The sequence below is a fragment of the Oryza brachyantha genome, chromosome 11 (assembly GCF_000231095.2).
Source record: "Oryza brachyantha chromosome 11, ObraRS2, whole genome shotgun sequence".
Lineage (NCBI taxonomy): Eukaryota > Viridiplantae > Streptophyta > Magnoliopsida > Poales > Poaceae > Oryza > Oryza brachyantha.
The window spans coordinates 11,706,968-11,850,372 of NC_023173.2; the positions used below are offsets into that span (position 1 = coordinate 11,706,968).

The 143,405-nt window shown below is 39.5% G+C and overlaps 12 protein-coding genes and 1 pseudogene across 23 annotated transcripts; 8 read left to right on the plus strand and 5 right to left on the minus strand.

Moving 5' to 3' along the window:
- The first annotated feature begins 2,937 nt into the window (after positions 1-2,937).
- LOC102717196 lies at positions 2,938-4,191 on the plus strand. The gene has a single exon (XM_006663394.3). It carries the CDS (start codon positions 3,044-3,046, stop codon positions 3,803-3,805), a length of 762 nt encoding a protein of 253 aa, XP_006663457.1. The 5' UTR covers positions 2,938-3,043; the 3' UTR covers positions 3,806-4,191.
- A 20,624-nt stretch (positions 4,192-24,815) lies between these two features.
- LOC102717475 (protein LAZY 1) lies at positions 24,816-29,699 on the plus strand. Its single transcript, XM_040528998.1, has 5 exons — positions 24,816-24,841; positions 25,192-25,261; positions 26,562-27,397; positions 28,772-29,084; positions 29,375-29,699. The coding sequence occupies exons 1-5, from the start codon at positions 24,836-24,838 to the stop codon at positions 29,392-29,394; spliced, it is 1,245 nt and encodes a 414-aa protein (XP_040384932.1). The 5' UTR covers positions 24,816-24,835; the 3' UTR covers positions 29,395-29,699.
- Positions 29,700-38,432: 8,733 nt separating this feature from the next.
- Positions 38,433-41,627, plus strand: LOC102717749 (ABC transporter I family member 11, chloroplastic). Its single transcript, XM_006663396.3, has 10 exons — positions 38,433-38,624; positions 39,056-39,135; positions 39,212-39,263; positions 39,344-39,477; positions 39,595-39,709; positions 39,855-39,941; positions 40,050-40,098; positions 40,379-40,463; positions 40,935-41,065; positions 41,152-41,627. The coding sequence occupies exons 1-9, from the start codon at positions 38,475-38,477 to the stop codon at positions 41,011-41,013; spliced, it is 831 nt and encodes a 276-aa protein (XP_006663459.2). The 5' UTR covers positions 38,433-38,474; the 3' UTR covers positions 41,014-41,065; positions 41,152-41,627.
- Positions 41,628-41,911: 284 nt separating this feature from the next.
- LOC107305202 lies at positions 41,912-43,342 on the plus strand. Of its 5 annotated transcripts, none has more exons than XR_001551350.1 (4): positions 41,912-42,089; positions 42,170-42,207; positions 42,380-42,432; positions 42,801-43,342. XR_001551350.1 is itself a non-coding variant. In XM_015842031.1 (4 exons), the coding sequence occupies exons 1-4, from the start codon at positions 41,930-41,932 to the stop codon at positions 42,939-42,941; spliced, it is 438 nt and encodes a 145-aa protein (XP_015697517.1). In that variant the 5' UTR covers positions 41,912-41,929; the 3' UTR covers positions 42,942-43,342. The 5 variants fall into 5 exon arrangements, 2 of the variants coding, with proteins under 2 accessions (XP_015697517.1, XP_015697518.1); XR_005812816.1 differs by having other exon boundaries at positions 42,174-42,207; XR_005812815.1 differs by lacking the exon at positions 42,801-43,342 and adding an exon at positions 42,576-42,742.
- Positions 43,343-54,734: 11,392 nt separating this feature from the next.
- On the plus strand, positions 54,735-58,545 carry LOC102716258 (probable WRKY transcription factor 56). The gene is made up of 2 exons (XM_006662878.3): positions 54,735-55,319; positions 58,004-58,545. Exons 1-2 carry the CDS (start codon positions 54,871-54,873, stop codon positions 58,266-58,268), a joined length of 714 nt encoding a protein of 237 aa, XP_006662941.1. The 5' UTR covers positions 54,735-54,870; the 3' UTR covers positions 58,269-58,545.
- Positions 58,546-65,406: 6,861 nt separating this feature from the next.
- Positions 65,407-70,656, plus strand: LOC102716539. Of its 5 annotated transcripts, none has more exons than XM_015842637.2 (5): positions 65,407-65,906; positions 67,312-67,498; positions 67,871-68,245; positions 68,347-69,121; positions 69,988-70,656. In XM_015842637.2, the coding sequence occupies exons 2-4, from the start codon at positions 67,315-67,317 to the stop codon at positions 69,075-69,077; spliced, it is 1,290 nt and encodes a 429-aa protein (XP_015698123.1). In that variant the 5' UTR covers positions 65,407-65,906; positions 67,312-67,314; the 3' UTR covers positions 69,078-69,121; positions 69,988-70,656. The 5 variants fall into 5 exon arrangements, 3 of the variants coding, with proteins under 3 accessions (XP_015698123.1, XP_015698124.1, XP_015698122.1); XM_015842638.2 differs by having other exon boundaries at positions 70,019-70,655; XR_001551488.2 differs by having other exon boundaries at positions 65,408-65,906; positions 68,347-69,381; positions 69,988-70,645.
- Positions 70,657-72,334: 1,678 nt separating this feature from the next.
- Positions 72,335-73,621, plus strand: LOC102718034 (blue copper protein-like). The gene is made up of 2 exons (XM_006663397.3): positions 72,335-72,844; positions 72,987-73,621. The coding sequence occupies exons 1-2, from the start codon at positions 72,577-72,579 to the stop codon at positions 73,352-73,354; spliced, it is 636 nt and encodes a 211-aa protein (XP_006663460.1). The 5' UTR covers positions 72,335-72,576; the 3' UTR covers positions 73,355-73,621.
- A 3,870-nt stretch (positions 73,622-77,491) lies between these two features.
- On the minus strand, positions 77,492-87,057 carry LOC102718314 (putative disease resistance RPP13-like protein 1). 2 transcript variants are annotated; one of them, XM_040528803.1, is made up of 4 exons: positions 86,945-87,057; positions 82,325-82,729; positions 78,079-81,062; positions 77,492-77,769 (listed from the first exon to the last, which is right to left on the minus strand). In XM_040528803.1, exons 2-3 carry the CDS (start codon positions 82,664-82,666, stop codon positions 78,087-78,089), a joined length of 3,318 nt encoding a protein of 1,105 aa, XP_040384737.1. In that variant the 5' UTR covers positions 82,667-82,729; positions 86,945-87,057; the 3' UTR covers positions 77,492-77,769; positions 78,079-78,086. The 2 variants fall into 2 exon arrangements, with proteins under 2 accessions (XP_040384737.1, XP_006663461.1); XM_006663398.3 differs by lacking the exon at positions 86,945-87,057 and having other exon boundaries at positions 82,325-82,963.
- LOC102716819 lies at positions 87,044-90,704 on the minus strand (annotated as a pseudogene).
- A 3,032-nt stretch (positions 90,705-93,736) lies between these two features.
- Positions 93,737-95,672, minus strand: LOC102718878 (probable 3-beta-hydroxysteroid-Delta(8),Delta(7)-isomerase). Of its 2 annotated transcripts, XM_006663399.3 has the most exons (5): positions 95,638-95,672; positions 95,204-95,352; positions 94,957-95,109; positions 94,777-94,885; positions 93,737-94,097 (listed from the first exon to the last, which is right to left on the minus strand). In XM_006663399.3, the coding sequence occupies exons 2-5, from the start codon at positions 95,340-95,342 to the stop codon at positions 93,842-93,844; spliced, it is 657 nt and encodes a 218-aa protein (XP_006663462.2). In that variant the 5' UTR covers positions 95,343-95,352; positions 95,638-95,672; the 3' UTR covers positions 93,737-93,841. The 2 variants fall into 2 exon arrangements, with proteins under 2 accessions (XP_006663462.2, XP_040384805.1); XM_040528871.1 differs by lacking the exon at positions 95,638-95,672 and having other exon boundaries at positions 95,204-95,448.
- A 15,134-nt stretch (positions 95,673-110,806) lies between these two features.
- LOC102719157 (berberine bridge enzyme-like Cyn d 4) lies at positions 110,807-112,381 on the plus strand. Its single transcript, XM_040528544.1, has one exon. The coding sequence runs from the start codon at positions 110,807-110,809 to the stop codon at positions 112,379-112,381; it is 1,575 nt and encodes a 524-aa protein (XP_040384478.1).
- A 555-nt stretch (positions 112,382-112,936) lies between these two features.
- On the minus strand, positions 112,937-116,441 carry LOC102719436 (CBS domain-containing protein CBSCBSPB1-like). Its single transcript, XM_040528952.1, has 11 exons — positions 116,320-116,441; positions 115,690-116,244; positions 115,443-115,556; positions 115,284-115,350; positions 114,635-114,740; positions 114,483-114,541; positions 114,242-114,366; positions 114,024-114,145; positions 113,833-113,918; positions 113,584-113,673; positions 112,937-113,474 (listed from the first exon to the last, which is right to left on the minus strand). Exons 1-11 carry the CDS (start codon positions 116,439-116,441, stop codon positions 113,250-113,252), a joined length of 1,671 nt encoding a protein of 556 aa, XP_040384886.1. The 3' UTR covers positions 112,937-113,249.
- A 9,566-nt stretch (positions 116,442-126,007) lies between these two features.
- On the minus strand, positions 126,008-134,329 carry LOC102719716 (putative squamosa promoter-binding-like protein 19). 2 transcript variants are annotated; one of them, XM_040528600.1, is made up of 4 exons: positions 134,184-134,329; positions 133,488-133,963; positions 127,800-127,930; positions 126,008-127,007 (listed from the first exon to the last, which is right to left on the minus strand). In XM_040528600.1, exons 2-4 carry the CDS (start codon positions 133,889-133,891, stop codon positions 126,493-126,495), a joined length of 1,050 nt encoding a protein of 349 aa, XP_040384534.1. In that variant the 5' UTR covers positions 133,892-133,963; positions 134,184-134,329; the 3' UTR covers positions 126,008-126,492. The 2 variants fall into 2 exon arrangements, with proteins under 2 accessions (XP_040384534.1, XP_006663465.3); XM_006663402.3 differs by lacking the exon at positions 134,184-134,329 and having other exon boundaries at positions 133,488-134,124.
- Between the last annotated feature and the right edge of the window lie 9,076 nt (positions 134,330-143,405).

Below are 143,405 nucleotides of genomic sequence, written 5' to 3' on the forward strand. Positions count from 1 at the left end.
AACGCTCTCCCATCGCTGGAGTGTCTGACGATCATCTGCAGTGACACCACAAGCATCCCCCCTTCAGCCACAGCACCTGCCTTCACTCAGGAGGCTCCATTTGAGCTGCCAGAACCTCCCTATCCATCATTTTCTCCCACACCTGCAGCTACACACTCTGGATGTTCGTCACTCACCAGGTATATGTCCGTATCACCTTATGTATATGTGTATCTCATTCATATATATACACGCTATTTCCTTAAGGGTAACTGTCTCCACGTTTGTTTTTATGTTTTTGTCTGCATTTTCATGTCTCAGGTTACAACTTTGGAGACTTTGATTGCTAAGGATATTTGACAGCGAGGATTTGTTATCGCACTGCTAGCTCATACCGTGGGCATTTCACACAATTTGTTATTGTACTACTTATCGGTTTAATTTTGTAATGGGAGCTTGGCTATTGTGCTCTTTACAATTAGTGTTCTATACCGGCTTTGTATCCTGTCTTTAGGCAGTAATAGCAGATTGTGAAGAGTGTTGTAACATTGGTGAATATCAATTGTTCGTTTTAAAATGGATTACTGTGGATCACTTCGTACAATTATACGCTGCAGCAGTAACAGTGGTTTAAATAGCTACAATGTTCTGCCATTAGCCATTCACTGCGCTCCTCTACCACTGTTGAGCAATGTTAGAGGATGCAAACCCCATCTAGTCGAATGTGATTTTGTTCGGTCCAATAAAAAGTACGTCGTGGTATCAAATCATTTCTGATCGTTGGATCTAACAGTGTACATCCTACTCAGTTAGATCTAATGGTACAAAACGATTTGGTATCTCGAGTTACTAGTACCTAGAGATACCTTTTGTTGGACCGGACTAAATCTCTACTTGAATTATATGGATCTGTTTTGGGTTTCCAAATACGTTGCCGACACATTGACAATTATGCTTCACATCCTGAAGACTGTAAAGCTGCTATAATATGTTTAAAAAGGTCCTACTAAGCTCAATCCCAGGATTCGTCTTCAGTCCTCCGATTACTTTGCAAGGGTTTGATTGCCGCTAGTAGAACTGCAACCTTTTTCACCTACCTAACCGTTCCAACAAATGGCATGACGGGTCGTTTCAAGTTTTAGCACCACAAATAAATAGTACTGTCTCCGTTTCATAATATAAGATGTTTGACTTTTTTTTATTATAACGTTTGATCATTCTTCTTATTCAAAAATTTAGTACAAATATAAAAAATAACAAGTCGTGCTTAAAATTCTTTTGATAATAAAGTAAATCACAAGCAAAATAAATAATATTTCCATAATTTTTCAAATAAGACAAATGATCAACAAGCAAAAAAAGTCAAACATCTTACATTATAAAACGGAGGGAGTACCCCGTCCCTAAATGTTTGACGCCGACTTTTTTATATACGTTTGACTATTCGTCATATTCAAATTTTTTTTCCAAATATGTAAAACTATATATATATACATAAAAGTATATTTAACAATAAATAAAATGATATAAAAATAATTAATAATTACATTAATTTTTTTTGAATAAGACGAGTAGTCAAACATGTATAAAAAAGTTAACAGCGTCAAACATTTAAGAACGGAAGGTGTATTATTTGGAAACGCCTATTCCTCAGGTGATTGAAAATTTTGTATTTGTCGATCAAATCCATCAATCATTGGATCTTCATCCAACCGCACAGTGCAACAAGCACATTAAAACACACAAACCCCAAAAGCCACAAAATGAGTTGGTTTATGGACTGCCTATTATAATGGGTTTTGGACTTAGACTTGTAGGCCGCTAAGGATTTAGTACATGTTCAGTCTTCAATAACTAGTTGAATAGGCTTGATCTTATTGGATTACTTTTCTATCTCTTATATCGTTGCCCTCGTTATGTCAGTAAAGATAGAGGGTCCTTGATATATTAGGGTGTAGCAGATTGTGTAAGATCTATATTGTGCTATGTTTACACAATATAATACACAAAACAGTAAAAGTGAGGTGTTATCTTGCATTGAATATTCGTACGTGGATAACCCTTATCTTCTGCCAATCAATGGTCTAGGCTTCTCGTTTGCTATCATATGTATTTACTATCAATCTTGATCACCTATAGTTAGCATGCTAGGTAGGAAGGCACTGAGAATTTTTTAAAGATTCATTGGACCTAAACATCGAAGGTCATGAAGATCAGGTTTATCTTTAGACAAACTTTCAAGTTTGGCAATATTCAACTTGGCGAATACCGCACGTTTTCCTTTATCGACTTGGAATTAAACCAGTCGAGAGAGGAGGATTTCTAATCTCTTAGAATCTATTTTCATACCATAAAACTTATCCCGGGAGTCATGGTGGATCAAACGGGCTCTCTATCTTTTTTTTTCTATTTTCCAGATATCCAATCCCATCATATATACCATCAATCTCATATTATATGACTATCAAACAAACAAATGATCCCGTTATTGTACGAAATACAGCACGCTGCCAAATAAAAAAGCTACATAAAAATATAAAATTAGCTGAAACAATCCAAATTAGAAAAATTCCGGCCAAATTAAGCCCATCAAATCCAACCGTATCAGTATCACACAACCACACCCACAGCCGTGCTTGATCTACATAAACTCGAATCCCGATAACCAATAAAAAAAATGGCCCAACGCAAGTAACTGCGCCATCACCTGCCCTCATTAAATTAAACTCCTTAACTAATCACTCCATTAATTAACTAATCACTCCAATTAACCAATCCCCTCCCAACCGATCGGGGCCGTCCATCCGCGATCCAACGGTGGATACACCCCCACCGACCCCACCAAACCCACTCGTACACACGCCGCCGCCGCCGCCGCAGAAGATCCAGCCACACCTAATCCGCAGTTATAAGACGAGCGGGGCCCACCTGACCTCGCTTAAAACCGAAGGAAACGAAGCAGAGAAAAAACCGGGAGAGAAAAAAAAAAGAAAAGAAAAAAAAGAAAAAGGGAAGAAAAATAAGAGAAGAGTCGAGAAGCTTTCGCTTTGGAGGTTGGGAGTTGATGGGGAGGGGCAAGGTGCATCCCTCGCCGTCGCCGGCGGCGGCGGCGGCTGGTGGCGGTGGTGATGGAGGTGGCTGGGAGACGGCGGAGGCGGTGCTGATGAGGGTGCTGCCCGTGGCGGTGCTGGCCATGGCGGCGCCGCTCGGGCCGGAGGGGAAGGAGGTGCTCGCGTACCTGGTGCTCGCGTCGCTGCGGTCGACGTCGCCGGCGAGGGTAGGGGAGGGGGAGGAGGAGGAGGGGAAGTGTAAGGGAGGGAGTGGGAGGGTGGTGGTGGCGGGGGCGGCCCACCCGCCGGAGCTCGGGTGCGGGTGCTTCGGGTGCTACACGGCGTACTGGTCCCGGTGGGACGGGTCCCCGGAGCGCGACCGCGACGCGATCCACCGCGCCATCGAGGCGTTCGAGGAGCACCTCGCCCGCAAGGAAGAGGAGGAGGACGGCGGCGGCGGCAAGGCCTCCGCCCGCCGCCGCAAGAAGCGCGGCAAGGAGAAGAAGGGCAAGGCGAAGGTCGCCTCCTCCTCCGCCGCCCAGCCCCCGCCTCCGCCTCTGCCTTCTAGCGTCCCCGAGAAGGTGGAGACCTCCTCCTCATCATCCTCCGCCGCCGCCGCCGCTGTCCCCGTCGCCGGGGAGTGGGAGGAAGCAGCGGAAGAAATGAAGGCCGCCGCCGGCGACGGCGTGGTGGAGGAGGAGCGGAGGCGGCGAGGATGGGGCGGGGTGGCCGGCGTGTTCAGCTGGAGGGGGTGGAGCCTGTGGGGGTCCCACTAGTCGGTGAGGCACTGCAGCCACACCCAATGCATTTTCTGCTTTAGTTGGTGAGGTGTACCTGCAAAAAAATTTTCCTGCTCTATGGGGTTTTAGGTTGATTAGGAGATGCTTACTCAGCCCAAATTAGCAAATTAGCATGACGATGATAACAATAATGATGATCATATGCTGCATGTGGTGATCATGTGTTTGGTTTGTTGCATGTGTAAATATTTCAGTCTAGTCAGTGTGTAAATATGTGTAGTATCTGCAACCAATGTGAATACCCCCTGTAGTACTATCTACTTGAATTATTCCCCTGTTTAGCACAGCAATTTTTTGTTGGCCATCACCCGAGAATGAGATTGGTTACCTCACTTGAACCAGATGAATCTGGAATCCATCTTGAAATGGTGACGATTCGTTCGAAATAGACTACACGATTTAATTACAAAACGACTACACGATTTAATTACGCACACATCTTTGGTAGTGTCTTTGGGCTAGTCCTCCCGATTGTAGTCAGGCAGGCATACATTTCTTGGTCAAATGCAGTAGTCCAAATTTTAGTTGAGAAAAAGACAAGATCCATGGGTCTAAATTCAGAGATGTGGTAGTTCCGTCATCATGGATCGGACTCTTTAACTGTGCAGGTTTATCTGGTAAACTTTGGATAATCTCTTTCTAGTTCCAATTGACCCGGAGAAATTAGTAGTCATCGTCAAGGATTTGGTTGCTAACTGTCTTGACTTATATGACAAAGCCTTTTTTGTAGTGGTCTCTCTTTTGTGGTGGTCAACCTTTGTGGTGATCTCTTTCTTGTTTTGGTTGGTTAGTTAAGACCTACCAATTGGATATTCCCTAGTACTTGTATGGTGGTGGTACTACTTGTGCATGAGAATAATGTGAGATGCTCCTTTGCTTGGGAGCGAAGCACAAGGGAGTTTCACTTTCATGGCTTCTTTGGATGCTTGGTGGGGCTGTGTGGTACTCCCTGCCTACCTCATTGCTGGCATCAATGGATGGAAGGATGGATGCCTTTTTATTTCTTCCTTTCTGTTGCTTATTCACCGCCCATTGGTTTCCTCTGTGGCATGGCACCGTCCAAATGGAACTTCTTGTTCTTCAGGCCGGCATGTTTGTACGTGTGGCGTTGGTTTGTTTGTTGGTTTGTACTGGCTCCGTTTTTCTAGGGCTTGACTGTGTTTGCTCTACGTAATTTGAAGTTTGACTTTTTAATGGAAAGTTGTGTACGTATGGCCTCGGTTTGTTTGTTGGCTTGTACGGCTTGTGCTGGTTTCGTGTGTACATTTGTAGATTGTGACCAACCAGGGTGTGTTGTTTGTCAGGGCGTTAATGGTCGTGGGTCGATCCACGGATATTTTAGGGTTGACTTTAGTTTAACTAAATGTACTAATTTTTATTTATGGTGAAACTTATTTCATTTTGTTGAACTAAAGCCGACTCTAAACTACCCATGGGTCAACCATGTAAGATCTATCCTTATAGGGCGTGTAATATATGGCTGGTTTGCAAATATGTCTTTGTTTTTTTCCAAACAATCACTTCTTACTGAAATTTGAGGGAAATTTGGTGGAGTTGATGGTACTTTAGTCTGTGGGCCAGATGGTGACATGAGCCATAATTATTATTAGCATATTATTAAAAAAATCTTTTTTGCCACTTGGTATAAATGTATTATCTCTTCCGCCTAAAGATGGCAATGAGTTTATATCCGCTGGTATCACCTCCAAGTACCCATGACTATGATGAACAAATTCTTTCACGAAGAACCTAACTAAACTCGTGGGCATATTTTTTCTCAGACCCATACTCAGGTGGGTGATCGGTACTCACATGGTGGCCCACGCATAACCCATCAAGTACCAACCATATGAATATATAAAAAGCTAATTGGTTTATTATAGAAGAAATAGGACACTAAACTAGTACTCAAGATAGAGGGATATAACCATTGCAGCTGCAACAATTCCATAGGCTCACCATTTCAAACAACCTATAAAGTCCAGTTCTTATAAGTTACACCAGTATACTTTGGGGTTTCTCCTATTTCATACTCTATCTATTGGATTGGAAGTATCGATCTATTTTGGTCCAATATTAGATAAACTATGGGTATCCATTTGGTGATGACCCATATATACTCATCCGTTTGAGTGAGGTTTTTCTTAGGACGCCACCACATAATGCATAGCAGCGGGTTAGGCTTAACCGGCGACAACTTCGCTTATCAGAAATAGAACTATACCTTCTCCTATGGATATGTCACAACAGGATTGCTGTCTTTAATGTCATAAACAACTATCCCAATCTCATATCTAGTAATTACTGGTATACCCAAAAGTGCATGTTTTTTCTTCTTACGAAAATTTCTCTTAAATTATCCATCCAAACTACGATCTGATTATTGTGTGCATAACAATTAAATCTTTATAACAGATCTCACATGATTATGTTTTTATGAAAAATTACAAATTACTTTTATAATATATCTAAATTACTTTTAGATTTCATGTGTGCACTGTGTGTAGCTCCCAACATTTTCAGATACCACACGGTACGGTACTGTGAAACGGTTGCCCACACACAGCGGCATTGGGCCAAAAAAACCCACTTGAATGTCATACAAAAGCGACAGACAGCCTCTCTCCCTATTATAGTTGTTATATAGTTGTTGGATTCGGCAGTGTATGGTTTGCAAGGGTTAGAAATCCTCCATTGTGGAGTGCAGATTAATGCGTGTTTAATTAAATATTAGCAATATAAAAAACTTAAAAATGGACCATCCCACTCGGATTTTTTTTTCAAAATGTAATTTAGATCACAACCGTTATAGTTTTTATGTCATGAACCACCAAAGAATAGGCTAGTGTCTTACGTGGTCACTGAATAATGTTGATAGCATTGGGGATCCTTGTATCATTTTGTTTTTGAAACTTCTAACGAATATTTGAGAAATTTTAGACTTCAGTGAATCATTTTTTGCATCTTCAATGTTTTAGGGCTCATCATGCATAGGGAGCTACAGCCGTTGGCCCCGTTTGGCACAACTCTAGCTCCCAACATCAAGTTACCTGGAGCCGGAGTTGTGCCGAAAGATATATTCATGTCATAATGCCATCAGCATACGAAAATCCCTAGTGAGAGCAACTCCAAATTATATATATATATATATATGCTGCAAAATTTAAACTTCCTGACTTAGAAAATACTAAAGTTTCTTAAACATGCCCACACAAACAATGTGTGCGCATGTGCATTTTACCGCATGTGCATTTTACGCGATGACTGCGTACACGTAAACATGATGACAACCCTTTATTATATACTTTCTAAGTTTCATATTATAAAACGTTTTGGTCCAACCTAGATAGAACTATTAATAAGAATATCTTATATTGGGGTGAAACCGGATCGGATATGGTTAGATAACACCCTTCTCATATTCATAAACCACATTTTATTTTCGGAATCAGGTAAAATATACATATTAATGAATATAAAAATAAATACAGATAATATTGGACACAAATACGGAACATATACATACTAAGACGATACGAATGATATCAATTATCGATACTTATTTGGATATAAAATCAAAGCAATAACTATACATACCACATGTACGAGGGCTATTTAACTATTCCATAAATACGAATGCAACTATATCATGGTAGTAACAACTTCTTGTGACAAGCTAATAGCCAATATATAGGGCAGCATAAAATGAATCGTTATTACATTGTTAGTAGGTTAGTATATATATGTGAGAGCAACTCTAATAGAATGGCTAAATGGATGAGAGCATCTCCAACAAACAGTTTAAATTGGATTCTCCAAATACCTATTTGGCCGCTCTCCATTTCATTTGGCCACTTAATTTTTTTTTTACTTCAACAATCTCTCCATCGATCCTCTCTATTTCAAGTCTATAATAGCTGGACCTCACATGTCATCCTCTTCTCTATCTTTTTTCTATCCCTCTTCCTCAATCTCTTTCTCTGCCTCTCTCATTTTCTCTTTCTTTCTCTCTCTCCTTTCCTTCCTTAGGCGGCGACGGAGCCGGTGGCACCGGCACCGGCATGGAGGCGGCGCGCGCGGGGAGGCTAGGTGGCGCGGCGGCATGGAGGCAGTGAGCTAGCGACCTCGGACGTGGTGGCGGCTCCCCGGCGCGACCCTCCCAGCGGCTGGCGTTGTACTGTTGCTGTAGTAGTACAGTAGTATTGTACTAGTACTGTGTGTGGGCCCATGCATGGGGCCCACATTTGGCAAGCGCATTTTGGCTAGCCAAATTTGGCAAGTGGCAGGGGTGGTTTGGCCAGCCGGCTTGGCCATCCAGTTGGCCAGTCTGTTGGAGGACGAATTTTAGGCTACGTTGCTAAATTTTAACGTAGAGAGTTATTTGCCAACTCTGTTGGAGATGCTCTTAGTAAGTATGAGAGAAAAATAGCCTCCAACAGCCACTCTATCTGATTAACGAAGTCATTCGGATGGTCAAATCACACCCCTCACTAGCCAAATTTGGAGAGTCTCTCTGCCAGTCTATTTGTGGGCCCCACCACTCCTCCTCCCACCCTATCTCTCTCTCCTCGTGTTGCGGCAGGGGTTGTTCGCTCCAATGGCGCGCTTCGCCGTGGGGCTGAGCTGGGAGTCGGGGGTAGACGTCGTCGATGTTGTCTTGCTGCCGCAGGAGCCCGTTCACGCCATCCCTGTCTGCGCCTTCCCAAGCCGCGACCGCCGCCGCTGTCCGCGGCGTCCCGGCTATGAACACCGCTGTCCACGGCGACCCCCTCTGCTGCTTCCGCTCACGCTCCGGCTTGGAGAAAGAGGACGCGCAAGCAGGCAGTAAAGGAGGAAGAAAGAGAAAACATGGAGCAATAAGTGGGGCTTATGCATGGGTCCAACTATAAAGGATGGATGGAGAGGCTGTTGAAGTAAACAACGAATTTGACTTTGATAAATATAATGGACAGTTGGCCAGTAGATATTTGGAGAGTCGAATTTAGAGAGACCATTGGAGATGCTCTTATACTCGATGAATAAGTGATTAAGAACAAAAATTACAAATAAATTCAAGCTACATGTATATGAAACACTTAGAATAAGGTTTTCTGGTTATTGGGCTCTAATAATATGTGAATACAACATGGGTCTTTGATATGCTATGACTATTCGGGTCACATCTGGATATTTAGTCAAGTGTTATCTGTTTTTTGGTAAGGTAATCCATATTTATCAGATAAAGTAATACCAAACCCATATTTGTATCCAAAACAAATACATGGACTCAGCTCCAAAATCCAGATACTTGAATTTGCCCCAGATTGATTCGGCTGGGCGGACGAGAGGGTAAAACCCTTCCCATTGCCCCTATTTTATACGTGTCTATATTCACATCCATCCATATAAATCTTAATAGAATCAAAACATCTTATAACATAAAACATATGTAAAATTTTCCAATGAGATATATAATAACAATACTCTCTTTGTTTTCTTAATTTAATGTTGTTGACTTTAAAATACTTTTTGACTGCTTATCGTATTCAAAACTTTTGTGCACATATGTAACATTATAAGTTATGCTTAATGTTGCTTTAGTAGGCCTATTCAAACCCCTGGACAGGCCAGCCATAAAAAACATGGCAATACAACCTAGGCATGAACTTGTACAGTTAAGAGAAAAACAAGCCCCGGTCAAGTGGCTCGTGGCTTTCTCATTATAATTTTTGGAAATGCTACGATATGGTCTACCGTACGAAACGGAGACGACGGGATACGACAACGACGTGGGACTAGGAGCGAGGCGCTCGAGTGCTACCTCGACCCAAAGGTCCTCTACTTCCTCCTCGAGCCACGCAACCCCCTCTTCCACGTCCTCCATGCCTACATCCACGTCGCCGCCTCCTCTTCGTTGCCCTTGTCCCACCCTCTCCAGCAAGCACGTCGAGGTTGCTCGTGGGGAAGGCTCGATGCGGGTCGGCACCACCGCCGTCACGCGCCCGACGCGATGGTGCGCCCCAACGACGTCATCCACGGCATTGAGCGGCTCCTCGTGCCGCGGTCTGTGCAGGAGGACTTCAACTGGCGCCGCAGCCTCGCTGCCATCTCGGCCGTGCTCCTCATAGGGGCGCCCGAGGTGGATCCCAGGACGCATCAACTTAAGAAGCTGATCGAGGGAGGCACAGTTTGTGATGACGGCGACAACTGCTGCCAAGACGATTCGCAACGATGGCGACGATGCACTCCATCCCCTCTGAGAACCCAAGGATTCATCAGCTTTTGGGTGTGACTAACCGAGTATCAGTTGTTACCGCTCTGGTATCATCTGGTACTGGTGTGGTATCAGATCTGATACCGAGAGATATCATGTTTGATACCTCATCTAAATCACCCCGTTCTAATATCAGATCCGGTACCAATGAGGTATCATGTTTGATATCTCGTCAGAATATTCTTGTTTCTGATACCGATGAGGTATCATGTTTGATAACTCGTCGGAATCATCTTGTTCTAGTATCAAGTTTGATACCGACGCGATATCGTTGGAATCATCTCATTCCAAAACGAAATCCTGTACTGTAGCAGTGGCCCATATCTAGGCCCAACAGTGGCCTGGTCATAGTCAGGCTGGGTCAGGCTAGCACTCTTTTGGGCCAGGCCGGCCAGGCCAATCGGGTCCAGCCCAACTTAAATACCTTTATCCTTTAGTAATAATTCAAAGCAACAAAATAATTAATAGTTATATATATATATATATATATTAAATAATTCGAATAGTGAAACTTATATCTTAAAGTTAACTTAAAAAATAGTGGGAGTAACAATACACGCACATACAAACGCCTCCGCGTGTGCCCCATCACGAAGATGCATGCGCGTGTGGGTATAGTACGTACGTCCGTACGTGTATACATCGGTGTACTTACACGCATCAGGTACGCTTGCCTCGCATGAAAGTACAAAGTATATATGTACATGCATATATATACGCTACAATGCTACATAACATCCCTCACGATGCCCCAAATACTTTTATAATAATGTAACGTACTATACAAACAAGAAGAAACTATTTTTTTTAAAAATGTGGATGAACCCCTTTTTTTTTAAGTTTTCTTATACTTATAAGCCAAATTTAAATTTTCAATCTTAATTTTGAAGTTTAATTTGAGTTTTTTCGTTGTAGTTTATTTTTCAGTTTTAGCCTTTAAATCACAATAAGCACGTATATAAAAATTTTATTCGTAAATTATTTTCTGTTTATACATAATTTTGTCTTTTTCACCGAACAACAAAAGATGATCACGAGGAAGAAGAAGAGAAGCATGACTAGTCTCTCCGTACGTGCCATGTTCAGATTCAGTTCTCCTCTTCTCGATCGCTACCAAGAGAACACTTGAACGTGATGCATATGGGACGCAGTTCAAGTCGCTGACAGCCTGACATGTCAGGCCCCACCATCCATAGGTTCATATGGTACAGGATCTCGTTTCATGGATACCGTCAATATGTATTTTATAAGCATGTAAAAATATGTATCCTATTTATAATTTGTAGTGATACATGCTTTGAATAGACGCGACTCTGAGATCACACCATAATTTGGACTGTGCAACAAAGTGAACGTGATCCTCTACGATACTGCAAAGCAGTTGATTCCACAATCAAGATATAAATATTCGTTGTATTATGCATTACAAATGTAAGAAGCACATGAATTGAAGAAATTGTATGATTCAAAATTTCTCTACAAGTATTTATAAGGGAATTAAAGTACTATTTCTTTCCCTCGCTCTAACAATCTAACTTATTTATTTATTTTTTATCCAATTTTACTTCCAACTAACCACCATTTCACTCGACAACCATTTAACGAGAGAGTGACAGTCGTTTTCTTTTTGGAGATATAGTGTTTCTCTTTCATCATTACAACAAGAACCCTCTCTAGTCATACATCCTTACCAATGACCATCTGTTATAAAAAAACAAACTTAGCAACACTTACTAATAGGTGAGGTGAGTTTGTAATGGATAATTCGCGTTGCAGCACATGTGTTGCAACATCTTATACAGTTGGCAATAAATAATAGTATATATTGCTAGTTATGTGTTGCAAAGGATGAGCTGTGTTGGTAAAACTTTTAGGACTAAATATGTCAATCTCATCCGTAGTTAACCAAAAAAATTCTCATATATAGAAAAAATAACATATTTCAATCTTATCCGTAGTTAGCCAAAAAAAATCTCATTCATAAGCAAAATAATATATTTTAATCTCATCCGCAGTTAGCCAAAAAAAAATCTCATTCACGGAAAAATTACATATTTTAAAAAATTCTCTTATATAAAAAATAACATATTTTAATCTTATCCGTAGTTACCAAAAAAATCTCATTCATGAAAAAATAACATATTTGAATCTCATCCGTAGTTAGCCAAAAAAAATCTCATTCCCAAAAAAATAACATATTTCAATCTCATCCATAGCCAAAAATAATCATTTATAGGAAAAATAGCATGGTAAAAGTACACAAGTCCAGGCTCAAGCACATTACCTGTAGGTTGAAGCATTGAGTCACTAACCAAGTAATCAATATGTGAAGACCTAATATGAAGAGTACTTAACTTTTCTAATAAAGAGTATATACCAGAAGTGGATTAGTCATTCATGTTCATTTAACAAAATAATACGTTTTATTATAAGTTAAAATATTAAATTATTATACATGTACGTACTCAGGGGTACATGTCACTAATTTAAGAGAAAATTAATAAAATAACACGTTTTATTAGAAGTTAAAAATATAAATTATTGTACATGTACGTACTTAGGGTACAGTTCAATTATCTAAACTAGAATAATATCAAAATATGTCACGAGCTCACGAAACTAATTGAGTTATTTTAGACCATTCTCACGCTCAGGCTGACTACAAATTGAGATCATGGTCCAATGGGTAGGTCGTCCCTCCACAAGCAGGAGGTCCGAGGTTCGATCCTCGCCTCCGGTCTTTTTTCAGTCATATTTAAATAATAATATAATATAATTATAAATATAATAATAAAATCATAAAACTAGAGGAACATAAAACTGTCCATTATTAAACTTAACAACGCATAAATATAGTATCACCAGCCGATATGACGACGAGAAAAACTTTGATTATTTCTGTTCAATGACTACATATGTCCATACTTCATCCCTATCTGCAATTGTTATTGTTGCTGTTTTTATGGCCTCAGACGTGACGATGAGAAAAGCTTTTAGTTTTGCCTCCTCCTCTCTGCTGCGACATCGCTCGTAGTCTACTCCGTCCCGCTCGCCAGCGTGCACCGACGATCGGGAGAAGTCTTCAGAACTTTCGCCTTCGACGCTATGTACCGGGAGAAGCCGGCAATAAGATGGTTCCACGTTGCGCGACTGCTCACTGATCTTCCACGATGGTTGGTCTATCACTGTGCTCGAGAGCTATGCGCCGACTACAACATCAGTTATCGAACGCTGTTCTTCTGGTACGCGCGGTTTCTCATCAACACGATCAACAATAAAATCGGAACACTCGGTACGTGTTTGTCATATCTTCTGTATACGATCTGATCATGTTTTACTATCGAGCTTACATGCATAGACCGTATGATCTAAGTATCATAATTTACGTGTTCAATGTCATGATTTATTTATGAAATAAATTAAATCATTATGTGCTTATATATTCATTCAACGCTGCATACGTAAGCCCCTCCAATAAGCTCGGGAAACCACACATGTGCACATCCTATTGATATATAGCATGCAGATCGAGAAATACATATATATGCCGTCCTGAATTACTGCAGCTGAAGGTGAAGCCGATGGCAAGACCCACCGCTGCTAGACCTGATCGAATAATCCACACCCACACAGGTTCATCGGATGCAATAATTTAATTAATTACCGGACAAATTGCGTGCAAATTGATCAATGTGCTAGCTGCATCTGCATAGTTGTCGTCGTCGTTCTCTCATCGATCGGTCGGCAGCAAGTACCGGACCCCGGCGATCGATCAGCCGTACGTATGACTAGTTTGTACAGCATCCTCATCTCTGAATCGTGGCAGCAGTGGGCGCCGCCGGAATTGAAGGCCATATGCATGCCTGCCTGCCTGCCTGCTGGCCGAGTACATGCATAGATCCACAGTACATGGGAATTGCAAGCACGCTCAATTCAACTGTAATGTGTATGTCCAATGCCCATGTCTGTATTAGGCTTGCGTCGTTCTCTTCCTAATTTTAGGACAATTGCATGACTATTTTAGAGTCTAATTATAGATTTAGTCCTGTTTTTTTTACTTTGCAGATTTAACCTCGGTTTTCAAAATCAAATCTTCCGTTTGACCCTGCTGTTAATTTACCATGAGCAGTGTAAATAGAAACAAGAGAAAAAAAATAAACATGCAAAATAACAACAATACCCCTCTCTTCTCTCTAATCCTATCTGTAGTTCCCCTCTCCCATGTACGCATGGTAGGGTTTGAATGGCGGCGGGGCTCCAGCGGCAACGGCGCACGGCGGTCCTGGGGCAGGTCAAGCAGGGCGACCGCCCTGGGCCCCCTAGCCAGTGTACATTAGTGTATAAATACCGTCTTTGTAATGCTTAGATATTGCCATTGCTATACTACAGAACTCAAAGCCTCAATGCAGCCTATAAGTTGTTGTTGATTGTTTTAGTTTTCACGGCTGCGAAGCTACGGAATACTAGCCAACAACCCTGTTCATACATACATCGTGTAATAATTTACTTGGTCTAGTAAAGGGCAAATTTAATTACATGTAGTACACGAACAACGAATGACATGCATGCACAAAGGAATATCTTATCGATTCATCTACTTTGGAATATAAAATAATTCATAGAGTTTATTTTAATTAACTTATACTACTTCCTCTAAAAAAATTATACTATCTCCTCTCAAAAAAATATTTTTTCTTGTAGTCATAAATAAGTGGTGTTTCACATTAATTGCACATATCATATTTAATCTTTTATCATCAATTTATATTTAGTTCTTAAAAGTCTAATGATTATATCTATTTTCAAAAATAAATTTAAAAATATCTTAGGCTTTGCGTATTTTTTCAAGTTGCATTATAATAATTAGTATTAAAATAGGTACATCTATGATTGTTTTACTTACTGGGATATTAGTTTTATAATCATTTAAAATATATCTATATTTGAATAAAGGGCCTTCGTAGTTTTGCATCATCCTAGGCCCCTAAGATGTTAGGACCGGCCCTGACGGCGAGCGTGCAGCGCGTGGCGGCGTGACCAGCGGTGGATCTTGGGAGGCTGGACCAGCAGATAGGCATCATGCATGTAGATCGCCAACGAGTGACGACGACCGGACGACATCAGGTGGCCGGGCTGCCGGGGCCGGCGCGTACTCCGGCAGCCAAAAGCCGCGGTACTGCCGCAGCGGGAACGGCGTGTGCCGCGTCTCCGTGGCAGCGAGCACGTCGAGGGCAAGACTGCAGACCTCGGCGTCGCTGGCGGCGGACGTGGCCATCGTGTGCGTGCTGCTGCATGCTAACCGTGGCATGGTGTCGAGCATTTTAGTGTATATTTTCTTACGAAGTTCTAAGGCTATATATGTCATAAGTGCCAGCTTGTTGAATGGTGCTCTAATGTTTAGACCTATACATCTTAAACTAAGGTGGATCCACTGAAATAAAATAAAAAGATGCCATCCTTCCAACCTTTCTCCACCATACAACATTAAATATTAGCTAAAATATTTTTTTAATCTAAGCACTAGTTGCCTAAATAAGCAATCGGTGCTTGAAAATTTTAGCCTAGCATCCTTACTCCAATATATAGCACCTATTCCACATATTTCTCTCTCCTTTATGTACCTCCTTAGCATATACTTTGGAGCTGCTCTAAGCTGCTGCTCTGCTTTGGTCTCTGTTTTTAATTAAATGAATTTTAAATCTTAGTTAAATTTATCAAACTTCAGTCAAATATCAATCAAAACAACTCAAATCTGTTAAATACAAGTTAAACATTATAAAATATTTTTTAAAGTACATACATGTATAAAAACATGACCAAATATACAAATAAACTAACAAAATAAGGCCAAATGTGTAAGGGTAAAAATGTCCATTTTTTCTCACTTAACACCATTAACCTAACTTCACGGAGTAGGGCCAAACGGATGTCTCGAGTTTGAAAACCAGGGTTAAATCTGCAAAATGAAAAAATAGAGCTAAATTTGCAATCAGACTCTAAATTATGACCAGTTATGCAATTGCCCCCTTAATTTTTCCAAGCTACCCACTGTGACAGAGGAGAATGTTGGAGGTGGCTAGCTTCTTTTTAGAGAAAAGCTTGGGTTTCCATTATTGTTCAAAATGTAGAGAAAGTAGGTGGGCGATGCAATGGACTTTTTTTTTTCTGAACGTTTTTGTCTTTTAATATTAAATCTAAACTCCGTCGTGGCTAAGAATTGGTGCTAAGAATTGGTCACTGATGTGGTCAATCACTTGTAACGGCTCCTCACACATTAGAGATTTCTTGCATAGGTAACTGATTGAGAGGATGGACCATCGCTGATAGGAAAACTAGCCAAAGCTAACATCATCACCAATGCCATCTCCATCTATTCCACCGATATAATCACTGAGCTACCATTGCCACCGCTCAAGAGGCCCATGGCATGGGTCAACTCCCTATTGATGTTGGAGAGGATGACGAGCATATCGTCACAAACATCTAGGCTCTCCTTCCCCACACGGTCGAGGAAGAGGTAACATGGTTGTAGCGAGACAACAGTGTCGACTTCGATGAAGACGGGGATCAGAGGAGAGATGGAGCAACAAGATGATCGCTACGATGAGAGGATAAGAGCTAGGATGGAGTGATGATGAGATAATGATTCATTTTTGTCCGAGGAAGGGTCATCTGTAATGACAGTCACCTCTGTAACACCTCTCAATTGGGTGTTGTTACATATGACATCTTATAAATAACGTAGTCAAGATGGCTTGAACTATCTAATGGCTGCTAGTATCAACTATCAAAGATGTTATCTATAGCGGTTCACTTGGGTCTATCATAGATTACCCATTACAACTCTGAGGGTTTGTGCTAGTATTTTGGCTATACTAGTCTAACTAGCATGACCTATCAACATTGTCACAGTACCAACTTCTCATAATATATTAGTGTTATTTATCCACGTGACATGGGGTGACATAGGCAAAAGGTTTGAGATGTACAAATAAAACCCAATGGAGTTTGATTTTAACATTTTAAAATAAAAAGGTTCAAAAAAAAAAGAATTTGACCTTGGGATAGAAAAGATATATAACAAAAAGTTGGAAACTTTTTTTATTGTACTTCCCTATCAAAAGCCGTATAGAATGGACACCAAACACTTTTACATGTGATTATCACGAAATACTAAGGCCTTGTTCGTTAGAGCAAATTCCCAACCTTTCCTCCCTCGTTTTATGAATGCATGTTTTTAGAATGGCTAAACGTTATGCTTTTACAAAACAAAACTATAGAAAAGTTGTCTTAAAAATCATATTCATCATTTTCCAAATTTGTATAGCTAATACTTGACTAATCATTCATTAATGAGCCACCCCATTTTCTGTAATGGAGACATGGTTCCATGCAAACTCCGTCAGCTTTCCAAAACGCAAAATATGTCTATATGGTTTCATAGTAAATGTTTTCTTTCCTGCCACTACTACCATGATACTGTCATAACACTACTATACAAATCCTCAATTGTGATACCTTGATGGGGGACTTCGTTGCTCCTTGGACTCCACACAACCGGCCTTTTAGTTGCATCAATTGCTTTTTAGTTGATTTGGCACTCATGACTTATGAGTATATTGCTGGTTTTTTAGATGAACTAACACATATTAAAAAATATTACTATCGAGTCTTTAATTAAACAACACCAAAACCAGGTTGAGCTGAGCTGATCGAGCAGCTCATGTGCCAGTGAAAATCCTTAAGTGTGATCTCTTTTCTTAGGCACTAAAAAAAGGTCCATTGTCGTTCTCCATATTTCTCCCACTCCCAATCCTCCTTCGATATCTTCATTTTCTCTCCCACCCCTTCTCCCTCTCTGGCTGCTTGGACCATGAATTCTGCCTCTCCCCCAGTGATGGCTCCCTACCCCTCTAGCCTCCTAGGTCGTGATGACCACTTGGTTGAGCCACCTAGAGGTAGGGGAGGAGGTAGAGGACATACAAGACCGATTGTTAGGAGAAGGGGGAAGTGAGTGGGAGGAGGAAACAACCAATTCACTAAGCTTGAGAAAGAAATGAAGCTGACGTTCCAATTGGCACATGTGCTCATCTAGGAATTGGGAGCTCATGGAGGCCGCCGTGGCGCACTAGTGCCATGCGCTGGACTCTCCCTCTACTTTCTAGTGGGCAGACCGGCTGTGGATGCTGGTGATACGAATTTCATCGAGCCCAGGAAATTCACAGAGGATGGGGAGCTCATTGACGATCGGGATCTCATGAAGCTGTTGATGATGGGAATGAGGTAAGTCTAGATTTCCATTGGTGATCCTCCCGACCCTCCTCTCCCAAAGGGTTGGAAATTTCCCCCACGGGGGCGAGGGCAGGGGCGGGGGGCTGTTTATACTAGCAGGGAACCCACGGGGACTCAGAGAGGTCTATTAGACTTCTAAGTCTAGTAAAATGAAGAACCAAAAGACAAAAGCTCAATAAAACTATAACTAAGACCTAGTTTACAGCCTTACACTCCCTCTCCCTCACTCTCTCTCTCTCTTGATCCCTCCGTCCCTCATCCCTTTCCATGCGGCGACGGCCTGGCACGACGCAGCCCATCGCTGGGCACCCCGTTGCCGTCACACCATCTCCGACGGTTAGTCCTTCTCTTTCTTTTTGTCTGTGCATGGTTCCTCGGGGGCATCGAGGACCCGTTTAGGTTTAGGGATCCGCTGGGGTTGGGGCTAGGATGAAATTTGGGGTCAGGGCTAGGGCCGTTCTTGCCAAACCTGGCCCTAATCCGCCCCATTGCTGACCCTACTCTCGCGGTCTCTATCTTTCTAAATTCTCATGTTGCTCCTCTAAACCTTCCGTGCTCCTGTCTCTCTAAGAATTCTCCTCTCTCTCATTCCCGTGCAGATTTGGGGGGCAGACGGAGCAGATCCAAAAGGCAGCAGTGGTTCTATCGTTGCGGTTCGTTGTTGGTTGATTTTGTTGATTATATGTTAATCAGTGATAACATGGTTTGATCTATAAACCTGTGAACTCAATTCGGGATTCTGATTATTCATTCTTGTATAAATTATTGACTGACTATGTGATTATGTATTGATATATGAACCTATGAACCCGATTCCATATTCTTTTATTGATATGTGATACGTCCGAAGGCAGCTCTAAAAATATGTGAACTTTTGATCTTGATTCCATGATTTTGTATTGATCCACTTGCAGCCAACTAGCATTTTTTTTAACTTATAAAACAACAAGAAGTCGATCGGTTCTCACATCCGGCACTCAGTGCCCAAAGTATAGTGCTGGTAGAAGAAGAGTCTTTCACAACCGGCACTAAAAATGTATTCTGTAGTAGTACAGTATATGTATATTGTAATTCAAAATGGATGGTCCAAGTATTGATGATTTGATCGAGCTATATCCTAAACATCAGGTATTTATGACTTGGGGAAGCATGTTAACCACCCATTAATCTTGGTGGTCTCTATTCACTGCATTCTATCAGAAGTACAGCACATCAACCCACAACCCGTACCTTTGTCCTGGATATGTACTACTACTTCGTTCTATAAAAATTTTATTTTTCGATTTTTGTGTCCAACGTTTGACTATTTATCTTATTTAAAAATTTTGTAAAAAACTGACAAAAATTAGTCACGTATAAAGTATTATTCATGTTTTATCATCTATTAGCAATAAAAATATTAATCACATAAAAATTTCAAATAAGATAAAGAGTAAAATATTATATGTAAAAACTGAAAAATAAATTTAATTTGGAACGGAGATAGTACTCAACAGAATAAATCAGGCAATATAGATCGTAGGAGTCTGTCCCAATTTTTAATAGTGAAACATATTTGTGCTCAACTATTTCAATAGATGATGGTCCGTCGCAATGCCTATATATGTCTTTCATCTAGACCTAGAAATTTATGATGGCCTATATATTAAGCCTATTACTCGTCCTAGTGAATTGTTGTCGTTTTGAACAACGACCGGTTTTATAAATCTATATTTGATCTTAATATGTTATTAAAATACATACAATAAAAATATGAGTGTTTACTTTTATTAAAGTTACTTTATGACTTATTTATACATTTTGTTCTAGTAATTTCAAACTACTTATTTTAAAAATTATTAATAGTCAAAGTTAAGTTTGACTATACTCTTGTCTAAAACAATAATAATTATGTAAATGAAAGGAATAAGTGGGAGAGCTGAGCTAGTTATCAGCCTAACGCTTAAACTAAAAGTACTGTCTTTTTTTGTTTATTTGAAATCGTTGATTTTTGGATCTATGTTTGACCATTTATTTTATTCAAAATTTATAAGCAAATATACAAAATTATAAGTCATGCTTAAATTTCTTTTAGTAATAAATTAGATCACAATAAAATAATTGTGTAAATTTTGTGAATAAGGCAAATGATCAAGTGTAAACATAAAAGTTAAAGTTGTTAAATAAAAAAGGAGAAAGTATTATGAAAGTTTTTATTGCTAAAGGAGAATAACATTATTATATATGTGTGTATTTTTCCGAATTTGACATGGTAATATGAAGGTCTTGTCATGTCGGTGGGTACATCGGTCGGTTGAGCAAGAGCAACATCATGGTTGCAGAGTTTAGTACATTGATGCATGCTTTGATGTGCCTCTTACATATCAACTAGACGTTCTCCGACATGCCCATGTTAATTGTGAAAAGTCATCAGAACTGTTCTGTATCACCTTAATTAATTGACAATATATGCTAGTTTTATGCTACTCGATCCTATATATCTGCAGCTGCTGCTTGATAAAAAAATATTCTTTTTAAATTGGATCTGGTACCTAGAGTATATAAGAGCAGTCCCAATCGAAGAAACTGACGTGATTGCCATAACATAAAAAATCACTTATAGAAACTATTTTTCACAATTGAGATGTCTTAGAGTAATAATTATCTTCTCTTTCTATTTCCTAACTCTATATCCCTCCTCCAATAGTGAGCATGACACATGCTCCTTAAAAACCAGTGGTTTCTCTCCCATAAAAAATTTATGGTTTCTTAATACATTAGGTGAAGAGAAGACTTAGTCTCTTCATAAGAAAATCATTTCTAAGTTTTTTTTCTTTTTCTTCATTAATTACATTGTCATGTCATCATTTTGCTTCTGTGGCAAACAATTTAATAAATATAAAAAACATCATTAATACACCATTGAAACTGCTCTAATGCGATCCAATCTGGTATTAGAGTAATTAATGCAGATACGTATAATGTATCATATCCAAAACTCGGTAATTCGGATCACTCCCCCACTAGATATATAGGAAAATATATCGCCCGAAATTTGATTCAAATTTGATCAAAATTTGTTTGAATTTCCAAATTATTATTTTACCCAAATTTCCAAAATTCTAGGCACATTAGGCCATATATAATCGTCGAGCTGATATATTGAACCCTGATTAGATCCACACACATATATATATATCTATATATATATATATATTTTAAAGTACATTACTGGTACTTAAACTTGTGGCGCGGTACCACTTAAATCCATAAACTTAGAAAATGCATATTTAGGTTCACGATCTTGTTTTATATACCATTCTAGTCTAATCTGCGTTGACCGTGTCTAACCAACAGCATGGGGTGCTACGCAGGCAGTACATTTGTATTTGTCCCCTCCGCAACATGTAGTAGGCACTGTGTCACATTGTAGCATATTAGAACCCCAAAATCCCCAAATCGGCTAGGATTTGGACGATAGTTTTATTCTTGCATAATGACCTCGTTGCCTCCTATCGTCCAAATCCTAGTCGATTTGGGGATTTTGGGATTCTGATATGCTACAATACAACATAGTGACTAATATATATAGCAAAACTAATATGTGCACCCCCTTAGAATAAGCTATTCTATACTCCCTCCTTCATAAGGCCCAAATCCTCTCCCACCCCCTTTCAAAGACCCAAAACCCCAGTTCTAGCCTAGTCAAATCTCAATCCCGTCGGTCAAACCCATCATTTGTCAACTCCTGTCTATCTGAAAAGTGCAGTAACACTAAGACAAAAATACAGTAACACACCTTATAAAATGCAGTAACAACGTCAAGATATAATCATGACAGATTTAGTTTCTAAATCACATTTTTTAACCAATGTGGTGAAAACGATTTTGAAAAATAATATAAAACACATGAGATATTGCTCTCTAAAGTTGTGAATACAATATTTTAGCTCACTCACATGCATTAGTTGTACTGTACTAACAGCATATAAACATGATGTTACTGTACTAACAGCATACAATCACGACGTTACTGCAATTGTGTAACACACATGTTACTGCACATATATCACGATGTTGCTGCACTTCTATCACGACTTTACTGCAATTGTGTAGTAACAATACACATATTTTATAGCAACATAGCGTTATTACTCCATAGAAGATGTATCGTTACTGCATTTATAGATATTTCTTAAGATTTTGAACTTTAAACAACTTTATCTCTCACCTCATATATTATTTTTTAAGAACTTTTGTACCATAATGTTTGAAAAAAATGTTTTAAAAAAGTAGATCCCTCATGGGTATGTTTCGACGTTGTTACTATAAATTAGTCGTCGTGTTAGTGTATTTTTGTCGTCGCATTACTGCACAATTCCTATGAGGCGAGAGGTAAGCTTAGACAGACATGAAGGAAAACCCATAAATAGGTTGACCCATGAGGTTAACCCTTTGATCAGTCTTTAGATGAGGTAGGGGTGGTTTTTGAGCCTTGGAAGGTCTTGAAAATAAGGGGTGCAGAATAGCTTATACTTAGCGGTGCACGTATTAGTCTCTCACAAGGCCCATCCCACCTCCCATCCCTTTTCCTAGGCTCAAAATCGTCCCCACCTAATGTAAAGGTTGGTCAAAGAGTTTTCCCGTAGGTCAATCCTCTTATGGGCTTGCCCTCATGTTTATCTGAGCCCACCCCTCGTCTCACAGGAATTCTGCAGTAACACAAACGCAAAAATGCAGTAACACGGCAACTAATTCGCAGTAACAACGTCGAAACATACCCACGAGGGATCTAATTTTTAAAGCATATTTTTCTAACAACGCGGTACTAACATTTTAAAAAAATAATATATGAGGTGAGAGATAAAGTTGTTTAAAGTTTGAAATCTTAAGAAATATTTCTAGGATTTGTATTACACAAATGCTATGGCAATAGCTACAATAACACTATAATGTTATGTTATTATAAAATATGGGTATTGTTACTGTATAATTATGATATAAGTGTAGTAGCATTTGTGTTGTTACTGCACAATTGTAGTAATATCATGATAAAAGTATAGTAACATTATGATCAAATACGAGGTGTGACTGCATACTATTGTTATAATACAACTAATACATGTGGAAGAGCAAAAATATTGTATTCCCAATCTTTAGAAAGCAATATCTCATGTGTCTTATATTATTTTTTAAAATCATTTTCACTACCGTGGTTAAAAAATTATGATTTAAAAAACTAGATCCGTCATGGTATTGTTATTATATTTTATAAGGTATGTTACTGTATTTTTGCCTTCGTGCTACTGTACTTTTCAGATAGACGAGACTGGACAAATGTAGGGTAGGAGAAAGATCAAAGGATGGTTTGGACCGGCAGAGAAGAGATTTGACCAGGCCAAAAGAGCTTTTGGGACCTTTGAAGGAGGTGAGAGGTGCGTTTGCACGTATAAAGAGAGGAGGTATATATATATATATATATAATACTAGATAACGTTGGGAGTACCTAGAACGCGTGCGCACCTGCTGATGTGAAGTATGAAGTAATCATCCATCCATCGCACACATAAGCATTATAGCTGGCTTTTATATATGGATAGACACCCCGATATGGACGAGTTACATGTACTACGCTACCTCACTGGATTGGACGATCGCTCAGCTGTCATCTGTAGTAGCAGTAGGAACAAACTCCTCCTGTCCAAAATATAATTATCTTTAAAATTTAAATTATATATCAAAATATAGGCATTTTTAGTATGGTGCACGTTACTATTTGTTCTAATTAATTATCACTTTTTATTTAAATTTCTTCTCGCTTCATCCCCGCATATCATCGATCCCATTCTTATTAAATATTCGAAGTAGTCATTCATTTTTAAAACTGAGTTCATGCTAAATAACATAGGCCACTCGATAGGGAGATGGATAAGGTAACTTATCCGGCGCGGAAAACGTAGCAATAGATTAATATATGATTAATTAATTATTAAAAAATCTAAAATAGACTAATATAATTTTTAAAGCAACTTTTCTATAGAAAATTTTTGTAAAAAATATATCATTTAACAGTTTGGGAAATGTGCGCGTAAAATCGAGATAAATAAAATATTTTATCCGGCTACCAAACGTGGCCCTAGATATATTTATAATTATATTTTGGTACGGAGATGGATGATATATATTTAATGAACTTACAGGCTAGCTAGGCTACGAAGTGCAGTATGACTAGCTAGCATATATGCCATGCGTGCATGTGTGTGGCTGACACGGTTGGGCCCCCTTCTGCCCACTAATCGACCATTTGTAGCCTTCCCGGTGTTTTGATCTACCGACTAAGAAAATGCATCCATGGAATGGACAGACATGGCTGATGCACTCTACCTTCTCTTCTCTTCTCTTCTCCTCTCCCTCCATTATATTAGTGCCCCTCTCCCTCCCCTCTCTGGCTCTCACCTTAGCTCGCTAAACCGGCTTCCAAGATGAAGGTTAGTGTTCCGTCCCTCTCATGTATATATATCTCGATGTGATTATTTTTGTATGTGCTCGTATCCCTACCATAATCGTTCATCGATTAGTTTTGTAATACAAATAGTACTAACAGTGTTTTTATTTATATGTAGTTTTTCTTTGGATAAACTTAGGTTGGTGTCTTCTTAACTTTGTAAATATTTGGTGCCCAGTGAATTGCTATATATCTTAACAGATACATGATGCTTTGTCAGTTAGATAAATGTAGCTAAAACCGTTATTTCATTATACATATGCACATAGGAAACACCATCATCAGGGATATGATCTTAATTATTTTCTGATCCTCATATATGTATATCATCAGCTCTTAGGTTGGATGCATCGAAAGCTACGGAGTAATAATGACGTGTTCAAAGAGTTCAACACCGGAGGAGGTACACACAGCTTAATTAATCTACTTTTCTTCGTTTCTAATGTTTAGTTGATTCATTATATACAGTAATACAAAACATGAACATTCATATATAGTTCATCAGTATTAAAAAAGATCTCTGGTTTTAGATATTAATTAGTCTATGCTTGTAAAAAAAGGAGTATAGATATGCATGCATGCATGCCCACAATAAATGAGAAAACCACTGAAAAATTATTGTCTAAGCAAAAAGTATATTAATTGTTGGAGGGTTCCACATGTCATTGATGATTAGCAGCTGCTAGAACTGCATGTATGGAACACTTACAATAATCATCAAGGGGAGCTTTGCACTCTTGTGCTTGGTCACATTGGAGGTACCACATCACACATGCCACCCTTTTTCCAGCTTTGTGCACTACCTACACTACCTACCTAGCCCAACTATTGCATGACAAGAACCCTATACAGGAGTAGTCCACATTTTCCCAAAATAAAGCTATATTTGGGTGTGAATCTGGACTCAAAAACTCTATATCTAGATTCATCATCAGAAATAACTGGTATATTTTAGAAGAACATTTTTTCATCCTTAAGGAGATATCACTGTTTTCTATGTAAAATTTGGTATCTTCTAATATCTAAGCTACCAAAAGATATCAAATTTTACATAGAAAACAGTTACCTTATAGGACCTTCTTAAGAATGGAAAAAATACTCATTTTAGAATAGATGGAGTATCATTTTACGGATATATAATATATTCTTTCAATGCACCAAACATTGCCATGGAAAGACCACGAGGGCATGTCAGTTTTTTCGTGGAGCTTTTCTCTCTCTTTCTCCGTAATTTTTAGAGTTGGATACTAGAAATGGTCCTGGGAATTTTTTGACTATTCAACAGCTAGAGAATTCAACAAAGAGATGCTTTTTTATATCTATATGGCCCATATGGTATGGTAAGATATTGTATTTTTAGTGTTTGGTGTAGTCCTTGGTCCCTCAACACGAAATCGTCAGGGAACTAATTGGCTACTTAGAACCAAATTAATGTGGAGTGAACTACAGTTTTGGTTTTTAGTAATCTTTTTTTAAAATGACTTTAATAGCAATTGTTGACAAACCTCAAAGTATTAAATCATTAAGAAATATGAAAATTATACTAGTGAATTTATCATGAATACTCATCACTGTTTTATTTTCCTATATATATTACATATATTGTAAGAGAGTAGCTAGCAATATGTATATTGTGAAAAAGAAAAGAAACCGAGTAATTCAATTTGCATGTAAATGATTTTGTGTATATATTATCGCTGCAGGTGGGGCCTGCAATTGCATCACTGCGCTTGCCTCGCCTGACGCCGACCATGAGTACTTCGCCGGCGACGAGGCCTTCGACGCCGCCCACGCTTCGCCGGCGGTCACCGCCGGCGACCTGTTCACGCTGGGCGGCAGCGGCCTGCTCACCATCGGCACGCTAGGCATTGCCGCCGTCGCCATCCCCGGAGACATCGACGACGATGACTACGACGTGGACGACATCGACTTCGAGGTGGAAGGCAGCAACTGCACCGTCGGAGACGACGCCGACGGCGCCGTCACGCCCACCTTCACCTTCCCCGTGGCCGCCGCGGAGGCCGCCTCCGCCGTGGCCACCGTGGAGAAGGCGGTGGCCGCGGTCGAGGCGATCGCGGAGAAGGACGACGACACCACCACGGAGGACGACCTCATGGTGGTGAGCGCCGAGCTGGAGAAGGTCCTCGGCGGCGACGTGGCGTCGGCGCGGGTGAGCTTCGCCATGGGCGTGGACTGCCCGCTCCAGGGCTTCCTGTTCGGCTCCCCGGTGAGCGACGTCGAGTCGCGGCCGGACCAGCCGCCGAGGGAGTCCTACGGCGGCGGGCGGCGCACCTCCCTCGGCGAGCTGTTCATGCGCACGCGCTTCGCCGAGGAGAAGGTGGCGCTCGTCGCCGTCGAGGAGGGCGAGGACGGCTTCGGCGACGGAGCTGCTGCCGGCGCAGACAGGGAGGAAGGGAGAGCCGGGAAAGGCGACGGCGGCGGCGGTCACAAGATGATGAAGAAGAGGAGGGTGAAGGACGAGAAAGGCGGCGGCGGCGGTGGAACGCCGGCGACGGTGACCAAGAGCAAGTTTCAAAAGGTACCACCATTTTTGTATTTGCTTTCGTTTTGCTTGGAGAAAAATTTAATTCGCTGCAAATTTTGGCTAAATCATTTATCAGTTGATCCATGCATATGATTTATTACTTTGTTTTTTGGCTTAATTTTAGTTAATTTTTCTTCAATAAAGTAGTAGTAACTTATACAAATTTAATTATACAACACGCAAGAATTGAGAGAATTTCTTCGCGAGGGTGTTAAAGAGTATCCCAATATTTTCCAACTTTATAAAGAAACTAGACGAGTCTTTAAAATTGGTTTAAAAACACTGGCCATCAATTCTAGAAATAAATTTATAAAATCTAATATGTTTATAATGCTGCAATAAAAGTACCTCATGAGTATTTAAAAGCAAATTTGTGCGTACCAACCTTAATAAAAGTTACCATTTGAGAAGTGTTTAAAGTTTTAAACACTAACCGAATATTAGCTTAAACATTAAATACTTATGATTGGAGGGAATATGTTCACTGATCGGGATTAGAATACACTAACTCGTAGACTTTCTAATCCTTTTGCTATAGAAAGAAATACTGATCCATCCAAAATTACCTCAAATTTCATATTGCATTTTAATTTCTCGGGTATATGATTAAGGAAATAACCAATAATTAGACTACTGATATATCAGAGAACAGCACAGCTGAAGCCAATCCATTTCCCATGCATGTGTATCCTAATATGTGACACAAACAGATACAAATCCTGAGTTTTGACTACCATGTCATAATTGGTTGATCTCTCGATGAATCGTCGATTCGAGACATTTCGAGTCAAGTTTCTGTAGACCAACTTGTGTTGTCAATGGGTTCAGTTGTTAGGAGTGGGGAAATGGGGGCAATGAGTTGACATGCGATTTGTTTGCAATCTCCTGTCTAATGCTATCTTTACGGAGCATTTCATTTGTCATTTTTCACTGGCCCATAGACAACAAGGATTCTTGATTTGATAAATCCTTCTAGCTAAGAGTCTTTTCCTTGGAAGATGCACCAGATTTCCCTGAAAAAAAAACAATATTCCTTGACAAAAACATTTTCCTCATCATGGTTATATATGTACTAATATATATAAGATTTTCTCCGATACAATAAAAAGTACCATCAGTACCTCGTGATACCAAATTGTTTCTAATCAGTTGATCTACAGTGCGCATCCTACTCAGCTAGATCCAATGGTAGAAAATGATTTGATACCTCGAGATATTTTTTTATTGAACCGGAGCAAATCTCAGTATTATATATATATATATATATAGTTTTGCTACTTAGTTAATTACTCCATGTAAACCAAAAATTGAAGAATTAAACAGTCACTTGACAATGTTCTGAAATGAGGAAACATCTGCTCATTGCAGATCCTTCAAATCTTCCACAGGAAAGTCTACCCTGAGAACACGCTCCTCACAAGGAACCTGACCAAGAAGAGCCACCGCAAGCGAGGAGACTCCTCCGACAACAACAACGGCGGCGGCGGCGCCGCGGCCACCGGTTACCCCGCCGACGAGCCGGCCCTGGGCTCGCCGGTGCTCCGGTGCCGGAAGGACGTCCACCTCATGAGGGGCTTCGGCTGCTGCACCATCGGCGCCTTCGGTGCGTCGTCGCCCAGCTGCAACGGCGGCGAGATGAACGGCAGCAGGAGCGGCCACTGGATCAAGACCGATGCCGACTGTGAGTAGCATTTTTGCACAGAGACAGTACTGACACTAGCTCTTGCGTGTGTGTCCCTTTCCATCAAATTAAAAAATGGATCTTTGCAATCATGCAGCACACAGAGTGTACATGCTGTGTAGTAATCCATCACCAAAATCCAGTCTTGACAGCTAGATCATTCCATACTATTTTTGGGGAATCTTCAGGAGCTAGCTAGCTATCAACCTCTGGGTTACTGTGTGTGCTGATGAGCACACACCACATTGTGCTTTTCACTGATCACCCTGTCTCTCTCTGATCTGATGCAGACTTGGTGCTGGAATTATAATGTGGTTCAGGGGTGAATGGAGTTCAAGAAAAGTGAGAAGCTGTTTCTTTCACCATGAATTAAGCAAGAACTAATAGTGAGTATATCATATATATGTGTATGTGCTTGCTTTCACAATTAATCCTTATCTGTTTGGTATAGACTGCCCTGGATATAATGTGCTGTATGTGACTATATTTGTGTCACCACCATATAAAGGGGGGGATAAGATTACTGTGGAATCAACTCATAAGTGTGTGATGTTACATATTGCTCTGTGAATGTATGACAGAGATCAGAACTTAAATGTATTGTATGCTTCTTGATGTTGATTGCTGTGTTTTATGAACCTCTAGCTGATGGCAATATTGTTATGGGTGCCCCCCCTAATCATGCTTTGATCTTTAAACTCTTGTTGGTGGCTTAGCATGCATGGAGGGGATGATGATCCAGTGACAGTGATGGCCCCTAACTACACATGGACATTGTCCTCACTAGATTGCCCTCTAGCTAGAATCATTCTTTGGGTTATCTTTGGGAGATGTATTAAATATATAATAATATATGGCACCATTTGGCCAGTTGTATGTGTGTCCATGCTGGGATTAGGGAGGGGCAACTCACCAGATTCAGTGTTCAGTTGGGACATGTGTGCTAGTGTCTGAAAAGTATCTTGTTCTTCTACAGTGAAGGATAGAGCATAGGCCACTGAAGATCTGTTTGGTGTAGTAGTTCTGTTAGGGCAGCTGAGGCCTACCTTGTGCATGCAACTCTCATATACACAAACTATTTCAAGGCCAATACAGCAGCTAGCATGGCATCTTATACAGGTGATTAGTTTTGCCACTTACATTTTGGCCTCATGCATATGAAGATTCTGGTAGTCTTGAACTTAATAATATCAATAGTTTATATGGACTAGAATATTCGTGTTCTTAGGAAAGTATATCCATGTGAACTCAAGGTTATGTAGAGAAACACCGAAATTTATTTATATGGTCTTCAAGTAAACGATATTGTAACAAAATGGTCCATATGAGACTGGAAAAACATTTCTCGATTTACCGCCGAAAGCTGTCACTATTTTTTAGTTTTACTTCTATGCCATTGAGAGTAAGCATTTATAGGCATGTGTGCGTCCATCTTGGGCTAGCCAGAGACATATTGAACTTGGATGCAAAGGCTGGACTGATTTCTAATTGGAACAAAGAATCTTCCTGTCAGGCTAGTAGTACTATGTATTTTTATAATCATATTAAATATTTTATTCAAAACTATGATAATATATATTTATCAGCATAAATGGCATACAAATTTATCATAGGGTTATATATTGTAGTTTCAATTTTAACTTTATAAAATTTCCACACATACTACCAATATAACCAATATAGTATAATAAAATCAGATAGGTTAAATTTAAAGCAATGGATGGCTCACAGTCATTCGAGTATACCTTAAAAAGTCCTTCAATTCAGATTATATATTAATCCCTTCTTTCTTCTCCAGTCCACGTAAATCCTCCAAAAGAAGTGAAATGCAAAAATCCTAAAGAGCTGTGATTTCTTAGTTTGCCCCTGACGAACGAGAGTCTATGACGTGGCCGCACACTTGGATTTTTTTAGGCCATTACCCTTATGTTAAGAAACCTCTCACCATAATTTCCCTTTCACCATAATATTAGGGATAGGGAGAGGGCCAGCAATAGAAAGGAGATGTCATATTATGGGCACCGTTACGTTACCTTCTGCTAATAAATGTAGTGGTGTAGTATGTAGTCTCTCCATTCTACCATATAAGACTTTCTGACATGGCATAGATTCATATGTGTGCTAATAAATTTAGATACATATATAAAACATATGCATTGATGCATGGATGAATCTAAGTAAACAGAGAAAGTCTTATAATATAAAATGAAGGGAATATTTTTATAAGTATATTAAATATTTTATTTAAAATTTTGATAAGATATATTTACTAATCCATCTATTTTAATATGATATATGACATACAAATTTATCATAAAGTTATATATTTTAGTTTTAATTTTATCTATAAAATTTCTATTATACATACTACTGGTGTAGTATAAGAAAATCAAATCTGTTGGATCCAAAAATGACTGACGGCACACAATCATTTGAACTTACCTTAAAAAATCACATATTATAGATTTAGAGATTTCATAGGGTGATTACATCTATATAAGAGAAGTGCTTATTTCAAAAGAAAATCCAAGATATTAAAATGATGATAACAGCCTCTACATTTCATACTAATTAATTGGGGCGTGATAAACACGCTATATAGTTAGTGAAGTGTACCTAGCAGCTGCAGTGGTAGACAAATTAAGAGATACTGCAACAGCAGTGGATCACACACACATCCTCTCTGAGATCCAATCCAGTTACTCTGAACGATTCATCAGTAACAGTTGTCTGAACTCTGAAGATCGATCGACATACAGTCCCCGAAATGACTTGTCCACAAACAGGGAGAAATATTTATCGGTGCAGTTTTACTTGCAATGTACGGGCTGATGAAATTAAGATATATATGATCAATGGAGACATGCGTCCCTGCAGCTTCCCAGTACAGAAAAAGACATCCCTCACTTGTGATCATCGTTTTCTTTCTTTTCTCCAGAAAACAAGGCTCCCAGCTGTGGTAACAGCTGTGGTAAGAGCAAGTTTAATAGTATAGCCAACTATTAGCTCCAATTTTTTTATAGTCAATCTAATATTCAATTTATAGAATAGTTAGCTACAAAACATTAGTATATGGTCTCACATATCATATACACATTCTATCTTAGAGTCCGTGTGCAGCTGGCTACAAATTAGTAGCCTACCTCTCTTCTCTCTTCTCTTATCTCTTTAAAATATGTTTATAGCTCGCTTATAGCCTGCTATTGTACTTACTCTAACACGCTGACCCCAGCTGCTTGGGTTTTCAATACCGGTTTTGCCCATACTTTCGACCTATTTTCTCAGACAAAATTTGATTACTTCACTAGTTACAGGGCTAGAATAACTCCAAATTTAACTTTAGAATAATTGTACAAGTTTTTGAATTTAGATTCATTTCATCCCTGCCAGCAGCAAAAGCATATCCTATTGATCGTCGGTTCTGATCTGGTTACCTACCAACCGATAATATATCGCTTGCTCTTGAAACCATGCTGCTACTAGATCAGTCTCAGAAAGGGTGGTTATGATAATCCTGGCACTAGGGCCTCGTTCATTCCTACCTCTTACGCCATCCCTAAAGTAAATTTCATGTACACGATTACATAAAGTGACATGTCATCTAAAAAGTTTGAAACTGGGATAAAACACTCCTCCTTCAATGCATAGTTTCATCTATTGTTGTTTTCTAGGTTATATGCAAGACACAAGTTGTTTAGGTAACAGTGCATAGAAGGTTTCATCTCTATGAAATTCATTTCATCTCTCTCTTCATTAATATTTTGCCACATCATCAAAAATGTCTGCATGGACCCTATTTGCCCATAAAACTCCCATTGAGATTGGCCTTATTAATACTGATTCTCTCGTTTTTCGTGCACACATATTCCAAACTACTAAACGGTGTACTTTTTGTAAAAATTTTCTATAGAAAAGTTGCTTTAAAAAATATATTAATCTATTTTATATTTTTATAACTAATAATTAATTAATCATATACTAACATATTACTGCGTTTTTTATCAGATAAATCCCTCGGCCCTAGGAAACACAAATAGACCATTCCTAAAAGCTGCTCTGGTTTGGTGGGTAGGCTATTCTCGTTATCAGTTAGTGGTGCAGCATAACTAATAGGATTGGAGAATTACTCCAAGAAAACTTTGATGATGAAAACGATCATGTTGGAAAATTATCAGATATGTGACATCTTTGGTGGCATATGGAGATGTCAAGATTGAAGAGACAGTACAACTACTAGCTAGCCACAACTAATAGTAATCCCCTCCGAAAAAAAATCCCTTCTTTCATATCAGCATTTTTTAGCATAACATCAAACTATGAAAGTACCAAGAGGCAACATATGCATGTAACTCTAATTAAAGCTGTAATTAAGTTTAGTCATAGATGTTAAGACTCTTTGCATCATGCACCTGAACACTCATTAGCACATACCTAAAATGACATTAATTTTTAGATTGCACTGAAGACACCGCACTACGCAAAGTACACCATTACTCACGCATCTGTAGGTAAACACATGCTTAATTTTGATTTGTAGTGGCAATGGTACTAGATTTCATCGCACTAGGCTTTGTTTTACATATGGTGCCAAAAATTGCCATAGCAATTTGAGACAAAAATTGCCCATAATGTGACTTTAGTATCAGATAAGTGGCATGACCATATATATTGTTTGCATCAGTACACATTCAGACAGTAAAAGTAAAAATACTAATTAATCTACTTTTTTTAGATAATGGATAATCCGGTTTTAACTTTAAAAGAAGCTACGGTCACTTATTACAACCCAATGTTCACACATAAGAGCAACAAAAGAATAACTAAGTCTCTAGACGCAAGTAATGACAATAAGACATTTGACTATATATAAACAACAAGAGAATAACAAATCAAAAAAAATCCTATTGTTAAATCTCTAGCCGAAATTAACAAAGATTTGCATGATCATAGATTCAAGACTCTGACATACATCATAGATCAAGTCCTTGGTCTCGTAAAACTTTTGTAGTTGCATTCAAAATCAGAACTAATATGTTACCATGAATAATACTTGCATATATGTTTTAGATAGAGATTTATCAAAAACCATATCATTTCTACTTAACCATAGAGCCTAATATAAAGCAGATGCCCCTACTAGAATTTTCATTGTAATCTTTGATTGAACCTCATTCAACCAACCTCCACCCATATGAGCAAAGAGATTTGCCACAAAAAGTACCTCAAGGTATCAAATAGTTTTCCATCATTGGATCTAGCTGAGTAGGATGCACACTGTTAGATCCAACGATCAGAAGCGATTTGGTACCGCGAGATACCGGTACCTCGAGGTACTTTTTATTACTTTTTGTTGAACTGAAGTAAATCTCATGAGCAAAACTCGTTGGTATATTTAACCCAAGAGATACATTAATGACTCTCCAGAGGAATTTAGCAAAATGACAATTGAAAAAAAGATGTTGTATAATTTCTTCATTAGAAAAAAACACCTCTTACCACCTTCCTAATTCTATCTTGCTAAAATATCCTTTATTAAGACCACCCCTTATAAAGATACCATAAAAAAATTTTAGTCTTTAGGGACAACTTTAAATTCCAAATATGCTTATTAGTATCTCTAATGCCATTATTAATAAGATCTAAATACATATAATGGACAGAAAATTGACCATTTCGATGGAGATGGAGATTCTACTGTAATAGCTTATCTTAAATGTTGGAGCATTATCTAAAAAAAATCTTAAATGTTGGAGATGCTACTGTAATAGCTTATCTTAAATGTACGTATGCACGATCTGATATGCCATATCCACTGATCAATCCGTTGCTACCTGAACCATTTTGTGCATTTTGCGAGGCCAAGCCGACATCGATGAGGAGCACATGGATCTGACCGGCCGTGCCTGCCTTGTTTTTCTGTGATCTTTAATTTGCTACGTACGTGTTCATCTCACCCCGATTTTAATTGGTTTTTGGTGGTCAAGGAAATCTTGTAGGCTAATATGCAGGCAACGGCCCTTGGATTTTGTGACGAGTCTGAGCAAGAATCATATATCCAGGGCATCCATCTGCATCCACCGATCTTGTGTCTGTTTGTGATCAACTCAGTATCAAGATAGATCATAACTTTTTTGAGTTAACAGTATGATGGATAAATATCAATTGAAGTTTGATGTAACAGGGACTAAGATAATTAGGATGGCATGCATTAAATAAAAGTATAGTAGTTAGAGTTAGCTACTCTATCCATCCAATAATGCTGCTGCTATTCACTTTACTTAGGCCGCGCTCGGCTGGAGCTGTGAGGTAGGTTAGTTATCCGGTACGAAAAACGTAGTAATAGATTAGTATATGATTAATTAATTATTAATTATTAAAAAAATATAAAATAGATTAATATGATTTTTTAAAACAACTTTTCTATAAAAATTTTTTCTAAAAAATAAACCGTTTAGCAGTTCGGGAAACGTGCGTGTTGAAAACGAGGAGGTTACATAACTTACATGGACTTGGGAACGCGGCCTTAACATTATATGTTCCAACTTATACATGCCGCTTACGAAATACTCCCTCCATAGTAGGTTTTGAAATTGAAATTAATCCGACAATATAAGAGACTATAGTACATTACTTTATTGTAACATTAATCACTTTCTATTTCAATTTCTTTTCATTTACTCATAACCACCCTTCACTCATTATATTTTAAGAAACGCTATAGTATTTGTTTTTATTCTTATTTTATAGAAACCCTTATAATAAAAGAGTTAATTGGATTCATACCATTGCAAATTTTTCATGTTAAGAAAAAATATTATTACGTACGATTGATGATATATCACTGTAATTTTGTACGATTAGAACCACACCGAGTCATGGTATTAGATTCATATCTTCTCTGTCTACGGCCTATGCCTCGTCAACATCCTCGTCTTCTCCGACACTGGCGTTGGTACCCTCTTGTCCCCGTGCTTTTCTTCCCCGGTACTGGTGACCTTCTGACAGAGAGGGGATGGTTCAGTAAGGAAAGGGAGAGGAGAAATCGGTTCCCTTGACAAGAACATGTCCAAGTTTCCCACATGGGTGATCAAGATGGGCAGCAATGAAATTTGATTGTGTGATTGATTTATAGCAGGTGAAAAATACTCCAACAACTGCATTTACTCGATGACATGGTTATTCCTCCAACTACTTTGGAGCAAATTTAATAATAAAGTCAACTGCTAGCTACAAGTCTATATTAAAGCTAAGATTGGAGTTTAAGATTGGAGTTATCTTTTAGGTATAGGTTCGTATTAGAGAAATTCGTATATTATAGCTTGCTTGGTTATGAGGTTGCCTATACTATTTTTTTTCTCTTGTCTTTTTCTCTCACTTATGCATTTAATATTTATATATTAGGGTATGTGTAATGCATGATAGCTCTTGCATAGAGCCAATACTCAACATTTTTCACTCTCTCTTCTCTCAGGTATGCTTAAATTGGCTTGTAGGCTATTATAGCGAACTATAAGCATACGTAAAGAAGAGAGAAAATACAAAATAAGGAGTATTGACTCTCATGTAAAAACTAGCTCTATTTATGCTTCTAGATAAATGCATTTAATACATAAGTTAGAGAAAGTGATATGAAAAAAAAAATAGAGCCAATGTATAGCTAATATATTATACATGCTACTTCTCTTGCATGAACTTATAGCAAATTATTGGCTATATTATTAAACTTGATAGTACAACAAACACTTGAGCAAGTTTTGGGTTAATTGGATCCATGTCATTATAAATTTGTCTTTTCTAAAAAATACTAGTACTATTTAACTAATTAGAATGATGCCATTACAATTTCTCAACTATTTGATATATGCTACTACGTATCCTTTGGTGCACTTTAAAATAGTTTTGGACCATATTGTCCTCCATGTTGTTCACCACTCTCTCCAGAAGATTTTTTGAAGTGCAGAGGGCAATTTGATTCAAAAGTTCTCTAAACGCACAAAAGGGTACGATGTGACATATCTCAAATAATTCGAAAATTATAATGGCATCTTCCAATTAGTCGAATAGTAATAGAATGGATCCAATTAACCCGCAAGTTTAATAGTACCACCAACAACCAGTAATAAGCTTATACTAGAGTCAACACATTTAATAGATTATCTATAATGTTGGCTCGAATTTTTGTCTCCTTACTCTTTCTCACATCTATGAATTTAATGCATTTATTTTGATGTATGTGTAGAGTTAGCTCTTACATGAGAGACAACTCCACTTATTTTGAATTCCCTCCATCCTCCACATTAGATTATTGCCAGCATATACTTGCCTTAATAGATTAGCTATAAAGTTAATTTTTCTATTTTTTTCTCCTATCTCTTACTCTCACTTATATATTTAATGTCTTTATGTTAAAGCATCGTAAAGCTAACATTGGCATCAGTGTCAACACTTCTTATTTTTATTTTATCTCATTCTCTACGCGTTCTTGTAGTTGTCTTGTAGCCTTCCATGATACTTGCCCTCATAACAAGTATAATGGCGGCCTATAAGCCAAATATAAGCTTATCTAAAAAAGAGAGAAAATGAAAAGTAAAGTTTATTGGTTCTAATGTAAGATCTAACTTTACGCATGCTGTAAGATATGTATTAAATACATAAATAAGAGAAAGAGATAAGAGAAAAATAATGAAGTCAACCTTGTTACTAAGTAGCTAACTTATTATACATGTTTGCTCTAATTAACAAGCTTAGGGCATGGACGTAAGTTAGGGCCCATACCCTAATAAATAAATCACATCTAATAGTTCTATCAAACATAATGCATTTTAATTCATATGGGTAGTCAGTATATTCATTCTATTTCATTTCCTAATATCTTTTTCACAATTGTAAAGCAGCCTATATAAAGTTATAATGAACACTGTTGGCATACGTTGTGGACGCCCTTGTAACTAGTAGTTGGTTTTAATATTAAACTTGCTCTTGTGCTACCAATCGTATTTAGTAGTTACAATAATACAGAAATGATAATGCACAAAGGCCCGTTTGAAGCTGTCTTTTCATTATAGACAGAAGAAAGATAACAATCCCAGGGCCGGAGATTGATGGCCCATTTAAGGACTCACATTTCAGCCGATTAAACTTCTGCCCAGTTCAGCCCATGGGTTGGGCTGGGCTGGGCAGCCCACTAAAAGGCCCAACCCGGATCACCTCGCCGGGTCGCTCCGCTGCTCCACCAAACCGCACTCGCCGCCGCCGCCACCACCGCGGACGCCGCACGCCCCTGCGTCCCCTGGCGGTGGGTGCGGCCCGCCCCTCTGTCCCCGGCCCTGACCCTGCGCTGCAGTGTCCCTCGGCGCCGCCCTGCCGTCGCCGCAGCTCGGCGGCTTTGCCATGAAGGCGGTGGCGGCGGCGGCGACCACCGCGTTCTCGCCGCCGCTTGCGCCGTGTCCGGCGAGGCGGAGCGTGGGTTCCAGGAGGAGGTTTTCTCGGAGCTGTCAGTCCGGGAGGATCTCAGTTTCGGCAGGGTACTCCCAATTGGAGGTGAAAGATTCTCTCTCTGTATTTTTTTTCCCCAAACCTTATCCATTGACAGTTTCGGACAGCGCGAACAATTCTCATGGAACAAGATTTGGTGCTGACAAAATTCTATCTCCACTGTTTAGTGTCTAGTTCGTTACAATGTATATTTTGCAGTTTGATGGTTGATAGCATGAGCAGAGCTTAAGCAAACGCGTTTGTGTTAGGGAGGGAGGAAATGACTGAGTGATAAAAAAGAGAAATTGATGCTCTTGAGGATTGTTCGTCACAATTTTACAAGTCGGTCCGCCATTTGAACTAGTTTCCTCCCTTTGAGCTATCGCGGCTCTACTAATTATGTAGATTCTCTAGCATGCATGCGATATGCTGCTCTGTGTATACATTTTTACCATCTTTAATCAATTGTGAAATGTTGTAAACATTGTTTCTTTTAGGTCAGAAGAGTTAGCTATCGACCTCCAGGAACCGAGCAAAACTTGTTGAATGAAATTAGCCTCTCTCTTCGGGAGAAAAGGTATGCTCAATTTTTGTGTTACTGTAGAGCTATTTATGGTTTTAATTGTTTTTCTGAGTGTTCCATGCTTGTGCAGTTTTGGCTTACTTTTCGGACGGAGTGGGAGTGGGAAAACCACTCTTTTGCAGGTTTGCATCAAAACACTGCATTGCCATTGTTTAACTCCCTTTCTCATCTTCCATCTTAAAGATATAGCTTGATTTCTTAGCTTTTGGCGGGTCTATCGGAACCTACCAACGGGACGATTTGCATACAGAAGTACAATGACAGTGGAAATCCTGTGAGCCCACCAGAATTATTGACTGCTCAAAGAGCTGGCATTGTATTTCAGTTTCCTGAGAGGTTTGTGTTGCCACATTCACTGTTAAATAAAGTAAACTGAGTAAGAATGTGTACCATCAATTTAAATGTTCAAACTGTTCCATCAAACAATAAGATCATTTACTTATCTCATTCCAGGTACTTCTTAGCGGATACTGTGCTTGAAGAAATTACTTTTGGATGGCCACAGCAAAATACAGACTTTCTTTTCAGGGAGAAACTAGCTTCAAAACTCCAAAATGCCATTAACTCAGTATGACTATCCTTCTAATGTTTTTTAGGATTTCGATTTGTACCTCATAGAACATATATCATACTTTCCAGTGTTAAATGAGTTCCTTGTTTGAAACACGAATAATTTATCCCTAAGATAATTTGTGCTCTGTGTAACATACTAGGTTGGTCTGAATGGCATTTCATTGGAAGAAGACCCACAATCTCTAAGTGGTGGGTTTAAGCGACGACTTGCTTTGGCAATACAACTGGTATTTTTTGTGGTGGCTTGTTATTAACAACAATAGTTTTTTTGTTTCATTTTTTGAAAGAAATATGCCACTTAGTGTGGTACCTTTATTAATCTTATAATTTTGCAGGTCCAAACTCCTGATCTATTATTGCTTGATGAGCCTCTTGCTGGTCTTGGTATGTGATTTAGTGCCTATACTGAAGCATTATTCTAACTCTTGGTCTGTTTCCAAACAGGCATTTCTTAAAATGTTTCAAAATTATTAGATAAATTTAAAGGTCATATTTTGATATTTGAAATGACATTGTTTGTAACAAAGAGTATTTGTTATTTTTTTTGTGTAACAGAGTTAAATGGTATATTGTAATCTGAGTCATTTGTTGATAGACAAGTATTATTACAAAGGTAGTATATAACTGTGGCTGGTGCTTATCAAATATTTCCCCACAATATCAGATTGGAAAGCTCGTGCTGATGTTGTGAATCTTCTGAAGGACCTAAAGAAGGATCATACAATACTGGCTGTAAGTCATGACCTAAGGTAATAAACTCCACATAGAAGAAAATGTTATTGTTTTTATCCACCTTCTACTCCCTCCGTCCCAAAATAAACCAATCCTTCACTTTTTAGCTACAATGTTTAAAGCTTCGTCTTATTCAAAAAAAATTTACGATTAATATTTTTGTTTTTATTAAATGATAATTCATGAATAGTATTTTATGTGTGACTAATTTTTTTTCAATTTCTTAAAATTTTTTCAAATAAGACGGATGGTCAAACGCTGAACACAAATGGTCAAAAGTTTGGCTTATTTTGGGACAGAGGGAGTAGCAGTTTGTTTGCCCCTACTTTAGAAAGAAATGTTCTTCCTTTATGCTCATCAGAATCACAATTGGGTATTCCACAATACATTTTGTTGGATTATTCATTTACATTCAGCTAAAAGCAGACACTGTTCTATACCATTCATCTTGACTATAAGTTTTGGAATGCCTTGAAAACATTTTGTAGGGAATTGTATCCGCTGGTGGACCGCTCATGGAGAATGGAAATGGGAGGAGTTTTGAAGGAAGAATCTTTACCTGTGTAGGAATGCTTTTATTAATCCTGCTGGCAGTATTTACTAGCAGTCTCCAGATCAGGTACGGTCAACTTGACAGCTGTATCTGTAGACTTATGTTATGTTAGTAATATCTTTTGATAGTTACAATAAATTGTTTGGTCACAGGTACGACTTGTACGATCTGAGAATTGCCAGGCCAAGCATTTGTGCCAAACCTCAATGGAAACCATTGGTGTTACTCCTAATTTCGACTGCTGAAATGTAGAAGAATGTATCATTCATGCCTATGCCTGGGTAAGGGTAAGGAGCCAGTCAGCCAGGATGCTGAATTCCACACGTTCAGAACTGGAACTGCACTGCATAAGCTGTTGCTCGGGGACAAGGTTGTTCAAAAGAATGCAAAGTTCATATAAAAGCCCTGTATAATTTTGAATTTGGAGCAAAATTATACTGAAAGTATCGCTGACATTTATATTGAAGAGGAGCTAACCGATTGTGTTACTGTTACAAAACATTGGAAAGTTCATTCACTGCCTGACTATTTCATTTGCATATTTACAGCCTCCTGTCTTCCAAATTTCTTTGTCCTGTTCTATGTAATACCAAATAATTCTTAAACCCTTATATTCCCTATTTTCCTCCATTTTGTGAAGTTTGATGTTGAAATGTCTTGTTCATGCAACGATGTTTATGGATGTTATAACATCAAATATGTCCACTATAATCCAGGACAATAGGCTCAGTGTGGTCAACAAATTCTGTTCCCACTGTGAATTCATTTATACTATTCTCAAATCCTGTATATAACGTGTTTTTATAACAATAATTGACATTTCTGTTGAACTGCAAATTGCATTTACTCTACTTGTGGACCACACATGTATAACAGCATATGCATTCTCAATGCAGAGCATGAGCACTTTTCCATCCCTTCTAGACTACAATGGTCACTTTCACAGCTCACCCCCTTTATTCTCATATTCCAACCTTTGTAAACCACACGTGTTGGAGTCCCTGTCACCACCTGCCAGAAGGGAAGGGAGCTTTGTATGCAAAGAACAAGTCAAGGATGCAAAATGCTAAACAAGCTGATCTTATCCAAGGTATGTCATTTCAGAGAGCCAGTAATCTTTTGATAAATCATCTCTCTTGGCATCTGCTGATCAGCTAAGGTTCCCTGCAGGAAGGCTCCAGGAAGGTGACAAGGTTGGAAGGATTTGGGTAGGTTGGGGTCATTCTCTCTGGATTGATGTCTCAGTTTTTCCATCATGAAAGGACCATCTACCAGTTGGTCTAATTTATGTTTTTTTTTTTTCACTTTGCTGCTTCCTCCTGGCTGTTCATCAGTTTTGCATATGCCGTCATCACTCATCACTCATGCAGCTATATTTAGGTGACCTGGGCTTTCTGAGAGGAGATACCAATGGTGACTCTGAACTTCTGAAGGTAGAATGCATGTCTATAAACTCCTGTCTGCTTTTTTTGGGGGGAAATTTCATAGTCCTTTTTCGTATATTTTTGTAAAAATTCTTACTTTCATACTTGCAATATTACTTTGGTCACATTACGTGCATCTTTTTCATGCTTAGGATTCATCTAGTACAACCTCCGTCCTTGAATGTAAGGGATTCTGTGAATGAATCTGGATATACAAATTCCAATTGCAACATGTGAGACTTTTCATCTACTATCGACGTGGATGGAGTTTAGATTGTGAAATCAGAAGAATTTATTTTCAGTTATATGGGATTTACCTACAAAAAACTTCACATAGCCAACACTTGGAACGGTGTGTGATTTGAAATCTTCCAAAGTTGACAGGGACACACAATTCAAAGGCCATGACCTTGGAACAAACCCAAGTAGCTGGACAAACCAACGACAAATCAAACAGAACACAAGATCTGCAGGTTCCTGATCATCGACAAATTAAGCACCTTTCTCCAAGTCGATGAGACCTACATATGGATCGGAGCAAGCACGTATACAATTCCACAAGATCATATGCAGGATCTACTTAATTAGCATGGTCGACTAAAACAATGGCAAAGATGAACACTGGCATATCTGGGCGACAATGACACTTTGATCCTTGCTTTATGCCTAGCTTAGACCAGATAATTTTACTATTCCAACACAACCATGTCAGGGTGCCAACAATTTCCAGTCTATGATGAAAGAAACAAGAGAGAGAGATCTAGAGAGAGGTGCATGGCAAAAACAAATGTCTTGGTGAAATTTCCATATACCAGCTGCAGCTGGTTCCTAACATTTTTGTCTCTGTCCTGTTCTGCCAGAATTATTTGTTGTCTGGATGTTACTGATTCCAAATTAATATATACTGCGATGCGACATTTTTAGCACAACGGAAAAAGAGAGAGAATCCAAAAATAGGTGTCGTTGACACAGTACATATATGCATAAATGTCAAGATTTTTCTAGGCTAACACTTAATATGGATATGTGAGATTAGCCAAATATTTTTTTTTTGAGAACAGATTAGCCAAATATTGGAAGGCTGGCTTTTTAACCTATGATTTGTTCATGGTGTAGATGGGTCCATGGGCATGTGTACACTTTACCTCTTTGATATAGAGAAACCACTCTGGTTTTCAATTCGAATATGCTTTTGAATAGATTGTCCATGATCGGAATTTTAATTAATTAATTAGTTAATCTTACCTAATTAAAGCCTGTCCATGGCAATTTTCAGTTAACTCTATTTCTTCTTTATGAAATTACTGTTCTCTCGATTGGTACAATACCATTGTGCTGTCAAATTCAATTTAGATACACAACCATATTCTTCACGAGGATTGAGAAAAAGCTGCGACTTTTCATTCATGCAAGATCAGTTCACTAGATTTTGTCTCGGAACTGGCGTATTGGTTAAGCGAACCATCTCACGACTTTTAACCAAGTGGTTTTGAGATTAAAAAAACCCCAGAAATATACACAGTTAACCCACATCAAGTAGGTCTTTACACCACTCTAATATATCATAAGCACAACTAGTCTGCACGTTAGGGATTTCATAGTTCATGCCCATCGTTCTTCTTTGTGCAAATGGCTTAGATCCAAATATACAATACCATAGTGAACCATGGTTCAGATGATCATAGCCTTGGATTTGTATCGAACAGCATTGATAGTATGAAATAGGAACCCGGTGTGCATGCGATTCTTGTTTTAAATTAACTTTACGATTCTTGTACGATTCCTACAAAACTACTGACCCGTCTTTCTAATGAATTCGGTCAAGATATCACCTCATCTTTTCATTGGTGCTTATGTTTATAGGTCAAAATTTGAATTTAAAACCTTAAATTTGGGGTTCACCGAAGTTTAATTTGCAGCATTGGCTTTTATATTACTAAGAATATGTATATAATTTTTTTATTCATAAATTATTTTTTGTCTGTAAATATATATGTCATTTCGATTTTTTAATAAAACACCCAAACAATCACCCTCGTTTACCGTTTGTCTATTAAACACCCTCTCCTGCTAAAATAGATAGTTGGTTTTGGCTTCTATTGTTCAACGGATACTAATCCATTGTACATCTATTTTCCAATCTGGATACAGTAATTTAACAATCTCCCATAGACCATGCATGGCTACAATTTGAATGTTTCAACCATGGAAAATTGGAGTTTTTGACACCACATGTGCATGATTGATGGCTGTACCTAGACGTGTGTCTTGTAGGAGCTATTGTCAACACAGTAAGAGAGTGAGCACCACCAAGAATCAAAGACACTGGACTGGATTGTCCAGGTATTTAAATTAATACCCTCTATTATATATAAATATATCCCCTTACATATTAGTGTTCTTAACTTTCATAATGTAAAACTTTCTAGTTTACCTAAATTCATATATATCCTAATGAATTTAGGCATACATATATACAACCAATACTTCCTTCACTTTTTTTTATTTAATGCTATTGACTTTCGAGTCTACGTTTGACTATTTAATTTATTCTAAAAAATATATAATTATTATTACCTAGAGATTATTTGATTTATTACTAAAGAAACTTTAAGCATGACTTTTAATAAGACAAACGGTCAACGTGGATCTAAAAGTCAATGACGTTAAATAAAAAAACAAATAGAGTACATTGATCGATAGATTAAATCTAGGTATATTGCTGAAAAGTCTTACATTATAAAATTAATGGAGTATATTTTTGCTCAATGCAAATGCATGGACTTATTACTATTGTATTATCTTTTTGAAAATGATTTATTTGGACTAAGTTGCATGATGCTGTTAATTATCTCGGCTTTTTATACAGGTTAATGGCGGTCAGGTGAAAGGTTACCAGTTATGCCTTGTTGGGTTAATTCCAATCGCAAGTGAATTTAAAGGGATTAGGAAGGGATTTATTGGTATGAAATTATTCCCCCTCAATCCTCCCTAATTTTTCCCTCTTAATGAATAACCGAATAGGGAATAACCGAACATGGCCTCAGGCGGCTCAGCTTGGGAGAGAAAGCTACATTTTGAGTTAATTGAGGTATAGATTAGTACACACATTGTAGCCACCAAATTGTAAATTAACAATGAGTTTGTATAGAATGCAAATGGATGGAAATATAATTATCTAGCTAATAGAGGTTCACGCCAACAAAAGGTCCACCATTATTATATCAACAAAACTCAGGGATGCAACCATATTTGCTCAGTTTTAGATTAAGTCAGGGTGAACAAGTCGTAGCGTATTTTTAGTTTAGGTTTAAAATTGCAACAGAAGAGTGTGATGCACAATATTTTTTTATAAAAAAATCTAAAATATCATGCGAAAGCACACCGTGAAAGTAATAATCTACTTTAACTTCAGTACATTAATTAGAATAAATATATAGACACCAAAGTAAAATAACACTATATGAATGATATATGCTCATATATAGGTTTTTTTGGGCCGGAAAGGTGGAACAATACCTAATCTAAGGGCCCGTTTGGTAGGGCTCTAAACTTCAGATCCTAGCTCCAAACTCTAACTACAGTGAGAGCTGCTCCTATGGGAACCGAAGAGTAGATCAAAATTGTTTGGCTAGCTTGGTCTGCTCCAGAACTCCTAAAGGAGAGAATATGAAGTAGATTGACAATAATAGCCCTTGCGAGTTATGTGTAGTCATGATTAAACCATAATTTAATTATGTTTCTTTTCATTTAATTAAATACTGATTATTTTTCTTTTAAACTTCAACAACATAACTATATGTTATAAAATACTATATGATAGTTAACACATAATATAAATATTTACTAATAATATATAGTAGTATGAGTGGCAGATTCAAGTAATTACAATAATAAAGGGTAGTGGGTCTTTTGGCGTGGAGTGGAGCTGTGGAGCAGCAAAAATCCAACTCCACCCCTATAGTTCATTTTTCAGGAGTAGCTCCGCCAACTTCGCTCTAAAAAAATTAGAATCTGTACCGTTTGGCACAACTCCGGCTCCAGTTAAATTGGAGTTGGAAGTCGGAGCTGTGCCAAACGGACCATAATCTAATTTTAAAATGCATAATCTGAAAAGTTATATCCTACCTCACTCTATACAAAACAACCACCCCTGGACATTAATTAAGTGAAAAATAAGTAGAAGAGATAGACTACCATTTGAGACTATAAAAGACATGGAATGAACCTATATTATTTGATCAATTTCGCTAATTTGTGGGTATTCATATCTAAAGAATTCCCCACAAAGGCCTGCATCGATCAGCTGTACGTACACCAACAAATGTTGGACAAGCCAAATTAACTGCGTATGTTAGAATCTGGATACGATCGAGCAAACCGCCCAGGGGGAGAATATATAGGCTGTTGTTACATTTAAGGCTGTGTTCGGCCACCCAAGTTAGATATCTAATCCCCTCTTTTTCTGCATGCACGTTTCTCGAATCGCTAAACGGTATATTTTTTACGAAAATTTTCTATAGGAAATATGTTTTGAAAAAATCATATTAATCTATTTTATATTTTTTAATAATTATTAATTAATTAATTAGTCATGTACTAATCTATTACTACATTTTTTGCGCCTGATAACTAACCCACCTCCCCTCCAAATGAACGCGGCTTAATACTATATGCACACTAGTCTTCCTATAACATTAAATCAAACCCTTCTCGGAATAATTCCTCGCCTCATAACCACACCAAAATTGTTGAAAAAGAAAACCACAACTCATTTCTACTCCAATTGATCCATACGCCCTAATTTTTGTAATAAAAAGCATTTTATATCGCCCTCCTATTTTTTTATTCAAACGGTGAAGGTAAGCACAATTAATATGTTGCACTTGACCAGATAAAAGAGACCTATAGTTATCATAAACTTTGTGGTTTAAGTTATACCATGGAGGAACTATCTCCCGAGCAGGTCGGGCGGCTGTCTAGACTCCACCACTATTAGTTTGTTACCTCCACCAGCGATAGCCATTTAAGTATATACAATTAGTCGATTATTGTAAGAGCTATTAGTCGTCTGAGCTCAACATTACAACTAGCACCGACACCAAAGTTATAAACATACGCTAACCAGCCATTACGTACGAATGTTCCTCTTGTCTATATACTTGTTGTAATGTATAATTTTCGTAAACCATGGTATTCATTAATTAAGGTAGTCGTGAAAAACTCATCAGGATGTGACAATTAATTGTTGCCTTGCTAATTTTTCCCGTAGCAATCCACTAATCGACTAATCCTTCCAAGAATCTATGGACGGATATATTCTGTATTTTAGCTCTGGAAAAGAAGGGCAAGCTGAATTAGGAAGCATCATCGATCGTCCCTGGCTGCAGGAAGAAGTCAGTGGCAACCCTAGTCATCCAAATGAAAATGTGCATGCATGCATGTAAATTTTTCCATCGCCATGAGGGAGACATCCCTGCTTTAATTTGTACGGATGTCCAGAATATATTGATCGATCTTTTAGTCCATGTGGTCAAATATGTAGCTAGCTAGTTTAGGCCATGTTTAGTTCACAAAAAAAAATTTGGGTGGAAGGTCACACCAACGCGTACGGTCATATATTTGAAGTATTAAACGTAGTTTAATTACAAAACAAATTTCAGATTTCGCCTGGAAACCGTGAGACGAATCTTTTGAGTCTAATTAATCCGTCATTAGCATATGTTGGTTACTATAGAACTTATGGCTAATTATGTACTAATTAGGCTAAAAAGATCCATCTCACGATTTCCCCCATAACTGTGTAATTAGTTTTAATATCCATATATATTTAATGCTTAATTTAGATATCTAATGATTCAATGTGATGTTTTTGGGAAAAGTTTTTGGAAACTAAGTGCCTTAATCACATAGATGGCGAACGTGATGGTTGATTGCTTAGTTACTTGGGTAGACCATGTACTTTGATTCTAGATTTTTTTTTTCTTAGGTCATACAAAATTTTACTCGTCGGATTGGAGACTATAAGTCTCTTATTGTTACCACACCCACAAGACATATACTCCATTTTTTATTTCAGGCGTTTACTTTTAATCTATATTTAACCATTTGTCTTCTTCAAAATTTTCATGCAAATATACAAAATTACAGGTTATTCTCAAAATATTTCTTTAGTAATAAATTAAATCATAACAAATAATAAATAATTATATAAATTTTTGAATAAGAAAAATGATCCAACGTAGACTTTTTTTTTTGAGAAGAATCAAAGGTAGACTTAAAAATTAACTGTGTTTACCAATATGGCAACTAGGGGACAACAGAGGATACGTGTGTACGAACGAACAATGGTATTTAGCAATGTTCGTCTCTGTTGTTTCTTCCATCTTTCGTCTACTCAGTCGTCTTATATATGGCAAAGAGATAACTAATTAAAAAATTAAATAACTATATTATGTTGATATATATGAATTACTATAACCTTTTTTACTATATTATAATTGATATCCTATCAATTATTTCTGATTTATGTGGGCTAATTAAATTTGGTCAATTAAAATTCGAGTGAAAAATCGATGGGGTTGAAACAATAACAAAAAAGATTATTGTTAGGCCACCTCCAATGAATATCTCTAAGCTATGTATAAGATGTACTATACAATTTTTTAATAGAAGATAGATAAAAGCTATCTCTTAATGAAGAAATAGTCTCTTGCACATATTTTAATGTCAAGTGAGAATGACTTGTAGAGTCATTTATATTATGAGCTACTTGCTAAGAGCTAGACTATTAAAGAAGTTATCTTTTAGAATGTTTAGAAATAGTATGCTATCTGAGGTGGCCTTATACCCTCCAGACGGTTCAATCGACGTCATTGCTCATGAAATTATGTGCCCATGCTTTGACTATCAAACTAATGTAGCTTAAATATATAATTCATGTATATGATATAACTGGTTGATTTATATATATTGCAAAAGAACACATATTCTGGTAGTTATAGTGTTGAGTAGTATTTAAGACTCTAAGTTCTTAATTTAGAAAACGTTATATATATTTGGTTAGATGTAGAGATAAGGTAAAAAAATACCTTTGTCTAAAAAATATATATATAAAAGAAGATTGCTATTGTACTTTGATTCAATTTAGTTTTCTCTCTTGTACGAATTCAACCTTGGTTTCCTTTCACTTTCACGTTGAGTACCCGAACGTACATATATGGAGCCAATATCATGCATGTTTCATTTTTTTCATCACGTGAAACTCTCGGGTGCATGCATGAAATGAGATAAAGTTTAAAGAGCACAATTCACATGTTTCTTGAGCTTGGCCTAATATTCAAACAAAACGGTTTTGGACCGGCACCATTGGATTAGATCTACGTGTCTCTGCTTGATTTGCTATATATAGTTGCCCAATCTTCCACTACCACCCAAAGAGTCACCGTAGAGGAGTCAATAGATACACAGTGTGTCCGTGCTTATTAAACCAAAATTGGATTGATTAATTCAGGGTGAACCCATGTCCCCCTAATCTGATAAGATTAATTCAGGGGGACAGGGTTACAATTAGAGACATAATATGATAAGATCAAGGCCTACCCGATCCGAATACATAGAGTGCAGCAATCTCAGCATACAATCCAGATGTAACCAAACTCTAACCGAACCAGTACAGGATAATGTTGTCTTTTTCGTACGGTACCCCCTTCGCTATATGAATATGTACAAATTAAGAATACCCCATGTACGAGTATCTCACAAATATCATTTTGAATTAAAAGTAATACATTTATACTATATTAAGGCATCTCACATGCAAATTAATACTGTAAAGTTAACAAGTTTTCCTTTTTGTCTAGGTTAAACTAAAAAATTAACCAGTTGGCGGCCGACCATCATCAAGTACTACATGAACTCTACCCATAGTATCATATCAATGCAAACGCATGCATGTGCAAAGACATTCTATATATAGCTAGCCCTATAAACTGCCATATGGATGTTAATTATTCACCAAATATTGAATCCTAATGCAATATTTGATATAATGCAAGATTCAACACGGCAAGGTAATGAAACCACTGTCCACGTGTAAGATAAAAAGAAAGATCGAAAAACTAATTAGTGGTATGTAGCAACAAGCCACACATACACCACCTTGTCTCTGTCAAGGGCTACTTTGGCCCTAGTCACCACCTTATCGTAGGAAAGGGTTCGACTAGAGAGTCCATCAAGATCTAATAGTAGACTAGCTAGCTCAAGATTGTGAATTTAGTTGTTGGTAGGCTTCATGAAGGACATGCCAAACATCATCTTGTCTTTGTTAAGTCATTAGGACACTGACACTATGCCCCTTGTCACCACGTCATCCTAGGTCACTGTTGGACTTTGGGGCCATCAAAATCGAGTTGTGGACTAGCTTAAGCTTGCGAATTTGGCTTGGCAGACAATAAGGGGAATAGGGGTGCCAAGATTGAGGCAAAGCATGCCACAACCGCAGCCGTCACTTTTCTATATCCAGTTTCCAAGGTTGAAAATCTAGTAAGGTGAGCGACAAAGGTTAGGATCAAGTTGATCTCGTGTCTTAGATGCCAATCTATATTTTAGTATGGTAAGGGTGAGTGACTAGAGGCACCAAAATAGAGAAGGATGCAGTGGAGTCCGGCCGGCAATAATCAGAGGGGCTGATATAGCAGAGGTTGCCATGTCAAACACGGATAGCAGGGTGGTTGGAGCCCATAGAGAGTTAGGGGTTGGGGAGAAAGATCCTAAGATTGATTTTTGAATATAAAAGAATTGATTAGCGATTGGTTAATTCCAAAAGCATATAACTATCTCAGTTGTTGTATCAAGTATTTTATGAAACTAACCCTTGACGTACCTAAGAGTCTCTACAAGGGCTTGACGTACCATTAAACTTGCCCTAATAAATATATATAATATCCTTGACTACACTTAATCTTAGCCGCCATGGCACATGCCACCATGCCATGGCATGCATTTAGGTATCGGAATCTAGGGCTACCGTAGCCACCAAGCGCATGTGCATGGTTTGACGATGACACTTAGAATTATTCACAGGTGGCAGCACACTGCTTCATCTCCTTTTCTCTGCCCATCTTATACGTACGTCCCTAGCTAGTTCTTCCACATGCATGCACCGAGACATGTTCCAAGTCAAGATACGGTACACACGTACATCAACCTGATGCATGCAATACAGGCCGGCGGTCACTATTCATCAACGCATGCAAGACATATTTTGATCATGAATCTAATACTGTCTCCGTCCCTAAATGTTTGACACCGTTGATTTTTTTATACAGGTTTGACTATTCTTCTTATTTAAAAAATTTACTTAATTATTAATTATTTTTATATCATTTCGTGTATTGTTAAATATATTTTTATGCATATATATAACTTTACATATTTAATAAAAAATTTTAAATAAGATAAATGATTAAACGCGTATAAAAAATAAACAGCGTCAGACATATCTCTAAGCAGCCAAGCTAGCTTTCTATATCATAGCATACGTACATGATGATGTGATTGAACAGTATACCACCATCCATACACGTTGTTAGGTACACACACTAAATAACGTGTTATGGGTACTAGTATGACTGAAACAAAGAACTACTAACTACTACTTATGTCTTAAAACTAGTAACTACTTTCTATGGTTTAAAATATAAGTATTTTTAGAATTTATAGTTTGTCTTACAATATAAGCATTTCTTTGATTAACATGCTTTAATCATTTTAATGATTCCAAAACCAATCCGATACTTAGAAAAATTAATCTAATTAAATCAAAAATTAATTACTAAAGCGAGTTAAGATAAATCTTTTAATATTTTCTTAGTTTATGCCAAGCAACGGAAAAATATTTATATTTTGGAACGGATGGACTAAATATTCTGGTCATCACTCGATAGTCATTGAAATGCATGCGAAGATCGGTATAACACGAGACACGGCTAAGGCCCCGTTTTGTTCTCAAAACTTCACATCGAATCTTTAAACACATAAAGAAACCATTAAACATAGATGAAACCAAAAACTAATTGTATAATTATGGAAGAAATCGTGAGATGAATCTTTTGAGCCTATTTAGTGCATGGTTAGCCATAAATTCTACAGTAATCCACATGTGCTAATGACGGATTAATTAGGCTCAAAAGATTCGTCTTACGGTTTCGCCTAGGCAAGCCATGAAATTCGAATTTTCATTCGTGTCCAAAATCTCCTTCTGGCATTCGGTCAAACATTCGATATAACCGCAAAAATTTTTGCTTTTGCAAACTAAACACACCCTAAGTGTCGTTTGCTGAGCAAAGCGTACGGCCGGCACGTACGACGACTTGGACTAGTTCTGCATTTACATCCCCAAACTTGAATTCTATCTTGCTCTGTCCGTGTTCCGGAGAAATGTGGTTTTCTCTATATTTTATATACTATATATATGTCTCACGGACAAGTTAAGAATGAACGTACGTACTACTACCTATACTTTAGTACTAATGAATTAACAGTGATAGGCCAAGTTAATTAATTATGTGTATATATGCATGTGTTGTCAGTATGACCTAGTATTCATGGCACTTAATTAACTGCCGGCAATAAAATGAAGTTAATGGCGAACTATTTGCCGGGAATATATCAAGTGCCGGAAATAATCTTGGACGTCAACAGCGACAGTAATCGATGGATCAAATTTTATTTGTCTGGTACGATTCGACGGCATGTGAGAACGCAGAGATTCTGCAAACGATCCAAGTTCTATCGAAGTTTCTAAGAAATTTAAATGTGCCTTTGCCAGTCAACCTTAACGTTTTGGCTTTGACATGTGTTGGAAACTCAAAATATATATAATTAACCTAAGCTTCTTACCCAAGTTACCTTTCTAATAGTTGATTAGATTATGTGTAGTGTGATGGTCATAGCTATTGTATATTTATTTAAAATCTGTTTATTTTATATGTAATTCTAAGAGAAAAATTCAATGCCTCTAAAAGTTAGGACATCGATCTATACAAATTTTCGTTCATGAGAATATGGTCATAAATTTCTAGATTACTGACAAAGCTAGTTAAGACATTATCTTATCGGTGCTAGCTATTATTACCTCCGGTCATCTTTATTTGTCATTTTAGACAAATACTTTAGCCTATTTTCTTGTCTAAAACGTCATTTAATTATGTCGGGAGAGCGGAGGGAATAGTTCACCATGGAAACCATAGAAAACTGATCTCAAATGTACATAAGACTTAATTTAATTTATGAGGCCATTGATTTTGTCGCATTTATTGGATTCCCCACATGCATGCATTTGTTCTACCTTTATTCTCTGCCGTCATCTTTTACAAAACAAAATTCCATTTTGAACACTCTCCTTGATACTCCCTCTTCTTGGTCCCAAGAAGACCTAGTTTTTGCCCCTTTTATCCATCCAACAAAGACTTCATATTTTAAAACAATTCATGTACTAAGAGTTCGATAAAGTGCCGAATAAATGAATTGTAGCTTGGTAAAGTAATACAAATGTATTGGAGTTTAAAAGTGAAGAAAAAATTCATTACAGTTAATAAAATAAAAGGTATTTTAGTCTTTTTAGCTTTGTATTGATTTGGAATATGAGATGGAGGAAAAAAATAAAGTCTTTGGTGATAGAGAGGGAGTATCTAACTAATTAAATTGCATATACATCAGGGGAGCCATGATGATAAAATTCAGCACACACTTGAACTGATGTAGAATTTTGTTCTTGCATGTAAGCTAGGTTACTAGCTAATTCATCCCAAAATTGAACTAAATCCTAGGAATTAATTAATCAATTGGTCAATGGCATGCATGCACTCACGCATGTGTCAACATATATGTTTCTATCTAGCTAGGGTATCATACAAATTGCAGGAAGCATGCATGGACAAGTCAATTAAGCCAGAGGGTTGGAGGAGGGCATAGATACTGGCATGGTTAAGCATGTGACAGCCACCTACTGTTCCTTGTCCAAATCCAGCATGAAATTCCGTGCCGTTTACGATAACCACACACACACCAAGTGACCCAGCTCTCTCTCTCTCTCTAAAGTCATCTCTCTCACTCTCTCTCTCTTTCTTCTGTGATGGCACGTACGATTTGTGTGGTACATAGCAAGCGCAGGAAGCCGCCTTTGTTGGTCAAAGTGAAAAGAAGAAGAAGAAGAAGAAGAAGACAGAAAAGTATTAATTACGAGGTCATTTAGTTTAGCGAGAGCTTTGTAATTAACCCCTATATAACCCTGGCTGTAACTTGTGAAACTCTTTCAGCCTCCTTCTCCTCGCTCTCTCTCTCTAACTCTCCTCGACCAGCTAGCTACTATATTGCTGATCAAGAGCTCGATCTCAAGCAGAAGCAGAAGCTAGCGTGTGCAGCTGCTGCAGGTTTGATCGATCGATGGAGAACTTCCCGATACTCTTTGCGACGCAGCCGTCGTCGTCTACCTCCAGCTCCTACCACTTCATGAGCTCTTCCGCGGGCACGGGCGGCGGCCATGACCACCGCCACCACCATGGACTACAGGCAGGCGGCAACGGCGGCGGTGGAACCTCCCTGGGCCATGGCTTGTTCATGGGGTCCTCGTCGTCGCTGTCCAACTCCAAGGACGACGTGGACGGCGGCGGCGGCGGCCAGGAGGAGTTGTCTGCCGGAGTCGACGCAGCGGGTGACGGCGACAGGCTGCAGGGCGGCGCCGTCGCCGGAGCAGCAGGGAGGAAGAACGGGGAGAAGAAGGAGCGGCGGCCGCGGTTCGCGTTCCAGACGCGCAGCCAGGTCGACATCCTCGACGACGGCTACCGGTGGAGGAAGTACGGCCAGAAGGCCGTCAAGAACAACAAGTTCCCAAGGTAACTAATTAACATCATCATCCATGGATTAATTCTCTGCAATATTTTTCTATCCATGATCACTTCTCTCTACCTATCTGCATGCACCATCGATCAATTGATTGATCTTGAATTTACTATTAATTACGCAAAAGCTAATTAGATGTTCTCCATTGAGGTTTTCTTTCTGGGATGGATGCTGTTTCAATTCTTGATGTTGTGATGATCTTTCTGGGGTGTTGCTTCTTTTTAATTATTGGTTTAGAGTGTAATCCGATGGATGCTTTTCAGTAGGGGTTAAGAGAGAAAGTAGGTGAGATGGAGTCCCAATGAATCTTCCAAGCTCTGCTAGTGGTTTGCTTACTTACATGTGATAATGACATATCTCATCCTCATCATCTAGATGAAAAAGACTAATAGTTTCACATGATTTTGGTGGGCATCGATCCATTCAATAAATAGAAGAACCGATGGCGATCGACTTTGACCGGCAATAACTTGGATGACCATCCACCGTTGTTTCCATCGAATTAACATTATCTATTAATCTGTATATATGTGTGTGCTATTATCATTCTAATTCAGTCACCATCTTTATATGCTCCCTAGAGAACAAAGTTTGAAGGTGTGTGCTCACTGTGAGCTTAATTAATTCCAGAGCTCGAAACAACGGGTAGGTCGTACGTAGTTTCGTCTGGTTTGTGACCAGAATTAGTTAGTTAATTAATGGTCAACCATAAAATGTTACTATTTGCTAGAAGTGCCTGACCAACAACTGAGGGAGTCTTAAATATTTCATATGTTATTTATGAGTAAATTACACACACACAGATAAGGAAATATATAATAGAAAGGTGTATATCCAAGAAAGAGAATTTGCTTAAAAGTTCTGCACCTTAATTACGACTTTACCATGGCATTGGTCCCCTGTCATTTCTGTGATCAAAATTGGCTGTGCTTACATATATTAGAGAAATCTTGATCACTCCATAGCATTGTTCTTTTTTTTTCCCTTCTCTTTTGACACCAATGACATCGTTCTTTCTTTTCTTCTCTTTTCTGAAAAATTTTGGCGACATTTTTTTTGGCAAATATTTTGGAGACACTCAACATGCACGAAGAATTGCAAAGACGTGCATAAATATGCTCTTGGACATAAACTGCAGTGATCTATGTTTTCGTATCATTATTTTCAACAGGAATATTACTTCCAATTTTTACTAGACCCTTCCCATTGGTTCTACTCAATTTTTTGCATGTTGGGGAATATCCAACAACTCCTTTTTTTTAAAAAAAAACAACTTTTGACTGTATTTGTGCAAAAGCCAGGGATGCATCTTTCATTATCTAAAAAGCAAATTGCTTCCAATGAAACGATTATCCAACGAGATAAATTCGGTTCCTTTTAAAATGGTATGCCTCCTTTTATTTTAGAAAAAAATTACTTAAATTTAACATGCATACAGGTAAACCTGTTAAACACCTATCAACTACTAATGTGTGCCGTGCAAAATTTCTCACAGTCTGTTGGGCTAAACCTAAAATTAAATTAGAAATCTTAGATATTTAGGATCTTGCTCAAGCTCAAAGTTTTTCATACTAGATCATAAATGTCAGCGTGGGGCTCCAGCCCCCCTCATACTGGATCCTCCATAAAAAATGAGAGAGAGGGTAGGGGAAGAAGAAGGTAATCAGCACCCGAAACTTCGTATCCTGATCCGCCTGATAAACACAACTATAATTAATTTAAATCAAAGAATGATAAAAGGTTAGGTCGGTGCACAATCGTGTGGACAAACATCCTGTCCAGTTGATTTCTTTATGGCCACTGTTACACGTTTTTTTATAACCGTTTGATTTAACTATATGGGAGTTAAAAAATCTAAGTTTACTCACGGCACATCCACCGTTATACATATGGTTATTAAACAACCATTGAACTCTTGTAAGGGAAATTGAACAGACACGTTGTGACAAAGAAAGAAAACTGAATTTGAGCTTACTTGCAAAGAAAGAAAGTAAACTATCATATTCATGAATATATAAATATTCTTAGTTATCTAAAAAGGTTCTGGCAACCTGGCTTCCATATCTCTTTAGGAGAAAATGGGTGCATAATATATGTACCACAAATTAAGACCATGTTTGCTTCCAGGGATTTTTTTTAAGTCCCTGTCATATCAAATGTTGGACACTAATTAGAAGTATTAAATATAGACTATTAATAAAACACATCTCATACTCTGGACTATTTCGCGAGACGAATCTATTGAGCCTAATTAGTCCATGATTAGCGAATTGTGATGCCACAGTAAACATTTGCTAATCCTAGATTAATTAGACTTAAAAAATTTGTCTAATGAAATAACCTTTATTTGTGCAATTAGTTTTGTTGTCAGTCTATATTTAATAATTCGAATTAACGTCTAAACATTCGATGTGAGAAGAAATAAACAAAAGTCCTTGAATCCAAACAACCCCTTAAAAAAATCAGTTAGACAAGATTCTCAGCGACGAAGAACTGCATGCATGCATGATTTGCAACTCAGCACATCCTTTATATTTTTAAAAGAGGAACAGACCCTTCATACTACATATATCTGCATTATATATTTGCAGTAATTATATTCTTTCTTGATGAATCAATGTATATATATGGAATCTAACGCGAGGGTGCATGCATGCAAATGCGTGGGGGGATGCAGGAGCTACTACCGGTGCACGCACCAAGGGTGCAACGTGAAGAAGCAGGTGCAGCGGCTGTCGCGGGACGAGGCGGTGGTGGTGACCACGTACGAGGGCACGCACACGCACCCCATCGAGAAGTCCAACGACAACTTCGAGCACATCCTCACCCAGATGCACATCTACTCCTCCACCGCCTCCTCCGCCTCACCTCATCCTCTCTTCCTCCCTTCCTCTTCATCCTCACCTGCTGCTGCTGCTCATTCCACACACCTCTTCCAGTAGCTGCTTCAGTTCTCTCTCTCGATTAATTAGCAGATATTCGTCATATCATACGCAACAACAGATGTATTTCACATGTACATGATCAATGCATGCCAAATGCCAATCTTCTCATGTGTATATGCAGTGCATGCATATATCCATGGGTGGAAATTTAGAAAGGAATTAAGAGGCTTTGTTAATTTTGTACATTAACCTTAGAGATCGATGAGGTGCAGTACGTGCTGTAAGAGAAAACTAGCTAGTGAATAATAATAATAATAATAATAAGCATGATATATCGATTCAGTGCAGTAGCAAGCTCAAGATGCAGGGTTATATATATGATCTCTCTCTCTCTCTCTCACACACCCACACAGCTAGAGATACCCTCTCCCATATATACAGATATACTACTGTGTTAACAAATAGGTAGCGAAATTCATAGTTGTCGTGTGTGAGGCCTGGAGAGCCTTGTTTTCAGAGAGAAACGATAAACACTATGTATATACGTGTTAACTAAACTTGCATGAATTGCCATAAATTTCCAGGGATTATATGGCTAGCGAAAGATCGATGCACATACATATAATACATTCAGTAATTAAAATAAACATAGATCTAGGTGCCTGCAGAAAGTAGAGAGTATATATATCTAAATCCATCGCAACTCCCTCTAATTCGTTTCTCTGCCCATAATCAAGCCCATTTACAGTGCCATCCCTCCTTGCATGAATATATATTAATTCATGATTTCTACGTACATTCGTACTTGATATATTGAAGATCGATCTCAGTGAATTGCCACCTATCTAGGCACCCTCGAGCCGAGTAGCCTGGACCCAATTAATTGCAACAATCTTGTGTTTTCAACTGACTTCTGCAATTTAGAGTAATGTGAGATACACCAGCATGCACTAGCGAATGGAGCTCGTACCGGCAGTAATGTTTAATTTCCTAAACAACCTGCCATGTCTAACCTTCGATTAATCCCACAAAAAAGCGCAGCAAGACAAACGATTAAATTAACGTTCTTTTATATATATCATAGAGCAAGACTAATAGGCGTGCACCCCCTTAGTATAAGCTATTCTACACTTCCCTCTCTTCTAAGGCCTCTCAAGGTCCATCCCACCTCCCAGCCCTCTTTACTAGGCCTAAAAATAATCCTCACCATAATTAAAGGTTGGTCAAAGAGTTCTCCACGTGGGTCAACCCCTTATGGGCTTCCCCTCTTGTCTATCTAAGCCACTCCTCGTCTCCTAGGAATTCGGCAGTAACACGAAGAAAAAAATACAGTAACACGATAACTAATTCACAGTAACAACGTCGAAACATACCCATGAAGAATCTACTTTTTAAAGCACTTTTTTCTAACAATTCGGTAGAAACATTTTTAAAAAATAATATATGAGGTGAGAGATAAAATTGTTTAAATTTTAGAATCTTAAGAAATATCTATAGGATTTGTATTAGTATACACTAATGTTATGGCAATAGTTACAGTAACGCTATACATTCTATGTAGCAATAATGCCATGTTACTATAAAATGTGAATATAACATAATGATATAAGTGTAGTAACACGTGCGTTGTTACTGCATAATTACAGTAACGTCGTGATATAAGTATAATAACATCATGATCGAAGGACAGTAACACGAGGTGTGACTGTATACTATTGCTACAATACAATTAATACATGTGGGAGAGATACAAGGTTGTATTTCTAATCTTTAAAGAGCAATATCTCATGTGTCTTATATTATTTTTTAAAACCGTTTTCACCATAGTGATTAAAAAATATGATTTGAAAAAATAGATCTGTCATAATGTTGTTACTGTGTTTTATAAGGCATGTTACTGTATTTTTGTCTTCATGTTACTCTACTTTTCAGACAGACGGGACTGGACAAATGTGAGATGTGGAGGAAGGCCAAATGACATATTTGACCAACGTGGAAGAGCTTTGACCAAATTAGGAGAGATGTTTTGGACCCTTAGAAGGAGGTGGGAGGTGGGTTTAGGCCTTGTGAGGGAAGAGGGGCATAGAATAGCTTATTCTATGAGGGTGTGCATATATATATATATATATATATATATATATATATATATATATATATATATATATATATATATATATATATATATCGATTAAGTTTGGTTACCAGCCTCCAAACATAAACACTATCCAGTTAGCTTTATTTTTTTTGTTCCACACAAAAAGTTTAGTTGTAATCAAGGGCGGAGCTACTCGTACCTAGGGGGGATTCCTCTTAGAAAAAATTTTAGCTAGAGTTTATCAATTTTCACCGTATATTTATCCCCTAAATCCAAATTCAGATACCCTCAACAGTCTAAACTTAGTTCAAAACACTAAAAAATAAATGAGTGGCATTGATCTATTTCACTCTAGAATCGTCCCTAGTTTTAATTAAAAGGATGCTCATATATAAGGGTGGCAATAGCCCCGGTTAGGCCAAGGCCACTAGCAATTATCAGGACAGGGTTGATGACAATTTTCTTGGGGCTTATGTGTAGAGCCTCGGTGATGAGTAACTAGGGTCCCGATCTTTCGAAAGGGACAAAAAGATCGTTGTGGAGACTCTACGGTGATGAATGATCCCAAAGACTAACCAAATCGATCAAACCTCTCGCAATCAATACACCACCATTCCATTGGTTATCAATTATATGGTAACTTGGTTGATCTAGGGTCTGTTTGGGGGAGATTCTAGAAACTGGAGCTTCTCACAAAATCTCTAGAAGTCAGAAGCTTTACCAAATAGCACTCGGCTTATGAGAATCTAAAGTGCCAGAATCCAGAAAGTGAACTAGAAGCCAGAAGTTGGGAAATCCAGCTTTTCCAGATTCTGAGAAGCTGACTTCTCACAAGCCGCTTCTCAAAATCTTAAGCTCCTCCAAGCAGGCCCCTAATCAAGAAGGCTATCTTCTGCAAGCAAATTGAGAATACAAGTAAGATATTAGAATGAGCAATCTAAATTTGTATTACGAATATAGATGAACATCACAAGCTAGGCTTCCATCAACCGAATTAGCGGCAATACTACAACAACAAAATAATATATCTAAGCAAAACCCAACTATAAACGATGACAACTACTAAATATGTATGACTAGGACATACATCTAGTGGAGGAGGATGAACGAAAAATAAAGTATGGCACGTGACTAATTACAATATTAGATAAAAATCATTATTCTTTCAATGACATGATAATATAAGATTGTAATTAGACAGAGAAGCCAACAATTTTTAACATACAAACACAATCTATTCGCAAACATACAAGCAAACATTAAAAATTACCTTAGCAATATAAAGTTTCAACACTAGTCACTAGAGCTAAAGGAGAGGAGCATTCATGTATGAATAATGTACCAGTGCCAAATAAAGAGCAACAATATATTAGTATTTGAGACAAATTAATACAAAGAATGACAAAAGGAATTTAAAGAATACCAATAATAATTTTTTAATTGTTCCTTAGCACTTGGGTTGTACCTATAAATCCTGTTCCAACAGTTCCAAATATGCACATAACAAAAACATAAGTCACACAAAGCATTATCAAGCAACAAAACTTAATCAGTCATTCAGTTTGTTGCTAAATAGACCAATCAAAATTTTCAAATCTACCATTTTATGATATATGCTGGTTTATTTTCCTTTCCTTTTTTATAAATATGTTTAAAGCTAAAATTAAAAAAATCCCCAGGACCCCAACTAGCAACTGCTGCCTGCTGCCTGCGCGACACAGGGCGCGTTCTAGAGTGACGGTAGGAGTGGTGCTAAACAGCGCACGCAAAACGAAAAATATCATTAGATTATAAACTTGAAAAATGGATTAATCTGATTTTTTTAAACAACTTTCATATAAACATTTGTGCAAAATATGCATCATTTAACAGTTTAAAAAGCGTGCACGCGGAAATTAAGGTAAGCATTAGCTGACTGAGGCCTTTGCGAGCACAGCAATGGTCTCCTCTTGGCAGGGCTCAATGAATAGCGTAGGTTACTTCCTTCCCACTAGTTGTGAGCTGTTCCACGCGTCCTGCCAGCTCGCGGTCGCCTGTCCACCTCCTTGCTCCTCGGGGCCTGGGTGTCGCCCGCCTTGCACAGGTGTGACGGGCCAAAGGGCGACACGCAATACCGGTTGTTGAAGTCCCTAAGTTGTGGCCTAGAGGGGGTGAATAGGTGTTCTTAAAAAACATTTTAGTGTATCAATATTTAAAAGTCCGGAATGTCTAATCAGGTGGGGCATATCGTCTGGTTGACACTCTCGGGTAAGTCCAAGAGGACTGATCGGACCATCCAGTCATGATCATCGGACCATCCGACTTTAAAAGAATGGATTGTAAGAATCCTCTTTTCAGGTGAAGTTTCGGGAAACGTGTACAAAGAATATATGTAAGTATGAAAGATGAAATCGCACAGAACAGAAATAAAGTAAGATTATACAAAGAGACACAACGAGGTTTTTCCGAAGCTCGATTGAAGAGTCCTACTCTCCTGCCTCTGTTTGCCAAACTAAATAGAGGTTCCTCAGTTCCCATCATGTGGAGTACACACTTTGACATTAGTTCAATACATGGATCATGCAATATTATTATTATATAGAATAATTAATGCTAATTTGTATAAAACTATAAATAATACATACTATAGATAGTTGTATATGAGCTAATTGATTGTATTTACCATAGTTATTGGGTGGAACTAGCAATGTGATTGTCAAAAGTAATGAAGAATGAGAAAACAAAAAGGAAAAAGGAAACATATGATAAATGTTTGAGTCTAACTTGTTGTGCTACAACATAAATTTATAAATTTATGTTAAATTTTTAAAATATTAATAATATTAATATTTTTTATATGCATCATATAATAAGTTTTCTCTCTTGTATGTCTTATTGACTCCTAACCTGCTCATTCTTTTACGAGTAAAATACATAGCCAATCCTTAAACTTAGTAGCGGATGTCATATATATCTGTAAACTTAAAAATTACACACCTAGTTACTGAAATATGGGAGCAAATGTTATTTAGGTCCATAAGCATGAAAATTGCACATATTTACTTAAACTTGGCAGCAAATGTCCATTTAGATCTATAACCATAAAAATTACACATGTAGGTCCACAATCTTGGTTTAATTAACCATAGTCAGTCCAAACCTGATTTGACTAAAGTTGTTTGCCGGCGTGACATTTCACGTAGGTAGCACATTTAAAAATAAACTCTTTATGACAAAATGTGCTGGAATAATTGCAGTTTACCCTTTTAACCCGGCATAGCCACATGACATCTCCAAGCTCCTACATGTTTAGCAGTCACTGGAAGAAGTTAGTTCGCCCCTACCGCCACAACCTTGCTACCTCGAACAACTCCCTTATCGCTGCCCACCGCTGCTCGTCGCCTCAGCCACTAAATGTGCAATTTTAAAGTTTACGAACCTATGTTGTACCCCCAAAGTTTAAAGATCTAGATGTGTAATTTTACCTAAATGACGTCTGTTCTCAAGTTTAAGAATCAACAATGTATCTTACTCTTCTTTTACTCTTTAACCAAAATACTGAGCAACATAACCTAAAGCTTTTATTAGCTTTCTCTGTAATCATACTGGATCATATCATTCTTTCCAAATTTCTTCATCAAATCAATGCATCAGAAAGGAAACCACAATGAAGATTCACAAGGGAATATGCACTGAAAAAACCAAAAAAGAGAGAGAAAGAGCCCAACTTTTTGATGGGAAATGTCCTCAACAGACATGGGACAAGAAAACGTTCCAAATCAAGAATTTGGCCCATTCACAACTCACTCCTTCCCTCCATCATCGACCTACCTGCCACGTAAGTCAGTTAGGCCATTCACAGCGCGAAGGATCCCTACCAAGGACCCCATGATCCAATTAGGATGAGACCACCCATCCAGAAAAACTGATCCTCTATGGTGCGAGTGGCTCGATCTAACAAAAAAATTTTCATGTCAGCCCTACCCTTTGTATTTTAGCTCACATGTTTTTTCTATATGCCGAACGATACACATTTTACAGTAAAACCCCTCAGACTAAAAAATCACTATTCCCTCCATCCCCGAAAAAAATCGATTTTTAGAGTACATTCCTTGTCCCAAAAAAAATCAATTTTTAGAGTGGTCAGAGTTGCTAAACAGCAGCAGTACAGCAGGTTAAACAGCAGTAGTACAGCTAGGGGTGGATATCGAGCTAGCTCGGCTCGGCTTGGTATAGCTCGTTAAGATAACGAGCTGGCTCGGCTCGGCTCGTTATCTTAACGAGCTAAAAGCCCACCTCGGCTCGACTCGTTTGAAAGCTCGAGCTGGCTCGTTAGGCTTGTGAGCTAGTGGCAGCGACGTACGGTGGCCGGCGACAAAACGAGTTGATGACATGGTAGATCTACGGTGGCCTGGCCGGCGGCGCTAGGAGCGCTGACGGGGGAGGCGGTGCGCAAGCGTAGGCGACGCGCTAGCGACGGGGACGGGGGCGATGCGCTGGCGACGGGGGCGCGACGCGCCGGTGGCGGGGACGACGTGCTAACGAGGAAGGCTGTGCATCGGCGTCAGCTGCGACGCGTTGGCGGTGGCGGTGACGCACTAGTGTCGGAGGTGACGCGCCGACGGTAGAGCGGGCGCCTGGCAGTTTGGGAGAGCAGCCGCCCGTCGCCTGGTCGCCGAACGCTGAGAGAGGTGAGAGTGTTGTGCTGCTGTGTGGCGGCGGTGGGAGTGCGGCTCCGGTAGTGCTGCATGCTGCGTGCTGTGACTGATGTCCTTTGCTTGTTGTATGGCTAGGGTGCTTTATTAGGCCGTGGTTGGTGGGTCTATGGCCTGTTATCCATGTGTTATATTTTGTGCTCTGGCTCATTAGCGCTCGCGAGCAGCTCACGAGCTAGCTTGAGTTGGCTCGTTATCTCTAACGAGTTAAAATACTAGCTCGGTTCGTTAGAAAAATAGAATGAGTCAAGCCGAGTCGAGCCGAGTCGAGCCGAGCTTATCACTAGTCGAGCGAGCTAACGAGCCACGAGCTTCTGGTACATCCCTAAATACAGCAGGGGTCCTCATCCACTATCTACAGAAGACCGAGCCCACCGGAAAATCAACAGACCTCTTTCCTCCATCCCGTTCCTCTCCTGAAACAATGACTGCGTTACTTTAGCGAGGACTAATAGACATTTGCTGGTAATGCAAATTCCTCGCTGGGAATCCAGTAACAGATAAATCCAATCGCCCACTAGCCCACTCGCCCCTATCCCCACACGCTCCGCCGGTTCTCCCCTTCCCCCACGGCCGACCGCCGCGCTGCTCCTCCCGTCCCCCGCCGCCGGCGACGGGAGACCACCGGCGCCGCTCTTCCGGTCCTCCCCTTCCCCCACGCGCTCCTCCCCTTCCCCCGCCGCCGGCGACGGGAGGCCACCGGCGCTCTCCTCCCGTCCCCCTCTGCCGAGAGCGGGCGCAGATCCGAGAGGACATCAGGGCGGCGCCCGCCGGAGCTCGGGCGGCGCGGATCCGACGTCGCAGCGGCCGCCGGAGCTCAGGGAGACACAGATCGGCGCGGATCCGACGTTGCGGCGGCCGCCGGAGCTCGGGGAGACAGATCGGCGCGGCTCAGGCTCCCCAACGGTACGCGGATCTCTGCGGGGCTTCGGTCTGGCGCTGCATGCTGCTCTCTCTCCGACGTGGCGAGCTTGGGCTTCTGCCACGTCGGTGCAGCGTGAATGCGGCACGGCGGATCTAACATGGGACATGGGGTTCGCTTGAACCCCCAAACTTTTCGGGAACAAAAATAAATACTGTTACTATGATTATAGGGGCATTTAACTTTTTGCCAGTTGCTACGGTATCCATTTAATAATTTGCTACTCTCTCACGTATCATAGACATTCAGATTAAGAGTCATCTCTGAGAGTAGCAAATTATTAAATATCCGAGGATTACAGCTCAGTCAAATTAAGAGAGAAATTTGTAGATCTGGAGAAAGAACCTGTTGAGCTAGGGTTCATGGCGTGGACGGATCTCAGAAGGCAAAACAAAAAAAAGGTGTGTGGATGGAGAGAGAGCTGAGGAAGACGTAAAGGAAGGACGGATGGGATGCTCGCCGGTGAGGACGCAGGCGGCGGAAGTAGCACGACCGGAGATGGGCGCAGGTGGGGGGCGACGAACTCGCGCCGGGAGATGACAAAAAAGCTCCGTCCCCATGGCACGGCGCTCTCTTTTTGTCGTCTCCCCGCGCGAGTTCGCCGCCACCCGTCTGCCCCCATCTCCGGTCGTGCTACTTTCGCCGCCTGCGTCCTCACCGGTGAGCATCCCATCTGTCCATCCATCCTTTACGTCTTCCTCAGCTCTCTCTCCATTCATGCACTTTTTTTTGTTTTGCCTTCTGGGATCCGTTCGCGCCATGAACCCTAGCTCGACAGGTTCTTTCTCTAAGTTTCTCTCTTAATTTGACTGAGCTGTAATCCTAGTAACAGTATTTATTTTTGTTCCCGAAAAGTTTGGGGGGTTCAAGCGAACCCCCATTTCCCACGTTAGATCCGCCACTGGATAGACTGTGGTGTGTGTGCTCTCCGAAACAAATTGTAGGAGTAAAATGGCTGAAATTTTATTTTATTTTGTATGGTTTTCCTTCCTTGACGTATGCAACTGCAGTGTCCTCTTTCATTTTATTTTCTTCTAAATTTTATTTAGAAAATTTTGTTAACTTAACCGCTTGCTTGTTTTAGGAGCTTCTGAAATTCATTTGTAGTAAATAGTAGCAGCCCTCTAGTTATAGATAATAGACATGTTTACAATTTTGTATCATTTATTAATTGTCTAGTAATCGATAAAGTTGCTATCTCATAATTGTGTGCTCAAATTCAGGAACAAAGAATAAATTCAGTATGCTTTCGACACTGTGCTGCACTCAGTTCTATGTTGTTTCTGTCGCCTTGCCTTTTCATTTATTAATGCATCAACACTGAGCCCATAGCAACAAACTTTTTACGATGTGTCTAACATTTCTTGTTCGTTGTTATCCGTATTACAGAAAATGGTAATCCTTTGTGGTAGCCACATTGGCATCACTCCTGCCTATTCCCGATTTTCAGAAAGATGGTTATCAGAGAATGACAGTCCGAGAATGTGTTATAATATCCCCATAACTAGAAGGAAACTCAGAAAGCAAAACAGATGTCAGCGGGTGGCTGCTTTATCTAAAATTTCTGCACTACAAGGTAGGCATGTAGACATTACTAATATCTTTGTATATTTACAAAAAAGTCTGAAATTTGAAGTTCCCTTTTATGTGCTCATACACTTGAGAGAGTGTGGCCCTTCATTGCTTGTTTTGCCAATCTCAATGAGAATTTGCAGGATACAAGCTCCATTTTCCTCTCCAGAAAATATTGTTCCAACCACATTCATGAGGCCCTATTATTTAAAGATACCCACTGTATTCTGTTGGGATGGGTTATGCAAGCAAAATTCCCTTTCTCTCCATGAGTTCACATTATGAGATCTTCAGCTACCACTATTATGTTAACTATAATATAATCGATATTTGCTTTTCAGACCATGTGACTACTGCTATTAATTCAATTGTGCAGATCCTGTTGCCTCTGTGAAGCCTTCACGTCTTCTGCAAACAGATGAGCTACGCATATTTCGCAGCAATGTACCTGAAGAGATAATATCGGCAGTCGAATTGGAAGAATCTGATGCATTCTACATGCTAGAGCTTGGCACAAGCAGAGAATTTAGCTCATCTTTGCTAGATAAGAATGCTGCCATTCTAATCTGTATAATTGATGCCGATGGTGATTCCTTGTTACAAAGAGTACCAGCAATCTATTGGGATCATTCCGCAGAAGGCAGAAAGGCAGAGCAATTGCTTCCCTTCCAAAGCGGTTCAGTTGACACTGTCACCTTTAAAGGATCTAAACTGCAGAGAATTAAAGAAATCTGGGTCGGTCTTGAGTCAGGTATACTTTGTACCCAGTTCCTGTAGTGATGCTCCATGTGTATAAATTAGCTGAAATATGCTCACCTGATTCCTGTCTATTATTTTATTCTTCAAGATCAGGTTCATGGAGAATAAACAATTTAAGCTTGAAAGTTATCCATGGACCATTGAATACACCTCCAGACCTGGAGGCGACACCTGAACTCAAGTTCAATGGTCTGCAGTACACATTTGACAAAATCAGCATGCTGCTTGGAGAGGATGGAACTTCAGTTGTGGAAGCAAGGCCTGTGGCTGTCACTGATCTGTCGGGAATTAGCCTTTCTGATCTTCAAGAGGGGCAGTTATCCTCAGCAAGCACAACTTCAAGCATCCTGGAAATGAAAGAGGATGGGTTGAAAGAGTATGCTGATCTCAAGCAATCGTTGCTGCTCTACGATCTCGCCATTGTGATTACAGGTTTCTCTGCCTTCACCTTGGCTTCAAATGACAGTGCTGCCTACTCGTTCCTTGTTGGTGGCATCGGAGGATTTCTCTATTTGTTGCTGCTCCAAAAATCTGTTGATGGGTTACCAGTGCTTAGTTCGCCATCAGAAGCTGGCAGTTCCCAGCCCTCTGTTAAAGGTTTCAGTGGCATAAGGAGGCCATGGCTAATATTGTCATTGTTAATGGTTGCTGGAGCTGTTGCATTGAAGTATGGTGCTGGCGGTGACAAAATCGAACTGACACCAGTCGAGCTATTTGTTGGCACTGCGGGATTCCTGGCGAACAAGGTTGCTGTTCTTCTCGCAGCATTCAAACCCTTTCAAAGTAGTTTGAACACTGAAGACCGATCTGGTGACTCACCCTAGCAAGACAGCTCTGACCATACTAGGATTTCTATATTACCTATACGGTATGTAGACTGATCCATTCAGATATTCTGTATATTTCAACAGATCCAATTGGTAGTTTATAGGTTGACATCGTATAAACATAGTTATTGCTTCGAAACACATGAAAGAAAATGATAGCGGTATCTACTTCTAGCAGAACATTATATTCTTTTCTGTATATAAAGTGATTCCAATATAACAAGCATGTAGCAGTAATACAGTATCTATGGCTTCTACAAGAATAAAATTCGCTTTGGTACTGCTTTAATACGACAAGCAGGTATGAATTTTCCTCCATTTCACAATCTACTTATGTCTTGAGATTGCAACGACATAAGCACATGTTTCTGTCATGTTCTCTATGTCTGAACTACAGATGTTTAGAGTCCATATTTGCTGGATGATCAATCTGAAAACCTGAACATGATTATCAATTATTTGTACCCGCTATCTAGGCGGTTTACTTTAGTCAAACACATTGTTTATACTTTTAATTATTTGCCTTGCCGTAGATCTGGTCACCGACCATGCTTAGTACAAATTACAGATACCCAGTACGCTGCATTCCTGGATGCCGCATACACCATTGACAATAATGTGCACACTACAAATTAATTTATAAAAAATACTGGCAAATAGGCATGCACAATACATGATTAGGAAGCACATTAATGAGTAGAAAATGCTGCAATTACTATCACTCTAAGTATCAAATGTATACTTATAAAGAGCCGTTTATCTCCCAAAATGCCGACCGTGAGCTCTCCTGTAAAAATGTCCATTGTTGTAGATGGACAGCCCTAGCCTCCTTGCTTTATTCTTTCAAACTTACTTTACTTCATTTGAAAGCTTTCAGCCTCCATGATATAAGTTTCCTGATCTATAGCTAAAAGTTCTTTTTGCTGGGGGTTGACAAGCTTGCATTGACAACAATGAAGCTGTTTGTTGGCATGACACTGAAGGGTTCCTGGTGAACAAGGTTTCTGTTCATCTTATGGCATTCAAACCCCTGCGGAGTAACTTGAAGGCTGAAATCAGATCTGGAGACTGCACTTTGTTGACCTGCTTTGAATATACTAGCATTTTTTGCTGTTGCAACAGAGCATGCAGATTTTGAAACTGAATTATAGCTCTGTTATGCAGGAGTGATAATGTGTTATTGTTTTGCCACTGACTATAATAACTGGCAGGATAATGGATTGCATCATTTAGGGGTACAAGTTCCATTTTCTTCCTCAGCACTATCGTTCCTACAACATTCATGTGGTTCAAGACTATCATTTGTTGTTTACAATAATTCTGATGGTATTCATGTGGTTACCTTTAATGGCGCTAATCGTAAATATAACTAAACAGATATGGATTAGTCTTGCAGAGTAATTTGAAGACTGAAGACATTTTTGGGGGACCGAATTAGTCAGGCTCCTTTGAATATACTAACATTTTTATAGTCGGTATACAGTATCATGATCTGAATGTTAATTATCGAAGTGCCAGGGTAAAGTTTTCAGAGGGAAATGTATACCATGCCTGATGAGCCTATACCTAGCTTGGTTCCACAATCATAGCTGCACATCACAAACTCTTTTCGTAAGCATTTCTTTAAGGTTTCAACTCAGATATGAAACTTTCCTCTTAAGTATAACCAAACTTCACTATAAGCTCTGGCAGTGTGGCCTATTTGGGCATTGCAGACATCTCTAATACCGAATCTTCTCTAATACCGAAAGCAAGGCAATTTCTCGGCCAACGAGTGTCCACGTGGCATATCCCATCGCTCAGGGAAAACACGCCAGCGGACCAGCCAACTGCCTTGCTCGCGCTTGCATGTTCGCTCATGAAAGCAGTACTGCTTGGTTTGCCTCATCATGAACAATCTGGAGACCATCCTTCTACTCGCTAGACCCACCTCGATTTTTTTAAAAAAATATAGTGATCATATCGCCGGGACCCACACTCATAAAAAAAAAGCAGCGCCATTCGATGCCGCCGACCATAGTAGACTCAACATAATACCGGCTGCTCCCCTCGGTTCCCAAGCCTATTTGACACTACTCCTAGATTTTAGTTTTTTAAGAAATATGTATCTAAATAAAATTTCTAATTTCTATATAGCTCAATATTTTCTATAAATCGTATTAATTTTGAGGGTAGTTAATATGTTTAAAAATATAAGTATTTATAATAGGTGGTTTAGTGAATTGTAAGGTTAGATAAAAATATTTCATTTTAGTCTTTCTCCGTGAACCCAATTATCATAGTAATCATTAATAGGACGAAAAATCATAATAATCAACACATAAATACCTATAGTGTTGAAAAGTTTACCGTACAAAAGTTATATGTTCTAATAAAAGTAGTATTTATTACATTTTCTAAATTGAACTACATTGCATGTATAAAATTTATGACTTTAATTTTAAATTAGTACAATAAAACTTTACTATTCTAAAAAGGTCATATGTAAAATATTCAATAAGAGCACTAAATACAGACGCATAGTTCCAATAACTAAACAAATAAAAATCTCGCAAAAAAACTAAATAAATGTACACATCCACTGGTTAGTCACTGTGTTCACCTCAACTTTTTTTTTTACTACTTATGATTTATATATATCTTTCTATTTCCGTTTTGGCTTATTTTGTGTTGTGTAATGAATATTAATTTAAGACGTAGACAATAAACAGTTATCATGGTAAGTTGGTAAAAATTTTAGAATAAGATATGTACTATCAAACATCGAATACATATGATAGTTGCAATGGGCTAACTGGTCCAATGGGCTTGCTCATTTACATTTTAGCGTGGCAAAGCTTCGTAGCCTTTCTAGTTTCAAGAGATTCAAATGATAATTCAGGTGACATGGCATGGACGTGTAGTCACATGATAGTGCCATAGGATTCTAGCAGATCAATATGTTCTTTAATATTTTACAATGTATATAAAATATAAAAATACTAATGATTCCAATGTAATAATTATGCAAAAGTAATACAGCGCATGAATAAAAGTGTCTTTGTTATGCTTCAGCAGAAAGTCATCAATTTCACAATCCACTGGCAGACGCATATCCATGTTTCTATCATGTTCCCTGAAGTTAATCTGAAAACCTGAACATAATTATCAATGATCTGTACCTGCTATCCAAGGCAGTTTAGTTCAGTCAAACAACACCATCTGTAGTTAAGTATTCAGCACACTAGATCTGGTCACCGACCATACTTATTACATACTCCAATGCCTGGATGCCCCACAAAGCCGGTGCTGACCCCAACCTGGAAGCAGCATACAGCGTTGACACTACCAATACAAATCCACAATATTGTGCACATTGCATGATTAACAAAAAAAAAAACAAATCTACAATATTATGCACGCTGCATGATTAATTAGTAGCACCAGTATCAGCCTAACTGCGTGATCACAAGTATCAGGAGCAGCTGACCTCCCAGAATGCGAGTGCTAATTAACCATGAGCTATCTTGTAACAATGTCCATGGTAGTAGTACTGGTGCTGCTTGCTGCTGTTTTCAGCGCAGCTGCGACGGTGGCGGCTCCGAGCAACGCGACGGCGGCGACCACCAGCGCTGGCCGGAACTCGACGACTGCGCCGCCGTTCGGTGCCAACCACACCGTCGGTGAGGGCGCGGGGTGGTTCTTCGATGGCAAGGCGAACGCTTCGGCCGCCAACTACTCCGCATGGGCCGCCAACCGCACCTTCTACCTCGGCGACTACCTCAGTAAATTCTTTCCGTTCAAATTTCAATTCGTTTCGGCTGATTTTGATAGAAATTGAGTTGTTTTCCTTGAAAATCGCGCGAAATGAATGGTGTTTGTACATGGATCTTTGCTTCTGACAGAGTAATGTGTGCTCGTTTGTAGGTTTCAGCACCAACACGGACAACACGGTGGTGCACACCACTAACGCCACCGTCTACAAGCTCTGCGGCGGCGGCGGCGACGGCGGGGCGGCTGGATGCAGTGGCGGGTGGAAGCCTGAGGAGGCGTTCTTGGCGGTGATGCTGACGACGGAGGGCGCCAACTACTTCTTCTCCGACGCCGGCGGCGGGGAGCATTGCCGGAGAGGGATGCGGTTCGAGGTCACCGTCGCGCATGGACAAGGCCTCCCGCCGGTGCCGGCGTCGTACTATGAGCCGCTGCTCTCCGCCGCGCCGGCTGCCGGCGTTTTGTCCGCGGTGGTCAGGCTTGCCGTCGGCGTTGCCTTCGCTGTAGTAGTACTTGTGCTCTGAAGTCTGAATATATTACATGTAGCCAAAATTTCGATCAAGAAGAAATTAAATGAGAGAAGAATTCAGAGAATGCGTCAAGAATTTTACTGACAAAAATTATAGTAGTTCTGTAATGGTTGTATTAGCTTGTCTGAACTGAACAGAATAGTTTGCTACCCAGTAAAGGCAGAAGAATCAGAGGTAAAGTAGAAAGGCAAACTTTACGTTAGTACTGAATCTCTGATGGCTTCATTTCTGAGACTGCGGGAGGCGGAGGAATACGTGGAGGGGGTGTCCGCCCCCGTGACCCCGTCGCCGTCCCCCGTAAGCCGCTCCCGTCCGTCGTGGTGCCGTGCCACGCAAACGTGTTCGACGACGAGGGGCGGTTTGCCGACGCGCCGGGGGACGTGACGTCGGTGCCGTCGATGTCGATCTGGTGCGTTCACGTGGCACCACGTCGAGCTCCCGCGGCAGCTGCACGGGGGCGCGGCGGCCAAGCCGCTCCACCACACACAGGCGCTGATCGAGCTCCTATGCTCGCCGCTCACGCTGCAAGAGATCCTCGTGTTCGTCGCCACAGGTCAGCACCATGGGCCGCTTCTGCGTCAGGCTCGCGACCTACTCGCATGTCGCGCTCGCCAGCCTGTCCGCGCCATGGGCTGCTTCTGTGCTAGGCTCACGGCCCACTCGATCACGCTATAGATGGCCAGATGAGGCTCGTGGCCCACTCGATCACGCTATAGATGGCTAGATGGGTGGTCCGGCCCGGCATGGTCCAGGCATAATTGAGCCCATGCCAAAATTTTTCAGGCCGGCATGGGCCGATCAACACATCGTGCCATTTTTTGCTAGCCTACTGGTGGCACCGAATGTATAGTCATAGCCCAATTATACTTGGGTCATTCCGGGCCGGCCTGAAAGCGCGATGACACATCGTGTTTATTTAGTAAATAAGTCTATATTTTATCCCTCACTTTTTTGGGCTGTGTAAATAAGTTTAGTTTGTCCCTTTTCTTTGGGTCATGTTTTATTTGGCTAGAATAAATGTATTTTACATATTTTTCTTTTTGGGTTAGGACTTATATGAATGAATTAAGTTTATTTTAGATCTTTAGTTGAACCGAGCCGTGCCAGGGCGACCTATCGTGCCAAGGCATCAGCGCAACTTACGGGCGATGCTGCCATAGGACTTATTTCTTCATTAATTGCTGATTAAAATCTGAACAGCTTGTGAGGTGAAGTTATGATGAAGATGAAGGGGATGACATGGATCACAATTATTGCAAGGCAATTCCTAGCGTCAGTGATTGTTTACAAACATAAATCTTTTTGACAGAATCTTGTTTTTAACTCAGCTTGTGAATGCGCAAAAGGGAAATGGGTGGCAGACAGTGCCTATCAAAGATCTGAACCGTGCAAAAACACATTGTACAGCATTGGCAGAGGGGTGGATTCAGAACTTGTAACATTTTAATAGCTCCATGTAATCAGTGTTGGGTTTATACATACTCCAAAAGAATATGTGGATTGTCCATTGTGATCTGTCCATGTAATTGTTGGGTTTATACATGGCTACATGAGATCTGTATATTGTGCAAAATTTGTGGATTATATGTTTTATTCTATTGGAGTGATATATGCCCTGTGTGGAATTAAATGAAATGTTCAGATTCACAAGTATAGGGTCATACCAGTTTTATTGGTTTATGAGGGTAGAATGACATTTGTGACAAGGAGATGCATAACCATTTCCTAATTATTGTCACCACAAGCCTTCCTATAGGCCATTCAATTGACCTGGTAAAAAACAGAGGGCCAAATGCCGTTGTCCCATTTGCTGCATTTTATGTATATGTTGGCCGATGAGCAATTTAATATATTTGGCAATTTGATCACTAGAGCTTCTTTTTTTTTTTAACTAGAGTCAATCACGTGGTAACCTCACCATTCTTAAGAAGAGGTCACTGCACTCTGGGTCAAAACATCCAATCAAACACTATCTCTTATCTCTTAAATATAGCGTCCAAAGATACAATCAACCAAATAGTATCTCAAGTCATCCAAGACAGACTCATACAAGCAACTAAATATTTCCAAATGGATTACTCTAGCTATGCTGAAGGGATAGAAAATGATGGATTGGAATGGGGTTATCCTATTCTTTAGGCTGTTTGGTTGTTGGACCAAGGCCGTGTTCGGTATGGGAGAAAGGAGGGGTTGGTTATCCGACGAAAAAACGTAGTAATAGATTAATATATGATTAGTTAGTTATTAATTATTAAAAAATATAAAATAAATTTATATGATTTTTAAAGCAACTTTTCTATAGAAATTTTATTAAAAAAATATACCGTTTAGCAGTTCAAAAAGCGTGCGAATGAAAAACGAGAGAATCCAAAATTAATAAGATGAGCACCGAACACGATCTAAGTGGGTTGGGTTGGACTAGAAAAGAATATTCACCGTAGGGTGTTCCTTTAGATTTGGTGGGACCGATCGGTTCCGTAACTAGCTGGGACGCGGCATCACGCAGATGGGAGAGTGAGGGCATCGCACAACTATAACCACAACGAGGTGGTCCAGCCCTCCGCGGCTTGAGGTGGCCGGAGCCGGAGTTGTCGCCTGCTGTGCTGCCATTCTCTTGTTTTTTGAACTTTTTTTTCAATGTCGCCTTGTAATTTATCCATAATTAGGTGTGAAATGACATATACAGTTTTATGTCTTCGTTGTGGTTATAGTTAACGATGAAATGTACATTTCATTTATTAATTGTAAAATGACCATATTCACATATTTAATTGATTTTAAACATACTACTTGTATAATCAAACACAAAATTATGTTAGGTATTCAAATATTAATCACACTATCTCATACATTTTATTTGGAAGAAGGGAGGTAGCTTCACCAAGTCATTATGGAAGGTAATCATATCTGTTCATCCCATCTTCATCCATCGAACCAAACAAGTGATAAGTTCGCTTCATCCCATCTCATCTCTCTAGCTAACAAAAAAATAAAAAACAAGATCCAACTCATCCCACAAACCAAATAGAAAAATAGAACTAACTTATCCTAAAAAGCAGGAACGGAAGCAATCAATCTCTAGTTCATAAACCAAACGCATCCGAGGTCTAACCGGTACTGCGAGCCGCAGCAGGCACACGCAGCAGAGTGCGCTGATTCAACCAGGCAAGCCGCAGCATGCACACGCAGCAGCGCAGGCAGAGGCAAGCCGGCGGGCGATCGGTTTTAGGCTTTAAGGTGTTGTTCCGCTTTTCATAAAAAAAATTGTCTAGCTTAATTGCTATTTAATAAATGCTAACATCCTAAATCACTTTTCATGCGGGCTCTGTGAAGTTCTGTATTTATGTGAGTTATTTTGAAAGCGTCGAATAAAATAGTTAGAAACAGTATGTAAGTCTCTCGTATTCTTTTATGCATATATTTAAAATATCGATATAGCTTTTGAAATATACAGTGTATCGTAGTGATGATTTTATCTTAATTTATGAATTTAAGCCTTAACGTGTTACTTAATGCATGCATATTGAATCACATTGTCAATTTTATAACTATTACGATTTGCTAAAATAAATATACCAAATTATATACAATATTTTTTGATTGTACATGTCCTTAGTTGAAATCCTAGATTCATCGCTGATTATAGGGCAGAGCTATCGAGACCAGCACCAAGCTCTACTTCTCCAATTTGGACTTAGGTGTATCGAACGAGCACATTAAGTTATACACTTCGCGTATTTGAATTGTTGTTTCTATAATACTCTGGTCGTATCTGTGATTAGCAAGGCTTTTATTTTTGCAGATATGGCATGAACGTCGTGTTAGATTCCACCAAATAATTGGTTAATGGTCATTGCTATGGTTTTGATCTATATATCAAGATCTTATGGCTTTTCTTCTTAGTATTTTTTTGCAAATTAGTAGCTTATTGATAATTTCTATCGAGTATTCACAACATGCTTTACTCCACCCATGACTCATTTGAATTTTTTTATAGGTATTATATGTTTTATGGGACTCCCCACCGTCCATTAAATTATCTACAGATAACACATACGCATGTCATATATTTTAATGGAAGTTTTATATCGAATAATTCTTTTTATCCCCAGGCGAAACATGTGTCTAGAATACTATATTTATAAAATATGCATAGATTTATTAATAGTAAGATGGGAACCCTGTCGTTTTAAACACAACAGAAATACTGAAAGATCAAGTGGATTATTATAAATCATACTATACATGGACTCTATTTGAAAGCAAGAATCTGGGGAGGCAGTTACATGAAACTTGTGCATGAATCACTGAATGTAACTCTAATCAGATCACTTTTATCCAAACTGCATGAAACGCAGTATATACTACTCGAAGTCAGTCCTCATTGCCAAGATCAATAGCACTTGAATCTGCATGGCCAAAAAATAAACAAAAATGTAGAACACATGGAAAGAGAGAGAATGTATAGGAGTGATTGCATAGAAATAGCCAAACGATATATTTACAAATAAAAAATAATTTTTAGATAAAACTTATATATGCGGGTTTTTATTGATCTAAAGTTAAGGTTGGAAAATAATTTATAGTAGAAAAAACTCTAAAATGTACTCTAATTCTAACATTAAAAATTTAACTTTTGGCTTATAAGCAGAAGTACCAGTGAAAAGATTTGGCACTATAACGATGACATAGGAAAGATGCATGTAAATCGCACTTACCTAGTGTGTCACCGAACATCCGGAGACTGCAGCTGTTGTCGGAGCTTTGGGCACCCTGAAATCTTTATGCCGTCAAGGCAAGTGAGGCCAGCAAGGCCATCACAGTACTGGAGGTTAACACAGCTTAATGTGAGCTTCTTCAGTGATGGCAGTCTCGGTGGCTGAAGAGATAGTTTCGTGATGGTCTTAGAACAGATTGTTATGTCGCTGAGCGTTGGGTGGTCATTCAACAGTCTATAAAATACCTCATCTTTAGGAAGTGAGTCCCACAGAGACAAGGTGGTAAGTGAGGGGAGTGAACCAACCACACTCAAGTCTGGACAGTTTGTTATCTGCAGCTTCAGAAGTGATGGGAGTGTGGGAAGTTCGGACAGACCAGCACAGCTAACAATGGCTAGCTCTTCCAGGTTATGTGATGCAGGAATGGTGGTGTGCATGGCAATAGACCAAAGTGTGTCTAGCACTGGGAGATGATCCGGCTGCTGACCATGCGGCGTTGCATCTTCCTGGGTTCCATCTGCACTCAGGGTTTTCAGTTTGGGAAGGGAACCCACAGCAGTCAGGTTTGGACACCCTTTTATATCCAGTATGTTGAGTTCTGGCATGGAATCGACTGCACCTAGTTCTGGGCAATCAAATACTGATAATTGCAAGAGCGAGGGCTGAGTAGGGATACTGATGACACCACACACGGTCAATTCCAGTGTGTGCAGAGAAGAAAATCGATCCAATGGAAGAGTAGTTAGTCGCTCGCATCTTCTGATTACTAGACTTTGTAAGCATGGGAAATCTCCATCATGTACATCAAACCACTTGGACCACTGTCGCATGCTGCCAAATTCCAATGTTATCAATGACGGGAAGCAATTGCTGCCAGCAATATGGCTGCAAAACTCCCTTCCAATGTGTTCCACATAATACATCTGTCTAATCGTGAGATGCTTAAGGAAAGGCAGCTCACCAAGTGTTGGAACACATTGTTGCGATACCTTATGTGTACCGGAAATTATTACTATGTAAGTCAACTTTGAAAATGAAGCATCACCCAGCCAACTGGGGTAGCTCTGACAATTGTAACCATATATTTCCAGTTCTCTTAGGCCCTCATGTGGTCTCAAGGTCTCAAGTATTTGATTATGTGGTACTGTAACATATTTAGGTTGTTGCATGTCTTCGTACTGAAAATTTTCATATCGCCCTTCAGGAGTAGAGGTTAAGTCCAATTCCTCAGTCATGAGAAAATCTTGTTGCAGCATGTGTTCACAGTGCACTTCATTGAAGTCTAATATTAGAACCTGGATGTTCTTTTTACTCACTAATTGAGCTTGATTTGCATCTTGGACATGAGACAAATTACACAATCCTCGTATAGTCAACTGATCCTTTATCTGGTTGAGGTTCCTCAGCTCAATTAAGTTAAAACTATCACCGCATCTACAGATTTCTATGTCAGGAATAGTCTGTAGATTGGTTAGGGGATAAATTCCACTTGGTGCATTCTCAGCTCCTTGAAGATGGCGTAGTAGTTTCAGGCTACTGATGTGCCTTGGTAATGCCTCACCAAGGTTGCTACCACCTAAGCTAAGGACCCGCAGATTTTTGCAGTTCAAGAAAAGAATGTCTGGATTACTAACTTCAGAATGTTCCTCCCCAAACACAACAATGGCCCAGAGAGGGTGGGAGGGAGCTGAGAACTGAACAGATGTATGAAAATCGATTATGGACATAAACCGAGCATTTTCTGGAATTTTAACCGGTTTGTTACCTTCAAGTATGAAGAACTCATTTCCAGAAAGATGGCATGCAAGATCATGGATTAGGTCATGCATGACGACCTCATTCAAAGATAATTGAAGAAATGACCTCTCAACTAGTCCATCAAAACATTGACTCCCAATTTCGTCCCCATTGTTCCTCTCATCACCCTGTAAAATATCAAGTAACTGCCACAGCTCAATAACCTCAGATTTGTCAAGCAAATAATCTTTTGGGAATAGACAAAGGGAAAGAAAACATCGTTTTAAATGCATGGGCATGTTCTTGTAGCTCAACTCCAAGGCCGGTAACACCTCATTCTGTGCTTTATCTAAATCCCATAGATCACTTTCAATGACATCTATCCATCTCCTTTCATCGGTTTCATATCTCAACATGCTTCCCAGAGTCTTGATTGCCAGTGGTAATCTGTCACACTTCTCAACAATCTGCTTGGCAATGTCTACAAGATTACCTGGAATGACATTCTGCTGTGCTGTAACTGTTCTTTCAAACAATATCCAGCACTCATCGGGACTTAAGTGGTCCATAGTGAAGTGTGGCATTGTCTGCACCAATTTTGCTACTGCCACATTGCGAGTTGTTACTAGAACCTTACATTGTTGGGCAGCAAAGAATGGCCTGCAAAATGTTTCCCATAAATCCCCTCTTTCATTCCATACATCGTCCAGTACAAGTAGAAGTCTCTTCCCCATTATCTCCTGGGCTAACATGTCCTGAAGATCAGCCAATTCAGACAGCCCATTGCTCTCCTTGGTTATAGAAACAATAATTTTCTTTGTCAACCTCTTTGAGTCAAAATGATCAGAAACATAAACCCATACACGGACATCAAATGACTGGGACACTGTTTGGTCATTGTATACAAGCTGTGCTAGAGTTGTTTTGCCCAGACCCCCCATACCAACAATAGCCAAGACTGAGAACTGATTAGCAACATTGCTACCCTGTCTGGACATCAGCATTTGTTTCACTTTCTGCTTGTCTGACTCTCTTCCAACAATGCTCTGTTCAACCACGAAACAGCCTGTGTCACGCACGCTTTGGATACCAGGCATAATCCGGCGCTCTCCATCATTTTCTGACAGGCTAAAATACTTTTGGTAGACTTCCATTTCATCAAGTCTTTTTACAAGTTCGCCTGCTCTGACAGCCAGCTCATTTGGAACCGGGACAAATCCAACCTCAGTGCATTGTTCATCATTCACCTATATAGGCAGGAAAAAGGAAAGGCTGAAGTTTTTTTTCTCTCGACATATAGTTTATTTTTCCCTACGGTTTATTTAATACACAAAATCTCAACTAAAAACTATTTTTCTTTTTAAAAATGGAATTGCCACCTTCCATGAATCTATAAAAGAGGAAAATTAAAGCAGTAATAATATATTTATAATAGTATCCTGATGCCATTGATCGGGGAACTAAACTATTTGCCACTCTTACTAGCAGCCACTCCTCAAATGCCACTCTTATATTCTTATGATTATGATTGTTTCTAATTTTTTGCCATTACAGAGACGTGAAATATCAGTTCTACCCCTATCGTTTCATATTTCTTTCTCATGTTACTTGTTTATATGATCAGCTATCTTAAGTGTGTGAACATAATCTTTTTAAGCTTGTACGCTAAAATAATTTGCATAGTAAATAAAATAAGTATGGATGCAATTAACCCTAATAATGCTTATAAGTATGGATGCAATTAACCCTAATAATGCTTCGTGTTTAACTCATGCTCGGGCTATGGTTATTGAGAAATTAAAGTCTTATTCATTTTTTTAGTACATAATATTCAATACTTCATTTGTCAACGATTGTAACAAGAAAAGAAACATTTAATTATGTTATTCAAAAACTTTGGAAATGCAGAAATTTTCTATAAATATGATTTGAGTAAAACATTAATTATCATGATGTGAGTTGTGATGTTATTCATTACAGTTAGTCAGGTTAGACGTAAGGATATTTTAGAATTCTAGTAATCATGTCGTCTCATTAGAAACAGTGAGAGTACGTGGACCATGCAGTCAAGGAACATTATGAGAAGGAAAATATAAAATAGATGAAAGAGGTAGAGTATGTACTTTGTATGTTTCTATTGTGGCAAAAGATTGAAAACAACCGTAAGAGTGGCATTTGAGGAGTGGCTGCTGGTAAGAGTAGCAAATAGTAAAAACCCAGGTTGAACAAATGACCAAAGACCAAGGTCCTTTGCAAACTGAGTTTCCACCATAGTGGCACTTAAGAGAGCAAGATATTAGTCAAGTATTTATCTTATTTGGAAAATAAGGCTTTAACGTACGGATCGATGTATTTCAGCGAGAAGTCCACAAAGCAAAATGTATTCTAATTTAGTTACAATATTCGATTGTTTCTTTCATCCATATATAACGGAGAGAGTATATCTATCTATCGCTGAGTTGTGTATGAATTTAATTAGAGGTTAAGTAGTGATCAATGCTAACTATACCTCGGAGCGCTTGCGCTTGGAGCTGCTGGCTGCAGATCTGCCCAACCTGCAGCGGCTGACCTCGTACTCGTACTCCTCCACCACGTCCTCCGCGCCATAGGCGAGCTCCCTGAGCTCCCTGAGCCGCAGCTTGGCGGACTCCTCCCTGACGTCCCAGTGCTCCTCCGCGTCGGCAAGCGTCGCCTGGATCCTCCGCATGGTCCGCTCCAGCTTCCGCAGGTCCTCCAGCCCCTGCCAGACGACGGCCGGTGACGAGGAAGAAGCCGCCGCCGGCGCCAGCAACGACGACAGCTTGTCGAGCGCCCATTTCACAGCCATGGACGCGAACACCCCGGCGGCCATGTCGATCGGATCTGGATGGGTTTCGCTGCTCTGCAGCTATCTCTCTAGTCTCTCCTCTTACTGCTGCAATGACGCCACAACCGATTATTGCTGTGGAGGAGTACGTACGACTGCCATGCCAATCGACCTTCTTTATTAGAGGATAAGCTCCGGTCTTTATCCCCGTGTCTACCGGCTCCACGCCAAAATGTCAGCGTCATCACGGTGGCCCGGGCATATTGCGGGGCTAGCGTAGTTATAAATTTTATCTTATAGGTCTCTTATGTAGATAATTATTATTTTATAATTTTTTAATTTGAATTTAATTTTTCTAAATTATATTTTATATGAAACCCCATTTACCTATATTCTAAATTATACTTCTACCTAAACTATTTTTTATATAATATTTAATTTATATTATATACTTATAAATTATATTTATAAATGGACACTTTCTCTTAATTTTTTCAATTTTTAACCAAAATTTCAGATCTTTCCAAATTGTATTTATAGATGTACTCTTTCCTCAATATCAATTACTTTAAAAAAAATTATCCAAGATTTAGATTTCTCTAAACTTTATTAATCATGGACTCTTTTTATTATTTTTCTTTTATTTTTAATTGATCTTTTTTTCCTTATCCAATTCTAAAAAATAAAATTATCTTTCTTTGATTTTCATTGTCCGATTCAAAACAAGCCATTTTTTCTCTTATGGAAACCTAAATGATTTTTTTCTATATGCCAACTTGTAGGACATAACAGCAATGGTGGAATTCTATATACCAATTTGTTGATCGTAACAGTAATGGTCTCGTTGATCGTAACATAATTTGTTGATTGTAAGAGCAATGGTCTAGTTGATCGTAACAGCCATGTGATCTAGCCGTGTGATCTTTTCTCTTGTTTAATTGCGATTGATCTTGTTTTTCTTAACTTTCTTCAATTAATCTCATACTTTCTAGCCCGTGAAAGATAGCATGGATTTTAGATTTGGATTTCATGGAATAGAAACATCTCAGAGTTTGTATTCATGCATGGCTGGAACATCACATCTATTAACCTATTAAAGTAATAGGAAAATGAGTCTCCACGTTATCTCTAGCGGGCTAGAAATTCTTCCTAATTATATTTATAGATGGACTCTTCCCTCAATATCAATTATTTTAAAATTTTTAATCCAAAATTTGAATTTTTTAGTTGTATTTACATATGGGCTATTTTATTATTTTATTTTTAATTCTGAAATTGTATTTATAATCGGATTCTTTTTGTTACACGTGGACTTTTTTTCTTTATTTCTAATTATGCAATTGTATTTCTCATCAGATTCTTTTTCGATTAACGTGGATTTTAATCCGAGATTTAGATTTTTCTAAATTGTATTTACACATTGGCTCGTTTTTATTGTTTTTATTTTTTAATTTCGAAATTGTATTTCTAATTAGATTCTTTTTTATTAAAGATGGACTCTGAAATTGTATTTATAATGAGATTTCTTTTGTTTTTGATTAACGTGGGATTTTTGAGCTCATTAGAATGAACATGCTAGATCAAAGTCTATTAGAGATCTACCAGTGCATTATAAACAACACACTGCCACCATCATCACGCCGTTTTTGTCCGACTCCTTTTCTTTCTTTTTATCGATATCCATCTGTCCGATTTATATTCCTTTCCTTTTGTTTGTTTGACTTTTTTTCTTTTTTTCTTTGATTAATCTCAGAATTTCTAGCACGTGAGAAACAACGTGGAGCCCTCTTTTCTTATTACTTTATATATATAATAGATCATAAGTCTAAAGTTAGACCAATAATTAGTCTGAATGGTACGACCTCTGTATTTAATTATTTATCTTATTTAAAAATTTTACATTAATACACAAAATATAATTTATAATTAAAATAAATTTAATAACAAATCCAATCATAATAACTAGTACAGTGGCCCACGCAGGCTGCGCGGCTGACTTCGTTATGAAATTTCTTATATAATATCAAATATAGTTTCATATTATATTATAAAATATAAATATTAAAGTGGTAATTTAGTGTTAAACTATGACCTACCTTAGATTAAACTATTATATTTGACTTTCCACACAAATTAAATCATTGGATCCTTTTATATTATCTTAGTAACACAACAGATCTAACAATAATACTACAATAGATCAAAGTTGTATAAAATTTATAGCATAATATCTCTTCTTTCATCCGTCTTCTTCAATCACATATATTTCATATATATTACTTATTTGTAATTGTTCTTCCTAATTGTATTTATAGATAGACTCTTCCCTCAATATCAATTATTTTAAAAATTTTAATCCAAAATTTGAATTTTTTATTTGTATTTACATATGGGCTATTTTATTATTTTATTTTTAATTCTGAAATTGTATTTATAATCGGATTCTTTTTGTTACACGTGGACTTTTTTTTCTTTATTTCTAATTATGCAATTGTATTTCTCATCTGATTCTTTTTCGATTAACGTGGATTTTAATCCGAGATTTAGGTTTTTCTAAATTGTATTTACACATTGGCTCGTTTTTATTGTTTTTATTTTTTAATTTCGAAATTGTATTTCTAATTAGATTCTTTTTTATTAAAGATGGACTCTGAAATTATATTTATAATCAGATTCTTTTTGTTTTTGATTAACGTGGGATTTTCGAGCTCATTAGAATGAACATGCTAGATCAAAGTCTATTAGAGATCTATAAGTGCATTATAAACAACACACTGTCACCATCATCACGCCGTTGTTGTCCGACTCCTTTTCTTTCTTTTTATCGATATCCATCTGTCCGATTGATATTCCTTTCCTTTTGTTTGTTTGACTTTTTTTTTCTTTTTTTCTTCGATTAATCTCAGAATTTCTAGCCCGTGAGAAGCAACGTGGAGCCCCTTTTTCCTCGTTACTTTATATATATAATAGATAACCATAAGTCTAAAGTCAGACCAATAATTAGTCACAAAATAGTAATTTGTCAGTAAATTTTATATGCATGTTATTAGAGATATGAAAGCAGAAGCTAACAAGTAAATTACGATAAAAACTCTAAATCAACTCTAAATTTTAAATTCAAAGTTTAAATTCTAACTGATAAGTATAAAAAATGAGGGGCTGATAGGACCTAACACTATCGACCACTGTGTGGAATGATCAAGCCAAAATTAATGCTCCCCTACCGCACTAGTGAAGATTCTCAATCTCATGGGACAATCAATATATTGGTGTAGATAGGCACAATTAACCGTCGTATTACTTAATTTTTTTTTCCTGTGAGCCGAGAGATGAGCTTGGATAGACATAAGGAAAAGTCTATAAGAGGTTAACCCGCGGGGGAACCATTTGACGAGCCTTTCAATAAGGTAGGGACGGTTTTTTGTCTTGGGAGGACTTGGAAGGGAGGAAGGGGATATAGCATAGTTATTCTAAAGGAGGTGTGTAGAATAGTTTTGTCCATAATTTCCATGTTATGGCATTTATATCATGATACACACCATACAAATCGTTACAAAGTAAAGTGTACATTATAGAAGTAATTACAAAATAAAGTGTTTGTGTATATGTAATGACTAGTTAAGGACTTAGGTTAACTTGCTGAAATAGACTTAGTTATTTGGGTTGATATCATGGATTTATGACATATGGAGCTGTAGAATTTTTGAGAAAAGTCCCGAAAAGTTTTAGAGAAAAATTTTTTGAAAAGTTTCCGACAGGTTCTGATTTCCAACAGATAGTGCCCTTACTGCATCCATTTTTATTTCCAAGAAAAATTTTTGAATCCATTTATGATAATTTCTGAAAAAAATCACTGATGTTTTCCATTCCAAATACTGATTCGGAATCAGGAATGTTTCCAAACCGTTTTCATCCCTGCAAGGTCAGGAGCAACCTTGATCCCTATAACATACTACATAGTTAAAATTTGTGTCATAAAGGACTCGAGAAGAAACTATTAGCAAATATTTGACCTGAATAAGACATGTTTTTCAGTAATTTAGCATATATATCATGCTACTACAAATGGCTGGTTTCAGATCGCCTACAACCGAAAAACCAAAAGTTGCCTCTGTTTCAGCTGATGACTCATCACTAAATCCACAGCAAGGTAAAGGGACATTGAAAGCTTGGTGATACACATTGTAGGAGGATGCTTATTTTTTTAAAAAAACTAGTGTGATACTAACCTAGTGATCCAAGGCAAGAGTTCGGTGTATGAAAATAAATGTAAATTATAAGCTGTAAGCTTAAATTATCAAATGAAAAGGCTAGATTCCATACCTGCTTTGTTAATGTCCATCGTTTCGCCTTTCATACTGATTTTTTATTACCAGTAATCACGGTTCATTGCCACCAGTGCATACAGAAATTGGAACACAACTGCCTATACCATATATGCTGCCATTCAGCCGGCTTGCTTGCAATCAGCTGTAGTTCTGACTACTTCCATTAAGACAGCTAGAGCTGGTTATCGACAGATCACGAATGAGAAAGCTAATCAGATATGCGCGCTTGTAAAATGCAAGAGGTTAAGCTGACATGATGCAACCAAAAAAAAAAAAAGCTGTAACAAAGCGATATATATACCATGAGTAGAATGATTCGGCAGCATACAGTTCTTCAAGCTGGCTTCGAAGCGAATTAGGTAGACGAAGGTGCGGAGAGCCATTTATGTTTAGTTTCTTGAGGGAAGTGAGGCAGGCCAGTGCATCACAGTAGTGTAAATTAGGGCATCTTAACTCGAGCGATCTAAGTGCAGGCAAGCCCTGTGGCTCGAGGCATACTGACTCCAAGGTGCGAGACCAAATTGATATGTCTTCCAGTGTCCGGTGTGAATTCACCAACCTGTGAAGAATCTCTTCTTTGAACGGATCCTGGAGATGTAAGGTGGTGAGCGAGGGAAAGTGACCAAATGTAAGGAAGCTTGGGCAATTCAAAAGATAAAATGATTGGAGTGACGGAAGAGCTGGCAGTTCTTTCATTTTCTCACAGTTGGAGATATGTAGTTCGCGCAGAGTAGCTGAGGCAGGAAAAGTAACAAGATTCCTGCAATCAATCAGGGTAAACTTGCGCAAGGACAGGAAGGGAACCAGTGGAAGAGACCTCAATCCAAAGGCATCCCAGAACAGCAGGGTTTCCAAGCGCCGAAACTCACCATCCTCCACTCCGGACCACTCCGACAGTCGGTTCATATCGTGGAAACTCAAATCTCGTAGTGCGAGGAACCCTTTGAATCTTGGATCAAGGCTGCAGAACTCATGGCCAATGTGTTGTACACGCTCCATTTGCTGTATACCAAGGGATTTGAGAGAAGGTAGCTCACCGAGTGTTGGAAGGTGCTGTGATTGACAAGCCTGTAACTTCAGTTCTGTTAGCTTGGAAAAGGAAGCATTGCCCAACCAGCTGGGATAGTTTCCATGGTTCAAGTGTTGTATTCTCAGCACCTTAAGGCTTTGACAGTGTGGTCTTAGCCTTTCAATCAGCTGGCCACGGGATAGCGTAACGGCAGCTTCATTAGCGTCACCATGTTCTGTATGCTCACAACTTCTCAATTCATTGAAATCTTTATGAAGATAGAATTCATCAAAATCTAACTCTAGTATCTCAAGGTTCTTTTTACTTTGTAAATGAGCTTCATCAGCATCCATGATACTAGGTACATTACGCAGTCCACGAATGCACAAGTTCCTTAGTTTGTTCAGATTCCTCAACTCTCTTATGTCAACGAAGCAACTGCATTTCATCAGATGTATTTCAGGCAAAGTTTGCAAATTAACCAACCGTCCAATTTTGCGTAATGTATACGCTTGCATGTGCAGTGTCTGCAAGTTAAATAGCTCGGACATAGAATTAGGACGTGATAAATGTGCAGCACATTCATATCCTGATAGTGAGAGATGGCGTAGTAGTTTCATGTCACCCATGAAGTCAAGAAATGCCTCCTGAAGACTGCCCTGTAGGACGCGAAAAATTCGAAGCTTCCTACACTTCAGAAACAACTCTTCTGGATTTTTGATATCAATACCATCGACTACCATTATGATAGCTCTCAAAGATTGTGATGCATTTGATATTTCAATGCTCGTATTACATAGCGGTTTTGGCACTATGGACAGATATCGAGCACCCTGTGGGACTTCAGTTTGTTTTTCTCCGTCAAGTCTAAAGAACTCATCCCCCGCAAGAAAACACGCAAGATCATGGACAAGATCATGCATAACTTTCTGTCCATGGATATCACTTTGAAGCAATGATCTCTGAACTAATTCGTTGAAATATAAACTCCCTATCTCATCCTCGTTATAAGTTCCATCACTTTGAAGTAAACCAAGTAGCTTCCACAACCAAACTACCATGTTTTGATCGAGATAATAGTATTTTGGATACAGAGAAAGGGCAACAAAGCAACGTTTCAGGCATACCGGCATGTACTTGTAGCTCAATTCCAACAGTGGCAAAACCTCGTTCTGCGCCTGCTCCAAGTCCCACAGCTCACATTCCAGCACGTCCCTCCATTTCATTTCATTGGTTTCGAATCGCAACATGCTCCCTACAGTCTTGATTACCAGTGGCAACCCCCTGCATTTTTCAGCAACCATCTTGGCAATCTCTACCAGGTTTGCTGGACTGGTATTTTCTTGCTCAATAAATGATGCTTGCTTGAACAACGACCAGCTCTCATCCGGACTTAAGCAGTTTAGCCTGTAGAATGGCATTGTCTGCACCAGCCGTGCCACTGCCTTGTTTCGAGTGGTCACTATAATGTCACAGGACCTAGAAGCAAACATCGGTGTGATCAACAACTCCCAGCAATCGCTTCGTTCATTCCATACATCATCCAAAACAAGGAAAACCCTCTTGTCCTTTATCATGTTCGCCAGTGCCCCCTTCAGCTCACCAGATTGTATATGGTCGCAGCTATTCTGGGTTAGCGAACTTATGATCTAGCGTGTTATGTTGTTAACATCATAATAGTCTGATACACAAACCCATGCGCAGATATCAAAAGACTGGCAAACCCTTGGGTTGTTGTACACAAGCTGTGCTAGTGTTGTTTTGCCCAATCCTCCCATTCCAACAATGGCCAGAACAGACAAGCAGCCTCCAACACGGCTGCCTTCGCCACACAGCAATTTTGCGATGACATTCTCCATGTCTTGCTCTCTTCCAAGAATTCTGGGTGCAAATACAAAAGAGCTAGTCTGACGCATAGTATTTATATCAGGGGAAATCCTTCTGTCCCCATCATTCATTGACAAGCTAAAACTGTCGCAGTAGTCTTTGATTTCACTGAATCTCTGAATTATCATCCTCGTTCTGACATCCAACTCACTTGGAACTGGAACTATGTTAGAGCCAGTGCAGAAGAGCTCTTCATGTACCTTGTAACAAATAACAGAAAAATAATCAAAGAGGGCAGTTTCAGTACTGAGCCAACCTCAATGTAGCGATGCTCGTTTTGTCAGCATTGTAAAGAAAAATAAATAAATAAAGTGAAACAAGAGATTAAATTAAGTCAACCGATAGTACTCATGCAGTTTTCTTGAGGGATTTGCTCAGATCTGATTGGGACTTGCAAAGTAACTAGCTAGTAATTACTAGTCGTATTAAAAAAAAAAAGCACTACGAGACGAAGCAGAACACAGATTACTAGTAAATCACTCATTAGTTTAATTACCTCCTCGCGCTTGCGCTTGCGCTTGCCGCCGCCGCCGCCGCCGCCCTGAAGAGCGACCAGCTGAAGCCGCTCGAACGCCTCCACCTTGTGCCGGGTGACCTCGTACTCGTACTCCTCCACCACGTCCTCGGCGTCGTAGGCGAGCTCCTTGAGCTCCTCCAGCCGCAGCTTGGCGGACTCCTCGCGGATGTCCCAGTGCTGCTCCGCGTCGCGCAGCGTGGCGTGGATCCGGCGCATTGTCCGCTCCAGCCTCCGGAGGCCATCCAGCGAGTCCGGGGCAGCATGGCTCGCCGCCGCCGGCAGCAGGGAGGAGAGGTTGTCGATCGCCCATTTGACGGCCGAGGATGCGAACAGCCCGGCCATTGGCTATTCCAATTTTGCATAGGTATTTGCAGGAGCAATTGGCTGCTAGGAAGTGAACACCAAAAGTCAGTCAACTCAACTCCTCACCACATGCCGCCGTCTCAAAATATCTGCCTGTACCAGGAGGGGAACCTAAAGCCGATGGATCAAACATCTATCAAAAAGATGACTTCACCTTGACATGCTCAATCATTTCAGCAATTTTACCAACCAAGGGGTATCGCTATTTTCTATATAAAATTTGGTATCTCTTGGTAGAAAGTACCAAATTGTACGTAGAAAACAGTTGTATCTTCTTAAAGATGAAAAAAATACTCTAATCATTATAGATCTATACTTCAGCAGCTCGTTTTACCTACTACTATTATCACTTGACACATCTAGTGGTCCAAAACTTCTACATACATTTTAACGATCTATATCCTCCTCTCCTATGGTAGGCAGATGTTTTCACTTAGCAAAAACCTTTGATATGGATAGCCCACGCCCTATTGTAGCAAGATCACTAATTAGTATGCGGTTGTCGCAATGGTACATTCGTGGCTGACAACATACTAATGACTTTCGTAGTAGCTGTTTTCATAGCGGGCAACGTATTGACATTATCCATAGCAACAACATATGTTGTCTGTAGCAATACTTTTGTTTTTTCACTAATTTTATATATAGAAAATATGTGTGTACATACATGTTGGAAAATTATTGTTTCAATGTGAACAATAATAAGATGTTATAATCACATGGATTGTGAAGAGAATAGCATGTACATTATTATTTTTCTTGATGGATATTGTAGGCTTAGTAATTTATATTCTAGAAATATGTAACTATTATACCACATGCTTACATAAATAACAATACATAATATCTATATCTTTTTAATATAAAATTTAGATAGCTACTTTTATTTTTGATTTAAAAGTTAGGATGAGTGTTATATAAATGTTGTACATGATATTTTTTTTAAAAAAATAAATATATATCATGCTACTAAATAAGTTTGTTGTGTATTTACATATAAAAAGTAGATGATGGCTAAATAAGGATGGGATCTACCTACCGATAGTGTGCCGATGTGATCCAAAATCATTAACTAAATTCTAACTTATAATTAATCACTAACAGTAATATAAAATAAATATCTTGTAAATAGGAATGAGTGTTTAGGGTAGGGAATTATGTGTTGGTCCTATATTTGATAGATAAAATAAGTGAATCCTTTGATTTGTTCAAACTTGAATCGCTGCAGGCCATGGCAAAATTGATCCCGAGCCTCCAATAAAAAGCGATAAAGTGAATCGTGCATGTCCTCGAATAATAATGAATGAAACCCAATCAGTGAAAATATGTGTTTTTCATGGTCGTTTAACATGTAATGTTCCTACTATTACACCAATTCCAACTTTACAATATCTTATTGATTCTTTTGGTCAAAAATAATATTTAATTTAGTTGTTAATTATTATCTTGATATACTCAAATCAATTGAGACGATATGCATAATGTCATAGCGTTAATAGGGGTACATTACTAGTATCTTTAATTGTATTTATTCAATGCATATCTACGCTACAGGCACCAACTACAGGTCCTCATTTCTATTATCCTCAATCCTCAAATCCATCGTATCATATTCAATCTATATTGAGATCAATGGACGTGATACTATGATTGCAGGGTTCAAGCTAATCGAATAATTCGATACCTCCATCAATTGTTTCATCAAGGACTGGGTGTTGTAGCTGAATGGCTGATCATCTATCATTCTGTGTTCAAAACATCTGGTGACATGGAACGTTGGGTTGTTGGGATTCATGATGATTGCCGCTCTTATGGCAGCATCTGCACTGTCCACTTCACAAAACCTGGAACCGGACAGCGAATTTTGACAATGAGTTGCATAACAGAAGAGAGGTTCTCCAATCCGAGATCAAAATCACCATAGATATCCTTTGTTTCTCGAGCACTGAGCGTACTGTACAGATTTTCAAGTTTTCTCATAGCTCTCTGAGGAAACATGATGCCATTGCATCACAGTTAAAGGTGAGATGATGCAGGCACTGAAAATGTGTGTCATCTGCGCCAATGACCAGCTTTAAATTTTCTTCTGTCGATGCAATCTTGTCTATGGAAAGATGCAGATCAGATAGAAATGGCAAGGACCAAAGATTCTGCAGGTCCTCCTGCCGTAGTATCTTGAGCATCCACATGCTTATCTTGTACAGGTTTGAGAGAGAGGGGTTCATCCAACTTGGCAATCCAGACAACTCAGCGCTGTGAAAACGTTTCAGTTGTTGAGGAAACAATCGCAGATCTGCAAGAAACTCTGTGGGCACCCCAAAAGATCGAATGTGTAGCTCTTGGATTTTCTTCGGTTTGCACAAAGAATCAATCAAAGGTTTCTCACTCCAATGGTTGCCAGCAGCTGCAGTGACTTCAACCTGCCAATTCCGTTGGGCAGCTTCACCGAGGATTCAATATATAGGTGAACCAATTGCTTTAAGCGAACTGTCGTTGATGGCAGTTCAGTTATGGAAGTATTAGTCAAGTCCAATGTGTGCAAGCAATGCAGGTTGCCAACTTCTCTTGGAAAGTCTTGTGATACTCGTATCCCTTAGTCCCAAGTACCTCAAATGAAACATTTTCCCAAGACCAGCAATGTGTTGATTCTCCAAGTCACGGCAATGCTCCAAATCCAACACTTGCACATATAGCCATAAACAAAACAGGGAAGCAAAACAGCTTCATCTTCACATATAGGATGGGTATTCCCATCCACACTCCAATTAATAGTCCTCACTAATTTGTTTGCTGAAAGAGACAGTGTGCTAATGTGATCGAAGGGAAAACTCAAGTGCTCTTGTGCCAAAACACGACCTTTTCAAAAGGGCAGACCCTACTCTTTTATTTCAAGGGGACAGAACACCAAACCTGATTGAGAACAAACAAAACCAATTTTTGCAGCAACACGTAGCTGCATAATGGCACCGTCAATCACAATGATGTTTGCTCAAAGGGTACAATTTATCAGCAACACAATGGGTTCGTTTCAATAGCAGGAACAAATTTATGTTGTCCATAGTACAAATGTGTATTAATTAGTTCTGACCAAACTGTGATCGAGGTAAACCTCATCCCTATTTAGTCTTCACCTTTTCAACTTGAAATGCTGCACAAATCTTCTTCCAGCTCCTCATGGCAATGAGAATTGGTATCACAACCCATGAGCTGTTTGCACCAATGAAATAAGCCCAGAAGTAGAATGGACTAGCCCAGAAGTTGAATCCATCCAAGTATGCTGTAATGAAGTAGACCAGGCATCCATAGAGCTGACCAAGACAGACAGTGAATTGGAGGATATGGCTGTAGGACTTCTGAGATGAGATGGCATAGCTGCAAGCAGCAAACCTTTTGTCAGGTAGGAACAAGAAAACACAAGGCCATATTATAATATGAGTTGTCTCAGAGAAAAATCTCCTATCAACTACTCTATGGAATGCAGGATGTACATCGTTCGGCCTAGTACCAATACATCAATAGTGTTATGCACTTTTGGATGAAATTCAAGCTAACATGAATTTAATGGTACATCCTGTAATCAGGTCAAGTGAACTAAATGTGAATAGTCTGCGGATACATTTAGGCATCAAACACATACAATTCCTATAGCACCAGTACTACTTTTAGGATCCAGTCCAACCATCAATCAGGACTGATTACTTCTGTGCAAGAAAAGCTACTCCATAAAGCCCATTTTGCTGTCCATGATTAATCCCGTTTGCCAAATCCAATATGCAATGGCCATGGTCTAAAATACATTCACTTGGAGCATGTATCAGTAGCGTGGCAGAGTAAACTTTGAACGACATACATGGTACCAATTTATAGGGTGATGCTCTGGAATAACTAGGCTCACTAAATTGGCTAACAAAATCTAACTTGGAGGGCCAAAAACAGTAGAACGAAAGGTCAAACAAACATCTGAAAGTGCATTTCGCATGTATGAATACAGATGTGCAAGAAATACAGTAAAGTAAGCTGGCCATGGTGAGTGAATGCGAAGAAAGCATACACAGCAAGGAGTGATGCGGGGCCTTCCAAGACGGCTGTAATTCCTTCAACCGTAACAGTCGCGGTGTCTCTGGCGACATATCTGGAGTCACCTTTGCTATACTCTTTCCCTGAAAGGGCATTTCTTTTACCTCGAAAGTGAAAAGAACAAGAAGAAGAAGAAGAAGCGGCGATGACTTACAAACTTCATCGAAGTAAGAGGGGTTTTGGTTGGCGAAGAATTTGGGCGCGAAGACGAAGGTCCCCTCGATGATGATGTGGGTGAGGCCGGTGAAGGCCCACCAGCACATCAGCCATCGGTCGGTCTTGGATAGCCTGCCACCTCCACATCTTGCTGCAAGGTAGAAGAAGCATCCTTACTCTGGAGAGAGCTCTAGAGTTTGCGGAACGAGGAGCTAAGGGGTGGACGCAATGCAGTGCCTGCCTACCGGAGACGAGCCAGACGGCGAGGACGACGAAGAGGGAGGCGCCGAGGTAGGGCACGAGGATTTCCCCCTGGGACAGCCGCAGAGGCACGAATCCAGGGAGGCGAAGCTCCGGCGGCGCGTAAGGGTGGGGGTGCCCCATTCCTTCCGATCTGGAGGGAGGAGAAGAAGAAAAAGAAGAAGAGCAAAAGTCACAAGTCAGATCCCATCTTCTCTCCATATTTGGATTCGCTGAGTTGACTGCCATCCATGGGTATGGGGCGCGACCACGACGGGCATGGGGCACGACTACGACGGCTTGGAGATGATGGGCCATGTTTAGGGTTGACCCAGAATTCCTTCGCCGCCCCGGCTCAGGAAACCAAACCAAGGCTAACTCATCCCCCGCCCCCGACCCCAAAAACACTGCACACAGGGAGAGAAAAGCGAGCGCCCACCGTCGCCGGAGAGGAGGGCGAGGACGTCCGCAGCCGCGCCGCCGCCCCTCTGCTGCTGCTCTGCACCGTGAGAGAGAGAGAGGAAGAGAGTGAGACCGAGAGAGAGAGGGGTAGGTTTGGGAGGATAACTGTGATGATTTGGATTTTGTTTTGACTTGACTGCCATCCCATGGGTACCCATGTGGTACGACACTGCGACCACGAGTCCACGACGGCTTGGGGATGGATCACGATTCTATGCAAGCAAAGACATCGTGTCACTGATAGGTGGTCTAGTATACTAGGCTAGTGACAAAGGTATCATGTTCTTGACCGTAGAGAATCTCGTTCCTTGGAGATGGACATTGCTAGGGAAATTCAACTATTCTCACCAGTTTGTAACGCCGGATGATGTTAATTTTCTAGCCGGTCTCAATATATAGTTTACTGATATAGTTTACTGATATAGTTATTAAGACGGTAAACTAGGTAACCAAGCCGGATAAGTTTTATAGGGATAAAACTCCTCTCTCATCTCATAAAACTCCTTCATTTAACGACTCTGCTAAGTCAGTAATTTTGCTGATGTGGTACCCTATTTAATGTGCATGACACCATCTATAAAACATACATTTAGACTGACCTTAGAGGTTTAGGTAAACTCCCTCGTATTTTAATTTGTGCCGTCATTAATTTTATTTTTGTCACGCATTTAACTATTTGTATTGTTCGAAAAATCTATACAAATGTGTATAGTTATAATTAAAATATATTTAGTAATAAAATTCAATCACAGCAAAATAAATGATAATGATCGCATAAGTTTCTTTTAATAAGATGAATGATCGAACGCATGCTATAAACTCAACATCGTCATCTATTAAAATACTAAAAGTGGATATTTAGCCATTTGTGTTACTAAAAAAATATTGCGTCCTTATGTCATTATCCTTATTTTATTGTGATTTGTATTGTTATTACAAGTACTTTAAGCACAACTTCTTTTTTCATATTTACCAGTTTTTTAATAAGATATATGGTTAAAGCATATGACAAAAAAGTTAAATTGTGTCAAACATTAAACATTAGGAGAGAGAGTATTTGCCATGGTTAGATATGACAACTCTCCCAATACATTTTTTTATATTTGTTCTTACATATTCTTTCACTAGATAGAGAAATGTTTTTAATTTTTGGCACTTCCATTGACCCGATTCTGAGCATGCATCAATGCCATATCATCCACTCATCCTCTTCCACCATCAGGGGCGTCCTTGGGTCTATGCGCACTGGGCGACTTAATAGGACCCCAAGATTTACGAACTATACTAAAGTATATATTATAGTTTTGGGCTTTTTTAATTAGAAATCAGCCTAAGTTGTCTTGTGTACTACGTATATATAACGGGTTAAGTCTTGAAGATTTTATTCCACAACAAAATAAAGGCCTGGTTAAAATTCTAATTTCTTTTAAAGAGACATGAGTGTTTTTCCAATGCAATCATTGCATACAGAATTTTATTGACCATTCCGGTGAGTATTGGATCGACAGAGGGAGCTTTCCTAAATTGAAGCTATTGAAGACCTACTTGTGAAAACTACAATGACACAAGATAGACTTAATGCATTGGCATTAATAGCACTTGAGAGTGGTATACCGGAGAAGATTGATTATGAATATAGCATTGAAGATTTTATTTCAAAGAATGTTAAAAGAATATCGCTTTTCAAGTGCTATACGACAGGTATAATTTTTTGTTATGTTGCTATACTTTGTGATATAAGTAATATATTGATTGATATTTGTCATTAGTTTTTTATTGGTACTAGATATTTTCACAGGACGCCGCAGCCAGACTGAATTGTCGCCTTCAATTTGGCTAGCAAATGCTGAATTTTACACACAAGTTAATTCCCAGTGCTTCGTTTAGTTTATAGTTGGATTTTCTTGGCATCTTTCATGTTTGGCTGTCAAGACCACGATCAACTAACACGGGGGGCCATGATTCTGCAGATCGATTCCTCCTGCTTGTGGACATTCATCATCTTGGTACGTTCAGTGAACCACAGGTATCGAGGAAAACAAGATGCTGAGCCCGTGCGTCTCCATTCGTTCAGCGAGCCACAGGCAGGGTCATTCCCCCCAGCATTACCGAGGAGTGGGAGCAGCTCATCGTCATCTTCACCAGCGCCGTTACTTGTAGGGCGGCGGCTGCTGCAAAGCATAAGATGTTGCCGTCTCCGGTGAAGCCGCGCGCTGGACGAGATAGAAGACCAGCAGAATTCTGGAAGCTCCCAGCCCAGGGAAAAGAAGCAGCGGGCACCGGCAATGGCAGCAGCAACACAACTCCACCAGTGCCCAGCGGTCCAGCCTTCCTTGGAGATCAACAAGGCATTAATTGCTGCTATTTGGACCCACCTTCAGCAGATGCTCAGGCGCCTCTAAGCCCACTGCAGCCACTTAGCTCGCGGCCATCGCAAATGTAGATAGATAATGCTGCTACTGCCCCATGTGCAGGGACAGGGTACCTCTAACCACATATCTGCACACCGTCTATCAAATTAATATAGATACATAGATTGGTCACTGTTACAGTACAGACATTAGAGTATCTCCAAGAGATTGCCAAAATTTGGTTTCTAAAATTACTGTATTGAGAGTTATTCTATAAAAATTTTCTCCCTAAATCTCCTTCAAGTTCAAGAGTATTCATATATTTGAATTTCTAAAATTAGTTAGTTTATCTAGGGGTGAGGCAGGTAGTTGGTTAAGCTGTTTTTTATCTATTTCGTGCGTGCGAGATCAGCCAGGACGACGCAAGATCGGCCACGATGTCCTTTTTTCGGTGAACAGAATCAGCCACGGCGGCGTCTTGGCCCGCCCATCTTCTCTCTTGCTGTGAACGACGCCCTGGACGAATCTGGTAGGAGGCGGCGCCCTCAGTTGAGGTGATGCCTAGATGAAGGGACGAAGGAACTCGCAGGCGGAGGTGGCCGTCGATGAAGACGACGAAGGACGTGCACGGGCAGAGGCAAAGAAAGAAATACCGCGCAGGCAAGATGGAAAAAGTGCGCGCGTAGCGACGGAAAAAGTGCGCGATGCCAGTAATTGGGAATACCAAAACGAACTCCAGATCTAACATATTTTTGGGTCAGTATTAGAAGCAATGTAAAATTGGGAGTAGTTATTGGGCACTCTTGAAGATTGATTTTTAGACTAATTTTACAAAATATGTTTTGGGGCAAATATTGAGGACTCTTGGAGATGCTCTAATAAGAACAAACAACACAATGTAACAAAGGTTTAGGCCTTTGGGGTCCCCTACTTCTCCCCTCAAACTACTTCTTCCTCGGAGGGAAAGGAAGCAATTGCAACTACAACTTAACAGGCTAAAGCAGATCACAAATGAATAGATATGTGTTGCCAGCTGACTGAGAACAGAATTGGGTTTCCTTGTAGCAGTAGATTTCAGCGAGGAGTCCGAACCTCCAATGGGCACAACATTGGAGACGTAGCGCTGGTGCTGGTGCCGCTCCTCAGTTGTTCTGATGCTGCTAACAACCTCAGCTCCAGTTGCTGTAGTTGATGGACCACATGAGACATCCTTGGTCGCACCCAAGGAACATCCCGGGAGCATGAGAAAACATGGTCGACAACTTTCTCGATGACGCCTACATCTAGTAAGTCCTAAGGACGCACACAGTGCACCGACGTGGCGAGGAGCTATAGCTCGCTACGTCGCCACCTGCTCGCCACATATGCATGGACTATGCCCTGGGGAAGCTCCATGTACCCTGCAGAGGGCACGACAACAAGGACATTGGACGACATGACGCCATATGAAGCTTGGTGCAGCCGACCATATAAATGTGCACTACTTCCGCACATTTGGATGCGTGGTGTATGTGAAGAATGTGAAGCCGCACCTGTCAAAGTTGGAGGACCATAGTAGTCCCACGGTGTAGCTAGGGTATGAAGAAGGTGTAGCACCAAAATTTGAAAAAATTACTTATTGGATTCGGTTAAGTAAAGGCACAATCAGCTGATGGAAATCTTATTCGGAAGAGTCCGAATTTAAGAAGGAATCGTGAAGACCAAGTCATGACAGATTAATTTTATCTATTAATTAGAGTCGGTTTAGGAATTTTGTTTTATATCTAGAGTTAGAGTTCGATTGGGACTTGTTATTTCCTTTTGTCTATTAGAAATCGTGTGCCGTATTCGATATGGCTTACTATCCACTCGAGGGTATAAATATGTATACCCAGGGTCATTATAAATCATCTACATCTACATAATATAGATCAATTACTCTCAACGCATCACCACCCTCGTCACTGAGGTTTCATCACAGGCAAAATGTGGCACCTAACGCGGGGCTGCATCATCTCGATCTCTGACGAAGGGGTAAGTCCTACATTCCACCGGCTACGGTAATCGTATCGACTAGATCAGAACTATCTCAGTTCGGTCCAATCTTCGGATCTACTTGCACGGTTGCTAGTTATCGCATCAGTTCCAACTTAGGTTACTTTCGTATCTTGAGTTGATTTGGTCAACCACTTCAGGTGATCTACGTTGGTTTGATATTTGCTATTTGACATATTCAATCTAATATTGTCTCGGATCGGTCCGATCTATTAGATTGTGTTTATGAAATAGTTTATATCAGGTCGATATACTTGCTAACTGTTTTATCGGAGTACCAGCCAATAAGTTATCAGTCATCAGCTCATTAGCTTGATAATAATCTAGATCTGTTTAGTATCTATCCTAACATTGCTAGGTGTAATTCTGAACTGTCTCGGTTTGATCAAATCTTCTATGATTATTCCTAGTAAGCTAGACTAGATCTTTTATAGATATTGGTCAGTTATCGGTTGGTTATAGCCGATGACCCTTGCCGATCTACATCCTCATTTTATTTATATTAGTAGAGTAGCCGATTGTATTACTGCATTACTTCTACACCAATCGGCTTTGTTATTAGATTAGTAGTTATTTATGTTACATCAGCTTATGAGAATTGCATGCTAGTTGGTGTTGGCCGATCATAACACATGATTCATTGATTATTTAATTATTATTCAAGTTTACTAGCCGATTGTTCAGCCTATCGGCTAAACGCTGCTACATCAACATCCTATCGGCTGGATTTTTTGTTACCTATCGACTCGATAGCCGAGCGGTCGGTTTTATTCTTCATCTTGTCAGTTGCATGATTAAACTGATTGGCACACTCGTACTTCTTAAGAATTTAGGTTCTGCAGTGGAGCGATATAATAAAGACTCTCAGGCCTTCTTGTATAACACGTCATCGATCATTTTTTTACGTCAACAGAAAGAAGTAAGGCATACAAGGTGTTTGATCCCATGTCGAAATGCGTTAACGTTAGCAGGGACGTGGCGTTTTATGAAGAGGCGAAGTGGGATTGGGAGTCAACCACCACCGGCGACAAGAAGCCCGAGCAAGGTGATATCTTCACTGTCTCATACACTTTCCACCCTGCTTTAGACAATGAACAGTACTCAGGAACGGGCACCAAAGTGCATGTGTCGCCGGATCCTCACACGCCTAGCGCCAGAAGTTTGATAATTGTCTAATAAGACTAATGGTTAAACTTATATCAAAAATCAAGAACATCATTTATTAAGGTGGTAAGAGAGGAAGGGACCTCAGGAGGATCCGACAGGCCACCACCATATCCATTGAACATCCAAAATAGAGTTTGATGGACAACTACGTCACCTGAGAGCTCATTAGTTTGGTGTGGTCGAGGAAGAGGTGGGGGAATCAGATCTAACCTGCCCGGGAGCTCAATGTCACAAACCAAACATAAATCTGGATCGTCAGATCCACCTTTATCCATCTAACCAAATATAAAATTGGACCGTCATATCCAATCAACCAAACAAAAAACTGAATCACCATATCCGGCTAAATCCGGGCCGCCATATTTCATTCTACCTTGACCGCCAACCAAACGCATCCTAAATAGTTGGGTTACTGTCATAGCGTCACTGGTTGATACGTAAATGTAGGTAGAAAAGTATATATGAGAAACGTTGTGATTGGTTAAAATAAGAATATAGATAGAAAATTACTAAAAATTTAAATGCTATAAATTGCTGTACAGGTGCGATGGAGGGAGCAGCAGTTTGAGAAATGATCCAAATTTAACGACCGGCATCACGTTTCATGCTGCTGCACGTCAACAGGAAAGCAATGGCAAAGCAGACTCAAGACGTAGCATTTGTGTTGCTTAAATACTGAAGGTCCAGCCTAATTTTCACTAGGCCTAAGGCCCAAGAACAGGGCCGAGGGGGGTATGTCGTAAGAGTTTCAATCTTAGAGGTGTACCGCAACAGCTGCAATGTACGGAATAAGTTTATTTTACGTCCTTTATCTTAACACCGAGTTTCAAAATCGTCACTCAACCCCAATACCAGAAATGTTAGACCTCCAACTCACAAAAACCATGTGAAAGAGGTCCCTAAACAGTATACGAGGATGATTTTGCTTATGTAGCACACTAGTTAGCTTGTAGGACCCACCTGTAAGTCAAATAAAAAAATAAAATCTCCCTCTGCTCTGCCCTCTCTCTCCATCGTCGCCGTTAGGGCCAGCCAACCGCCGGAGCTCGTCACGACCTGGACAAGGCAGTTGACTTAGGTGGTCCAGATGAACAACGTATTGATCCCGACAAGCAGCAGCCTGAACGTAGCGACAAATGCGCGGTGCGTGGTGTCCTTGGTCCTCGTCGGGATCAAACGGAATGGAGTAGAGCAGCTATGACGGTGGGGAGGGTTTTTTGGTCAAGCTCTGGCCTCCGCCACCCGTGCAGAGCCCGGCCACAACGGAGCATACGCACGCACTGGCCGCCGGCGTGCGGAAGCATGCATTCATCGCTAGCTGGTCCCTGGGCATGTCATGCATGCCTCGCCGCCGCCGCCCCATGCAAAACGCCAGCCAGGCCCGCCGGTGCCCTACATGGAGGCTACATCTGCTTTCCTAGCTGATCAAGAACTCTACATGCGGTGCGTACGTGGTGTCCTTCGTCGCCGTCGGGATAGTTCTAAGTACGCATGGTTGCATCAGCTTGCCTCCTCACCTCCTTCGGTGATGCAGCTCCTTGACGATCCTCTTGGATGTTGACGTCTTGATCTTGGTTGCATCAGCTAGAGCGCACGGGAGAGGAGGAGATCGGCAGAGGAAGTAGAGATGAGAGTTTGTCACCGCCGGCTTGCCGACTAAAGAGGAGAGATATTTTTTTATTAGGCTGACAGTTAGGCCCTACATATTTATTAAGTTTTCTAGCTTAAGCTTTTGATATTGACATGTGGGTCCCATAATGTTTTAATATTTTTTGCTGAATGGGACGCTACATAAGCGAAACCATCCTCATGTACGGCTAGAGGACCTCTTTTGCACGGTATTCATGAGTTCAGGGTCTAACATTTCCGGTGTTATGGTTGAGGGACGATTTTAAAACTCTATGTAAGATAAGGGACCTAAAATAAACTTATTTCGCAATGTACTTCCTTGGTCTCAAACTAAGTTCGTCTTATAATTGAACGAAAGAAATAGACAAATGCAAGACGTTCTTGATTGACAAATATGTTAACGAGTTTAAACTTATGTAAATTATACATATTAATGAATGAATGAATCTATAGAGTCAAAATTCTTACGGTATAAAATAGAGTTACTATAAGGATTGACTTATTTTTATAAGAGGAAGTAGTACAAATAAGTCTCTAGGAGACTCCTTCAGAACTAAAGAATTTCGAAGGTATGTTAGAGGGTTTACATTAATCTACGAATTTTTTTCTAACGTGATTGTCTGAAATAAAGAAATAGCCTTTCCAATTAAATCCTATGAAATTCCTTAAGATGGCCTCAAATCTATCGTATTGGTTTCGGATGATTTCCAACATAAGGTCAAACCTTTTAGAAATTTTTCTGCGCCTATGTCTCTTCTCACGTGTTTTTCCTAAGCTTATGCAGACAATTATTTTGTAGTTATTTTGTGCCTCGACATCCATAAGATTTGGCGTGGCGAGTCAGTACAATCCTACGTTTTTCTTTCTATTTGTGTGTTTCCAAAATTCTATGTTCCAAAGGATAGCCCTAATTAACTTAATCTATGCAAAGTAAAATATATAAGATACACTCTACTAGATCCAAAGCATAATTTATTTATTTTTTTCACCGGAGCATACTAAAATGCGTACACATTTTTGAGCATTCTAAACTCAGTACGAAATTTAAGAGTAAAATACATGGTCGGTATTTAAACTTAGGATCAGATGTCATCTAGGTCTGTAAACTTGAAAATTACATATCTAAGTCCTTTATTAAACTTAAGAACGAATATCATTTAGATCCGTAAACTTTTAAATTACATATCTAAACCCTTAAACTTGAGAGCGCTTGTCATTTAGGTCCGTAAACTTAAAAAATACACATCTAGATTTACCATCTTGGTTCCATAAATCATAGTCAATCCAAATCTTATTTGACTAAAATTAACAGTGGACAGAGTTATTTGCAAATATAGTACTTACTTAGAATGTCATGTTAGCGGTCAACTTTGGTCGACTAAGGTTTGAACCGGCTATTATTCATTAAACCAAAATGGTAGATCTAGGTGTAGCAATTTAAAAGTTTGTGGACATAAATAACATCCGCTCCCAAGTTTAAGGACACAAATATGTGATTTCTTAAGTTTATGGACCTAGATAATAGAGTGAAGTGCACCAGCGGTCCTTAAACTTGTACGCATGTGTCATTTAGGTCCTTGAACTCTCAAAATGCATTTTTGGGTCCCCGAACTTGTTTAGGGTGTCATATAGGTCCAAACGGGTCCCGACCCGCTCCATCCGCTGATGTAGCATGCCACGATGGTGCCTACGTGTTTGTGGGGCCATGTATGTCCCACATGTCAGTATCTCTTTATTCTTTTCTCGATTCTTCCACTACTTTGTTGTGCTATCTCGTTCCCTTCTCACATGTGTGTGCGTCCGAGTGGGAGACAGCTGGGCCGTGACAGCGCGGGTGGTGGCCGGACAATGTCAGCGCCACGTAGGCGCCACCGTGGCATGCCACGTTAGCGGATGGAGTAGGTCGGAGTCCGTTTGGACCTATATGACACCACAGACAAGTTTAGGGACTCAAAAATTTATTTTAAGAGCTCAGGGACCTAGATGTCACATGCACATAAGTTTAGATACCGCTGGTACACTTCACTCTAGATAATATATGCTTCCAAGTTGAAGGGCCCACTATGTATTTTACTCATTTTCGTTACGTTATTATATTCAAAATTCGGGCAACCGGTCCGGGCTGATGGCCAGGTTTTGTTTGGCAGTCTCTCTTTGAAACAGTAATTGGTCTAACCAATGTTCATATATACTACTATGCATGGGGTTAAGTACTTCGGATGCATTCTTTCGTTCTGTCGATAGATGAAGATAAAGACGAGACATTAATCTTTGTGATATCTATTTCAAAATATAAAGAATAATATTAACTAATACAAAGTTAAATGTCTAATTTAAAAATAGAGATAATCAACTTTTATATAGAAACTTGTCACAAAATATATACTTGTTAACAGTTTGATAAACGTGCGGGTAGTAGCTAACAAATAATTAACCTGAAAGAACACCGCCAAAGTCAACGGCTGTAGCTTGTATTGCCAAATAAATACTACAAACACGTACAGTACTTCACAGTGCAGTTTCTCGTCAGAAACCCTTTCCGGACATGTCCATCCATGGATTTTTCTGGTGAAATGGGATGAGGCCACCCGTTCAGTTCCATTTTTTTTTTCAAAAACATCGTATCAAATTTTTAGACATCTAAATAAACCATTAAACAGTGATAAAATTAAAAACTAATTGTACACTTATGGGAAAAATCGTAAGACGAATCTTTTGAGCCTAATTAGTGCATGATTAGCCATAAATGTTACAGAAACCCACATGTACTTAATTATGGATTTATTAGCTCAAAAGATTCTCTCGCAACTGTAATTTGTTTTATGATTAAATTACGTTTAATACTTTAAATATGTGTTCGTATATTCGATGTGATGTTTTTACTAAATGTTCTTGCAAACTGAACTGGGCCTGAGTTAACCAGTTGACCTTGACGTCTTATAGCCAGTAGTAACGTCGACCATCGAATCATTTTTGTTAATTAACTATATATAGTTGACTGGATCATCATCGTAATCGATCTGTTTCGAGTTTTGCCTTCACGTGATAACAGCGTCGGTAGTTGAAGTCGTCTGTCAGGATGGAAGATCTGTCATTAATGATGATAGGCTTAGAACGAGATCGATCGATCGATCTGGTTGTCTTGGTGCCTTGAGAAATCGTTAATTTATGGCATGTATTAATTATTATCCCATGAATATCAGAATAGATGATCATCTGGTCCATGCATATCACATTTTGTTCACGAAGCCATATAAGTAGTCCCTATTAATCCTTTTCATCCTTTTCAGTCCGTAAAATTCCAAACAGAAGGGACTAATAAGTCTCTATATAAGGTGCTGAAATAAGTCCCTAATTAAGGTGCTTATTTAGGACTAAAGGGACTAAACATCCGCCCGGTGGAGACATCTGACCGCATAGCTGCATCTCGCATCCGCCCAGATGAACAGACCGCGCCTCATCTCGTATCCGTGCCGAGCACCCCATCCGCCACCGCTGGCTCCATCCGCCCGCCTAGCTGCCACCCCGCCTTGGTTTGTCGGGCCGACCCAAGGCGCCGCCGCCTGGTCGCCGTCGCACATCGCCGCCACCAGCTGACCATGCCGCCTTGACCGCCGACGCCTCCTCCACACCGTCTCTGGCCGCCACCCCGTCTCCATCCGCCGCCCCGACCGCCACAAGAAGCCACCGTTGCCTCCACCCGGCCAACTGCCTCCACACCGCCTTTGGCCACCTCCACACCGCTTCCAACCGACACCTTGACCGCCACAACAAGCTATCGGCGTCGCCATGGCCGGAAGAGAGGAGGACGTGCTTGGCGGTTGGGTTTGCATGAAAAGTACCTGCTTTAACTGCTCATTAGTCACCCTTTAGTTTCTTGAACCAAACTACACAGACTAAAGTAGGGGCTAAAGGAACCAAACAGAGTACTCTTATTTGTACATACACATGGATACAAACTTTCTACAATATAATCAATAATATTTTTTTGAAGAAATAAAATGCTTTCATTTCTTCTGCCACCATTTGCGAATGGTGTTAAATTGCAAGAAACCGAAAGACGTAAAGACCTCACCATATGTGTTGACGTATTGTTCAGCATATATTCTCATTGTCAATGTTATAGATTTATTCCAACTAATTTAATTTAGATGTATGTTACTTTTTTTTAGATAATGAGAATTTATTAAAAAAAAACCCAGCCTCTACACCAGCAAGAATGTTTGTTATAATGGTAATTGATCGTAGTCATTTTCGAAATATATTGTCTCAATCAATGATTTACATTGAGTTCTACACTAATATAACACAATACAAGTTACTAATCGAAGTTATGAAGAGCATGCCGATACCCCAAAAAAATGACTTTTTTTAGGGAGTACGTTGACATAGGCTTAATTAGTTTTCCTTATGCAGGCATGGATTCTTTTCGATTGTAGGATTTGACCGATTCAACATCAAGCTAGCAAAACCCTAGTGGCATCGTATGGTGTCTTTTCCCGGTATTAGAGACAGCTCAAATTATTATATCCATTTTGTACATAGTCATGGTCATATGGTCTAAGCCTTTGGACTAAAAGCTTCTATTTTTTTAGACCTAGAGATGGATAACGACTATAAAGATTAGTTATTCGACACGGAAATATAGTAATAGATTAATACATAATTAATTAATTATTATTATAAAAATTGTAAAATAGATTAATATGATTTTTAAAATAATTTTTTATTAAAATATTTTAAAAGATATACTGTTTATTAGTTTAGAAAGCGTGTACACGAAAAACGAAAAAATCTGGGAAAGGAAGGGAGGCAGCCAAACTCTGCCTATCTTGGTTTTGAAGGGGGAGACCGGCGATGGTGGGGCCAGAATTTTTCAAGCCTCCGTAGAATTATTTGCTACATATATCTCGGCCTGTCATGATTATGAATTCGAGCTAATTTAAGCCAAACACAAAACGAGCCAGTCCAAACCATGAGCTTTCGGCTTTCTTTCATCCCTAGTATTCACATCCATACTATTTTTTCTATATATAATTTATGAAAAAAATAACAAATTAAATACTGAATAATATACGTATATTTATAGTCATATTTGTTATCATTTATATAAGTCATATTTGAACTTATATATTTATGGAGTGATGTATTTAGTATTAATCTATCTTCATAGCTTGAATATCCCCTTATGAGTTTAATAGTTTCCCTTTTCTGGCCCATATCTGAAGTTGATTTGCCAAAACCAAACTATCTGTGGCTTATAAGATTCCCTCCTGTCTAGTGATGGGGGTCTTTTAAAATCATCAACCTGTGCATTGTTATTTTCACTGCAGAACCTTCCTCTGCATCTGAAGCTATCACTCATGTCAGTGTGTCAACGCCCATCTCTTGTTAAGTGCAATTAACAAACTTAATTTGGTCTATATATGTACTGTACTTCAGCTGTCCCAGCCAGGTATCAACGCTCGTAACCCGAAGTCGATTCCTCACACTTCACAAGCTAGCGTGTGATTTGCATCTAACTCATTGTTTTCAAAACACTGGTTTGGGTGCAACTGGGCTTCACCGCTAAGAGTAGCTATAATAGCATGCTATAAGCTAGCTGTAAACATATTTTAAAGAGATAAGAGAAAAGTAGTGAGCTACTAATTTATAGCTAGCTGCATCACGAGCTCCAACACATTGTGTGCGTATGATATGTGAGACCATATATTAATATTTTGTAGGTAACTACTGTATGAATTGGCTATTAGAGCAGATACAATAGCAGGCTATAAGGAGCTATAAACATATTTTAAAGCGATAAGAAGAGAGAGAGGAGAGAGGTGGATTACTAATTTGTAGTCAGCTGCACATGGACTCTAAGACACAGTGTGTATATAACATGTGGGACCATATACTAATGTTTTGTAGGTAACTATTGTATGAATTGACTATTAGATTGACTATAGATAAATTAGAGCTGTTAGTTGGCTATACTATTGACCTTGCTCTTAGGTTGAGTATAGATAAATTGAAGCTAGTAGTTGGCTATACTATTGAACTTGCTCTAAGAGCTATATTAATCAAGATATTTTATTTTTCGGACAATGTCAAAATTTTGAAGATGAAACTACATTGTGCAAGTCAAGAGTTTAAAGGTCACAAAATAAAATTCTGAAGATGATGGGAAGTCATATGTTGATGAATACCATTATGCATGGTTGAATTCGACCTACACAGGGAGGAGAAAAGAAGTAAATAGATGATCTGGTTTTTGCTACCTTTAAGAAAAGATACAACCAATTATTACAAAATTGTGGCTAAGTATAGCCATGAACAAGTAAAAAACTAACAGATGACGAGATGACAAATAATAAATGCACCAGACACTAATGAAAAAAAAAGCCACAACAATTCAATAAGCAATCCTATTGGTAAATGTGCGTCCACATTAGGCCAGTCTTAATATATGTTTCATGAGAATATCATGCATATTAAATAGGATGTCACGTTACAAAATTGCTGATTTGACAGGATATTAAAAGGGAGTTTTATGAGATGAGAGAGGAGTTTCGTAAGGGGGTTTCATCCCTATGAAACTCATCTGACTTGATTGCCTAGTTTACAGTCTTATAATTATATCATGAAACTATGTATTAAGACCAGTGTTAGTGAAAGTTTTCATAACCGTCTGACACCAACTTATGCAGTTATGCCATATAAAGTTGGGTCCAAAACCAAAGGCAATATGTTGCTCTGAAAAGCATCGGCACATATAATGGAGTTTAACATTCATCCTCGTTTTCTCTATGATATATACATGGCACCATAAATCCATAACCGGTTTTAAAATTACTTCAGAATCTGTTTACATCTGACTGACATACATAAAAAACGAGAAAGCACATGCTAAGTTTTCAAAATCCAACTCCACCTCTTCTACAGTATAATCTTAATTCACTGCATGCTTTGGAAGATCAATGTTCTCTGAATTATGTACAGCTTCTGCACTAGGCATAAACTATGTATCACTGAAATGAAACAGAGTAATTAAGCATGCCATTTGCCTAATCTTTTTCTAATCACAAGTCAAATAGAACTGCGGATAGTACGTAAAGAGTGTGTGCAAGGGGCAGGAAGACCCTGGCGAATCTAAGATTTTAGCTAAGCATATATATGTCTCTGTGAAAATTGTCATATACAATTTGGTAAATCCATTAATCGGTAATAATTGTAAAATATACAATATGATTTAACATATATACACTAAGGATGTGTTTGGTTCGTGAACAAGGTGGGTTGGGTTGGATCCATCCTTGGATTGTAGGATGGGTTGGTTTCATTTTTTTGTTTGCTTGGATGGATGAGTTAGACCCTATTTTTTATTTGGTAGGAGGGATGAGATGAGATGGGTTGAACCTGTTTTTTGTTTGGTTGAAGGGATGGATGGGATAAAAGTTACCTCTTATATCCAAAATAAAATATTGAATACTGGAATTAATATATGAATAACCTAAAGTAATTAGATGTATATTTATATAAATAATATATTTTAAATAAATTTAATAAATAAAATGGACACCCCCTCTACGTGTCATGGTCGTTCTGGGATGGATCCGTCCCACCGTTTTAGTGGGATGGGTTGAACTTGGATCTGAGAGGAATATTTCTCTTTTGGGTCCAACTCATTTCACCTATCCACCAATCAAACAGGGTCAGGGATAGCTTAACTCTATCCCAACCCATCGGATCCCTGAAAACAAACACATCCTAAGTAGCACGTATCTATATTCGGATGAGTTTTTCTGAAAAATCCATACATATACCGAGTATGAAGTGCCCTGTATATCAGGGCATACCTGGCGTACCCTCTAGCTGCCCATGTCAAGGTGATCAGCATATATACTGCATCAGCTAAGCCAGCCATTATCATCGAGCTTAGCTCCAAACACTTGAAGCTAATCAAGAATCCAAGGTCGATCAATGGCGGCCACCACCATGATCCTCCTCCTCCTCTACTGTTGCTTCTGCAACGTCTTCTTCCTCCCCTCGTCGGCTGCTTCCTCCGACGACTTCCTCCAGTGCCTCACCCGGAGTATACCGGCGGAGCAGGTGTACACGCAGAGCTCGAGCGCCTTCATGTCGGTGCTGACCTCGTCCGTGCAGAACCCCGAGTTCGTGACGAACGCCACGGTGCGGCCGCTCTGCATCATCGCGGCCTCCGGCGTGTCCCACGTCCAGGCCGCCGTGCGGTGCGGCCGCCGGAACGGCGTCCGCCTCCGCGTGCGCAGCGGCGGGCACGACTACGAGGGGCTGTCGTACCGGTCGGTGCGCGCCGAGGTGTTCGCCGTGCTCGACCTCGCCAGGATGCGCGCCGTGCGCGTCCGCGCCGGCGACGCCACGGCGTGGGTGGACTCCGGCGCCACGCTCGGGGAGCTCTACTACGCCATCGGGACGGTCAACCCCGGGTTCGCGTTCCCCGGCGGCGCGTGCTCGACGGTCGGCGTCGGGGGTTACCTCAGCGGCGGCGGCATCGGGTTGATGATGCGCAAGTTCGGGATCGGGGCGGACAACGTGCTCGACGCCATGATCGTCAACGCGGACGGCGAGCTCCTCGACAGGGGCCGCATGGGGGAGGATCTCTTCTGGGCGATCCGCGGCGGCGGAGGCGAGAGCTTCGGCGTGGTGGTGTCGTGGCGGCTGAAGCTCTCGATGGTCCCGTCCACGGTGACGGTGTTCAACATCGCCAAGACCACCGACAACGGCGCCGCCGCCGCCGCGCTCGCCAAGTGGGAGACGCTGGTGCTGGAGCCGTTCCTCCCGGAGCTCACCATCCGCGTCGTCCTGCAGGGCCGGACGGCGCTGTTCCAGAGCCTCTACCTCGGCGGCTGCTCCCGCCTCGCCGCCACCATGCGCGCCTACTTCCCAGAGCTCGGCATGACGGCCGCCGACTGCCACGAGCTCACCTGGCTCCGCGCCATGGCGTTCATCAGCCTCGGCAGCGCCGACGCGGCGCCGGAGGGGATGCTGAGGCGTACCAACAACCTCGGCACCTACGTCAAGAGCAAGTCCGACTACGTCCGCCGCCCCATGGGCGCCGCCGCGTGGGACGCCCTCTTCAGCCGATGGCTCGCCGGCAACGGCAACGGCATCCTCATCCTGGAGCCCCACGGCGGCGTGGTGGGCTCCGTGGTGCCGGACTTCGTCACCCCGTACCCGCACCGCGCCGGCGTGCTGTACAACATCCAGTACGGGGTGTTCTGGTGGGGGGACGCGGACGGCGCGGCGGCGAGGCGGTGGCTGGAGGCGCTGTACGCGGCGATGGAGGCGGCGGTGAGCAGCAACCCGAGGGAGGCGTTCGCCAACTACAGGGACCTGGACATCGGCGAGAACGTGGTGGGCGGCGACGGCGTGACGACGTACGAGAGCGCGAGGGCGTGGGGGGAGAGGTACTTCATGGGGAACTTCCGGCGGCTGGCGGCGGTGAAGGGGAAGGTGGATCCCGGCGACTACTTCCGGAACGAGCAGAGCATCCCGCCGCTTCTCCTGCCCTATTAGCTAGCATCCTCCTTCCCTTCCCTTCATGCTCACACGTGCGTGCATGCCCATGCTCGTCATCACTCCACCGATCGATCTATGTTTAGCTAAAGAATAAAGGTTCGAGTGATTTTTTTCCCTTCTAAAAAATAATATTTACTCCGTTTCACGGTATAACACGACTTTCTAACCTTTTTTAGTTTTATATAGACTAATAAATACATATATAATATATATTAATCAATAAATAAATCTAAGCAAATCTACTGTACGAAATGGAGGAAGTACCAGGCAACCAGGGGCGGTTCTACAGCACAATGGACAGGGTCACCCGACCTCGATAACCTCCCACGAAATCCATTATTATATTGTTTAGGCAGCTAAGATCATACTAAAAATTTAGTAAGATTAATATATTCTGACCCTGGTGACTCTACTGAACTAATTTTCTAGCTCCGTCTCCACAGGAAACACGCGCTCGTTACGTGCGTACGTTCACCCCTATCAACATATACGCACGTTGGATTGGATCAGCTCAGCATATACTGAGATTAAACTCCAATCTATGTTTGAACAAATACCTAGCAAGGAATAAGGTTCCTTGTTCATGCACAAATAAAAGGTTAATTACATAGCTAGACCAAATTCACTGTTCCATAATCTCCTCAGTATGTGTATGTATAAACGACTTTTTGCTCCACTAAATCACAATAAAAACGAACTTTCATCTGTACACAAATATGGTTTCACTTTCATCCCTCTCTAATGGGCCTAGCCTAGGCCCATCTAAGGCTATATGGATCATATATCTTGGGCTTCATGACCATGCAGATTTTACACAGCCCAGCCCGGCCCAAGGTATCGGCTATCGCCTTGCAAATTCTTCAAGCTAACCAGCTCTCCTCAGGTAGGCTATCACACCGAGGCCGGTGACCAGGGCGGCGCCGGCGGCCACCCCGCTGTACGCCGCCGCCCACGCGTCCCGGCTCGACAGCTCCATCACCGTGCTGCCTCCTTCTCCTCCACCACCGCCGCCGCTTCGGCCGGAAGCAACCACGGTTCTCCGACGTCCGCCGCTGCTGCTGCCGGAGTAGTCCAGGAACAGCTTCAGGCCCTGCAAGAATGACAAGCACAGTTTGCAGGAATCAAATCGCGGTCAGGCAGAGCATTCCGAGATCAGCGCCATCGCCGGCGAGGCGCCGGCGATGGCGAATCGTGCGTGCCTTCCAGCCGGCCAGCCTCGCGTGGTCCACCGCCGCCGTGAGGTCGTCGTCCGACGCCAGCACCACCTTGTCCCGGTCTTCGTCTTCGTACTGCGAACGGATGCACGCCGTAGCAGTCAACAGCAATCAGGCTGCAGCAATGCTTTGCATATATCTTTAACTTGGGCGATGTGTATCACTGTTCTTTCTCTTTTTTTTTTTTTGGCTCTAAGCTTGATTGTATGTGCGATTAGTGGCATTATTTCTTACAAGAATCTGGGGCAATCGGTCGCGGTCGAGGTCGGGGCCGAGCCTCTGGAGGATGCAGGTGATGAGCGGCGTCAGGCTCTGCACCTCTGCAGGAACAGGGCGGTTGCCGTTGTTGGATGAGCTACAGTGCAACATTACTGAAAATACTGTACAAAAACCGGCACGGTTTAGTAGTGTTAGTGTTGGTATACCGCAGCTGAACCGGTGCATCCGTCCTCGCTTGTCCTGCAGCTTGAATGAGAACGATTGGTTGCCACCGGCCGCCTCGTGGTGGATGTCGGACATGGACATCATCTGCGACCTCGACGCCTCGCTAGCCAATAGAGAAGGTGGAGAATGCAGAAGGTTTATGCACTAAAGAAGGGGCTATTGTACAGTTTGTCGAACGGGAATCTAGGACGACAACAACCTCATCTGGGATTGTGATTCAGTTTCGTCGTCCAGGGGTCCCAATGCCATTGCAGAGTCCCAAAACCTCTGGACCATGGAGATTGCCACATCATCGTTCGCGGCCCCATCACCGGTGCCCTCAACCTATATATGTACCCACTCATTTGCATTCAGTACATACACATATGAAGAAATTACAAAAAAAAAAAACAAATTACAAAACCTGAATCTATAGTATGTACGGCTGATTGAGAGCTTACAATGGAAAATGCCGCATGTGTGATGTCGATCACGTCCAGGATGGAAACAATGGATCCATCTGTAGCAAAACCGATGGCGAAACCCCAAGATTAGTTGCCAGATTGCCACATCATTATCAAATAAATTTCGTGTACTAGGTACATTTACATACCTCTGTCCATGACAGGGAGATGCAAGAACTTCCTCTCCTGCATGGTCCGGAGAGCGTCGAGTATGGGCATGTCCAGCGTCGCGCATTCAGGATCCAGAGTCATCACCTGGTAATTAAATCATACTATCTCCATCCACATCACATTCTCACATCTATGGCTGCGTTATTTTGGACTACATTATACCTCGATTTTTTACATCACGTTTCCAAACGACTAAACAATGTATATTTTAAAATGTTTTTTTTATATAGAAGTTCATCATCTTGACTTTGTGGAGTAGATTTTTAATTTTATAGTAGGTAATTTCATCATTTATATTATTAAATAACTACCAAAAATTAAATAATTGTTCATATTTGATCTTTCATCGATCAAAAGAACACAACCATATATATTTTGCGATGTTTTACTGTGCTTGGAAAGTTGAATTTAAGGATACTAAACGTAGAGGATTTAATAAATCATCTGAGTAATTTTACCATCCTTTAGAAAGTATTTTGAGCTACCATATTTTTCGGTATAAAACTTCCATACTTTGGATACTCTAGTTACTGAAGGTACAAAGATTTTATATCAAAAATTTAATATCTTCATATGCTTTTTCAAGTACCGTAAAATTTCCGTTATCATCTATGGTTGGTTTCCTACCTTCTCAACCGGAGTCGAGTCCGCTGGGAGATTCTTGGCGATCATCCGCATCAAGATGTCCCTCGAACTGCACATTGCACACACAAAAGTTCAGAGTTGAAGTTGCAGAAACAAGCTGGAATAATATTGATGATCCGATCGATCGATCCAGTGTCGTACGTGAGGATGCCCTGAGCCTTGTTCCCGGCGGCGACGACGGCCGAGCTCGCATGCACCTCCAGCATCTTCTGCGCCGCCGTCAGCACCGAATCGCCCGGCGACACGATGACGGCCCTGTCAGCCGATCATCCATGGCCATGGTTCCGCACATCGGTGAGCACATTAGGGGACAAAAAAAAATGAAGCAGCATTGCATGTGTCAATGTCCAAGAAGATGATGGCCATGGTTGATGGCGACGCTACGTACGTTGATTCTGCAGTGGCAATGGTCGATAGCGATGGCCTGAGCATCTGCTCCTTGAAAGCTTCGATCATGGAGGTCGCGGTCGGGTCGTTGCCGGTGCCGCCGGCGGCGTCGACGGCGCTGGCGATGGCGACCTTGCCCTTCTCGGACGCCCTCTCCATCCTGGAGATGGCGTCGTAGAGGCACTTGGCGATGTCGAGCATGGCGATGACCTCGCCGTTCTCCACCACGGGGAGGTGCCGGAACTTGCCCTGCACCATCTTGTGCAGCGCCTCGACGGCGAGCGTGTCGGAGAGGACGAACACCGGGTGCCTCGTCATCACCTTCCACGCCGGCGTCTCGTCGATCCGCAGCTCCCGGGCGACCACCCTCCCGGCGATGTCCTTGTCGGTGAGGATGCCGCAGAGGAGCGCGTTGGAGTCGGTGAGCAGCGCCGCGTCCGCCCTGCGCGCCGCCATCCGCCGGCACGCCTCCAGCACGGTGGTGCTCTCCGGCACCGTCAGCGCCCGCGACAGCCGCAGCCGCCTCACCGTGCGCTCGCCGCCGCCGCCCATCGTCCTGCACGGCGATCGACTTCCCGCCATAAAAAAAAAGAAGAAAAAAAAACCCCGTTGCATGCATGCACATACGTACATGGACCGGGAGAGGCCGGGGAGCACGGAGCCGTCGCCGGCGGCGGCGACCGAGCGGCGGGCGAGGGAGCCGGCGCCCATCGACATCGTCCGCCGTGGCGGCGACGACCGGCGGCCGGCCATTGCGCGCGGCCGGCCGGGGAGATGGAGAGAATTAATTAACTGGTTGGAATGGTAAACGTAAAAGGGACAGGAAAAAAAATTGTACGTCTCTAGTTCCCTACCCAATTAATTTGCTTGATTAATTAATTAATTAATTGGGGAATTAATTAAGATAGGAAATTGCACTGCCCAATTATAGCCTGTGGTAGGGAAAGACCAATGTTTGGGCCGTACTAAAACAGCAACTAAGCTATGGAGCCCATGCTTCTTAGTTGAGGCCCACTGTTATGTTGGGCCGGGCCTTGGTTAACATGATTGGGCCATGCAAGGCCTCAGTGTTGTTTCTTAAACCTGGGCCTGAAGTGTTTGCTATGGTCAAATCACAGGTCTAGGTTGAACCGGCCAAAAAAAAAGAAAAAGGGGCAACCAATAATGCAGAAAGGAGTAATTTTACGCTACTAGTAGGTACAAGAGGTACCAAAAATTTAGTGTAAAATTTGATACCTTAGGTATTAGAAAGTACTAAATTTTATATAGTAAAAAGTGGTACCTCCCGATACTTTCTTAAAGACCGTAAAATTGCTCTGCAGAAATACAAATATATGTTTAGAGCAAGTTTAAAAAGAGAAGCTACAAATATATATTAGAGCTAATATTTATAATAAGTTAGTTATAAGATTATCTCTAATATTTTTCTGTTGTCGCTTTCTCACACTTGTATATTTAATACTTATTTTGCTCACTTATATATATTTAATTCCTCTAACGATGTGTATAGCTAACTCTAGCAGGACTGTCTATTCTTTTTTTATTTTATCTTTTCTTTATATAGGCTTATAATCAGCTCGCAGCATTTATTATAGTTGCTCTTATTGGTGTGCAATAATGTGCTTTCAATTGGTTTTGTTTTTTAAAGACAAAATCATCAGTCTTCTGTAGTAGTGGTGCCGTCCAAAGAAAGTCACGTAGCTAGCTAGGACCTATAATTGTACGTGTGATTTTCACGGTCCTTGAGGGTATGTGATATTTTCTAGATTTTTGACATGGGTTTAGCTCTTCAATTTGTTAGTTTTTTTTTTTTCAGAACCAGTCATCTGGATTCAAATATTAGATTTAATATAGGTGCTCGCATGTGTGGTTATTTATTCTTTTAGTGTTGAAAGATGTACCCATCAATAGCGAGGCACCAGTCGTAAGTTGATGCAATATTAGGTGTCCAATCATCCAATAGGTTTGATTTGAGAACGTGAAGACATTCACGTTTTGAGGTGTTCGATTGGTTGATCATCACCTCGTAGCTGCTACACTCATACGTCTACTTGTTACTGACCACATTCTCACAAAATCGATTCCACCATGCTTTCACATAGTCAACCTCATCACAGAGATTTTTCTCCTGCAAACAATCAAATAAATTCACAAGAATAAGAAAAACATAATATGAATTTACAGATGAATGATTAAGCTCACGAATTTGGGATTTCACAAACCAATCTAATGACAAAACTGACAGCCACTGAATATAAAGGACATAGAGTCGGCCAATGACCCCTCGACGTGTCCCTATTGAACTCCAACACGATAAAATTCCCACATTCTAAAAGGCGGTGACATGGTACTTCCATAAATTCTAGACGCCCTTATGTTTCAATAAGATCCATTTACACAGAAATAATTTTTACATAAGACCATATCCATTTCAAACGAGATCTTGTTAGCTTTCCAACTTCCGTACATATATAAAATATCAACAGCATAATTCGTATGGGCCTTGAGTGACCGATTTAGTGTGAACTGCTCTTGGATCTCGAGGTGGACCTAAACTTGAGATAACTTAAGTCTCCATCTTGACTTGAATGCCTTTGTCAGGCTTGTCATCCTCCTATTTTCACTACAAGTGCTTCCTAGTCATTTTCATGTTTCTTAATAATAATAATTAAATCATTAAGTAGTATTGTATTTTAAAATAAAAAAATTACTTAACAACGGGCTCATATATAAATTCAGTGGCCGTGCAAGAGCTCTAAAGATGGAACCTTGTATCACAGCTTGAGGAATACAAGTGTCGTGTATATGTCCTCCTCGTCACTTCACCAATATTTCAAGTAGCAGACTTTTCACAATTAGTTCCAACAATGGCCCAGTATTTCCCATAAAATTGATTTTTGTAGTTCTAGAAATTTCCTAGATACCATAATATGTGAGTTAACAGAACAATAAATTGATACATATCAAGATGTAAACTAAGAAGGCATCAGCATTTCACCCTTCTTGGAATGAGTGAGCTCTCCTCCATATCCTTCATCCACAACAGTACACTGCAGCTATCTTCCACACATGCATGCAACAATGCACATAAGACCAAATACCAAACTTGCATCCAAACAACAAATAATTGGCCAGAATTATAAACTGTTGCTCATCATATGCATATTGTAGCCATTCAAAACCATACCTCTCTCTTTGTCACCCCAAGCACACAGGGACAAGGGCCAATTATACTGTTGATGCAGCCCATGCACCTAACACACAGGAAGCTTCTATGTACTGTTGCACCTAATTGGTCCCCATGTTAGCTGTAAAGGAATTATTGCACAATTTTTTTCTCATGCTTTGTGCATGACATCCATGTTTGGTACACTGAAATGACAAAACACATAACATATTTCAGGGAGACCAGAACACAGGTCTCAATTCCATTGAAGTTTTTTTTTAATTGGTGGAGATGAAGGGGGAGATTGTTTGGCTTTTTAGCGACATATTTATAAATAAAAAATAATTTTTAAATTAAATTTTTATATACATGTTCTTAATGATGTAAAAGCCAAGACCAAAAATAAACTATAATAAAAAAAAACTTAAAATCAATTCTAAATTTAAGCCTAAAAATTATATTTTAGTTTAAAAGCATAATAAGCGAAAAGATGATGCTGGAAAAGCTTGCATGATTGCTCAGGTTCATAAGATAGAGTTGAATTTTGATTCTTAGGAATAATTTCTGGTATATATAGCCTTTTCCATTGTCTTGTAGCAATCATGAAAAGAGACCAGGATAAAAGGCTCCTAATTAAAACCAATAAAATAAAGATAACACTCTTAACATTTGAAATCATCTTAAGCTTCTAATAAGCTGAGACTGAGGCAAGTAGCCGTACAAACCTGCAGTGGTTTATCGATATCCTTTTTGACAACTTGCAGGCGTCGGATTTGAACAAGCAGACATCTATCATATAACTAAAAGTTCAGAAGAAGCACTGCTGCTACCAACCGGTAAGAGATTGTGTGCAGAAAATTCTACGGGTCTGCATCACTAGCTTGTTCATCCACATGTAGATCAATAGTCTGTCGTTGACTAGAAATATCGCCTTCAATTAAAATCATTTTGCTATTGAAATTGAGTGGATTAAGTATTTCTTACAAAGGAAATATAACGTTCGTCCTCACCGCTAATATTTTAGAGCAGTTTTATAGTTCTTGAAAAGGTATCAGGAGATATCACTTTTTTATGTAAATTTTAGTATCTCTTGGTACCTTAGGTAGTACGAGATACCAAATTTTACACTAAAATTTTGATACCTCATGATATCTTCTTAAGTACCTTAAAATTGCTCAATATTTTAACCCTGATGGATGGAGTCATGTACTTTAGTATGACTCTAACACCACAACAATGGCGATTGCTTTAATTACTTCTGAAAAAAAAATATATATTACCAAATACGAATTGTGTGTAAGTTTGAACTACGCAGTTCCTGTCAGCTCCTCTTTGCTACTTAGAGTTACGTACACAGGGAAACTAAATGTTGGTCTATAATTAATTAGTGGATATATTTCTGCATCCAAATGCCTACTTATGAAATTTAGGTATTACAGAAGAGGAATATATATATATATATATATATACACTATAGATGCTTTCGGCAGGTTGACTGTTAACTGGCACGGAAAACACGTTAATAGATTAATGTATGATTAATTAATTATTAATTATTAAAAAATAGAAAATGGATTCATCTGAATTTTTAAACGTTAATAGATTAATGTAGAATTTTTTTTAAAAAATACACCGTTTAGCAGTTTAGGATGTGTGCGCATATAAAACAAGTAAATCTGGGTTATTAGTAGGGGAACGAACAGGGCCTATACGGACTCGGTTCATTTTAAAGAAAAACAAAGGATTTTGGAGGAAATAAATTGTTTCATGTGAAATTCCCGCGTTAATGCCGAAGGAGATCCCTACATCCTTTTGGCCGCCTGAAATGTCTGCATCATGTGAGCAGTCCTTATTTTGATGTTCTTAAATTATTCCAATAGTCTTTTTATAATTAATCTAAAAATGAAAAATAATCAATCTAGTGGAAAGCACGAATCCTGATAAATCCTAGATCTACTCTGTTATGGAGCAAAACATTTGATAAGGTCATAAAAAAATATCACTTACCTTTATTCTTCTCTTCAAGTTTTAGCCTTCTCACGCAAAAAGGAACTCAATAATCCTAAAACCTTGCTAAATACATATGCTAATCTTCGTTTAGAATGTAAAGAAGAGAAACTGGGATGAGATGCAAGCCAGGCTTGTGAAGATACAATATTCTTCCACCCATGACAAACAGAAAAGGTGAGGGGCCTAAATTATTCATAAAGTGATGGATCATATGATGCAAACTATATAGATTTAGATATGACTAAGAATAAGTAAACTGGACGTCTCACCTCTGGTCCAAAAATTGTGGCCACCACCAAGCATGAGCCATGTGTTATCCAACAAAAAGTAGCAAGCCAAACTACTTATGAAAGAGCATAATTAAACACTGGGATTAATTAGCAGGCTATATATGAACATTTTGCCATGGCTAGCAAGCTGCCTGCCATGGAAGGGCAATTCCATTAATTGCTTAATACACTCCAAAACCCAGCACTCTCAGTTTAATCATCACAACAAGGAGCCCAACAAACCATGTAGGCAATTAAGTTAAGTATTGTCCTCTTGCACCATCTGACCAAATCTTCAGGACCATTACTGAAACAGACACTGCAACCACCATGACAAAAAAAAAAGTTCAGAGTTGCAGACCACCACCACCATTGCCATGAGCAGCAGTTTTCCCTCTTCTTCGTTCCCATGCCTTCACCAATGAGCAGTGGCGAAGCTCCATGTACGAAGAACCCACCCTCAGAAAATTTTTTAACTAAAGTTTATGAATTTTCACCATATATCCATTCCTCCGATCCAAATTTAGATACCTGTGACACCCTCTCTATTTCGCTCTAGCTTCGCCCCTGCCAATGAGAGGTAGACGACAACACGTGAGGACGAGGGCAAGTAGTCACAGGTGCTTGTGAAGAAAAAGGAAGAAAAAGAAAGCCATGGTTGGTTGCTTGCATGGAATGGCAGGAAGAAGATGGGTGGTGGTGACCATATGGCTGGGGCTTGGAATCTGTCGTCAACTGCTTTTGATTCCATCTGCTGCAGTTCAGTAGCACTGAGTATCACCTTGCTCTCTGATCTTCTATGGCTCAATGTGATTGGGTGCTTAAATAATAAGGGGGTAGTCGTAGTTATTAGATACTTAATAAGTGGTGCTCAAATCAAATTGGTTGATACAATTAATGGAAGTGATTAGTATAAACGCTGATGTTTTGGATCAACTGGTGCATTTGAAATGGGGGTTCAACAATGCCAATTTCTTTTGCTGGAGTTGGAATATTTTAAATCTTTTTTCAAGCCACAAGTATTGAACATGTGAGTTGCTGGATATTCAGCTAAAATCTTTGTAGAGAAAAGGTAAGTAGCTCGCTGACAAGGTTCCATATTTCGGAAATTTCGTTTCCCCAGATAGAATCTTATTTTGGCAAAAAAAAAAGCAATTATTAATTAAGAAAATTTTATTTAAATTTAACCAAAATATTGTTGATGTATACCTGTTACTTAAAATTCTAGTTTTGTTTCAGGGAAACTTAAAACTGTAGTTGACTATGGGAACTAGAATCATCATACAAAATATATGGTTATGCATTTATAAATTATTAGGAAAACTGAGAGCTGATGATGATGTATAAAGTCAACCTCTTTTAGTGGTCTCACAAAAAGATATAGACTTCATCAGGTAAATGATGAATGATGAAGAGTCCAAATAAAAGACCTGAAACAAATAAAGTAAAAAAAGTTGATGCATTGTTACATCTGATTGGAAACTGACGGAACAAACAAACTACCAATATCAATCGCTCAAAAGAGTACCAATAGAAAAGGACAAAATAGAACGATTGATCTACCATCTTTCCACGTACGTAAGATTCATGCAACTAAAATGTCACTATCAAAACTAAAATGACATATATATACTACGTAAATTTAGGCTCTGATCGATTAATTATTTGATCTACGGGTAATGACTGATGAGCCGAGAAAAGTGAATAAATCAACCAAAACAGAAAACAAACTACAATGAACAAAGATTTAAAACCTCAACTCTGAAATTTCTAAATAAAGTTTAAAAATCAAATTTAGTTTACAACTAATAAGCCAATAAGCAGACAACAAGGAGCTTAAACAAAAAAGAATAATGTCACGCACAGTAAAGCATAAACAAGAGTGTCGCTAAAATCTAAAAAAAACATATCATCATGCGTACACGTGTATCCCGCCCTAACAAAAGATAGCGACATAAGTAAAATCATATTTTATTATCAATTATATATACATAACAAACACACGTGTACCAGATATATATACCGACGTATGGATGCCAGCTCTAATAAAATAAAACCACAACCATCATTTGGCAATGGCAACAGGCAAACCAATCATCCTGACTACCATAGAGGATCATCCTCAGCTAGGGTAGCTTGCTTGCTATCCCCACAACCACCACCACCATTTTTGCCCTCTCCTCTACACATTCCCTCACCCAAAAGGCCATATATACACCTCCCCACTTCCACACCACACCACACCACACTAGCCTCCATTGGTGATTGATTGGTCCTACCAAGAAGAAGAAGAAGAAGAAGAAGAGGAGGAGGAAGAAGAAGACACAGTGTGAGTGTGAGAGAATCATATAGCTGCATAGCCATAGTGTAGCTAGGTTGCTTGGCATGGCGGATTGGGGGCCGGTGTTCATAGGGCTGGTGCTGTTCATCCTGCTGTCGCCGGGGCTGCTGTTCCAGATCCCGGGGAAAGGGAGGATCGTGGAGTTCGGCAACTTCCAGACCAGCGGCCTCTCCATACTCGTCCACTCCATCATCTACTTCGCCCTCATCGCCATCTTCCTCCTCGCCGTCAACGTCCACATGTACCTCGGCTAGCTAGCTGCCGTGCCATGGCCGGAGATAATAGTAATTAATTAGCATGCATGGATGGTTATGGTAGCTGGTTCTTCGATCGGGCTAGCTGCCAATTTGATTGCTGTTCTTTTCTTCCCAGATTTTAGTTCATATTTGTAAACTGCTAGTATCATTAATTACTTGAGCATTTAGCTTAAGATGGTTAATTACTCATGATAAGTTCGTATGAAAGATGTGCTTAGTTCTCATAATCTTTTTTCTCTTGTCAATTATTTTTCTGTGTGTCGATCGCTTGGTTTTAATTTTAATTTTCTGCATTTTGGTTCGAACACAAGAGGATCAGCTAGGCAAGTTAATTTATCCCAGGAGGAATATCTTCTTTTCTTGCCATCTTTTGATCAAAATTGTACGAAATTTTTACAGGTCATAGAAACTATTCCGGTGTGATGTTGCACCTAAACTCGACGACAAATTCAGACTTGTACTTTGCCATTCACATGCATATTTCTCGGTCCTTTTTTTGAAATGCAGTCTTGGAGCACAGTACAGCACTACAATTTGTCCTTAAAATTTTGTATATAGAGAACTCCACTGAGGTTGTGTAGATCACACACATGGGATGGATGGATTATTATAGTAGTATTGTGCTCTCCTGGGATGGCATCTACCAAATTCTGCAGAGACGAGATTTGAAATTTGATCACAGCTTTGACGTATGAAATATTTTTGTTCGACAAAAAAGTTGTTGCAACAAACTTTATCTTTATTGAGTTGTATTTGATTTAATTGTGTGGCTATTGCTTTCTTGATGAATCACATCCTGCATGGAAAGTGTGAATTAACTTGCCTTTGAGTTCACAGTGTGCTGCTAAGTTTTCTTGTTTTTTTTTTAAAAAAAAGTTGATTATATTTTAACAAGCAGAAGTAAAAACCTACGGGTTTACGAGAAAAAGTCAACCCCTAGCCAAGCAAGCCTCGCTAAAAACCAACCCACTAACAAATGGAGCCCAAAGAAAAGAGTCAATGTTATGATTGATCGCCGCAAAACTAAAAAGACAACTCCAATTATACTACGAGTGTCATCGTTGTGGAGCTTGTCAGTCTAGTAACATAGTAACTCTGACTTCGTAATAGATATTGTGCTGCTAAGCTAGACAAATCTAGCTCTAGATTTCTAGTTACTGCTGCATGCCAAAGTATGACAGCTCGTTAACCATGAGAGCAGGGGCATGGAAGTACTAATATAGCAGGTAAGTGGCTACTATATGTCCACATCTTAAGGGAAAGAATGACGTGGATGCCTGACTTTTAACAGAAAATACACACCCACAATAAATGCTCTTATTTACATGAACTTTTTTGAAAGAGGATGAAATTATCAATTATCCACATAATAATCATCCAAATTTGTGAGTTTGGCTGAATTTAAATTAAACAATTCAAATTATGGATTAAAAATTCCAGGTGAAAAAACCATATTTGGTCATTTTGTTAATTTCAGCTCCAACCTATGGTCTTATTCAAATTTTGTTGAAGTTTAGTCATTAAATTTTCGTTACAAATTTGAGGTAAACAAGGTGACTATAGTAATTTGCCCCATTTGAATTTTTCTCAATTTTCATTAAGTTTCTCTGAAAGTAAAATTTTGTCTTTTTAAAATTTAATCCCTTCTCTGATCTGGTGTGGACTGCGGAGTGATTTTTAGTTCTAAACTTCAGCGGTATGGTCATTTCTAACAAATCTAATAATCACTCACATGATGGATATATACGGGATCAATATAGGAAAAGAAAAACTCATGAGTTAATGAGTATGTATATTAAGGGATAAATCCAAATTCTGAGGCACGGAAAAGGATTGAGAAAAAAATAATTAACATCCTTTCATATAGAGCTGAAGTTGTTGGTATGTCGTCCATCCATTCAAACCCGGATTTGCAGAGAAGAATGCCAATATGTTCTCTGATACAATAATTAAAATATTGGCCATGCCACGTTCGATTCTTTTCTCATGTCGGTGGTGATCCTCTTGTTTGTTTTGCTTAATCAAGGGTTAATCTCGAAGGATTAACATTACTGTAGCTGATGCCAACGGTTCCTGTCAAGCGTCAAAAATGTTTTGCTCTATGCATCCTCCTGGATCAAGAATCATTTTTCTTATATCATTTCTTCACTAAGAAAACTGCATTGATTAATATATAAATTATGGTTCTAAATCATTCTATTGTGAAAGTATTTTTTTCAGGGATTCTGAAAGTACTTTGGCTTCATTCGGCATGATCATTCAAATAGCTCTCACAAGGTCCATCAAAATTTCCAACTTAAAATTTGTATTTAACAGCTTCTAGGCACAGAAAGTCTGATGAGGCCAGATTTTCATGGTAAGTGTCGGAAGGCCTATGTTACAGTTTGGGCCTTCAGGACCCTCAATGTCAAAACACCGGTTCATGTTGCAAAGCAAAATAGGTCAGTCTGGCCAACTAATAGTAGTAGAGTTGGCCTCCTCTGGGTTTGAGGCCTCAACCCAAACTTCACAAGTTCACATCCCTGGAGAATGTTGCTAAACAAAGCATACATATGTACATCTCAAGAAAAATAATCACTGATATGTAGCACAATTGGTTGATAAATAATCTGCACAACCAGAGGACCTGAGATGTTATTTATCTACAACTGTAACCAGCTTGAATTCTGCAGGCTCACACAACCCAAAAAAAATAGCAGCCTCAGTCATTTTCACCAGCCATTCTGCAGGCACAACAAAAACCACAGCCCCCAATGTCTATCTATACCTGCCAAGAGAATGGCAGTGCCTGGGAAGGATCTTCATATGCAGCAGTAGGAACCAACACATGGTGACTGGCAACTGATGGTCCATCTGATGCGAATGCAGTGGTTACAGTCTGCGACGAGGAGGCGATTCTACTGAAAACGGGGGCAAACTGCGCTGGAGGCGTTGTGCTGGAGATGCCGGCAGAGGAGGGATGCAGCGACGATGACAGAAGAGAGAGAGCACACTCTGGGTCCAGGCCGTGGGGGACACCGTTGCATGTGCTGCTGCGGGTCGGGGTGATGTTGGCGCCATCTTCTGCGGAAGAATAGGTCCGCAGGAGATTTTGGCCAGCTGTGCTGATGCCGCCGCTGCTGCTGCTATCTTGCAAGAAAGGGAACTGCTTCGGCGCTCTCAAGGATCCCGAGAATGAGATGGAGAAGGTAGGCTGGCGGTCCAGCGGGCGCATTGAGGCATCGCCATTCTGGTCGGCTATTGGAAATGTTTGTGGGTAGACTGAAAATTGATTCACTGCAAAGACAAAGTAGTTTTACTCAAAATAATATATTGGATGCATTGCTTGTGGAAGAAATTCAAGGAAAAGTAATAGAACTAGTGAATGAACTAGAGAAAAATTTTAGTTGAATAGAGGTCTACCAAAATTGATTCATCTTGACTTAGTATCATTTTGTCTATGGTTTACTACTTTCATTTCATATTATGTCATTTTGGGTTTGTTCTAAGTCAAACATTTTCAGGTTTGACCAAATATATAGAAAAATATAGCAACATTTTTAACACAAAATAGATATACTTTAAAAATATATTTAATGGTGGATTTAATGAAACTAATTTAGTATTGTGGATATTAATACATTTTTTATAAACTTAATCAAACTTAAATGTCTAAATTAGTACAAACCCAAAGTGACTACTAATACGGAACAGATGGAGTAGAAATTTTCAAATAAGTTAATGGGGCAAGACTGAGCATGATAGTGTTCCATTTGATATCGACTCTTTTTAGTTTCAAAGATACTAACAAGCATAATGAATGAATTTTAAAATCTTCAAGCACACTAAGCATGCATTTTTTTCTGCCAGATTTCAAAGATATTAGTACATAATATACACATTATTTCCTATGACAATGTAAGTAGGTACACTGCTAGATTTAGTTTGTTACAACTGTAGACAAAGAATGAACAGTTAACCAATTCTGCAGTAATGGTAATACAGTATGAAAACTTAATCAAGAAACAGGGAGGAATAGGATGACTACATTTTTCAACATATATAACTACGTAGATGCAATGTACAAACCTTGTTGATATGGAATGAAGCTCCTGGGGTTCAGTGCATCATGCTGTGGCTTTCTTCGCCGCCTGTTATGACCATCCAGCCGTTTCCGGCAACTTTTTTTCTCATCATCAAACTCACCCAGATTGTGAAATCTGAAAATACAGAGTTATGTTGTATTGTTGTTACATGGCCCTCGACATATTCTGAACAAGTACTCAGAACCTGACTATAAATTCAAATTTTCACTAAAAAAATTGTGCATTTGTGCTTGCACAGTTCTCATCTGCCACTACTTATAGTGCACTGCTGCTGTTTCATTAGGAATTAGCAGCCTAGACTTAGTGGTCAATTCTAAAGTTCAAGGTAGAAATTACAAACTGACTACCCATAGTCGTCAGTAATTTGATTGGAATTGACCTCTAGTCTGTAAAGTATAAACAAGCAGTAGGTAATATAAATTCAGTTATACAGGTTAATCTTAAATTTAGCATGCACACCAGCTATTAAGTGTAAATTGCTTTAAATGCTACTAAGTGTAATTTCATATATTAAGCCAACATCAGAGGGATGAACAAAATAATAGAAAGCCACCATCAGAGATGTTCAGTCAAGAAAGGAACATCAGAGAGTGGCCATGCAATTGTGTCCAAGAAAACGGTGATAAGTATGGACTATGGACCAAAGAGTTTCACTTCTTTTCTGTGAAATATGCTTGACAGCTTGAAATTATCAGGATATTATTATCAAAATTTGAAATGCATGTTCACTCTAGTGTTGGTATTACAACATCTGTCTTTGTAAACGTGACATTGTGTGTTCTCATGGAGTGTGGTGGAAATTGTACTCAGGTCTGATAGTTAGTTCCTAGTATTGATTCATGACAAGATTGAATTTGCAAGGTTAATCACAAGAGTTAGTAATGTGAAATTTAATAAGTATATCAACCTGGGTATGATGGTTCAAGAGTTTCACAAAACCACACAATTAATGAATTTAACTTAGTACTATAGCAATAAAATGATTAATGTTTGGTGACTGCAACTTGTAAATGATGTGTTAAAAGAACTTATAAATCTGATATAGTTTTTTATGTAATTTTATAACTCATATTGGGTTAAAAGGATGGTTTTATGAAATTATATGTCCATACTCCATAGTACCTGTGGTTATTTGCCACATACGAAAAACACTGTGGTTTCTAAAACTCGATAAATTATACATGTGGTTTTGTGAAACTTACTCACGTTTTAATAACAACATGAGCCAATGAGTCAATGACACTCGAGAGGATGCTTCAAAGGGTTGTCAGACTCAACAAGGACTGTTTAATGGGCTCTCGATGGAGCTGGCAAGCTATGCCAAGGAACTTTACCTCCTAGTTAGTCTGCTCCACTTGTCATCCATTCCTATTTTGTTCTTTGAACCTGACCTTATAGTCTACTTACCACTATATTTTGCCATGCTATAATATTCTATCTCATAGTATGCAAGTGATGGCAACCATGGTTTAAGCACAAATTACAGGAACTTTCATAGTGGGTTGTTTCTAAGTACTTATGTGCAAGATCCTTGGTTCGAATCTCAACCTTTTGTCACTCTTTTTCCTAATTCAATAATGGCGTGCAGGCCATGAAGGCACAAACTAAAATGAATCGGAAAACAGTGCCTTAATACTTATTGAAATTGAATTACAGACTTCAAGTAATGTGCACAACTTCCTTTCAATGGATTAACAGTGCTCATTTTCCCCATATTATAGTTGAGAATCCTTTTTCCCTTGATTTCAAAAGGTTAAGCTCAAATTTTGGTTTGAAATCTTGAAAGGAATTTTCTGGTTTCCACAAAAATTCGAGTTTTGGTGGATCCAAGAAACATCCAAAAGAAAAACAACGTTAACAGCTGAAGACAGTAAGTAACCAAAGTAACCACCGAGCGGTAGACTAATTGATAATAGTCATTGACTTGTCAACTAGAGGTAGCATTGCAATTCGCAACTTGACTAGACTAGCTACCAGCTTAATGCCATTGTTTTTTTACTGTTTTAACTCTTTATGCAACCATGGTATGGTGAGAAACTTGGTCAAGTGTCATTAAAAACAAAAGATTTGGGTATATCAAGAGGAACAATGCAAATGTAGGTGCAACTGATTTTTAAAACAAAATGTAAAGGACACATGTGCTATTTTCCTAGTTCCTACAGCTGTGATAGTGGTATGAATAGAACCCACAGTAGGCAAGACAACATCTGATGATTTTAACAACAGAAGGAAATGGACAAGTATGGCATCTTCTTATAGTTGGGAGGATGGTTGGAGTTGCATATAAAACTGTTTCGATTACATCTCTAGATTGTCTAAGACTAATATATATTCTTATGCAAGGTAAAGACCTTCATAGACATGATAAATCTCAGCTAACTTACATGATAAAGTGTGCTTATGCGTAAAGGTCGAGCACAAGAGATCAGTGAGATAAATAATTCTGTTTTCATATTGTTGGGTCTTATAATACTAGCAAAAGAGGATGACATAATGAGGTCATCAATCTGTACTTTTTTGTAACATTTACCCATTGCTTCAATGTGGTGTTATCTTACTAAATAATGTCTTACAGGCTTTGAACCTTAGTAAGATCTTGGAACTACCACATCCCACCTATTGGAAAACTGTACCGTTGTATGGTAGATGAGATGACAATATTTAGAAAAAGAATTGAGGACCTATTTGGTCTGAGCACCAATCCTATTCTACAGCACCATCAAAACCTTACCCTTCTTTTTTTTACAATAAGATATCACCACATTGTTTTGCTTAAATTAAGCACAGGCGAAACGGCTTATTAACGACTAAAAAATAACTTGTTGGTAAAAGTTTTATATGCATGTTCTTAGCAATCTAAAAACAAAGACAGGAAAGTAAACTAAGATTAAAAAAACCCAAAATCTACTCCAAATTTAACTTTTAAAATTTAAATTTTGTCTTATAAGCATAAGCATGAGCAAAAAGATGGGGGTGATATTTACAATATAAAGATCCTTTTGAAACAGAAGTGGAGTTATCATTCTGCCATTGTTTCATTTAGTAGTTGAGAAATTCTATGGCCTCCAGAAGATAAAAAATGACTGTTTGTTACCAAAAGAGTATAATTTCAAAAATTATAAAAGTATTATTTTTACCACTTAAAAAGAATGTACTGGTGATGGTGAAGTGGGCCTACAAATGAAAAAATTACCCAGCAAAAACATCACCCTTGACATTTCTGAGTGCTCAGTCCCCTCCTGCAGTCCAGCCACGCATCCGAGTGAAAACATCCCAGCAGAAAAGGCGGGCTTTGACACAAATATAATTTCAAAAATTATAAAAGTATTATTTTTACCACTTAAAAAGAATGTACTGGTGATGGTGAAACGGGCCTACAAATGAAAAAATTACCCAGCAAAAACATCACCCTTGACATTTCTGAGTGCTCAGTCCCCTCCTGCAGTCCAGCCACGCATCTGAGTGAAAACATCCCAGCAGAAAAGGCGGGCTTTGACACAAACTGAGCCCGCTCCAACACAACACCTGTGCTCCTCCCAAAGTGAATGTATCGATCCTATCACCGCGCCCATACCTCATCTTTTTGCAAATCGGGGGGACTGTTGGAGATCGCGGTGCTTCCTCACCTTCTGGCCCATCTGCTGGAGAGTTTGCCAGCAGTGGACAGCACAACACATTGAAGTGCTAGGCGGATCAGCTGAAATAAGAGGGCAATACCTTCTTCCTCAAGAGTGACCACATCACCACCACCATCGATTGACGCATACACTGACAGGCGAGACTATGCCACCACAGCAAGATTTCGTACTGGCCATGTCAGCTTGCCGCTTTGGCATTGGTGCATGACTTGTGTGTACTACTTCTCAACCAACATTGGATATTTCACACTTCAGGCACGATATTTTTCTGTAAAGCTTCAGTATTACTATGGTAATTGGTAAATCATGTCAATTACATGCTCGATTATCTGGACTACTTCTTGGCCTCCACTAATTCTATCCTGTTTTCACTGTCTTGGTATTTTCTTAAGTTTGCTGCTTGGTTCTCTCAAGTCTAAGTGTGCAAGGCTATGCTATTAACATATCATATATGGTCCGTTGATATGTGCTTCTTCGTGGGCGGTCTAGTGGTGATGTACTTTTATTTTGTTAAGAAATGCTGCTTTGCACAATGCCATCACACTAATAAGCAAGGAAACAATGTTTGGTGATGAACATCCTGATTTTTTTTATTTAGTTTGGAGTTTATAGAGTAGAAATATCATTTAAGTCAAGATTTTCAGTACATGAAAGAGCATCCTGCGTGGATCAATGGTAATCAATGAAGATACACAGATTATAAAATGTAAATTAGTTTTGTCCTCAGTCCTTTGGAAAAATCTCTTATGTTAAATTGGAATGTGAGTCCTTGTTTGTGTAAATGTGAACCTCCTGGTGTAAGATTTCAGTTCCAACAATTTTGATAACTATATAACTCGACTATTCAGAATTTGAGATTTTCAATTAGTACTACAACAGTGGTCACATTCTAAATCCCATGTTTCATTGCAACACATAGGCAGCTGGCTAGTCTAAGTAGAAAGTTGAAATCAACAATGCATATTACGCTGGATTTCTGGATCTCTCCAACTCACTTATCTATGGTGCAGTTACATAGTTAAAAGTTTTGTCAAGATTTTACTAAATGATACTAAGTTTTACTTTCTGATACCATTTTCAGTCAGATTTACTCCTGTAATAGAACTCCAAATATTACTCGAAACCATATAATTCACCCAAAAACATGTTCAGCTGTTTTTCCTCCTACTGTCATCTAACTCCAGAATAGTTTACTGCACTATATACATCAAAGAAACTGGCAACCAGGGAGGAGAGAGTATAACTTCAGAAACAAACAGCTAAGTTTTCAGTTCTGCATGCCCGCGCCCTACGGAGTAACCCATGAAATAACCCACACGCTAACAGGAGTACCAACCAGCAAAACTACCATAAAATAGACCTGAACTTGCTCCATCCAGATCTTGTGAACTGAAACTGCTTCCTAATCAGTCTCACCGAAACACAACAGTTTGCAGAACCAAACTTTGCATGGTGTATGAGCTGAGCAAGAACCTACAGATATTTCAAACACCCCATCCATCCCCCTCAATCAAAAGAAAGATTCCGCGAGATGCGAGAATAATACAGAGAAAAAACAAAACCCTACCCACAAGCATGTCAGCTGCCCACACCACCCGCTTTCTTTAAATAGTATCCGTCAAGATTAAATTATCGGCGTTCATCAGACCCTAAACCCCACCCAATTTTACCAACCCAATTGTTTAATCCTCGACAAATAGCATAGGAGAGATTAAATAATGCGCGACGAGCAATCAGGCCATCAGATCCTAAATTGCCACCAAATTACCAACTCAATTGTTTAGCCAGCTAGGTATGGGGACCCAAGCAGTGTAGTAGCAGGCCACCTAAATTTTTTTGTTCTTTCTTCCCCCAAATCCTGATAGGAAATGCACCAAAGTGAGCACCAAATCCCCAAAGCTACAGTAGCTCCCCGATGAGCAACCAAATTTGGGGGCAAAGCGGATTGGAAAACTAATAACAAATGACCTCGTCGGGTTGGGGAGGTGGTTTCTTTGCGGGAATGGAGTAAATCGGATGGAGGGTGGGGTTACCGGCTGCATTGCTGGCAGAAGCGCTGCTCCAGGCCGCCGACGACGACGACCGGCGTCTTGGCGTGCGCCTCGCAGACCTTGTGGCGGCGGTGGTAGTCGCGGCACCGGGTGAGGTCCGACCGGCACCCGTCCACCGAGCAGGAGTCCGCGCCGCCGCCGGCCGACCCCCCGCCGCCGCGCGCCCTCCTCGACGACGGCGCGTGCGGCCTGGACGAGGCGCGGTGGGCGAGCCCCGCGGAGAAATCCTGCAGCGCCGCCGCCGCCGCCGCCGCAGCCGCAGCCGCCTCCGCTTCGGCGTCCCGGGAAGACGACGGCCCGGCGAAGGACAGCATGGTCGGGCCGGCGTCGCTCGCCGCCGCCCCCGTGCCCCAGAAAACCGCCCTCGTCGCCGCCGCCCACTCCATGCCCACCCAAAGAACCCGCGCCGCGCCTCCTCCTACGCCGCCGCCGCCCTGTCCCCCCAACGACCAACCAACCTACCAAAAAACCAAGAAAACCCATCAGCAAGCACCGCACGACGAAATTGCGCGGCAAACCGAGGCACCAAAAGCAACCAAACGCGCCGCGCCAGCGACGGGCGGCGGCGACGCTGGCTCCTGGCTGGGACCAAGCTAAGCTAAGCTAAAGCTTAAGCAAGCCAAGGTCACCGGAGCAGCAAGAAGAGGGAGGGAGGGAGGCTCAGAGGTGGGCACATACGATACGATGGCGGAAGACGAAGACGACGAGGAGCAGGAAGCGCGCGCGCGCACAGCGAAGGTGGAGCAGGTGGGGCGCGCAACAGTGGATGCGATCGTCTACTCGCCTCGCCCTCGAGTCGCTTGTCCGTGGATGGAGTGAGGTATATATCGACGAAAAGGATGGGCGGATGGATGGAGCATGGAGGCAGACGCAGGGAGAGGAGGGAGAAGGGATTAGCGGGTAAGACAGGTCGTAATGCATAATTTTATGGTATAGTTATAAAGACAGTAAATTAGGTAACTGAACTGGATTAGTTTTATGGGGATGAAACTCCTCTCTTATCTCATGAAACTCACTCATTTAATGACCCTATCAAGTCAGCAATTTTACTAATGTGCCATCATATTTAATGTGTATGGCATCCCCACGAAACATGTATTGAGACTGGCCTAATAACGGTTACTAGGACATTTACGGTAGAATACTATACCTATATCTATATAATTAAAAGAGTTGCCAGGACAGAAATGACATAACAACTTAGTAAATGAAAAAATAAAAGAAAAACATATCTTATATAAAACATGTTTTCTACCCAACACCTAAGATATAACAATGAAAAGTAACGTTGGATTTAAATATAAATTAGTAATGTTTGTATTACGAGATTGGCGTTTAATCTTGGTTTTTTTTACATAAATGATATGTAAATTATAACTAATGTCTTGAATTACGATAGCCTCTCATCACTCTTTTTGACCTATGACTGTTTCTGAACATGCACTCCCCTAGCTGTGAGAGGGAAACCAACCAGCCATTTGTTAATCCGGTCGGCTTTGTGTTTTTGTTTTGCACGGTGGTCCTCCTAAACTTCGGGATTTCGAAATTTGTCGTGTGTATAAGCATGGTTTACAAATTTGTTTTGGGGTCGAAATGCATGGGGTCCGGTGAGATGATGGATTTTTCACAAAAGAAAAAATGGTGAAATATTTGGAACTTGTGGTAGAAAAATGAATGATTTAGGAGAGTTTTGAATGCTTTACGATGAATTTCAGACAATTTTGTGAAGGCATTGACAATGCACGTGGCGCACACACGCATGCACGTCTATACAGTGCTAAGAAAGAAATTCAAACAAAATTATGAAACGAAAGAAATTCAAACAAAATTATGAAACCTTATATTCGTATTCCGTAAAACACAAATATTTGCACCTTTCACTCTTGCAGCAGCAAACGATGTACCTGTCTACAGCGAGATCCGTGTGCTGATTTTGTGAATTTTAAGATATGTTAGCCTAGTCTTAAAGTTTTATAAGAATGGATGTGATATGAGTGTCTGTGTTTCACAAAAATAATAAAACAATTACTAATTACTATGTACATAAAATTTCCATGTTTCAAACGATTTGTAAAGGCAATGATTTAATCTTGGCAAGTGCAGGAAAATAGCTTAGTTAAATGGATATAAGGTTCCACATAAAGTATTTTTTCCCCTCATGTGCATTCATGATTATTGGATCCAGATATCCAATTATGATGTTAGGGAGAAAGTGTGGTGATAATGTGGTCCTCTCCTCTCTGGTGTGTTGCACTAGACTTTAATTACTAGAGTGAATATGTGAAAAAAAACCCACAAAATGTTCTTTTGGATTTTTGTTTCAGTGGATGGATTAGGCATTGTCCTTTCAGATGGGCATACAGTTAATTAAATTAAGTTATCCTCCAATCTGTTTGGATCAGTTCCCGTACATATTATCCATATAAATAAGCTCAGGACCACTATTCTGAAAATACTTGTGGACGATGATGCATGATTGCAATTTGGGAAACAAGGTTAGAAAATGTATATATATTTTTTTCATGGAAGGAATATGCAAGACAGAGGATTAAGTATACAACTTACAATTAGGCACAAGGATCTTGATACAAATTTACTTCCTCCTGTTCCAAATACAGGTCTCTTCTATCATAGGAACCAAGAAACTGGTTGAAATGGCACTGCTGCCCCCAACCCCCAAAAAAATATTGCACAGGAATATGTAGTTTATTTATTTTCAAATTCCTCAATTGAAAAGGCCATGTGAGAGCAAAAATCAAGTCAGATAAGTGAATCAAAATTATTTATTGAGTTGTGTTTTCTGTTTCAAGAAAGACTTGTATTTGAACAGCGACAAAAAAAAATCATACGTCCTATCTGTGACTACTCACTCTGTTTAGAAATATAAGTCGACGTATTCTAACTTGAATTTAAATAATTAATAATCTAATAATATTTAATTTTTTCACTAAAAAAGATTCAAGCTTGAATCTTCTTATATTTATGATTTCGTAAGTGTAAGTGGAATAGTAAATATGCATTTTTTTCTCTCTAGCGGAGCGGAGGGGGTAATCAAAAAATCTACTACGACCTACTTTTGAATCGTTCGATTTAATTATTTGTACCAAAGCGTCCAAATCATCGTAAACACCATCAATATGTTTACATTTGTCTTGGGAAGCTACTAGCCATGGTACACCATTTGGGGCAAAATTATCACACACTTAGCCAATTAAGCTTGAGGTGACATATAATATCATGTACGGTATGGAATCTACAATTAACCTCGAAAATAAAAAAGGCACAACATGCATCCAAGATTTCTAGGTACCAACCATGCCATGAACGTTGTCAGTACTGCCGATAGAAATTTGATGTTTTTATTCCACGAGAACTGTTCCCTCTGTTTCATCTAGTTTTCTCTGTTGTTTTTTTTTTTAGCAAAAAGAAGTACAGTACTTGTTTTTCCATTGAAGTAGCAAATTGTCAGTCCCAACTGGCGAACCAATGATGTGATGTGAAAGTACATTGTAGTCAAATATTTGTTTCGATGATTGTGTTGTTGTTCAAAACGATATGAAATTATTAATACATGGCATTCGAAAGGTGTCGAGAGGAAGAAACAAAACGGTCTATATAATTAAGTTCAATGAAAATAAAAGGCGTCGAGAAAGCTGAAACAGACTTGTATTTTTTATCGAGAGGATATTGTTAAGCAATTTCAATAATCCACGTACTACGTTGGTTTGCGCAGAGTGAATTGCATTGACGCATAAGAAAAAAATGAGTATAGGGGTACTTTGACAAAACTATCGGAAAACTACGAACTTAATGTAAGATTTATATAAAACTATAAACTTAAGCCGTCATGAAACTACATATATATTTAGTTGTAAAGTTACCAATGGGCTACGGATTTTAAAGTCTATCTACATGGCACTATTATTTTCTTAAATTGCAAAGTTGTATTTTAGGATAAATTTGATGTTAAATCTATAGTTTTGTGAAAGTATTCGTACTAGATCTATAGTATTATGAGACATACACTTAAATCTATAGTTTTATGATATTTTGATCAAAGTTATATCTAGTTTTGTGAAATTTACTAAAATTTGATGTGGTACCTGAGTTAACGATGAGAGAGAGGAAAATTGGAGAAATCTTGCTTTCAATTAAAAGCAAGATTGTTGACCTTTCTTTTAGAAATAAAATGGAGGAATCAAATATCACGTACAAGCTAGGATGGGGGCAAATCTAAATTGGATACACCAAACAGAAAAGAAAAGGTATTAGAAATGCCAACAGTTTCCTAATCTTGCACTATGTGCAACTATTTATTGCACCTCTCCTATGAAAACCAAGCTAAAAGGAAGTTATGCGCTGTGAAGGTTAGATTAAATCTAAATAAATATTTAGGGGAGATATCAGATGCAACACCCTACTTCAGTCCAACCACCTAAGCCCCTCTATACACCACTGGATCTAAGATGTGTGGTCCAGATCGTTCTCCTCCCCTGATTGTGCAAGATGTGTGGTTTGGCATATTGGCTCAAGGATCACCGCCGCTGTCAGCAAATTATATAATGTGGCGATTTTTTTTTCAATGCATTATAACGTGGAGGGAGCTGGACCGCTCATCGTAGATCGAATGGTGTAAGATATGGAAGAAAATCATGTAAGATCTCGGTCCTTCACAATCTGAAAAGACCCCGCTTCTCGATTACCAGCACTCATCTTCTACGGTTGTACCTTTAGCTCAACTGCTTGGAATTTCTCCTTCCCTCTCATTCTTCTTGGCTGGAGCTCCAGCTCTAAGATTCGTGTGGACACGTGGGTCGTAGATAAGCAAAATTTTTCTAAACATGGAAACGACAGTGGTCTTGTATAATTTTCTTCCTTAAGATAAGGGTTGCATGTATGGTTAAGTTACACCTGATACTTTCTCAGAAATTTAATAATCTCCTACACACAGTACACCACGCTCAGGCACTGTTAAATGGTGATTGCTCTTATTTAATCACGGACTACCGGCATGTTAATTATCATCTACTAGTATACCACAGACAGGCATGCATGCAACTTGTATGTCCATTTAATTTTCTTCTGTTTGTTTTGGTGGGGAACATGAGTGGCTATTTGATGTTAAGTTTTTTCTTAAATATGGTGTCTTTTATTCATGAACAGGTACTGTAGAACCGATGGGATGGAAGGCACTTGCTGGGTGCAACAAACTCGTTAGATTTTTTAATTAAGACAATGGCATGCACATCTGAATCGTCGGTGTACCATGGAATTCTTATGGATTCTCTGGAAGGCAGAACTCTCGTAATATAGAAATGGGAAAACTAGAAAATTAAAATATCGTATCAATCCAAATCGTATGGATTGGAGAAGAACACGAAAACTATAAAAACAATCGTTTGGAACGAGCATAGAAAAAAACATGAATTCGAAAAGCGGTAGACAGAATGGATTTTTCCAAGTGGTTGGACCTCATGTTGAAAATTCTCAAAAACTCATGTGTTTGGAGACATTCCTAAGGAATTCCGAAGAAATTTGGAGAAGGCATTCCAAAAGACCATATAGGAATATTTTTCATAATAATCTAATTCTTCAAAATTCCTTTTAGAATGATAAGTACATTTGCCGCTTGTTAAATATTTCAATTTTTAAAGCTCATTCCAGAAACATATTTTCATTAAAAAAATCCCTCTAAAATTTCCCCAAACCAATATGCCTTAAGTACTGCTGATAAAAAATGTCACAAATGCTTTCGATTCCTTTAGGGCATGTTCAACACCCATTGTGGGCTCTATCTCAAGTCACGTCAGCAACAAGAGTCTATTCTAAAATGATACGTACAAAGGTAGAGTCAGAGTCTATTCTAAAATGATACGTACAAAGGTAGAGTCAGAGTCTATTCTAAAATAATACGTATAAAAGTAGAGTCATATGTGGTCTCTTCATTAATATAATAAAATATTTTTTATTTAGCTAGTTTCCTTTTTACACATTCCCATGTAAGAAAGTTTCCATTAAAAAATGCTGAAAGCCAACTCTAAGCCGTTGCCATGCATGATAATAGATTTTCTCTCTCCTTCCATCTCTTTTCTCCACGTCATCAAATTTACTTACGTGACGATTAAAAAAGTCAGCTAATAGACACCTTTTACGTGCCCTTATTTACCCTCGCCTCTCTTTTCTCCTTCCATGTGGCCTATTCCCATTGGAGCCTTTCATTTTCTTTGAATTATTCCATGGACCTAAGGGCACTATTCTCTTAGACCAATTGACTAATCATCACTAGCACCAACTAACAACACAGTGAAGAAATTGTTTGTTTATGTCAAATCAATGACACCACATCAAATTAAATTAGCTAAATTCCACTACTGGCAGACGCATACATAATACACAGATCTGTAAAGCTCTAGTGACAAATATAAAACTCTACAATAATAAGGGCTTGTTTCGCTCGCGAAAAATATTTTTGTTGGTATCTCATTGAATGTTTGATCGGATGTCTAAAGACTATTTGATACCTAATTATATAAGGTGTCATAAAACCACAAGACAAATTTATTAAGCCTAATTAATCCGTCATTAGCACATGTGAGTTCATGTAGTAGTTATGGCTAATCATGTACTAATTAGACTTAAAAGGTTTGTCTTATAAATTTCTTCTAAACTATACTATCAGTTATATTTTTAACTATATTTAATATACATGTGTCAAAATATTCGATGGGACTGACAAACGCGGAACTTTTTGAAACTAAACTAGGCCTAATCTCCTAAAACTTTCCTCACGGCCTGCTTGCAGTTCCAAGCAAGATGGAGGGCCATTTTGCAAAAGACTTCGCAAGTGGTGGCCGGGGCGCGCCTACCAACCGGAGTGACACCAAGTACCAATGCCTGCCTGCGTCGTCGTCTCCCTTTTGACAAGTATTCCCCTTTGCTGCCTCTGCAAAACATGCAAAATCCCATGCAACTTTTGGCCTAAAATTCCACCAATGGAAGGGAGCAAATCTGCACTGCACTGCACTAGGGAGGGTCTTTTCCCCATGGAGGAAGGAAGGGGGGGAAAGAAAAGCAACAAAAGGATGGTGATGAAAGGGAGCCAAGCCCCACACACACACACCCTTGAGATAGAAATATTATTATACTAATATATGTGGCCTTGTGTTGTGTGTGCTTCCCATTGGAAGACAGCCTTCTCTCTCAGCTACCATTGTTAGCTGCAGATTCCAAAAGTGATTAGGTTTTGGGTAATTATATATACCATAGTTAAGAAGGTATCCGAAGATATCGCATTCGCTAGCGTAGAATTTGGCACCTAATGGCCATAGATCGGTCTATGGGTCATTTACGTGTAGATTTAGTACAACCAAATACAGTAAGTTTTATTTTAATATTAAATTTTAGTTTATTTCGTAGAATTATAGCTGATCCTAAATTACTCATGGGCTGACATGTGCCTATCCCCACTCTAGGTATTGAGGACTTAGACACACCAAAATTAGTATAAAAATTTAGTACCTCTAGTTATTTTCTTTATAACCATAAAATTTCTCTTTGAGCTTAATCATCATCTCGAAGATTTGAGCTAAATTTTATAAATCTTATAAGATTCCAAGAGTGATTAGGGTTAAGCCTAGGAAATTTTGGAGGACTTCCCAGTCCTATTGAAAAATAAGAAAGCCTTTGGTAGAAAAAGGATTGTATCATATCATTTTCTTTTAAATTCCTATGAAATATGGAATGAACAACTCTATGGAGATTTTAGAGAAAAATAACCAGGAGGTCAGGGCTCATGTGAATCCTTTATCTTTTTTAATACTATGATTTTTTTCCATATTGCAATCAAACACTCTTTTCAAGGTATCCTGTTGTTTATCTTTCTGTAAAATTAAAAATCATTGTCACTTGATTTATGTTTTTTTCCTATTCCAAACAAGTCCCTATCTCCAAGGTGATCGGTTGGCAGAGCTCTTTTTTTTCTTTTTGCTGTTACGGCCATAGCCGCTTCGGTAGCTAATCAAGTATTTTTTTTTTCTAGATGTAGCTCATACCCCAAAGTAAAAACTTTCTCAGAGGCTGTTTGAAACAAAGGGCTAGGGTTAAATTTTAGCACCTTGTCCCATCGAATATTTTGACACTTATTATAAATAGTAAACATAGATTATTAATAAAACACATCTATAATCTTAAACTAATTCGCAAGACGAAACTATTGGGCCTAATTAATCCATGATTAGTCTATGTGATGCTACAGTAAATATGCTCTAATTGTGGATTAACTAGGCTTAAAAATTTCATCTCTTGGTTTAGCACTCATTTATGAAATTAGTTTTTTTATTAGTCTATATTTAATACTTTAAATTAGTGTTTAAACATCTGATGTGGCACGAGGCTAAAAAGTTTAGCCCCATCTAAACCCCTAAGTATGCTTAGGCCCCGTTTTTCTTCCCCATTACTAACCCAGATTCTCTCCTTTTCACAAACACGCCTCTCGAACCGCTAAACTGTGTGTTTTCTTGCGAAAATAAAAGTTGCTTTAAAATTCATATTAAGCTATTTACAATTTTTATAACTAATATTTAATTAATCATGTACTGATCTATTATTATATTTTTTGCACCGGATAACTAACCTCTATCCGAATGCAGCCTTAGTGGGTAATCTAGTCAGCCTAATTTCTGGGCTCACTAGGGATATCAGCCGGTGATAAGGCAATCGATAATGATCTCTTTGAGCATTGTCTAGACAACTAATGGAACCTGCTGTGCGACAACTTGAGCCATACAGGCGCCCTTGGCGCCTAATATTTTACATGAATTTTGTACAAAGTTTCTTTTATGGTCTAGATCTTCTTCTAAAATATTTCGTTCTTCTGCCTGTCTCACCCTATTAGGGCACAAAACAATTGGGTAAACAGAATCTAGCCTCATGGCCTGAGGATCTTTGCTGGATGACTACCGGTCCACATCCATCTGTACTGCTTTTTGGGTGATAATTAAATTATTGATGCTTCTTGGGGGATATGGATGATGATCTCATAGGAGATTGCACAGCTCATACAAACTTTTTTTTTTCATGTGCTGTGCATGTGATTGATGTAGGTACCTAACAGTCTAGTGCTATCAAAATGTTAAAAGTAAATAGGGCACATATTATTAGAAGCTCTTAAATGGTGTGTTTTGTATGAAATATATTTAGTATGTATAAAAGTTCGTCATCTGATTTTTCTGAAGCAAATTTGAAAAATTTATAATAATTAAATTATTTTTTAATTATTAAATAACTATCACAAAAATTAAAAAATCTTTCAATCCTTCAACCTTAATTATCTCAACTACCATCCAAGAGTTTTGACTTGTGAGTGTGCAAAAAGATCGAATTAAGATACAGTACCGTTATACACGCTACAATAGCAACTGCATGTAAATCCATATATTTATTTTCTTATATCGAACAGATCCAAATAATTGCTACAGTTTGGGCACTGGGTTTTCTTCTTCTATACTACTCCCTCCGTCCTAAATCTGACGCCGTTGATTTATTTATATACGTTGGACCATTCGTCTTATTTAAATTCTTTTGTGCAATAGGTAAACCTATATATATGCATAAAAGTATATTTAATGATAAATGAAATGATATAAAAATAATTAATAATTATGTAAATTTTTTGAATAAGATGAATGGTCAAACATGCATAAAAAAGTCAACGGCGTCAAACATGTAGGGATGGAGGAAATATAGTGTTTGCTATAGTAACTTTGCTACAGTGTGTTCTCAACAAATCTCAACCCTTCCGTCATGATCCCATGGTGTCGCTTTGATCGCTTAACTTATTGTCATATATTGTAACAGGAGCATGCATCCGAATTGTTAACAATAGTGTTTCAAAGTTCAAAG

What these genes read in the sequence shown, in the direction of transcription:
- LOC102717196 (XM_006663394.3), top strand. Translation starts at nt 3,044, where the DNA reads ATGGGGAGGGGCAAGGTGCATCCCTCGCCGTCGCCGGCGGCGGCGGCG.
- LOC102717475 (XM_040528998.1), top strand. An exon ending in CCAAGAGCAAGTTTCAAAAG is followed by an intron (nt 27,398 to 28,771) that starts GTACCACCATTT and finishes TGCTCATTGCAG; the next exon opens with ATCCTTCAAATCTTCCACAG. An exon ending in GATCAAGACCGATGCCGACT is followed by an intron (nt 29,085 to 29,374) that starts GTGAGTAGCATT and finishes GATCTGATGCAG; the next exon opens with ACTTGGTGCTGGAATTATAA.
- LOC102717749 (XM_006663396.3), top strand. Translation starts at nt 38,475, where the DNA reads ATGAAGGCGGTGGCGGCGGCGGCGACCACCGCGTTCTCGCCGCCGCTT. An exon ending in CTCTCTCTTCGGGAGAAAAG is followed by an intron (nt 39,136 to 39,211) that starts GTATGCTCAATT and finishes ATGCTTGTGCAG; the next exon opens with TTTTGGCTTACTTTTCGGAC. An exon ending in GTATTTCAGTTTCCTGAGAG is followed by an intron (nt 39,478 to 39,594) that starts GTTTGTGTTGCC and finishes ATCTCATTCCAG; the next exon opens with GTACTTCTTAGCGGATACTG.
- LOC107305202 (XM_015842031.1), top strand. Translation starts at nt 41,930, where the DNA reads ATGGTCACTTTCACAGCTCACCCCCTTTATTCTCATATTCCAACCTTT. An exon ending in ACAAGGTTGGAAGGATTTGG is followed by an intron (nt 42,208 to 42,333) that starts GTAGGTTGGGGT and finishes GCTGTTCATCAG; the next exon opens with TTTTGCATATGCCGTCATCA. An exon ending in GTGACTCTGAACTTCTGAAG is followed by an intron (nt 42,433 to 42,800) that starts GTAGAATGCATG and finishes AATCTTCCAAAG; the next exon opens with TTGACAGGGACACACAATTC.
- LOC102716258 (XM_006662878.3), top strand. Translation starts at nt 54,871, where the DNA reads ATGGAGAACTTCCCGATACTCTTTGCGACGCAGCCGTCGTCGTCTACC. An exon ending in AAGAACAACAAGTTCCCAAG is followed by an intron (nt 55,320 to 58,003) that starts GTAACTAATTAA and finishes GGGGGGATGCAG; the next exon opens with GAGCTACTACCGGTGCACGC.
- LOC102716539 (XM_015842637.2), top strand. Translation starts at nt 67,315, where the DNA reads ATGGTAATCCTTTGTGGTAGCCACATTGGCATCACTCCTGCCTATTCC. An exon ending in TAAAATTTCTGCACTACAAG is followed by an intron (nt 67,499 to 67,870) that starts GTAGGCATGTAG and finishes TCAATTGTGCAG; the next exon opens with ATCCTGTTGCCTCTGTGAAG. An exon ending in CTGGGTCGGTCTTGAGTCAG is followed by an intron (nt 68,246 to 68,346) that starts GTATACTTTGTA and finishes CTTCAAGATCAG; the next exon opens with GTTCATGGAGAATAAACAAT.
- LOC102718034 (XM_006663397.3), top strand. Translation starts at nt 72,577, where the DNA reads ATGAGCTATCTTGTAACAATGTCCATGGTAGTAGTACTGGTGCTGCTT. An exon ending in CTACCTCGGCGACTACCTCA is followed by an intron (nt 72,845 to 72,986) that starts GTAAATTCTTTC and finishes GCTCGTTTGTAG; the next exon opens with GTTTCAGCACCAACACGGAC.
- LOC102718314 (XM_040528803.1), bottom strand. Translation starts at nt 82,666, where the DNA reads ATGGCCGCCGGGGTGTTCGCGTCCATGGCTGTGAAATGGGCGCTCGAC. An exon ending in CCAAGCGCAAGCGCTCCGAG is followed by an intron (nt 81,063 to 82,324) that starts GTATAGTTAGCA and finishes CTGCCTATATAG; the next exon opens with GTGAATGATGAACAATGCAC.
- LOC102718878 (XM_040528871.1), bottom strand. Translation starts at nt 95,447, where the DNA reads ATGGCAGTCAACTCAGCGAATCCAAATATGGAGAGAAGATGGGATCTG. An exon ending in CGCCGTCTGGCTCGTCTCCG is followed by an intron (nt 95,110 to 95,203) that starts GTAGGCAGGCAC and finishes TCTACCTTGCAG; the next exon opens with CAAGATGTGGAGGTGGCAGG. An exon ending in CCCGCATCACTCCTTGCTGT is followed by an intron (nt 94,098 to 94,776) that starts GTATGCTTTCTT and finishes TGCTGCTTGCAG; the next exon opens with CTATGCCATCTCATCTCAGA.
- LOC102719157 (XM_040528544.1), top strand. Translation starts at nt 110,807, where the DNA reads ATGGCGGCCACCACCATGATCCTCCTCCTCCTCTACTGTTGCTTCTGC.
- LOC102719436 (XM_040528952.1), bottom strand. Translation starts at nt 116,441, where the DNA reads ATGGCCGGCCGCCGGTCGTCGCCGCCACGGCGGACGATGTCGATGGGC. An exon ending in AAGGCTCAGGGCATCCTCAC is followed by an intron (nt 115,351 to 115,442) that starts GTACGACACTGG and finishes TGCAATGTGCAG; the next exon opens with TTCGAGGGACATCTTGATGC. An exon ending in CGAGGCTGGCCGGCTGGAAG is followed by an intron (nt 113,475 to 113,583) that starts GCACGCACGATT and finishes TCATTCTTGCAG; the next exon opens with GGCCTGAAGCTGTTCCTGGA.
- LOC102719716 (XM_040528600.1), bottom strand. Translation starts at nt 133,891, where the DNA reads ATGGAGTGGGCGGCGGCGACGAGGGCGGTTTTCTGGGGCACGGGGGCG. An exon ending in TTCTGCCAGCAATGCAGCCG is followed by an intron (nt 127,931 to 133,487) that starts GTAACCCCACCC and finishes CTGTATTTTCAG; the next exon opens with ATTTCACAATCTGGGTGAGT. An exon ending in CTTCATTCCATATCAACAAG is followed by an intron (nt 127,008 to 127,799) that starts GTTTGTACATTG and finishes TTGTCTTTGCAG; the next exon opens with TGAATCAATTTTCAGTCTAC.